Source organism: Ochotona princeps, chromosome 5 (genome assembly GCF_030435755.1).
Source record: "Ochotona princeps isolate mOchPri1 chromosome 5, mOchPri1.hap1, whole genome shotgun sequence".
In the NCBI taxonomy this organism is placed as follows: Eukaryota; Metazoa; Chordata; class Mammalia; order Lagomorpha; family Ochotonidae; genus Ochotona; species Ochotona princeps.
This window is the reverse complement of record NC_080836.1, coordinates 81,540,581-81,684,759: the sequence shown is the minus strand read 5'-3', so window position 1 is coordinate 81,684,759 and position 144,179 is coordinate 81,540,581. Positions and strand designations below refer to the sequence as shown.

The 144,179-nt window shown below is 41.2% G+C and overlaps 1 protein-coding gene across 6 annotated transcripts; it reads left to right on the top strand.

Moving 5' to 3' along the window:
* The first annotated feature begins 50,220 nt into the window (after positions 1–50,220).
* KLF7 (KLF transcription factor 7) lies at positions 50,221–141,045 on the top strand. Of its 6 annotated transcripts, none has more exons than XM_058664907.1 (4): positions 50,221–50,810; positions 90,949–91,582; positions 133,181–133,304; positions 140,004–141,045. In XM_058664907.1, the coding sequence occupies exons 1-4, from the start codon at positions 50,709–50,711 to the stop codon at positions 140,053–140,055; spliced, it is 912 nt and encodes a 303-aa protein (XP_058520890.1). In that variant the 5' UTR covers positions 50,221–50,708; the 3' UTR covers positions 140,056–141,045. The 6 variants fall into 6 exon arrangements, with proteins under 6 accessions (XP_058520890.1, XP_004576953.1, XP_058520892.1 ...); XM_004576896.3 differs by having other exon boundaries at positions 50,222–50,810; positions 90,949–91,377; XM_058664909.1 differs by having other exon boundaries at positions 50,223–50,810; positions 90,949–91,579.
* The last annotated feature ends 3,134 nt before the right edge of the window (positions 141,046–144,179 follow it).

The window sequence follows — 144,179 nt, the reverse complement described above, 5'->3', positions numbered from 1 at the left end:
AGTAAAATAAGATTTAGATTCTATTAACTTGGTCCTCCTCTAATCAGTATTATTTAACAGCAAGAATACAAAGAATGAGAACACTGTGGAATTTAGGAACTAGCAAGTGTCTGTAATGTATCTTCTATCCTACTTTGCTGTGAGGAGAGTGAGGTTCATGGAGTGTAGGTGAGTGACATTATGTGATCTCAGTGAATTGACAAAACAGGAGCTAGAATTTAGTTCATTGTACTTTTCAAAGGATTCAAAAGTGTGGGTGAAACTATCATAAGAAGTGATTTAAATTCATTAATTCTTGTAGCTCTTTGAAGTTTTCCATGGAAGGTGAAAAAGCAATGCTCTAAACAATTAAGGACTATAATCTTCATAAGTTTTGTTTTGTAAATTTCTGCGTTTCAGCTCTGATGCCAGGCTTTAGAGGGGGGCTGGAACCCCAGTTCTGTAATTTGTACTCATTTAGCTTCTCAGCACACCTCACTCATGAGCTTAGTTGTCAGGCAGATTCAAAGGTTGGTCATGAGGGGAATTAAATGAGATGGTGGAACTTGAGAACTCATCACAGAGCCTGGAACAGAGCAAGTTCTTGGTATGTAGTAGTTGCGGTTATGGACCATGTTTATTCTTCCTGAGGAATAGTATCAAATACGTCTTTTTATTTGTGGGATTATCTGCTTCATCTGGCTAATTGTTTTCTTAAATACTCTCCCAACTAACTCACTGGTCCTAATTTCCTATTTCTACAACAAATCATGGCCTTTAGGCCCATTTTACAAAAACTCTCATGAAATGAAGTCTCACCCTGTTTCTCCTATCCATTTCCTTGGGACTCCTCTCTAGGGTTTTTTGTTTTGTTTTTTTTTATTAATTGTTTTGCATTATGTGACAGTTTCATAGGCTCTGGGAACCCCCCACCCCTCCTACTCCCCTCCCCGCTGGTGGATTCATCCACCTTGATGCAGTATTACAGTTCAAATTCAATCAAGATTCTTTCCTTGCAAACATATACCAAACATAGAGTCCAGCTACTTATTGTCCAGATGGGTTGAACAGTTTCTTGGGGAGACCATTTCTGGTCCGAAGTTAGAGCTGGTAGAATATCATCACAGTCAATTAAGAGTCCCAATATAACATCAACAGCAATTTGCAATATTATGGAATTGACATGGTTTTGAGTGACCAGTATGTTCAAAAAAAAAACCAAAAAAACAAGTCCTAACCACAACCTATGATTAGTTCATTGACATTTCAATTTTAGTTTATATACAGGACCGGCTGCTATACACCTTAAAATGGCTATAAGGTACCATTCAGCTGTCTCGTGTCTATTTCATTTGAGTATTTAGCCATTTGTTGTGTTGAAGTATAATTTTGCTGATCTTGGCAAATTTTAGGATAATCTAGACTGGCTTGTAACTCTAACAAGATATTTGTTGACATTTAAGGTGCAGAACACATTCTTTTTTTTTTGTTTTTTTTGGGGGGTGTGCAGGAAAATCCTCAACACCATGGTGAGGAGTAACTAATCTTTGTGTCCCACCCAGCGAGGCATGAGCCAATCCACGCCAGCTCTTTCCTGTCAGATTTCAAACTCTACTTTCTGTTGTTTGTCTATTTATTTTAGGTTTTTTTTTTTTTTTTTTTTAGTTTGTATGATTGTTTGCTGTGAGGGGTTTTCGAAGCAATCCTGATGGTCATTGCGAGGGAGGGCGGGGGTCCAGAGGTGGAGCCAGGCTTTTGTTTTCTCCTCTAGGTTTCCCCTCCCCCCCCCCCCAATTCAGGGCATTTCTTCTCTGTCCATGGTTCTGATTCTTCCGATTCACATTCCTGGTTCCCCTCCTTTTAACATAACCAAATCTCCTTGTTTCAAAGCATAACTGAAATTTCAGCTCTTTCAAGAATCTTTTTGAGATTGTTGGAGTCCTCAATGAGTTTCTATCCTCAGTTCTTACCGTGCTTTGAAACATTTTGGGTTAAATGTGGGTCCACTATTTGTGACTGATAGTGAATTGCTTTGGACCCAGCACCATAACTCAGTAGCTAAATCCTTGTGTTCCAAGCCCCAGGATCCCATATAGGTGCGAGTTCATGTCCTGGATGCTCCACTGCCCATCTAGCTCCCTGCTTGTGGTCTGGGAAATCAACAGAGGACAGCCCAAACCTTAGGACCCTGTACCCACGTGGCAGACCTGGAAGCTCGTGGCTCCTGACTTTGAATTGGCTCAGCTTCAGCCATTGTGGCCTATGTGGGGAGTAAACCAGAAGATAGAAGATTTTTCTCTCTGTCTCTCCTTTTGTCTGTAAATCTAATCTGCGTTTCCAATAAAAATAAGTAAATCTTTTTAAAAAGTGAATTGATCTAAAACCATCAATGCAATATTGTATTAGGAGACTTATCTAATTAAGAACTACATTAAACATGTAGTACTAATGTCAGCATTTCATATTGCTATTATAGAGCACAATAATAAAAATATGCATACATTTCTATATGTACCAATGAATTCCCAATATTAATTTGCTAAGAGGAATCCAAGATATTTAGGAGGGTACTCTTTTCTTAACTAAAATATTCATGTTGATGTGCAAAAAATAAGGCTGTTTATTAGAGCATTGAGATGTTAAAATATTGAAAATATCTGAACATATGTTGATAATACTTAAAGTTATGATATATCCACACAAGGAGTTTCATGCAAATTATTGAAAAGCACAAAGTGGATCCATAGGTATTGACAAGGACACTGTCCTTGACACAGACTTTATAAAAAGCAAGCTGCAGAGTAGTATATATGACTTAATTTTTATAAGAATGAACATACTTTTTTATTGGAAAATCAGATATACAGAGAGGAGGAGAGACAGAGAGGGAGATTTTCCATCCACTGATTTTCTCCCCAAGTGGCCACAACAGCCGGAGCTGAGCTGATCCGATGCCAGGAGCTAGGAGCTTCTTTTGGGTCTCCCACACGGGTACAGGGTCCCAAGGCTTTGGGCCATTCTCTGCTGCTTTCCCAAGCTACAAGCAGGGAGCTGAATGGGAAGCGGGGCTGCTGGGACATGAACAGGTGCCCATATGAGATCCCAGTGCATGTAAGGCAAAGACTTCAGCTGCTAGGCCACTGTGTTGGGCTGGGAAAATGAACATACATTTAAGATATATTTTATGTTCCCTTATGGGTATAAAACATCTAGATTCATATTAAATTTTTGAAAGTAATTATATTTAAGGAGTTAGATATTGCTGATGGATTGAAATACCCACGATAGTTTTTATTTAAAGTATGTATATAACAAATAAAAATCTAACTCTTGTATATCAGAAGTCAAACCACAGCTAAATACAAAATGTATATTTAAAATTCTAAACAAAACTTGGCATTTTCAGATAGTTTTCAAATAATCTTATTGTTCTATAAAAATAATGTATGTGGGTTACCAGAATTCAGTCATGGGGGAACAAGATGGCAGAACAGGGTAAGGACACATTTAAACAGAGAATCACTAGCCAGGGTGAAACAGAGAGGGAACATTCCAGGAAAAAGGAGAGAACACCCAGCGGTGTTCTCTAGTAACATGGGAAAGCAGCTGAGACAACGGTGTGGTGTTGCAGTGACCAGACAACCCAGCAGCAGTCAGCAAGCGGGAAACTGACCTCCACTGGCAATGGGAGATCCACCAGCAGCCAGGTGGGAAGGGGAGTTCACTGGAAGCTCAGCAGGTGAACCCAGACAAAGAACTGCCCATCCTGCTAATTTGTTTAATTTGACCAGGAACAGAAACAGCAGCAGACCACAAGCAGGTGGTGAAGGTACAGGGTGAATTTCACAACCCAGACCCTCACCAGAGCTGCATTGGGCACACTTTGTGCAGAGAGGCAAAGGCTATGGGACAGCATTGTGCATTCACTAAGCTGGGAGCAAACTCATTTCTGGCTCATTGCATTGCACTGACGTGGCATCCCAGGTTCCAGTAGGTCCGGGTAGCCCCCCAGACTTAATTGCCAGCAGATCAAGAACTGTAGCAGTGGCACATCAGGTGTCATTTTGTACAGTGTGGGAAAGGCTGTGAGATTGCAAGAACAACAGTGAGCTGTGCATGCACTAAGCTGGGAAAAAACTCTTTTCCAGCTTAGTGCATCGCGCTGATCCTACAAGGAAAATAGCACTGACTTTGGCATTCTACAGGTTATAATAGGTCAAATAGGTCTGGGTGGCCCTCAGACCTAATGGCCAGCAGGTCCCAGCAAGGTCAGCACCACCACCAGCATAGTTATTTAGGTCACCTGGTGTCTCCCTAATCGTGGAAACTGCTCAAACTGGAAGTGGGAGAAAGTTGTACAGATGACAGTGCAGCCTCCACATGACACCACAAGGAGGTGGAAAGTGGTGAGCAGGAACTGGGGCCACGGAGACCATGGTGGAAGAATAACGTAGGAGTCCAGACCTGAAACTCATTGGAGGGAGCGGCACAAGTAACTGCAAACAAAGAACCAGGTACCAAATGCAATAAGTAAAATCGAACTGTAGAGCTGTGGGTGACATAGCTTAGAAACCTGCTGTAAGGAGAAGAGCCTGCTAACCAGAAGTACAATGACCAAGAGCAAAAGAAGAGACAAAGGCACAATAAATATTACTGAAGACTCCCCTGCAAAGAAGCAAACAGCTCTGCCAACCTCAAAGTTAACTGAGGAATACATTGCGGAAATGGGGATAAAGAACTTAAAAACTTGTCATAAAGCTTTTTCACAATGAGAAGCACATATAAGAATTTAAGGAATATGTCACACAGGAAATAGCAACACTGAAACAAAATCAAGCAGAATTATTAGAAATGAAGAACACAGTCACACAAATTAAAAGTTCAGTGGAAATTCTCCATAATAGAATGAAGGAGGCAGAAGTAAGAATATCAGCATTGGAAGATACTTCTTGTCACAATGATGAAACAGTCAAAAGCCAGAAAAGGAACTGAGTCAAATTAAGAAAAGTATTTAAGAATTAAAAGACACTATTAATAGGCCAAATGTAAGAGTTATAGAAGTTCCAGAATGCACAGAAAGAGAGGCTGGATTAAAAGTGTGTTCAATGAAGCAAAAAGGAAAAATTCCTATGGGAAACAAAATACAGGAGGGGCACAGAACTCCCAACAAGTTTGACCAAAAGCGATCTTCACCACGACAAATGATCATCAAGCTCTCTTCAGTTGTAAAGAAAATATTCTTAAATGTTCACAAGAAAAAAATCAATTGACATATAGAGGAAACCCAATCAGACTCACTTCTTACCTCTCACAGGAACTCTACAGGCCAGAAGAGGATGGAGTGATATGTTCCAGACTCTAAAAGGAAAAAATTGCTGGCCCAGAATAACATACCCAGCAAAGCTTTCCTTTGTCTTTGAAAATGAAATAAAATTCTTCTCAGTAAAGAAAGGCTCAAAGAATATGCTTCTTTCAGACGTGGCCTACAAATGATACTTAAAGAGGTTCTCTTGACAGAGAAAAGTAATAGCACCCACCAAAACCAAAGGCATATGTGAAGAATATCCTAGTAAAATAACAGTTGAAGACAAAAATCAAACAACGAACAATCCATTGCTAGAATGAGAGGACCAAGTTACTACCTCCTCATATTAACCCTGAATATAAATGGCTTAAACCCACCAATCAAACTTGATAGATTAGTAGGCTGGATCAAAAAATAAAACACTTCTATGTGTTACTTAAAGAGACACATTTCACCAACAAAGATCAGTGAAAACTACATCTTAGCAATTTTGATTTTTGTTTTTGTTTTTATTTTCATTTCTTCAAAACAGTTTTTTCTCATATTACATTCTTCACTGACTCGTAGGTTGTGCAGTAGCATCATTTTCTTCAGGAAGATTTTTTTTCTTGCACAATGCAATACATTAGTCATTCAGTAGCATGTTATTTAACTTCATTGCATTGTAAATTTGTATTTTTATTCCTGTTGTTGATTTTGTTTTGTGTCTTTTCATTCAAGGGGACGTATAGTAACTGTTTAATGGAGACTATAATATCCAGATTTGAGGATCTAATGCACTATGTATCTCTATTTCCAGATCAAAGATGGACTCCCAATGAAACTGTTAAAAATATCTTTACAGTAGGATGTTGGACTCTGTCATTGTCTATGCCTGTAATGATGGACTTTTGACTGTTCATGAAGAACTATACTATTATAATAATATAGAGGAAATCAGTGGGAGGACCTTGGGGAAAGGGGGAGGGAAATCCCAGAACCTTATGAACTTTATCATAAAATAATAATTTTTACGAAGACAAAAAGAAAAATAATAATGTATATGACAAAAGGAATTGATTTTTGACTCCATATAAATTTTCTCCCAGTTATAATTGTTTTTAATATGAATTCTTTTGTCCTTAGAGCTCATTCAGATTTGACATTGTCAAAATTAGAGTTTGTTTTCAAATTACTGGAACCCATTAGGCACATTGTGAGGGATGATATTTTCATAATGCATCACATCTTAAATTACTTTTGCACTGCCCAATGAAGTGGATGCTCGGGTCAACCTAAGATATACTGGCAAGGCGCCTAGCTCTGGCCTTTGCTTTATGAACTTGCAGAGGTAGTCTGTTGGGTCTGTTTTTCCTTTTTTTCTTTTTGATTGATATGTTTTCCCACCCAATTGTGGATCAGAAAATATTTTGAAGAAGATTCTATAGCAGAGTAAATGTGTCAGCTCTTTCTCATGTGCTTTAATCCAGATGACAGAAGGTGTGATATGGAGTTAGGATGGTGAAGTAGAAGACCATGGGCTTTGGAACTTACAGACCAGATTTTGGTACCTGACTTCATCATTTCCTAGTGTAGGACCTCAAGCAAGACAGTGTCTCTCAGCTGCATTTCTTTAGGTGTACAACCATGATCATTTCTACCAACTGTGGTCACATGTTAAGTAAAACCCACCTGTAGAGTCGTTAGGGCATAAAAGTTACTTTGAAATGTTAGTGATTTCATGTCTTCCCTATCCCTCAACTTTTATTCCTGCATTCCCTTGGTTTCCACTAAGACCATAAGATTCAGATCTTTATAGCATCACTAGTGAACCCATTTACTACCTGTTTGAGTTACTGCACAATGCTATGTCATATATCCATTGTGCCACTGAATTAATACATTGATTCATGGAGTACAGGTGTTTACTGAGAAGTTTAGAAAGCCAAATTCACTGAAAACCCATAACATGAGATGCTAGCAGAGCAATTTAATGCACAATTACATTTGGATTCATTTGTGTCAGTTTGTCTTTTTGAATTAGAAGGCAATTATTCTCTAACATATACCTTGCATAAATGAATCAAATCGACCAATGTCAAGTTCCTTATATAAAACTGTGCAGTGTTTGTATTTGATCTGTGCAATCATCAGATATTTCAAAATATTTCCAGGATACTTTTGATGCCTAATGTAAATGCAGTATAAATAGTTGTTATATTGTTTAGGGAACAATTTAGAAATTATATGTATTTAGTGCACATCAAATTTTTTAGATAACATTTTTAATCTACAGCTGAATCTATGGATACAAGATGGATATCCATTCATCAAATAAACACTCATTGTTTGATGGACTGGCTGACCTCATGGTGGCCAGGCCTCTGTAGGTATGGACAAAATGGCTTTGGAACTACTGAACAGGGCTTGATAAAAATGAAGCCCAAACCTCTCTATTGGAACTTAATTGCCCTTTATAAGCAAACACAACTACACTTACATCATTAGAGCCTGGAAAATGTCTTGTGCATGTGGCTATTCATTTTTTTTACTGGCTTTGCAGTGGTTCATTAGCGTAATGGAGACGCCTTGGGGCAAACTTAGATAACCTTAGAGCTCAGGCAGACATCCCTAAGCTCGAAAGCACCTGGACAGGTCCTGAAAGCATAAGGGAAATCTTTGGAAGAAAGCAATTGAGAAACTTCCCAGCGAGAGACATTGTCTGCGGATCACTGGCCCGATATCACATAAAGGCCCCATCTGAGTCATTACAGCCTATTGTGTCAATGTGTTTTCTGGGAGGCTGTCATCCATAGATCACAGTTGGCAGTGAAGGTAATGCTTCCGTGGGAACTGTTACTATTTCCCATCGGTGAATTCTATTAGAGGTCCATGGGTTACTGCCACTGGAGTTCATATTAGCTCGGTCAAAGGGATGGTGATTGATTCTGTGGAATTTTGTGAATACACACAAAATACATTTCATACTGTCATCTGAGTTGTGTATTGCACTTCCAGGATCCTTGCTACATGGTAAATCCAATATCATCTACTCGAATTGCTACAGAGAAAAAAAACCAAATTTGCCATGCCATTTTAAGGCTGAAATACTTGCTCATTTCCTTTCTTCTCCAGTCATGAAAGATTTAGCACTAACTATAAACCATTGATGTCTCCCTTGACTTAGCAACTTGATCTGATGAAAAGGCCTTGATAGAATAGCACTGTGTGCCAAGAAATAGCAGGAGAACTATAGAATAATACCAAAACTTAATGCATTCAGTTTGTGCACCCAGAGAACTTTTCACAGAGAAGACATTCACAAAATGAGTAAGGAACATAATTATAAAACAAATAACAGGAAGTGCTAAGTAGTGCACAGGTGTGTCACTTGGTACATCAGCAATGTTCTTCCAATGAGTGAGTGTCAAATGGTGAAGCACCGAAAAACTGAACCACTGACAGGTCACTCCTTTTATAGTCTAATACGATGATATTAAAAGCTTCAGGTTTCTTAAAGTATTTGTTTCCGTGAAATATCATTGGTTCCCCTTACTTGTGAGGGATACATTCCAAATTACCCAGTGGGCTTCTTAAATCATAGCTAGCGCTGATCTCTCCATATACTATGTTTTGTCTTATGGTTACCTACATAACAAAATCTGATTAATCAATTTGTCATGACTGGAGTGGTGACATATCAGGCTGATCCTCTGCCTGCAGTGCCAGCATCCCATAAGGGCTTACATTCAAGTCCTGGCTGCTGCTCTTCCTCATTTAGCTCCCAGCTTATTGCCTGGGAAAGCAGCAGTGGATGGCTTAAGTCCTGTGTCCATGCATCCAAGTGCAATACCCAAAATAAACTCCTAGGTCCTGGCTTTGGATCAGCTCAGCTCTGGTCATTGCAGCCATTTGGGAAGTGATTCTGTTGTTGCATGATCTCTGTCTCTTCCTCTGTCATGCACTATATATATATGTGGGTGTATATATATATTTAAGTTTGGCACATGAAGAAAGATGGACATACTAATTACTGCAATAATACGGGGAAAATCAGTGAGGGGAGGCGACTTGGGGAGACGGGAGGGAAAAACTCCAGAACCCATGGAACTGGATTGTAAACTCATCATCATCATCCCCATCATCACCTGCCTAAGGGAGGAAATACTTTTAAAAAATTGGCACAGTAAGGGGGCCAAGTGATATGACATAGTAGGCTAAGCCTGAACCTTCATCACTGGCATTCCATATGGGTGCCAATTTGTGTCTCAGCTACACTGCTTGTGGCCTGGGAAGGTGTTGGATGGCTCATGTTCTTGGGCCTCTGAACCCACATGGGAGACGGAGAAGCTCCTGGATTCAGAACAACTTAGCTCTGAATGTCACTGACATTTGGAGAGTGAGCCAGGGATGGAAGATCTGTCTCTCTTCTTCTCTGTAACTCTTTCAAATAGGAATGGAATAAATATTTAAAGAATCAGCACAGCAAAAGATTAAGAATAATAATTAATATTGAAGTAGAATGATAGTAACAGTACACTGTAATGAGGTATGTGAGTGTGGTCAAACTGAGAGAGTCAGGAGAAATACTCAGGGCATGGTTGGTCACAGAATATGCAAACACAGAAAGTGGAAACGTATTTAGGGAACTACAATATATACTTCAGACTACCAGGCCAGGAAAAATACAAAGTTCCAGGGCAGGCATATAAAATCTTCTAGATGGACTCTGTTTTGGACAAGATGCTGAAAGTGAAAATAGGAATTGTTAGTGATTTTAGTGAGGAATAATTTTCCCACATGCTCAAGGCGGGGGGAGAAAGCATAAGGGCTGTGTTTCCTACCTGAGTAGCTATTGATCACCACAGAGATTCATGGGATTTGCAGGTGAAATTTTGTCACTGGCATGTCAGCCCTTTCCTTAGCATGCTGTTTTGAACCACATGTCATTTCTTATGGCAATACCTTTGTTCCTGTGACTCCTTGTTGAAGGTCTTCAGACAAGTAGATCATACGCAGGGGGTCGGTAGACTGAAGTCTGAGCTGATAATGGAACGATGATCTGGATGGACCAATTTCATTATAATTCCTTTCTTAAATTGCTTACAATACCCCTTGAATTTATGCATTCCTTTAATTTCCAAAATATTCTCAAGTCTAAGAGGAATTATTAACAGCCAGACTATTTTCTAAATTATTTTAAGTTGGCATTTTGGATTTGGGGTTATTCCCCTTAAGGTCTAAATTTTAAGTGCTATTTAGGCTCCTTGTCAAACTCTCAGATATTCACTTGCTATGCTATAGCATTAGCACCATTAATAATAGTATTCTAATTTTTCTAATAATTCTGCAAGTATCATATTCATTCACACTGTGTGTATTGCATGTTTTATCTGAGCCAATACATAGTATATGGCAGTGAAATAATACAGACCCATTCCAGAGAATATCAAAGAAGGCAAATTACCATGAGCAAGGTTAGGAAATAACAGTGTAGTCTTGACAATCTCGCCTGAGAAGTGGAATTTGCACTGAAACTTAAAAATATAGAAAATATCATCCACACAGAGTGAGTGGAGGAGTACTCAGATGGAAGTAAGTCACACTGAGAGGAGAGGCTACAGAAGCCACAGAAATCAGATGACACAATGCTTTAGCTCCAGACAGGGGTCAGGTCCAACTTAAAAGTCATGGGAAATTATTGGAGACTTTCAAGTGTATTTGGAGGTTTATTTAATAAATTGAGTAAGTTTTAAAGAACTAACGAGGCATGTAGACACCATGTTTCCATGGGGCAATGATTTCCACAGACAGGCAAGGAAGGGCCATGGAGGACTGAACAATGCTTGTTCCAGAGTCTCTAGAATGGAGCCAATGACCCCCTCTTTTTCAATATTTAAGGCTGGCCAAAGAGAAGGGACATGAGTCTGCCGCACTGAGATGCAGTAGGGGATACCTGCCTCAGGTAAGACTGAAAGCTGAAAATGATGAACAAAGGAGCAATTTTAGCTAATAAGTTTCAGAGAAAGCAGAGATTTAAGTTGCAGAATGACCAAATCCCAAATTCTGAGGTCAGAAGGCAAAGTCATAGAGCAGAGAGTTGAGAGGGAGGCAATAGTCAATCCAAAATGCAGAGCTCTGGGAGAATCAAGATGGCAGAATAGGGTAAGGACACGTTTAAATGGACAGAGAAACATTTAATCAGGATGAAGCAGAGAGGACACATTCCAGGAAATAGGAAAGGACAGAACAACAGAGGGGTGCCTGGAGACTGACACACAAGAAAGCAGCAGACATAATGGTGTGGTGTTGCAGTGGCTGTTAGCAGCATTCAGCTAACAGCAATCTAAACTCCACAAGCAGCTGGCACTCCACCAGCAACCAGGTGGGAAGGGACTTTCACTGGGAGCTTGGGAGGTGAACCCAGACAAAGAACTGTCCGTTCTGCTGGTCTGTTTGATTTGACCAGGAGCAGAGACAGAGCAGCAGATCCCAGACAGACAGTGCGAGAACAGGGTGGATTTCACAGCCCAGTCAGTCCCCTAGAGCTGAATTGGGAGCCATTTTGCGTAAGGAGGCAAAGGCAAGGGAAAGGACTGAGCATACGCTGAGCTGGAAGTGAGCTCATTTCTGACTCTGTGAACTGCAGCAACGTGGCATTCTACAGGTTCCACCCAAGACAGGTCTGGGTAGCCATCAGATCTAACAGCCAGCAGATCAAGAACTCTAGTAGGAGCACGTCAGGCGCCATTTTGGGCACTGTGGCAATAGCTTTAGGACTGCAGGTTATAACAGTGAACTGCATGTGCTGAGCTCGTGAGAACTCACTGAGTTCCGTGGATTGCACTGGTCCTGCAGGAAAATAATACCGACTGTGGCATCGTAAGGGTCAAAATAGGTCCGTGTGGCACCCAGACCTAACATCCAACAGGTTCTGACAAGATCAGCACCACCAACAACCTAGCTATATGGGACACCTACTGTCTCTCTAATCCTGGGACCTGGTCCAACCGGAAGGGGGAGAAAGATTGCAGAGACAACGGTGCAGCCTCAGCACAGTATCACAGGAGGTAGAGAGTGGTGAGCCAAGACCTGGGGCTGTGGAGACCACGGTGGAAATCTAACATAAGAACCCAGACCTGGAACTTGCTGGAGGTTGTAGCACAAGTGGCTGCAGGCAAAAAGTTGTGTACCAACTGCAACAAGTAAAATTGCATTGTAGGCCTGTGGGTGACACAGCTTAGAAACCTGCCCCAAGGAGAAGACTCTGCTAACCAGAAGTGCAATAACCAAGAACAAAAGAAGAGACAAAGGCATAATGAATATTACCAAAAACTCCCCTGCAAAGGAGCAAAACCCTATGCCAACCTCAGAGTTAACTGAGGAAGACATCGAGGAAATGGGGCACACAGAATTTATAAAACTCATTTTAAAGATTCTGATCAACAATGAGAAGCACATACAAGAGTTCAAAGAATTTAAGGAAACAATAAAGCAAATCAAGGCTGGTATATCAGAAATTAAGAACACAGTAGAGCAAATTAAAAGTACAGTGGAGAGTCTCTAAAATAGAATGAAGCAAGCAGAAGAAAGAATCTCAGAATTGGAAGATATTTCCTGTCATCAGGGGGAAGCAAACAAAAAACTGGAAGCTGAGCTGGATCAGGCCAAAAAAAGTATTCAAGAATTGAAAGACACTATTAAGAGACCAAATGTAAGAGTTATGGGAGTCCCAGAAGGTGTAGAAAGGGAAGCTGAGTTTGCAAATGTATTTAATGAAATACTAAAGGAAAATTTCCCTAATCTAGAGAAAGAATTGGGAAACAAGATCCAGGAGGGGCACAGAACTCCCGCCAGGCTTGATCAAAAGCAATCTTCGCCAAGACACATGATAATCAAGCTCTCTTCAGTTGAACATAAGGAAAAGATCCTTAAATGTGCATGTGAAAAAAATCAATTGACATATAAAGGAATGCCAATTAAACTCACAGGAGATCACTCACAGAAACTCTGCAGGCAGGAAGAGAATGGAGTGACATATTCCAGATTCTAAAAGAAAAAAATTGTCAACTCAGAATTACATATGCAGCAAAGCTTTCTTTTGTCTTTGAAAATGAAATAAAATTCTTCCACAGTAAAAAAAAGTTAAAAGAATTTGCCTCTTTCAAACCTGCCCTACAAATGATACTTCAAGATGTTCTTTTGACAGAGAAGAGAAATAGCACCTACCAAAACGAAAGGCAAACGGGAAGAACATCCCAGTAAAATGACAACAGAAGACTAAACCAATGAACAACCCATTCCTAAAATGACAGGACCAAAGTACCACCCATACATATTAAACTGAATGTAAATGGCTTAAGCTCAATCAAACATCATAGATTAGTAGACTGGATTAAAAAAAACAAAACCCATCTCTTTATTGTCTAGAAGAGACACACTTCACCAACAAAAATCAGCAGAACTATATTGCATGGGTTTTGTTGTTTTCTGTTAGTTTCATCTCTTCAAAACACTTTCTTCTGATTGAATCATTCAATGATTCCTAGATCACACAGTAGCATCATTTTCTGCAAGAAGGTTCTTGATTTTCATTTCTTCAGCTACACGTTGGTCATTTAGTAGCATGTTATTTAACTTCATGGTGTTGTTAATTTCTTTTTTCTCCCTGATGTTGATTTTGTTTTGTGGCTCTTCATTTAAGGGGATGTATAGTAGCTGTGTAATGGAGACTGTCATATCTAGTAACATGTCATGTACTTTCATGGCATTGTAACTTTCTATTTTTTCTTTTTATTGTTGATTTTGTATTATGACTTTTCATTTGAGGGGATGTACACTAGCTGTGAAAATGGAGACTAACATCCCGATGTGAGGATAGAATGTAGTATGCATTTCTACTTCCATACAAAGATGGACTTACGATGAAACTGTTCACTATATCTTTTTTTTTTAAGATTTATTATTATTGGAAAGCCGGATATACAGAGAGGAGAAGAGACAGAGAGGAAGATCTTCCATCCGATGTTTCACTCCCCAAGTGAGCCGCAACGGGCCTGTGCGCACCGATCCGATGCTGGGAACCTGGAACCTCCTCCAGGTCTCCCACGCGGGTGCAGTGTCCCAAAGCTTTGGGCCGTCCTCAACTGCTTTCCCATGCCACAAGCACGGAGCTGAATGGGAAGTGGAGCTGCCGGGATTAGAACCAGCGTCCATATGGGATCCCGGGGCTTTCAAGGCGAGGACTTTAGCCGCTAGGCCACGCCACCGGGCCCGAAACTGTTCACTGTATCTTGACAGTACGATGCTGGACTCTCTGCCATTGTCCATGCCCGCAATGATGGACATATGACTGTGTATGAAGAACTATATTTTAGTAATGATATATAGGAACTAGGTGGGGGGAGGGAACTGGGGAGGGGATAAAGGAAATGCCAGGAGCCTATGGAACTGTATCATAAAATAATAATAATAATAATATAAAAACAAAACAAAAAACCCAAAATGCAGAGCCCTGGGAACTGGGAATCCCTGTGGTGGATGACGTTGGCAGGTAAGCAATGTAGGGAAGCCCAGGCCTCCTTCCCAGAAGGCGAGAAAGCCAGAGGCAATAGGCTCCCACCAATTCCTTTGGCTTCTAGGATATATGAAGTTCTCCTAATCCGCAATTTATGATAGGGCTTGTTAGAACTACCTATTCAGAGAGGGCCAGATACATCTTGCTCATCACACTGTAGTCTATTTGGCATCCAGTTTACAACCAGAAGTAGCTACAGTTGTTTGAGGAATAATAGATTAAATGAATCAATGTGTTCAAGAGCTTACCCAAAATTGGACCACGTGTCTTGAAAGCTACTTTGGGGAAACCAATCAGCGAACTGATTTAATTTCAAAGCCTACAAATGGCAACTCATATTTCAGAAGGAAAAAAAGAAAACCTGTTGGCAACACCCGCGTCGCCACGTACCCCGAGCCGAGCGGAGGGACTAGGGTTACAACACAGACAATATGCAGAGAGCCAACACAAGACAACACGCAGTACACAGAATGCCGATCGATGATAGATTGATTGATCTTTATTGCAACTCCAGGCTTTTTTTTATACTCTGCTTAGCTCCTCCCAGTGTGTATCCAATCCTCTGGTGGCCACCCTAAATCCCTTGAGTTTTATCCAATCCCTTGGCAGATAACTTGAGAAATAGGAAGCAGGAACTTGCAGTTAAGCCAGTGGCTAGATGTATCGGGCCAAAATTGCCAATCCTATTATGCTCTGAGAAACAAGCTAAGCTGTGGAGTTAATCCTTGGGAGACCGGGGCCTGCATGTCCCCCTTTTTTTGTTTTTTTTAATGGACGCCTGTCTTAGGTTGTCCAGCAGTCAGTTGACGCCTTACCCGTCATGGGGAGCCCCACCTGGGGAATCCCTGTCTTAGGTTGGTCATCAGCGCTGTCAGATCTTACTCGTCTCTGGCTGCCCATCACACCATGTTCAACCAAACTTGAGCACTAGTGTTTTCCACAGCTAAAGCCATCATGGTTTGTCAAATAATGACCTGCTCCCAGGCTTGTTGCCTGCATAGGCGGCAAAGAAGAGTAAACAGTAGTGCAATCATGGCTACGACCATCAGCCTCATGGCCAAGATTCCGCTTTTTTCCTAAAGCATCCATGCTGCCAGTTAAATGCCATTTCACAGGGGTAACACATATATGATGGTAAATCGGGGAGCAGCTGGAGATCTGTGTTTCCCATGGGCAGGATACCAGGAAGTTGCACCACTGCTGTCAGGGTCTCCTATCCTGCAAGAACATCATTAGGAGTGGGATCATGCTGAGTTGGAGCCAAGGAGATTTGCCGTGTAAGTCTCTCGGGAACCCATCTAGGTGTTTCTTCATCCTGGGGAAAAACACAAACAGAGCCTCGCCCCCACGTTAGTACTGGATCTGGTCCTCGCCTGCAAAAACCAACTTATGTTGTGTAAAAGCCTGCAGTCAGAAAAACAGTACTTGGGAAAAGCTATATTGAGGCAGACTAACTTTAGATCATTAATAGAAACAATGATTTTAATTAAATTATAGTCATTTGGAAATGAAAGTCATTAATTTCTTTCTAAATATATGAAACAGTAAATAGAAGAGAAAAGGATGCTTGTAGCTTGGTAAATTTCCATATTAAAGAAATTATATCTTAAGGTTATGAAGATCAAAAAGCACAAAGAAGGGGGAAGCTAAACAATCCGTCGTAAAACAGGATGAAGAAGACAGTCCTGTATTCCTCTAGGGTTTGCTGTCTTGAACTGAGCTAATGTGTTGTGCATCTAGAAGCCATTACTACATGACACAAAACGTTAATGTTCTAGTTGAAAACTCTGTGTGGACCAATGTGTCTTTCATATTCTGCGAACATAGGTCCCTTATTTTCCAATCATAGATGAGGTAGTTCACTTTCTGGAAACATGTTAGGACTTTCCACCTTGTAATGAAGAATGCCTAGAGAACTATCCCTCTAGAATATGTGATATTTTATGCTAATATGGTACCATGCTTCTTCAGAGAATACTTTTTTTTCTATTTTTAAGGTTTGAATTATTGTGTCCAATATTGGAATGTTTAGAGGCTTCGTGTGTTTACTGTTCCTTATTTCCACACGGAGGCAATTCAACAGCGCTGGAAGGATGTCTCCCTCCTTAAAGACTCTATTCTTTCGTATCAGTTGCCTGATACTGAAGGCACTGGCTGACAAGGTGGGTTTTACTTTTATTTATCCAGAGCTCTGTCCTCTGTGAATATTCATTGGGTTGGGTGTTTGTAAGTTGGGGAATGTCTGCGTTTTGTTTATATCCACAATCCTTTTGTGGGCTTCTCATTACCCCCAAATGCATACTCTTTCATTTTAATTTAAAAGTGACCCAGATCCATATTAAACAGGTCATAGGTAAGTGAGATAAATGAATCCCAGAAATAGAAAAAGAAATAATGAGTTTTATGGGCAAATCAAACATTACCCTCCTAATTATCACAGTTAGATGCTTAAGGAAGATCTGCTGATCACCTCTGGGTTGTGAGTATTTTAGTACATTCTTTTAAATTTAATTTGATTTGATTGCTGCGGTTCTTGTGGAAAGACAAATGTATATAATGTCAATGCAGTTTTATTAGTTGCCTCCCACATAATTGCTTTAAAATAAGCTAATTTGTCATTGCTGTACCTAGAGGTTCTATTATTATTAACACAAACAGAACATAAGACCTTTAATGTTGTGTGTCACAAATTCCTAATTATTATTATTATTTAGCTTTTTATAAAGTTTATTTTTGATGATGCTACATAGTTGATACAGTGGGAAGTGTTGAGAATTAGGGATAAAGTGAATGAGACCCTTGTTTCCAAATATTCTTTTTCTTCTTCCTGTAGCTAGGGGAAGGGGGATATGATGGAGGAAGCCACAACCGAGGCTCCCAACTGCCTCAGTACACGGGCTTAGGGAATGGCCACCCAGTATCAAGCCAGGGTCCCTATGTGGAGCGTGCTCCAAGGGTTCTGCTTGAGTGGTTTTGATAATTCTGAAATGGTGTCGATCTCACTTCTCCAAGGATGAGGAAATCCTTCCAAGGTCAGTTGGCTGACATACTTCAGCTTAAAGTCTCCAGTCACCCAAATATCTGCTGTCAATGCTTGGCTGGGGTAGTTGATCAATTTGTTCTGTCCTCCTTCCTCTGCACTGGTGCCACATGTTCTCTGCATACCCCAGTAGACTGCCATTTCCTCTGTGTGCATATAAGCATACTGTCTACTGTCTACTGCTCTGTCTTTTCCGCTGAGCAGATCAAGTTCTAAAACATGCACTTCATGGTCAGACCACAGATCCTGCAACTCTGCCCATGGTTGGAGTTCTAAGTCAAGCAGTTCAGTTGAGGGGGTCTCAAAAGAAACCTCATCTGAAGTGATCCCAAACCTGAGTCATGTATGCTTATCAATTTGGGGTCCACCTCGGTCCATCACCCACGTCAGCCTATGTACACATTGATAGTTGCAATTGCTGGGTTGATTCTGTCTCCAGCCCTGTCTCCTATGTAAACCCATGGGTGCTGCAGCTCAGCCCAACGCTACCCACCACACACTCAGCCCCCCACATATACCAGTGGAAATATGCTGGTATATACCAGTGGAAATTGCAGCCTAGTCAGAGCAACCCACAATGACCCCCACCAGCACGCCACCAGCCCTGGTTCCTGTGCTTGTCAGTATGCGTTGAAGACTGGGTGAGTTTGTCCCACATTCTGTTCAGCTCTCATACATGTCAGTGAATACTGAAGTCTAGCTCAACCCAGCCAGCACCACTATCTAGTCCACAGTCATGCCAGTGGATGCCATTACCTGTTTAACCAGGCCTGTCCCCAGCCCTGGTTCCCATGCTCACCAGTGAGAGCTATAACCCATCAGAAAGGTGCCCACTGATTTTCTACTGGACCCACTCCCATCCCCAGATCTTGCACTCCAAGGTGGTTCTGCAGTCTAGCTTGAAAGGATTTACCCCCAGTCCCAGCTTTTGCCAGTTGATGCAATGACAAAGCCCAATCAGCCTGCACTTACTGTGGCTCATGCATGCACCAGTGGGTACAGTTGGTTAGCCCACCCTGGCTCTCCCCCTAACCTTGCTCACACTCAGGCCAACAGGTGGTGTAGCACTGCCTGGCCTGGTCTGCCTTCAGTTCCAGCTTTCATACTCACCAGGGGGAGCAGTCTTCCAGCAGATGAGCCCCCCACAGCCTCCTCCTCTACTGGACTCACACCCGCCACCCCAGGTTCTTGTGTGTGCTGGTGGGTGCTATGGCCCAGTCTGGCATAGCCCATCTCATCTCTGCATTTGTCAGTGGGTGCTGTAACCTGACTCAGTTCAGTTTGCCCCCAATTCCAGGTCATGCTGGTGGGTGCTGCAGCCTAGCCCAGCCCAGCCAGGCTCCAGTCCTGACCCTAATGTGAACTGGTTCGTGTTGTGGCCTAACCTGTCCTGTCCTGCACCCTATCCTGGTTCTCACATCTGCCAGTGAGTATTATGAATGGGCCCAGCGTTGCCCGCCCCCAGACCTGAGCCACATATATGCCAGTGGGTACCATAACCTGGCCTGGGCTGGGCTGTTCCCTGCCTTAGTTTTTTCACTCACCTGCAGGGACTGCATTGTGACAAGGTAGTTCCCCAAGCTCCTGTATCATGTCTTCTCCCCATGGCAGATCTCATGCACACTGGTAGGTCCTTGGCTTAGCCTGACTTAGTATACCTCCTGTCCTGGCAGGAACAGTGGCCTTGCCTAAGTGGCTCACACCTATTCCAGTTATTACTGTTGGGTGGTAAAGCCCAGCGACAACTAGACCATACTCTGAGATGGCTCTTGTGTGGTTCAGCAGGTGCCGAGACCTAACCCAGCCCATCCTACACCCAGTCTGACACACCGCAGACCTGTCAACACCCATGCTGAGGCAGAATGCACCCATGTCCAGCCCAAATCACTGCTCCATTCTGGCTCTCGTGTTCACCAGTGGGAAACACCACCCAGCCAGGGTGTCCTCTTAGCTCTCTAACCAGGCTATTTCCAGCTACAGATTTTGTGTGTGCTAGTGGTTGCTCTGACCCAGCTCAGCTTAGCACATCCCCTGTCGGCCTTCGCCATCAGATGCTGCAACCTGGCCTGACCTAACCCACCCCCAGTCCCAACTCTTGCTGGCAGGTGCTGCAGCCCAGCTCTGCCCAGTGTGCTCTCATCCCTGGCTCATGAAAACTAGTAGGTGTGATAGTTTAGCCTGGCATGATCTGCACTTCAGTATGGCTCCTGCACATGCCAGCGGGCTAAGGTTGGCCTGGCTCTACCCAGTCTGCTCCCCTCCGGCACCAACCCATACAGTTGTCAACAGGTGGAGCTACCTTGCCCAGCCTGATCAACATTAAGGGCTGAATCACATGCTCACCATTGGGAGCTATGGCCCACCAGGAGAGTTTCCCAAGTTCTTCCACCAGGCTCACCCACAGACCCAGATCCCATACATGCTAGTAGGTGCTAGGCCCTTACCAAGCATAGTCTGCCCTCTCTATCTTGATATTTGTATGACTTGGTGAATGTTGTGGCCCAGACCGCCCCACACCTTATTCTTGGGTGCACCTGTGGGTGCTGCAGCCTGGACCAATCTGGCCTGTTTCCAATCCCATTACCCATGAGTGTTAGAGGGTTCTATGATCATGTTTACCTCAGCCCATCACTACCTCCAGTTCTTGACAAACCAGTAGAGATTGCAGTTCCACAGGAGTAAGTCCACGTATCCCCCACAGAATCTGTGCTCAGACCTGGTTCTCTTATGTGCTGGTCAGTGTCATGGCCCAGCCTAACATTATCCATCCCCTGTTCTGACAGTCACTGATGGATACTATGATCTAACCCTGCCAGGCAGGTCCCCAACCCTAGCTTTAGTGTGGGCCAATGACTTATGGTAAGTGGTACTCAATGCTAACTAGCCCAGCTCAGGTCTGCAATGTGGGCTAGGACATTGGTCTGACCCACAAAGGTCTTCCATTTCCCCCTCTAAACTGCTCTCAGCTCCCTCACTTACCTGCAAGTACAATGGCCTCGTTGACAGAAGTCCCTCAGTAGTCACTCCTTACCTGCAACCTACTCCCTCAGTGGTCCTCCTTCCCACACATCCCTTACTCCTCTCCCAGGAGCACTTGGGTTCCCCAGCCCAGCCATCCTAAGCCTAATCTTCTGGTGGTGTGGAGTGCTGGCCCAGAGCTCTGCCTGCCCACCAGGGTCCCAAGCTCCTGACACACTTGCTGATTTGCAACCCTATCCTTCCACACAGCCAAAACCCAGGTCCTATCAAAGTTCCCCAAGCTGGGTCCACCAGCACACTAGGCCAGCATGTTATCCTAAGTCTCTCCTCTTCCCTTCCCCTAGTCAGCCCAGGACCAAGGATGTGCAGAAATCTCCAGGCTTGCTCCACCCACCGGGTGTGAGCCTCCAGGTTCCTGCCTGCCTCCACTGGCTTCAACCCCTAGGCCATTCGCAAGTCCGCACCCTCAGGCACCCATGGGTCCATTGGCCGCTCCCCCACATCCGCACAGAATGGCGGCGGTTCTAACTAATGATCATTTTTACTGTTGATCTTATTACTGAGTTGAAGTCAATGTATATTTACATTTTTGGTTTCAGGTTTTTTTTTTTCAAATATGATGATAGATACCTCTCTGTTAACCTAGTACTGAAAGCTGCTACTCTATGGTATTCACTAGTACAATACTTTTGGCTAAAATGTTTTGTGTTAGAATTTGGCATTTCTTCATATCTGATTCCCATAATATGGAAGTACCCACCCATCTGAATAAAGTGAATCATTAAGAGCTTTGTTTTTGTGCTTGATCATGGAAAGGTCTGGGTGATGTTTAAACCCTATTTCAAGCAAAGCGCTCATACTCCTGAGCTTGCTTTTGATGGATGAGTGTTCATTGCGTCAAATTCACCTTGTCTTGTTCCAACAATGATTGACAGCCTTGGCTTAAGACCAGTAAGTTAAAGGCAAAATGTGCTAGGAAATGGCCACCGTTCCTACCAAAATGAGAGTCAGAGGATGAAATATCAGCCAACTTAGTTACAGATTTTTTTCCAGAGTAGAAATTGAGATATTATAAAAATATAAATGACTATAAGATTTTCTTTATGATTTTTATTTATTTAAAAAATCATTGACTAATTATAAGCAAGCCTCTAGCATGAGGGAATTTAACAAACCAACTAGATTTTTGAAAGTCACTGTGAATTTACTATCCTAATAGAGTTGGAAAGTTAACTTTCTGTTCACCTTGGCGCTATTGCTATTTAGTTGTGTTCTTAGGGTTAGAAAAAATTCGATATATTTTTACCTGTCCTCTCCACTATTCAGGTGTTATGCAGGTAATTTTTAAAATGAATTTTAGTTGTTGATTTTGTAGCCAGGCAAGGACATTGATTTTCCACATCACTGTGTTTTTGATATCACAGTGTATTTCCATGATAATAGAACATCAAGTGTATTTCCTAAAAATCTCTCTCACCTCCTTTACACCATCTATTACTGTTGCTGTCTCAAGCTACTCTTGTCAAGTATTTCTTTTTTTCAGTGTTTACTTCAGAGTTCTTAACTCAATACAAAGCTACTTTACACAGATTTCTACCTTTTTAAATACTTATTTCAGTATTTTCAAGCTCTACATTATAATGGGTTCCAATAAAAATTTTTCTTTTCTTTTTTTTTTTTTTAAAGATTTTATTATTATTGGAAAGCCGGATATACAGAGAGGAGGAGAGACAGAGAGGAAGATCTTCCGTCCGATGTCTCACTCCCCAAGTGAGCCGCAACGGGCCTGTGCGCACCGATGCGATGCTGGGAACCTGGAACCTCTTCCAGGTCTCCCACACGGGTGCAGGGTCCCAATGCATTGGGCCGTCCTCGACTGCTTTCCCAGGCCACAAGCACGGAGCTGGATGGGAAGTGGAGCTTCCGGGATTAGAACCGGTGCCCATATGGGATCCCGGGGCTTTCAAGGCGAGAACTTTAGCCACTAGGCCACACCGCCGGGCCCCCCAAAAAATTTTTATTTTCAACTTAGATCGTTTTCTGTAGTAGTATTAAATTCATTTACTTAATGGATACATAAATTTTCTCTATTGTTGCTTGCAAAACATTTAAAAAATCATTTTTCAGGAAGGAATCCCATGAGTGTACATAGCATGCTACTTGCTACTGCAAGTCTTCATAGCCGATCCTTAGAATGACAGGGAGGCAGCCACGAGTCTGCAGCCTTCGGACACGCTGCCTTCCTTGGATGAACACAGCACTCGGAGTTAGGAGGCCTGTGCCCCATCCTCCAACACAAATGACTTGAGAATAATTACAATAATAAAGCCATAAGTAGATGTAAGAAGCCAAAACAAATGAAATGAGGGCCATAAAATACTAAAACCCACAATCAACATGGTTATTGTTAAACTTGGGAACAGAAGGACAAGGTTGCAGTCCAGACTTGGTCTAACACATTGGTGAAGTAGAAACAAGATCCTTCATGTCTGCTGGAAAGGGTGCAGGTTGAACTTTCAGATGATTTCTGAGATGCCATGTGGCTTTAAATCCCCAGACTTCTGTGATTGAGGACTTTCATGGATCACTCACTAAATATATGCAAGGACAGAACTGGTTTTAGAGCTTTGATGGTGTCTTGCAAGTTTGGTCAGTTAGCTAGCAGGTGAGAAGGTGTTGATCATGGTACACACAGTGGGACAGAATGGGGCTATGTCACCTGTCTCCAGGTGAGTGTGTGGGGAGGGCCCTCCAAACTGATGGAACCTTCATTTCTGTGCAGTTTCTGCAGTTAACCTGAAGATGACTGTCTGCTGCAGTGCTCTGTGCAGTTTCCTTTCAACACTGAAAGGAACCAGTTTTTCAGATTTGGCTGTTCATTCACTCTGATGTGAAGCTATGGACTTCTTTCAAAGGAAGATTACTTGGTAACTTTTGTGTAATTTTTAAATTGATTTCAGATAGAGTGACAAAGGGATAGGGGGAAGTCCTACCTGCTGGCTCAATTTCCAAATGCTTGCAGCAGCTGGGGCCAGGTCAGACCAAAGCCAGAGGTCTGAAACTCAATCCAGGCCTCTCATGTGTGTGGCAGCGTCTCAAGTACTTGAGCCATGATTTTCTGCCTCCAAAGGCTGACACGGGGAGGAAGCTGGATCAATCAAAGCTGGGACTCAGACCCAGGGATTCTGTTATGGGATGTGGGCATCCCAAGCAGTGTCTTAACTGTGATACCAAATGCTACCTCTAAACTTACTATTTTAAATAGTAAGGTTTGAATGTAATTCAGATTCAGTACAAGGAAAAATGAACTGAAGCAAAAGTAGAATTGCTAGTTTAAAATAAGTCCTTGATCCCAAATACCCACCGAGGGGAGGATGCCATTTATCTCAGTTTATCGCCCATGTTCATGTTGACTTAAAAGGAGGAACAATGAGCAAAATATGCAATGCTAAATTTAATCCTCATCAATTATTTTCTGCTACTGTGATTTTTAACTGTAACATATAACCATACCCGGAATATAATTCCTGTCAAACGTGGGTAGGTGGATCAATGAGCATAGCAACTTTCTCATGAAAAGACAAAATGTCACTGTGCTTGTGTTCACTGTCTGATTCTCAGGGAGTTCTGTAGAGAGGATCTCGTAGCCCTGCACATAAATAATGCACAGCATGTACACACACACACACACACATCACCTATTGTAACAACTGGAGAGGAAAAAGTATAATCAAATAATGTGCTCAAGAAACCCCTTAGGACCTGTTGCTTTCCAAGCCCCACCTCCACAAACACACACACTTGAACATCCTATCCAATAATTTAATGGTTTCTAAAGCAGACTGTGGCACGTAGGAAACATGAGATAACTGTGAGAAGAAAATAAATTTCAGACTTGTTCTTATACTATTTCTATTTTAATAGATTTAATGTGCATTATCATCTATATATTGTGTTAAGGAAGTAGTAGATCATTCACAAAGAGATGAGTAAGAATTTATACTTATAGGATGCATGAGTAAAAATGTCTGAGTCAATTATTGACTTTGAGCCCCTGCACGGTGCCATCCAGGACTTCCTCTGCTTTCCTCCCTCTCTCCGATTGTAAATTGTGACAGAGAAGTCAGAGGTCCTGAAAGAACACTGTTGTCCTAGGCAGTAAGGTCTAGAAGTATTGTGAGTTACCTGGGGTGAAGTCATTCGTATTAGCACACAATTTTTATGTACCGATTTTAATTCCTGTGTAAATGAGCTCCATTTCTTGTGTTTAGTTTAAGTGGTGGGCATTCTCTCAAATATATACTGTGAATTAAATTAAGAAGAAAAAATGTCTAGGAGAACATTTTCAGTATACCTGATGATCTATATTCAAACCTTTTGTCTTAATATATGGCTGAAGGCAGATCACACAAATGCACTCTGAATTCCTCCCATGTAACTCATTTATAAGAGTACCTTGGCTTGCTAAGAATTTGCCTCTTGTTGACCATTAGAATACTTATTAGAATATTTATTAGTTATTCACACAGAAAGTGTGTTTGCATGTGTATGCATGCATTAAGCAGTGCAACTTTCTAGGTGCTTACACTTGGGGCACATTTAGGTTGTAATATGTGATACCTGGATAAAAAGATAACAAAAGCCCAGGGTGGAGTGAATTTCACTCAGGTGTATGGGACTGATTGGCAGGCAGGACACAAGTGGAGACAGTCACACCAGCTCAGACACCTTGCTTTTCTAGATTCACAGAGAGAATCACTTAATAAATCAGGCAGCAAAGCCATTTACACCTACTCTAGTGTCTATATTAGTCCTCTAGGACTGCCTTACGAAGTGGCACCATTTAGGTAGCTTAAAGAGCGATCTTTTCTCACAGTTCCAGGGGCTGGAAGCCTACATACAAAGCTTTGCCAGGATGGCCTCTGCTGAGGTCTTCCTCCCTTATACTTGTGGGATGGCTGGCTACTTTCTGTCTCTGCGTGATCTTCCCTCTGTGTGTGCCTGTGCCCTAATCTCCTCTTCTTACAAGGACACCAACGAATTAGGCCTAATGGCCTCATTTCAACTTAATTGCCTCTTTTAAAGAGCCTGTCTCCAAATACAGTCATATCCTGAAGTATGGGGAGGGGGGACGATAGGCCTGGGTGGGGGGAATACAGTTCAACCCATAAACACAGTCATTACTCAAGATGATGGCTGAATGGCCATTATAACAGCATTCCAGCTAAGCTACAGTTAAATTCATAGTGGACAACAGCCTCCTTTGGCCTGGACCATCTTTATATGCCATTGTAAAATGTTTTTTTCTATAGCTGTTAAAGAGCAGGTGCTGTTTTTAATGATAGAGGTGGCTATATTCCAGGAACAAATGAGGAATTTCCTGTGCCATTTTTGTAATGAAGGAAGGAAGAGGGAAGAAAACTGGGAATATTATTACTGTCAATTACTATTAGAAGACAATTGAGAGCATGAGTTTTAATTCCATTGTAGGTTTCATTTGCTTGGAACGAATGTGATCTATTTTCCTCCTGATAAATGACTGATCAATTTGGTTTATTTTCCTTCTGATTCAGCTCCATTAGAAGGGACTTGAACTTGAACTCTTCAGAACATAGAGAAAAAGGTCAAAATACAAATTGCTTTACTAAACTGTCACACAAGATTCTCTTACTACTATTTGCAGTTTTTCGCTTTGCTGACCCAGCACTTTGCTCCCTGAAAAGTAAACAGAAAACAGCTGAATATGAAATGGATCAGAGCAAGTGTATTTGGTTAGGTGCAAAATAAATAGATCATAAATTGATCAAAATAGTGCTAAATAGAACAACAAATCTCTAAGCCACACAAAGCCAAGCTGAAGACATTGAAAGACAACAAACAACAAACCAAAAAACTAATGTGAGTTGTTCATATTTCTATCAGAAATGTGTTTTCTGATAAGTTTTGTTCTCATAAGTTTAAGTGACCAAAGTGCCAACTAACCAACATGAAACCCTGAGCCTGGCATAATTCTTATAATTATGATATCCTGAATTATCATAGACCACACGAGTGATTTAGAGATTCAGGAACCCTCAAAACCTTAGAGGATACATAGAGAGATTACTACCTCGAAAGGGAGCAGGAAAAAGTGAATGGTTGGTAACCAAGTGTGAAACTCCAGATAGTAATCAATATTATCTTAATAACAAGGAAGGAATTGAAGGAGGTATGGGGACAGAATGTATAGGAAGGAAAACATTCAACTTGAAAAGTAATATATATCAAGTACCTCCCCAAAATCAACTCCTTTTCATATTTTCAATGACAATGAAAAAGTTAACTAATACATTAGCTATCAACTTTTAAGAAACCTTTTTTTCTCATTCTATTTCAATATTACAAGTCCTTCAACCAAACTCACTGTTATAGCTATCAACTGTCATCATAAAATTCTACATTTTCAGTGGTAAGATTTTCCTCCTTTTGATATGACTTTCTCTGGACTTTCCTTCCACTTCTAGATGACCTTTCTCTGTGCAATCTCTTCCTTCCCTGTCCATCCTCAGACACTGATGATCCAGGGTTTCATGCTCTTCTCATTCCTTCTTGTGATCTTGCTCATTCCTGGGTATTCTGCAGCCATCCTAGCTTTCTTTCTTAATTCTCTATTTGAAAGTCATAGTTACACACACATACACACACACAGCGAGAGAGAGACAATCTCTCATTTGCTGGTTCACTACTCCCCAGATGGCCGTAAAACAGCCAAGTTAAGCTAGACCAAGCCAGGACTCAGGAGCTTCATCTTGTTCTTCTCCATGGGCCATCCTCCACTGCTTTTCCTAGGCCAGTAGCTGGGTGCTGTATTGGAAGTGCTGAAACGGAGCCCATATAGGATGCTTGTGGTGACTACCCATTATGCCACAGTGCCAGTCCTTGACCACCTCTGCACATCTTTCTTCTGAGCCACACCCCAAGTCAGGCTGTTCATTGTTCACCTCTCTTTTACCATATAGGAATTTTACTTCAAAAGTTAACATCCCAATTGAAGTTTTCATTGTTCCCAACGGTGGTATACTCTGTGATCTCAGTCTGTTAATATTTACGTACTTGAGTACTCCTTCCTGATCCTGACAATCAAAAGAAAATTGACAAAGTGTGTCTTTCAGGACTTGGGTGTAAAAAAAAAAAATCTTGTAGCTTTTCTTTTTTGCTTTTCTTGCATCATTATCGAGAGGGGAATCCTTCTGCCATAGTCCACAGTCCTGTGGAGAGGACCCTGTGACAGGGGAGAGAGTCGTGCTAACAACTTGCACCAACATACCAGCCAAACTGGGAGCTGATGCCTATCTCTAATGAACCTATCAGGTGACTGCAGCACTGGCCGACAGCCTCAGGAGAGACATTGTACCAGACCAACGTCACTAAGCCATTCTCAAGCCATGAAATAGAGTTGATTGCTGCTTCAGGTCACTGACTTTGACGGTAATTTGTCATGCAGAAAATATAACCAATATTCAAAATCTAAAATTTCTCCTACAATTCCTTTCTCACTGCTCTACACCGCAGTCCAGATTCAGTGACTCACACAAGAAACGAAGAGAACCTTTTTAATGGACCAGGTACACATTTAAAAAGAATTTGATAGAACTTTGTGATAGTGGGCTTGGTGCAGTAGCTAGTGGCTAAAGTCCTTGCCTTGCACTCACCAGAATCCCATATGGGTGCAGGTTTTAATCACGGCAGCCCCACTTCCCATACAGCTCCATGCTTGTGGCTGAGAAAGCAGCAGAGAATGGCCCAAAGCGATGGGACTCTGCACCCATGTGGGAGACTTGTAAAGCTCCTGGCTCCTGGCTTCAGATTGTCTCAGCTCCAGCTATAGTGACTACTTGGGGAGTGAATCAGTGGATGGAAGATCTTCCTCTCTGTCTCTCCACCTCTCTGTATATCTGACTTTCCAATAAAAATAAAATTAAGAAAAGAACTTAGTGATAGGAAGTGTGTGGTGGAGGAGGATGGGTGGAGATTAGCAAAAGTTAGGATGTTCACTTGGTTTTATGTCTTACTGAACTCAATTCCAGAAAGAAGGAAAAATGAAGCAAAAATGATCTGTAATGAGCTTCCCTTTCATGTCAGTTTTTACAATTTCTTCAGAGGAATCAGGTTTTAAATATCACGACTAAAGAGAAAAAATAGCAAGAGGAGATTATCTATATGGTAGAATGACAATCTTTCACACTTTCATATTTCTGTTTGTACTCTTGAAATTTCTTTTATATTTTTATCTTTTTTGCTGTTCATAATAATGTTGCTTGTTAGCTAAGCAAGTTTTATGCAAACATAAGCAGTGAGAAAAAATGAGATTGTGTATCAGATTTTTAAATTGAAAAGGTAATGAAGACTCCACTCAACATGGCTTCAATTATAAAAGGATCTTGTTAATAAAAGTACAGTAACAGAGTTTAAGGTCAGTGTAATTCAGTCTCTCGCAAGGCCATGAGGATCTATTTCTTGGTTCTGCTTTAGCACTTCCCTGATGGGCTCTGTGTGGTGTGTCTTAGTGGCATGACCCCAGCCAACACTGAGATTAATAGAGCCACAGCAAGTCTCTTCAGGTGACTGCTAGGAAAATCCCATGATTCAATAACATGGGCTACTCAGCCCTGAATCAATCACATGTTTCAGGGAAAAAGAGTTACTAATGGGTCAGGTTCATTTCCCTTGCCTCATCCCTAGAGCTGAGTGGAAATCAACTCCAATGCCAAGATCATGGGCTGTGACTAGAGGAGTGGAGAGTGGGTTGTTAGAGAAAAATCAGAATAAGGCTTCCAAAATAGGTATTTCACATACTACATTGACTAAAAATACTTACATTAGTCATTATACACAATACATTTCATTCTCCTCCCCAAATTGTTATATTTAAATGTAAAGAATCAGGCAAAGAAAATGCCTGTTCTAGAATTAGAGCCCAGGTTGTGTGAATCCTACATTGACTTGTGTTGTTTCTTTTTTTAATATTTATTTATTTTTATTTGAAAGGCATATGCACATAGAGAAGAAGGAGGAGGAGGAGAAGGTGAAAATGTAGAAGGGGAGGAGGAAGAATAAAAAGAGAGAGAGAGATCTTCCATCTGCTGGTTTACTCTCCAAATGGCTGTAATGATTAGAGCTGATCTGATCTGAACATAGGAGCCAGGAGCTTAAACTGGGTCCCCTATATGGATGCTGGGCCCAGAGACATGGGCTGTCCTCTGCTGCTTTCCCAGACCATAAGCAGAGAGCTGAATGGGAACTGGAGCAGCTAGGACTAGAAGTGGTGCTAATATGGGATGCTGGCACCTAAAGATAGAGGATTAGCCTGTTGAGCCATGGCATTATTCCAGCTAGTTCTGCTCCTTCCCTGCCACTTTGAAGGTGAGAAGATAACAGTCTCCTGGGTTTCAGATGGTAGATGGTCCCTCCATCTTTTATCTCTATGTACCTTCTGATTTCATGGCTGTACTAAGTCATTGTGCATTCCACATGCTAACACAGGAAGTCATGCCCATGCCAATATACCATTGGCTCTGAGCCTCCTATGACTGCCAAGATCCCTGGGACCAGTAGATTTCGGGGTCTTCTGTCCAGCAGTCCCCTGAGACCACCGAGGGCTAAGGCAACATTGTCCCTTTGCAGCAGAAATACTGGAGACAAACTAGTGGTGAGGGATGCTCGTTGATTTGAGAGAAGTCACAAGCTTATACAGGATAGGAAATGGGGGCAAGCAGAAGGGCGGTCCCAACAGTACTTCCATCTAATAATGACATTGTGACTGGCTAGTAGATATGTCTATCTCTTTGGATCCAATGAATTTAAAGGTCAGGAAACACGGGAAGCTAAGTCTCAGGGCAAACTCGTCAACTGCTGAAAAGTAGGAAGAATGTAACATTTGACTTCCTAGAGTTGCTTACAAAGGAAGTCCTAGCACAGTTCATTAAAGAGGCAGGGAAGAGAGACTGGGGTGTAGCCCATTGCTGTTGCTGCACGCCCAGGGAACAGACCATGTTGAGGTCTTGGTTAGCTGAGACTCCTGTCAGGGGTTCCCCCCCGGGATGCCGTGTGGCATGTGCCTACAGCCTCCCACATGGGCTAGGCAGGCAGAGATCCAGGGGCAGTCTCCCACAAGTAGAACTGAACGGAAGTTGGAGGCAGGAGAGGGATATCTCCTTTGAAGCTAATAAGAGCCTGGAGAGACAGCTCCTTCTTCTGCAGTGGATCAGAATGGGTGGCTGAACAAGGAATGTATTGTCCACTCTTAAAGGTTCAAGAGAATCTTAGCTCAATGCCACAGCAGGGAGTACAGTGCCATGTGGAGACACTATAGCCAAGTTGTGGCTAAGACTTTGAAGTGCTATAGGAAAGTATGTTTCCAAAAAAAGACTGAAGTGCATCTTTCCCTAAGACAGCTGGGAAAATGTGAGTAAGGGGAGCGTGGTGTTAAAGCATGATCACTTAGTCATAGCATCATACACATTTTACTAAGAGGCCTTGAAAGCATGTTCAATAAATATGCTGACTCAGTGGGTCAGATTTGAAACCATACAAAACACGCAGTCTTCTTTGCTGAAAGGCATTTGGAATGGACTATCCCTAATTTGGAAATGTGTTTTAGAGCTGAATCACTGCGTTTCAGTGTAAAGTTCTTTCTTCGATACTGTGATCCTCCAGTTTATGGTTTTTAAAGAGAGCTAATGAGTTGTTCTATAGGGAGTGGGCTAAAGGCTCTGAACTGTTTCCATTTGTAAGTCAGAAATAGTAAGTGACAGGCTTTCCAGAGCACAATAAAGAAGAGGGGACACACTGGAAAATACACACTGGATCAGGAAGACATAAAATTCTGTGTGAACTGGGGAATTTTAGAAATCTGTATTATTACTAAGAATGACAGTTGCAGTACAAGAAGCATTCTATGCAGTCATTTCTAGCTCAAAGATATATACATGAATTTAAAAAGAATTAAAAATTAATTAACACAGCATTCACTTTTGCATTTATTTTTAGGAGACAATTGGGAGTTTCTATATTTTGGAGTGTATGTGTTTATGTAGTAAAAAGAGAATAAGCAATATTTTGCATGCAAGGCCAAAACCAGCAATCAGGGTATCTTTAACTTCTGTTCATTAACTTTTATACATGTCTAACAATAGACCCTAGATACATCAAACCCAGTATTTTATTGGGGGCATTTTCTGATGTGGGTAGTCATAAATCTTGGGAGGAATATTGCTTATTTCTTTTAAGAAGGAATGGGGATTCCCATAAGGGGCATGAATTCTATCCTAGGGCATTGTGCTTTTCCTAGCAGAGCTGTTCAACAGAATTCTCTTTCTCTCTCTCTTTCTCTCTCTTTCATGACTGGTATCAATTTCATGGTCAGAAAAGGTACATCTTCAAATTGCTCCTTCTAACCCAATCTTGTCTTCCTGGAATTTGTAATAGTTTTTTTTAATATGGATATGGAATATGTTTTTGAGAGTGCACAGTCATGTTAAAGTAAATACCCGAGAGAAATACTTTCAATTAAAATTCAGAAGGTTTAAAAATCCAGGCTAGAAAGGATTTCCCTGACCTACAAAACCTAATCAGATTTTTTTTCTTTTTCATTTTCTCTTGTGGCCTCCAAGTGTGGGGGCTGTCCTGCTTTCCTACCTGGTGGCCCCATTTAGCTCTGCCTGCTAGACATTTATATCATACAATGGCTTTCAAGGATGTTTTGAGAAAACTTGACATACTGATCTACTCTCAAACTCAATGATTTTATTTTTGGAGTGGAAAAGAAAAAGGAACCACAAGGGTTGAGCAATAATATTTTTTAGTCCAGTTACAAAAATCAGACCAGAAGATAAAGAAGTAGAATTTGTGATAATTCAGAGACTGAATACCAGACAAGCTTAGAAAATGGGATTACTGAGACTGGGGGAAGGCAGATGCAGGCACGGGGTGCAGCCCCAGAGTGACATTGATGGGTGTTACAATGATGATCTTCTATGAGGGTCTGGGGCCAGCACTTTGTTTCTCCTGGTCTCTTAAATAGGGTGGGTTATGAAAGCGAAGGTTGCAGAATTCCTGGTGAGTTTCATGCACTATATGCATAATATACCTACACAATTTGAGTAGCTTGCCCTTAGTCCTGGCACAGCCTACCCGCAGTCCTGACAAATGTGCACATCAGCAGGTACAGAGGCCTGGGCCAGGGAATCCCTAAGACCCCCTACCAGGCCAACCCCCAGACTGGACTCTCATGTACACCAGTAGATAACTATGGCCTGCCCTGATCTGCCTCCAGCCCAGCTCTGTGCTAGCCAATGGGTGCTGTGACCAGATTTGGCCTTCCCCACTTATATAGGCAGTTATACTGCCTTGGCCCAGTCTACCTCCAGACCTGGCTCTTACATGCTGTCAGATGCTGTGGCCTGGCCTGCCCTCAGACCCAGTTCTTGTATAGCCAGCATGTACTTTGACCAGACCTCACAAGACCAGTCACCAAATCTTGCTCTTGTGTGTGTCAGCTGTTGTAGCAGTCTTGCCTTTAGAGACCCAAGGTCCCCCTGTCTGGCATTCCAGTCCAGCTCTTTTGCTTTCCTGTGGCCTCAGTGGCCTGGTCTGAGGAAGTCCTCAGCTGCCATTTTATATACTGCAAATAAGCTCTCAGTGGTATCCTCTCCAATCTGTCCCCAGTCTGGTGTGCAGCAGCAGGGAGCTTCAAGCCTACCCCTGCCACCAGGGATACCCTCTGCCCATCAGGGATTGCCGCCTGCCTTCCAGCACACAACCATGCTTGGCTCTGCCCCCATGACCAACAGTTGCTGGCCAACTTTGGCAGAGGGGTGGGGTGGGGTGGGAGGCTCCTGGCATCCTTAGCCGTGCAAATGTGTCCTTACTAGGATCATTAAAAAATGTGGGTATTCAATTACAATTAACTAAAGCATCCAAGTTGAAACCAAGATGCAGACCATGTAGCGACCAAGAGTTGAGGGGATGAGAATGCCTATTGGAAACTATCCTCACATAGGTGCAGGGCCAAGGGAGAGGTCAAGAGGTGTGCAGCATGAACATTTAAGAGGCATTCAGCCTTGGGAATGGCAAGCCTGTGCTTACAAGGCACTGGCAGTGAGCTCCTCCTTCAAGTTCATACCCTAAGTGACTCTCCTACCCCACCATCCCTGACCTGCTCACAGGACAGCCTTCCTGACTCAGTGGCAAGTGCTTTTCTTGTATTTGGTTTCTGGAGACACAGCAGCCAATGCTGCCAGCCTTCGTTCACTTCCCAAGAACCCCAAAAGAGATTTTACAGGCCTGAGCATGGCAAGGCAGGCAGAGGTGCACTTAAGACTATAAAATTTAACTGCAGAGATGATCTCATGTTCAGTCGTCAAAGTACATGGAGAGACTTGCTAAAATTTCCACTGTTGAGGGTAACAAGTTGTGACCTTATTCTCTCTCACACCAACCCTGGTATAAATTCTAAGAATAGCAAGCAGGATCCTTTTCATTGGCCTGTCAAGAACAACACTGGGGGCTGAAGACACCAGTCACCTTCAAGAACTGGCAACAAAAGGGTATTTGATGGCAGGAAGTGAACAGTCTCCAACGTGTATGTTTTCTTAGACATTGTTTTTAAAATGTCTATTTAGGTAAGGTAGTTTCAACCTTCAGTTTATTCAGCCTCTGTCATTCAAAGTCACTCGTAAAACACCAAATAATAACTAACACTTTTACTTTGGATTTATGGGAATTGTGTGATTAAATTAGGCAAAGCTAGTTGGTTGCAAATGGCATTCAGTGTTTAGACTAAATGACAATGACAAACTCCCCACACGCAAGGACTTTTAGCAGAGTGGTTCACTCTTTTCATGTAACAAGATATGCTGATTCAGGCAATTTTCTGGGTCTTTCTCTCATTATCACAACATGGCTGGGAAGATCCAGCAGTGGGGACAACAATGAGGCTGCGAGAAGGAGGGACAGTGGAAGCCAGGTACCCTGTGCTGTGCTCTTTTACAAGGAGAGTGGATGTTTCTTCAGAAACCCACACCCTTTACCTTGTTACATGTTGAATTATGTGCCCTTCCAAAAAGAAAGAGAGATTCCAGTATCTTAGAATGGGTCTAGATCATACAGACTGGATCAAGTCAAATTGGGGGTCTTTTGAATGGGCCCTAAGCTAATCTGACTGATAGCCTTATTATAAAAGGTGGGAGTCTGAACACAGACATGTGCATTCTATATGAATGTTGTTCCATAGGATGTAGGCCTCCCTAAGCCAAGAAGAAAGACCTGGAACAGAACTTTCTGTAAATCCTATAAGGGTCCAATCCCACAAGCTCTTTAATTTCAGATTTATAGCCGCAGGAACTGTGGGACAATACATATTTTTGCTTAAGCAAGCTAGTATGTGGTATTTTGTTTCTGTAGTGTTAGAAACGAATACAACCAAATACCATTTTGTTTGTTATTCACCAGAAGCTGGCCCCCTCTCACCCTATCCTACAAAGAGGATAAGGAAGCATGTATATAGCTGAACATATTCCAACCAAAGAATGGATATTCTGGTAGCAAATAAACACTGGGGAGGAGTAGGATAACCAAAAGTACTTGCCAAAGGGGAGAAAATACTTGTGCTTGGTAATTGGCTATAATATGGGTTGCTGTCTTTCTAACACACATCAGAGTGTTGAAGTAACACGCTGGGCATGAGGTAGCGCCATCTAACATATACAAGGGGTGTGGATACCAGTACTGTCCTTGCCACTACTTGTACTACTTGTATATGGCTTGTGCGTGTGTTGCTGCAGTCCTCAGCATTTTTATTTGAAAAAATGAGAATGATAATCTATGCTGTTAGCATTTTCATGCTAGCAATGTCATAGAGGTATTGTGAGGGCCAAGTAAAAGAACAGTAAAAAGAACAAGTAAAAGCAACAGTCTATTCCTTTGTCACAGGACAATTTCAGAAGGGATATTTTAATCTTGGGAATGAAGGAAAGTTAGAACAAAGTAGATCTCTCTTAGAAGTTGAAGTCCATGGAAAGAGAAGCATTAGTTCTTCTAAATCTGATTCTTACCAACCAGAAGACAATATTAGATGAAGTGGAAGAGGCACCACAGGAAACAACTCCATTACCTCTGCGTGAACAGGCATCAGGTAGGTGGGTGTGGCCGGATGGAATTAGCTTTTGGCTTCAGGAAGCCATTTAAAAGTTCAGAAACAGATAGATCAGTTGCTTTGGACCTACAACAATGCTCCTCTAACTTTAATGTGCACACAAATCACTTGGGGATTTGGTTAAAATGCATCTTGCAATTCAGTAGGTCTGCCGGGGGGCCTGCTGCTTTGCATTTCTAACAAGCTCTCAACTGTTGTCAAGGCTACCAGGCTGAAGGTCCCGCTTGGGATAGCAAGGACTACATTACTGAGAGGGAAGCAGATATGAGAATAGGAAGCTTTCTTTTAGAGACTGAAATTTTAACAACATATTAAGGACTATCGCTACTTAGGGGGGAAATGTAAGGAATCAAAGATTTTGTCTTGATTGTCTTAGGAGGATCCTCAATGAGCTTAGATTCCAAAAGAACATGTGAACATTGCATGTGAACATTGGATAGACATGTAACTGAGAACAAATGTTAACAGCAGTGTAGACTTATTTGGAAACCATAGGTAAGGGTGACTTGTTATTTAAAAACTAGCAATGCTAAAGGATACCCAGGTGATAGTCCCACAACCAAGAGCCTGTTTTCCTAAATACAATGGATATCCTGGCGATGTTGCCAAGTGATACCCCAAACTAGTTGGTTGGAAGTGTTGCTATAGAACCCCAAATGGTCTGCTTGCCTGATGAACAACAAGCCAGTCACTGACAGCAGGCTGATGAAAGAAAGTAGGTATTTATTGCAAAATGCAGGGAAGGAATCTGGTAGCTATTGCTTAATTCCCAGCCTCCGTGAGGAGTTAGGGGTGAAAGTTCTAATAGCTTGAAATTGGGGCTGAGAGGTATGTGATAAGCTCGTGCTTACGTTCCTGGTTTGTCAATGGTTCTTGTGACCTTTATTTGATTGGTCAGTGATGCCACGCTCTTTAAGGAATTTATGCTCATCAGGTTCCAGTCCCACTGAACAAAGTAGCTATCAAGGTTTTATCTATGGGAGAAGCAAGTAACTCCTTGAGTCAAGATGAGTAGAACTTTGTAAGGCTAGCTGTGTCACTCCCTTCTGAAAAAGAACAGATAAGGACACTTGTGGGTAAGGGAGACCAAAAAAAAAAGAGAGAGAGAGATTTGGTTCAGCTTCAGTATCAGTCTATTTGAATGCACACAAAAAAATTCTGAGTCAGGTTACATTTTTGATCTTGGAGAAATTCTGGAATTAGTTATTAAACAAATGGCATGTATGGACCCAGAAAAGAAACAGTCCCCTGTATAGAGCTTTTATGCCCCAAGATTGAGGCAAGTCAAACAGCACAATGTCCTCATTTCAGAGATGACCCAGCCAGAGGCAAAGGGATTGTGGACACAGTATGCCCAAGGAAAGTAACCAATGAAGAATTCTGGTATCTTTGTGAACAAGATGATGAAATGTAGACGGAATGACAAAACAGTCCATTTCTTTTATAGGTGTCCCTCAGAGTACTTTGATGTACCTCAACTTGGAGGACAGTCTTTTAAAATAAAAATAAATTTAATTAACATGTAATACTTGGACATTTGAATAGAGTTCGTGTAACATTTCAATACAGGTACACAGTGTATATTGATCAAGTCAGGCAATCTGCATTTCTATATTCTTTCTGTTTGAAGCTTATTAGCTCTTCTCGTCCCATTCTTTTCATGCAGTACATAACATGTTGTAAACTAAGCAATCATGATTCTATTGCATTTATATACATTTCCTTCAGAGAAGTGATGAGAAAAAGCACAGGATGAGGAAAAGAGATAAGGAAAAAACTCAGCAAACAAATTTTGGATTCAGCTCATCTGGTCTTTCACCAGGCCAATGGCTTTACATCTCTGTGCTTTCATAGACACACGTACACGGTAAATGTATACATTGATACAAACATATAGGTGTGTGTATGTATAATGGATGTGATTGGTAGTTAATGGGCATATGATTGTGAGCATGACATAATGAATGTAAAAACAGATTTCAGAATAATGTTGATACACAGAAAATTGATCCACATGGGCTATTATAACCGTGCCTATTCAATTCACAGGCGACATGGAATTGAGAATCACACATACGTTATTCTACAGAATCAAGACTCAACAACAACTTGACAGAAAGGAAACCTGAGCCAAATATTAAAAGGTGAAATTCAGTAAGTACACACACAAAATCCTGTCCTGAAGCAAAACAGTACATATGGGATGGTGGAGGTGTATGAAAAATTATCTGCAAGTGTTTGGTTGACGGTAAAGTTAAGCTAACCACAAGATGCACCTCAAAAATAGAAGACCTAGATTGTCTGAACACAGATAAAGTGCTAGACACAAAGAAAGATACAATCCAACACAGCCCTTGGCAGTGGCTGAACTTCACTTGGAATAGAAGTTCTCATTCTAATCAGTATTCTTCACTGTGGGCCTTCAAAACAACCATGTCCTAATAAAGCAGAGGCTTGAAGGATTAAGCCCTTATTATGAAAAGGATTGCTTGGGAAAACTGAGGGATGCTTCATCCAAGGGAGAAAAGATTTAGGGGAATTTTTATAACTGCCTCATTATTGTCTCATAACTGATGTATAAACCAGAGAGAGCTATATTTGGGGAAAGACAGATGCTATCCGGTATGAGGACATTAAAGGCCAAATGGACTGCATGTCAGTGTTACAAACTTCTAAGAACCACTGAAAATGCATGAGGTTGTATGGGAGTTTCTGCTTATGAGAGATATCAGGCCAGAGCAGGGGGACAGTTCATAGTGAAAGATGCTGCCAAGCATTAATGCTTTGCAGAAGGGGTAGAATAGTGGTTAGGTGTTGGTCTCCCATTGGTCAGATGTGGTTGGTAATTATGTAGTTTCTTCATGTATTTTTTAAAATATAAATCTGTATACTTTGTCAAACATTTTAAATCAGGAAGTTTTATATAAAAATGCAAATTTTTGATTTCCATGAGAAATTACATGATCTAGTATTAGTATGAGGGCTCTATAACCCTTGAGACCACAGAAGGCTGGGTTGGAGGAGTAGCAAACTGCTTAATGAAACATTCCTCCTATAATCCATCCTCCTCACCTGGCCTGTAAACATTTGAGTTTGTGGTTCATGTTCGTTTCTAGGATCTTTCCTTTCTCTGAGGATCTAGAAGTTGTCATGACTGGCTTTGTCCTGCATATGTGTGATGAGAAATTAGTTACATCTGTGGAAGTGTGGGTAGAACTCAGATATGCTTAGAAATTGGGAACCTGTTGTAATGCAAGTTGTAGAAAATGTTAAGATATCAAGCTTTTAAGGATAGGTGTGTAAATAAGCAAACTTTTTAAAATTTCCATTTCAATATTGGATGTAATGTACATTTTTAAATATACTTGCATATGATTCTTTCTGATATCTCCCTAATCTTTAAAAATGATCCCATTCTAGTAAGTCTTAATTGATAATTGCTCGGATGAATAGATAAATGGATCAGTGATGGATTGAAGCCATTGGAAGCACAGAGATCATTGAGAAAAAAATGGTATTGAATGAGTCCTTGCCTCTGTCCATGACATAATCACGGCATTAAGTTGTATTATTCTATGTCAAGCATGGTGCCTATTATTCTATGTCAAGCATGGTGCCAAATTCTGAGGGAAGCATAAAAGGAGTTTTAAAAAATGACATACCTTTGAAGAGCTTACATTTTCTCTTATTAGGAGTTTCAGTTTGTGACTCTGAAACATGAAATACAGACTTATCAAGTCCAATTTTAAGAACTACTACTTCTACGCTCTACAGCCTTGAGCAGTTTACCTATACTCTTAGTAAAAATAGGTGTGGGCAGTAACCACCTATTTCTTAGTTTTGTTGGGAGGAGTAAATAACAAAATATTTTTAAGAGCATTTAGGACAGCATTCAATCCTAGTGAGCATTCAATAAATTATTATAAACCAAATAATTAAAGACCTATCATAGGAGCATCAATATAAAAAAGAAAGTTTCATATATGTACACACACACACATGCATACATACACACTCACTCACCCAAGCATATATATAGCACTGGTCTTACTTTCACGCCCTTCCTCTGCCTTTTCCTATTTTCTCTGTGACTTTATGATTACATGTTAAAAATAATTTATTATAGAGATTTTAAATATGTAGTAAGAGTGAAAGAATTTCTCAGTGAACTACTATTTATATTTTAGCTTATTCATCACATGTCTGTCTATAATTCCAACTTAAAGTAGTTCAAATATATTTTAAAATATTTTTGTATGACATTATCTTTGATCATAGGTAATTTTGAAGTATATTCTTATTTAAAAAAACTATTTGAGATGAATGGGGTGGGGGAAAGAAAAAGAGAGAATTAAGTCCCATCAAAAAGAGTTTACTTCCAGCCATTGTAGGTCAGGCTGAAGTTGGGAGCTGGAAGCTCAATAGAGATCTCCCATTTGGGTGGCAGGAGCCTGATTAGCTGAGTTATCATCATTGTCTCACAAAATCTGCATTCATAAGAAGCTAGAGTCAGCAGTTAGAGCCAGTTAAGCATCCCAGATACTGTAGCAATATGGGGCACAGGCATCTTAACCAGTGTTCTAACCCCTAGGTCAAATGCCCACCCCTACAATGATATGTTATTGATCTTTGGCTTAAATCCCACTTGGCTAGATAATCTGTTGTTTTGAAATGAATGCTGGACATCAAATACAAAAAAAAAAAAAATGTAACTGAAGGTTCGGACTTACGTTTTCACCCAAGAGGATTTATTCCTTTCTGCTGGTAGGGAGCTCAACTAGGGACAGATGATTTTATTCCAATCAAGAATTGTGATACTTCAGAGTTCAGTCCTTGTAAGCGGTGACGTATTTCTACCATTCATAACCTCCCTTACCCTAAATTTGGGACAGATTTTGAACTCCAATATTTATGCCCCAGCCTTTTGAATTTGCTGAAACTTTGGCTCATCTTACCACTTTGCCAGTTCTCATCTTTTCTACTCAGTTCTCATCTTTACTTTTGTGCGTGGCTTTCCTTTAGCAACTTCTTTCAATAGGATAAAAACCATGCTGATTATGGAACACAGGTCTCAGAGTTTCCTTTTTCTTTGGTATGTAATCTTGGTGAATTCTTGCTGTATTACATTTCAATACCTTCATTGTGTGTTTTTACATCGTGTCTATGTGTGGTGATTCTTCTCACAGGAAGAGTTCACTCAGTCCTTGCTAACCTGGCTGTAAGGGTATATCAATTTATATGTATAATATATAAAAATATAATAAATAAATCTAATAATATAATACATCTAATAAAATAATAGATTATATATATATTTATTTGAGGGGCAGGAATGGAGATGTCAGGGGAGTGGGGGAGAAAGAGAGGAAGAGAGAGGGAGAGAGAAAAAAAAGAGAGAATATGAATAATGCTATCATCTGCTGGCTTAACGCCCCCAATACTCTCAGTAGCCAGAGCTGGAGTCAAAAACTCAGCACTCCATCCACAACTTCCCCCATGACGTCAGGTAGCTAGTTACTGAGTCATCACCATTATCTCCCAGTATATGCATTGGTGGAAAGCTGGAGACAGTAGCTAGTGCTAGGAGCTGGAGCAAGGTACTTTGATGTAGGATTGTTTCAGGGTATTTTTAAAGCTCTTTCTAGTACTCATTCATTGCTGGCAGAATCAAGCTTAAGGGTGTCCACCGTCTGAAGCTAATCTCACTTTCATTTACATTTGAATCCAATAATTCCTTTTTATTGTACCAGATCGTCAATGCTTATATCCATATGCATGTTTTTCTATTATTGTATTTCTTTTGTTTTCCTACACACAGGAAGTATGCCCATAATAATCTATTCTGCTGCATTACCTCAGGATTTTTAATTTAAGTCCCTCTTCAGTCAGAATGTTAGTTCCATAAAGGCAAGGATCTTATCACCATCATCCTTACAGACTCAGTCACCAGCCTAGTAGTTAACTGAATAGATGGCCAATGGTTGTCGAATAAATGAAATTATATGAGTAATCATAACAGAGACTATCTGGGCGGTAGGTCCACTAGAACTGAAACATGTGAAAATTAGCTTTTTCCCAATCTAAAAAAATTATGATTAAACTCATATGGGCAAGCTTCCATGCTCCAGGGACATTGATTCATGCTAAGCAAATTTACAAGGAACTAATTTATAAATAAGAACATAGCGTGATCAGTGTTTAATGGGAGACACAGTTAGAATGATAATGGCAGCCTGCTATATTTCTATCCTCTTATGCTAAGGCACTTGACTTTTGTCTTTTATTTAATGTGAAGTTTTTTTTTAATTATACATCCTGTGTTTTACTGTACCTATTCATATATGTTGTTTGTAATTAGATGAAATCATTAAATAGGTAAGTAAATAAAAGTTGATACTATGTTTAAAAAGGTAAAATTCAAATAAGTCTGTCAATAAATATGAGGGTTGCTATGGTAAAAACAAATCAGAAAGGAGAAATTCAAAGTTGCCAAACAATTTCTTTACAACTACTTAAGTAAAACTCTTTCCATTTTCATGGTCTTCAGAGGTCATTTGATGCCAATATCCTTCATCTCAGGACAGGGTAGAGACTAATTTAACAAATCCACTCTTTCCAGTCCTACTTTTACTGAAGTTGTTACTAGTTCCCAGAAAATCTGCTGTTATATCATATGTAAAACAGTGCAGTGTATCTTAAGATATTTTATTTGAAATACGATATTTCCAAACCACTTTGTAAATTGAGCTTTTTGATAATTTGTCTCATATACTTTGTCTTGATTTCGACATTTTTAATTGCATAGCTTTTGGGTTTTGGTTGGTTGGTTAGTTTTTAGCTAGGAATTCTAGGATATTTATTTTCTTCCAAGTATGTTTGATATCATTTGAATCATTTGAAGTAGTACTACTTCCTCCTATTTAGCCTAAATGACAGAAGTTGGTACAAGTAAAATAGTATACAAAAAAAACTGGAGAAACAATAATATAAAGTTTATTAAAAATGTTTTGTATGCTATTTAATGAATCACTTTTTTTTCTAAAAGTGATGGCTTATGTGTACCAAAGGATGTGTTAAATGCTCTACAGGGTTAAGTAGGAAAATGTGCCCTAACAGTTTATCATTTCTATGGGACAATGATGCACATGAACATGTGGAAACCACAAAATAGGTAGTGATTCCACATAAACATTCTTCATTGAAGGAGGATCAGTATTGCAGAAAATCCAAAGATAAGTTAATTTGTGCTACAAGCAGGGTGGATAGAACTTCACATTCAGACAAGTAGGTAGAGGGAGGGAGATCTCTGAGTTACACTGCTTTGTGTCTTTGATTATTTAGCATTGCCCTGGCTTCCCAGACCATGATCAACATGGAAACAATGCAGGCAAGACCATTTCAAGTATCATTTCTCACTTGGGAGGAACTGACATGAAATGACTCAGAGTACAACAGGAACGGATTTGCTTAGAACAATCTTTGAGCATTGCAAAGCTATAGGAAGAGATGAGTTGGGAGAGAATTGTGAAGTATTTTAAGGGAGGCACTGGGGCATTATTCTCCCTATTTAGGCTTAACTAAGAGATTAAAGCATTTGCTTAGCTTACTTATGAGAAATGGAGAAAGGTCTGTATTAAAAACTGTGACTCAGCTGACTTTTGTAACCATTTAAATAGGCATCCTTCTGGTAAAGAAAATTCAATGGAATGCAAATGAAGTACCAGTCAGCAAAAAACTGTTGGTGACATTATTAATCTCCCAAACTATCCACATGTATCAGAAACATAAAAACTCATCATTGAGCACTTGGGGCATAGGTATCCCTCACTTAAAGGAATGTTCAATGTCAGCAAAGTTTGCAATACAGAGACTTTCTAGCAAATCAATCTTATTCTCCCATTGATTTCCATTACAAAGCCAGAGATTCATTCTGCTGTTCAGTTCCATTAACTGAACATCAAATTCTTTGGAAAGGGTACATTTAAAAGAAAAATGATAATATTCTGATAGAACATTGACATGATATCCAATATATTGATAGTAACACCATTGTGTTCAAAGTATCACAACAAAAAAATGCTGTAGATGAACATTAAACAGTACTACAAACTGCCCCATATATCATGAAGCACATTAGTACCTTAATATTTCATGAGTTTCACAACTCTCCTGGCATTTTATCACTGTTCAGAAAGGAAATTATTTTTTAAGATTACCCTTTCAAAACTCTTTCTTTGTTTTTTTTTTTTTTTCTTATTGGTCTTTTTCATAAAAACTTTGGTTTGGAATTCCATGAATATGACCCTAGCACAATAGCCTAGGGGCTAAAGTCCTTGCTGGGATCCCATATAGGTGCTGGTTCATGTTCCAGCTGCTCCACTTCCCTCCCAGCTCCCTGACTGTGGCCTGGAAAATCAGTGTAGGACAGCCCAAAGCCTTGGGACCCTGTGCCCATATGGGAGATCAGGGAGAAGCTCCTGGCTCTTGGCTTCCTTTTGGCTCAGTTCTGTCAGCTGTGGCCACTTGGGGAGTAAACCAGCAGACGGAAGATCTTTCTCTCTGTCTCTCCTTCTTGTGTAAATCTGACTTTGCAATAAAAACAAAATTTTTAAATAAATTTAAAAAATAAATTTTAAATAAATTTTAAATTCTAAATAAATATATAACTTATTTCTCTCTCTCTCTCTCTGTATATATATATATATATATATATATATATATATATATATATATATATACATGTAAAGGAATCCCACATATGGCTTGTGAGTCTATTCTCAGGTGCCAAAAGTCACCTGATCTGAGTCTGTCATAGCGGCTTATTCTAGTATCTTACTGGCATTTCCCCATCTTAGGAGAATCAATGCACCTACTGGAAAGAATATTGTCAATGGAAGTGATGGATGTGAAGAATATTGACCTACATATTTTGAGTACATTTCTAACTATTTTGTACTACTATGTGGTATCAGTAAAGCCCTGTGTTTAACATTTTATTTTCAACCTTTATGCTTTGTATAATATATGTCAAATGGTTAAATGTTTTATGTAGAATCTTGACTGACATTATGTTAAAGGGTTATTTTTGTTCTTCATGCAAGAGTTTGTTACTTCTCAATCACAGGTAACTTGAGCCAGATAAGTGACTACCTAAGTCTCCAAAGGAAACATATTGCCCAGGTTACAAAAACATTAAGTGTCCAACAATCTAGGATCTAGGTTAACATTGCTGACAGTGAACGTTTGCTGAATTCTTGAATTTCTTACCTTTATTGTTGTTCCTAAGTGAATTTTTGTCAAGCAGTAGACCACTGGAGTAAGAGGTAAGAGGCAATAGTCTTCCCACCTACAGTAGTATCATCAAATCACACAACAGGTTGTTCCTATACCTTCTTTATTTGATGCCGCTGCAAGATTCAACCTTCAAGATGGGCTTTCTCATTTTATTTTATTTTTTGCAGATTTGTATTAGTTTTTAATTTAAAAGGCAGTTTTACAGAGAGAAAAATCTTGTAACTGCTGGCTCACTCGCTCCTCAAATGGCTGCAATGACCACAGCTGGGTCATTCCAAAACCAGGAGCCTGAAGCCTCCTCCTACTTTCCCACATGACTGCAAAAGCTTAACAACCCTGGCCATCCTCAGCTGCTCTCCCAGGCACACCAGCAGGGAGCTAGACCAGAAGCAGAGTAGCCAGGACCTGAACCTACACCTATATGGGATCCTGGCACTGCAGGTAGAGCCTTAACCTATAAAACCATGGTGTGGACCCCGGCACTTTATTTTAAATGCTTTATTATACTACAACAAAGCCACAGAATCCCATAAAGCTAAAAGCAAGGTTGAGATGCTTGCTAGAGAAGATCAGCAGGCTAACCAGTGAAGAGTTCTTGGCTGATTCTTCAAAAGACAATTTTAGTTAAGCCCACCACATTCAAAAACCTCAACATGTCAGGGTCTCAAAACTGAAAACACCCAGGAAGTTGGAATGAACTTACGCTAGCTAAGCTAACTAAACAACCTGGACCAATAAGGGCAAACAAGTCACCAAAATGTCTTTGCATTAACTGACAATAACAAGCACTGTCATGACCAAGTTTTTGTGATTACAACTAGTACATTCTTTCCCTGCAGGCACAACAAGTGCAAAGCTAAATTATGAGCAAAAAAATGAGTAAAGAATGGAAAACAAAGAGATGTATAATTTTGAGAAATATCTTACCCAAGACATGTGAACACTGATAAAGACACTGTTGTTTTCTCAATCATGAAACTATTCTCGAGTGGCCATCTATGCGTCCTCTCTCCCCCCAGTTTAAAGGCGGCTTCTTACGTGCTAGCTCTCAACCTCACTGACATGTTTTCTCTGCTATCATCGAAGTCTTCCAAAGTCCACACTTGCTCCATTAGAGTAAGATTGCCTAGGAAGCAAAAGCCATTAGTACGTGAAAGTATCGCCCGATTGCAACCCAGGAGGCAGAAGTTACAATATAACACAGAAACTTACAGTTCTATTGCAAAGCGAAATTACAAATCTTGCCACAAGTTTACGGTTTCAGGGTGTAATGAAAGTGAGGTTGGTAAGACAGAGGCAAAAGAGGTTCTGTAGAATTAAACTAACAAGGGCGGGACACAGTGGCCTAGCGGCTAAAGTCCTTGCGTTGAACGCACCAGGATCCCATATGGGCAGCAGTTTTAATCTTGGCAGCCCCGCTTCCCATCCAGCTCCCTGCTTGTGGCCTGGAAAGCAGTTGAGGATGGCCCAAAGCCTTAGGACCCTGCACCCGCATGGGAGACCGGAAAGAGCTCCTGGCTCCTGGCTTTGGATTGGCACAGCTCTGGCCATTGCGGTCACTTGGGGAGTGAATCATCAGAGGGAGGATATTTTTCTCTGTCTCTCCTCTTCTCTGTATATATCTGACTTTGCAATAAAAATAAATAAATCTTAAAAGAATTAAACTAACAATGAAGGTAGAAGCAACAGAGATGACGACTCTATGGTTGCTTCAATTTACTTTGAATATCAACAAACTGAGGCCTTTGGGAGAGCTGATGAAGCTATATAACATTTTTACAAGATGACCATCTTTTTGATCCTGCTGTGAAAGTCAATTATGAAATAAAGTCTGTCTATCAAAGGCATGTAGGGGAGAACAATAATATCTTGTCTTCATCCGTAGTAAAATTCATGGCTGACACTCCTATAATGAAAGACAAGTTCACAAGAGAAAAACTTAACAAATTTATTAAAGTTTTATGTGACATAGGAACATTCAGAAATGAAGATCCAAACATTCAGGGAAACTGTATGTGGGGTATGATTGTCAAATGGGAATGTAATCTATTGTAAATATTGGGGGCGGGAGGGTTCAGAGTGTGGGCAGAATTTAGCAAGGACCATTCACATTCTCCTTGGCCTGCAGGTGGGGGACAATGCATCTGTTCCATGAAGGTGCTTCCTAAGGGAGAAGGCAGGAGATTGGAGAGTAACATTCTCATACTACATGCTTTGCTTAGAGAGAGAGGAATTCTAGAATTCTCAGAAGAGTCAATTTCAAATGACCAAGGCAAGAGCAGAGAGACTTTCTTACTTCATTAGTTTTCCAGTTTCCTATCTCTCAAAATCTCTGTATGCTGAACTGTCATATTTTGGAGTATGGTGCTCTGAGCTCAAACAGGTGGTTGGCATTTTGTAGATAAAATTAAGCTAACAATAATTTTCTTGATTTAGTATGTATTCATTTTGCAATTAGGACATTTGTACTTACAACATAAATTTAGTTGACTATAGAAGAAAATAAATGTTTTCATAGCATTGAGTTTATGTTCAGATGAAGCCCTAAGGGAAAAAAAAATAAATGAATTGTTCTGAAATCTGGCCCCTCTTTTAAGATTAACTTTGAGGAGGCTTTCCCAGGACCAGTCACATCATAATAACGGGGCTTCTTGAGTAATGGGGTACAGCTTTCCTGGTGATGACAGTCTGATGCCTGTTTCTATATACGTATTAAATTTTATTATTTTATTACAAAAATATCCTTATTTCCAAATACTTGGAAAGTAACTGGCAGGTTACTATTGGGGGTTTCCTATAGTATTACTTACAAAGGGTACTATTATTAGAGGCAATATCAGTGTCACCCAAGACAATTCTAGTGGAGCAGCCAGGATTCCCAGTGCAACTTGGGATGCAATGAGACACTGCATATGAAACATTTGGGTCTGTACTTAATAAATGATGAACAGTTTTATCTCTAAAATCTTTAAATTCATCCAGTAGCAAGCATGTCTTATTTGTATCAAAACAGTAACAGTGTAGCTAAACAATAATGCTCATTTGAGTCTCAAACACAAAATTAAACCCTTCATTCTATCCCGTCTTTTGCCTCCTGTTTAAAGATCCTTTCCTTTTCCCTATTGCATAGCTTCTGTCCTGTGTATCTTAATGGCCTTCACCCCATTTCCCTATCCTCCTGGAATGGTGTGGGGATTAGAAGGGGGCTGGAAAACTTATAAATACGTGAGCACATCCACCTTCCCCCCAAGATTCTGGTATGCTCTCTCCTCACACCCACCAAAAGTCCCTCTACTTCAGATAGAATTTCATTTAGCTAAAGGTAAAAGCAAGTGATAGGTAGAATTATTTAAGTCACAGAAATTTTCTGACACCTCATAACAATGGACACAGCAGGGAGAGGCACTGATCTGGTAACTGACTCAAACTCACACAGCTGATAAGTAGCAGCATCCTTGAACATGCTATGCCATCTAACCTTATAGTGAAATCACCAATTACCCGAATGCTGTATATCCGACCAACAGAGTTTCAAGCACTAACCAAAAAGCTAGACATTCATCCATCCCGCTAATTTGTTTCATTTCCCCTGGCAAATACTGAATTTCAACTGGTTCTACAAAGCAGAATCCTTCACGTACTCTGATATCTAGTCTCCCCCAGAGTAAAAGGAAAGTGACAGAAAGTGTCTCCTGGTATGGGCAGAAGCGAGTTTCTCGTCACTAAGCAGCGAATTCTGCATTCTTCCGAAAAGTGCAAGTCCTGCTCACAGCGCGTCCGGGAGAAGCGGGACCAACGCGAACCTTTTAAGGTCAAACGAGCCATTGGTCAGCCCTGACAGCGTGCCCTGTGTCGGCTTCTGCGACAACAGGGTGTTTGTGTGCCAGCTCCGAGCTCCACGGCAGCAGTGCCCAGGCACCCTGGCGGGGAGCGCCGAACCCCCGCAAGCCGCCGCTCCCTCGGACCGGCTCCCTCGGACCGGCTCCCTCGGGCTCCAGGCCGGCTCTCAGTCCCCTGAGGGCCGCGTCGGCCCCGCAGCCTGGGGGCGGGCGCGGGGCGGGGCCTGGCGCGGGGCGGGCCGCTGTCGGAGCCGCGCTCCCCTTTGTTCTCGACCATTGTGTGGCACTTCCTCAGGCACTGCCGCTCGGCGCGCTGGCGGCTGTGGGGTGTTCGTGAAGGGGATTTTAGTGCTTTTTCTGTTCATTTCTGAGTACGTGGGAGCCCTCCTGGGTGCCGCCGGTCGCTAGCCGGGACTCCGGGCGACAGGTGGGGTGGGGAATGTCTCGGCTCCCGCTGGCTGCCCCGCGTCCCTTCCCCATCCCCAGGACTGGCCCTGGAGGCCGCGGTCCCTGACAGACCCAGCAATCGGGCCTTCCCCCTCCTGCCCGACGAAGGGCGCAGGCTGTGGGCGCGCGTTGCTCCCCCGCACAGCGGGGCGAGGGTCGGAGGCCGGCGCGCCGCTCCAGCCCGGCCGCCTCGGCGTCCCGGGAGCCGGCGCTAGCATTGCCACAGCCCGCCCCGTCCCTCGCGCTCACGCTCCCCGGCCGCCGCACGGCCGCCTCAGCCCCCTTATATAGCCCTCTAAAAATAGCTCGCCTCGCGCCGCCTTGTAAGGCAGCAGGGAGATCCTCAACGCGCCAATCGGCGTCCGCCGTCGGAGCCAGACCCCGCCCAGGGCCCCACTCCGAGCTCCCTATTGGCCCTGAGTGACTTCATGAGCCCCCTGTTTACCTTACATGGTCACACGCGGCCTAAAGGACGCCCTCCTCCGAGATCCCACGGCTGCGCGCAGAGCCCGGCGGAGGGAGGGAGTTTGGGGAGGGGGAAGAGCAGGAGGAGGAGAAAAGGGGAGGGGGGAGAGACTACAAACTAGCAAGGATGGGGTGGGGGGTGGGGAAGGATGGGAAGGGAGGGGGGGAGAAGCGATCGCGAGAAAAAAATGCAACCTCCCAAAATAAAGAGCAAAGATTGCATTAGGAGCGAACAGCGCTGCAGAAATAGATGGCAGCTTCGTGTCAGTGAGTTTGCATCCCCCTTCCCGATCCACGCGCCGGAGTGATCAGAGCCCTGGAAGGGAATTGTTACTCCCGTGAAGTCCCCTTTCCTGGCAGCGGTCTACACTGTACACGCTGGATGCCTCGCTCCATCCACCCCGCTCACTCTTTCCTCTCTCACCTCCTCGCTCCCTCTCTCCTGCATTGATTTTTTTTTTCTCCTTTATAGTTGACTGAAAACAAAACAAAACAAAAGGGCCACTGGATGTCTGCCTTCTTGGGGGGTGAGCCAGACAGACTGACAAACAAACAGCCCCGACTGTGTCCGGGGGAGAGTGTCTCCTCCCGTTGTGCCCGGCGGCAGCAGCATGGACGTGTTGGCTAGTTATAGTATATTCCAGGAGCTACAACTTGTCCACGACACCGGCTACTTCTCAGCTTTGCCATCCCTGGAGGAGACCTGGCAGCAGGTGAATGATTTAAATTACTTGTGTAAATCGTGTGTTAGCGGCGGAGACGTAGGGGCTGCGTTGGTGTGGGCTTGAGGTTGAATTTTGGTTTGTTCCTTTTATTTTCCTTTTGTATCTCTTTGGACTGTGTTTTGTCTGAGATGTTTTTCTGCGACAGTCCTATGCGCTTACCTCGCCACCCGCCCCAAACCCAACCCTGGTGATATGCCTTGCGGAGGAGCGGGTCCCGGCGACCTGCGGTTCAGTCATCAACACACGTCCCTGCGCACACGTTGTCGGGGCTGCCTGTCCTCTCACCCCAACAGATCGGTGGAACTTCTGGGGTTCGGAGGAGCCCAGTGGGGAACGGGTATGGGGTTGTAAGAGCCGTCGCTGACAAGCTACAGCGTCCCTAACATGCTGGTACCTTAAATCAGGTTCATGTCTTTCAGCTGGTACTAAGGAACCTCAGATGGGGGGTAGGGAAGCTGCGGCAGAAGCGTTTTCCCAGTAATGAGTGAGTGTCAATAAGGAATAGGAGCTCGTTTTTGAGATTAGAACCAGGGCAGAAGGGAGAGGAGGCAGTGACAAAAGATACTTGCAGATCGCTCTACAAGGATGATGGAAGCTGTGTCTGTGGGGCTGACGCTGCTTCCTCGGCTACCCCAGTGTAATGCCTCGGGAGAAGAAACACTCTTTGCCTATGTTCTGTTTCTCTTTTTTTGTTTGGGGTCCCTCTCCAGTTAGGGTGGCACAGCCTCGGACAAAGGGTGACATAGGCTTCCTTGCTGCAGCTGGGTCTTCCAGAACTAGTTAGAAAAACTCCAAGGATGCCTCCGGCACGGATGCCAAGTTGGCTGGGCGTCCCAGCAAGGATGAAGCAGGGCTGGGGACAAGTTAACTGGGCTTTGTGAAGTGGAATAAAGAAAAGTACTGGTCAGTGCAAAGGGCTGGGTCTGGTGCAGCGACAGTGGTTTTCCCAGCAGCGATTAGGAGCTGCTGAGGGGACATTCTACAGGGAAGATGGTGAGTGGGGATGGGGGTGGGGAGGGGAGCACGGGTCTTTAAACATTCCACAGTGTGCACCATGGAAAGTCCAGGAAGACGGTCGGGATTTGCACATGGGAAGTGTGAACTTGTACAGTCGGTCCAGCAGAAACCCACTTGCCCTTGGGGAGGGTTGCAAGAGGCTCAGTGTGTGGCTGCTCCTGTAACTCCTCCGCCTCGTGACAGAAGCTTGTTAAGGCTAATGAACGGCTAAATCTCCTCTGCCAGGATCCGAAGCAGGAATTGCCAGCTTGAGGCTGGGATGTAACAGTTGTTGCTTTCATCGAGAGAGGTTTGGCTCTTGCAGAAGGAGCCGAGTGGCAGCACCAATCTTGTTCCTGAACCATTGTTACTAGTTGTTGTTCTCCCCTGATTAGAAGCTGCGGAGTTGTCCTCCAGGTATTGGCTGCTGGGCTCTGTGTCAGCACATGCAGCCCTCTTGGAGGCTGCTGGCAGATGCTCTTGACTTTAGGTATCTGTAACCAGGCACCATTGATACCTTTTTACTGTAAAGCATTTCTTGAGTGCATCTTTAACAAGCCTGTATCTGAAGGGACTCACTCCATCCATCTTTTTCCTCTTCTTTTTATCCGCATGTTAATTAGACCAAAATGTTGCCAGAATTTCATTTTCTGAAATAGTCTTTATTTCACACTGTCAGCTCAGGGGTGTCACATTAGTTGCGTATTAACAACTGTCTAGACAGGTTAGGGAAGGGAATGTGCTGGTTTAGTCAGCTTGCCCAAGGCAGCTCTTGTTTGTGACTGCTAAGCACAACAGTGTCCAAGGGAAGAAATTTGGCTTTATTTGTTTCAGCGTTCCCTCCTGATGAATCACACAACTTTGTTTTGGTTCAAGTTTTCAGAGTTAGTAAAGCCCAGCTTGGGGGAAGGCCTCTCCTGAGACCTGCTTTTCTAGATCTGGCTGGAGAGATCTAGGAGAAACTCTAGACCTGCAAGGCACCGGCATGAGCTTGACAATCAGAGGATGCCTTCCATCCATTGTTTCCTCAGAATCTCTTCTGTGCTTCCTCCTCCTTCCTCCTTCCCCCCGCCCCCTCATCCATCTCTGACCCCACTTACAGGAACACCTGGCTTAGCATCTCTGGCCAGGCAAAGAGATTTTCATATCCACGTGAATCCACTCCTTGTATCTTACGTTAGTCTCCCAGCCCCCTTCCAACTACCAAGCATTTTTACCTTAAAACCCTTGGCCAAGTTATTTTAGAAGCATGCTTATTTCAGTTCTTTCTGAAATGCAGCTTGTGCAGAAGCACTTATAAGTGCAAGATTTCATTCTCAGGAGCCTTCTGCTCGGAACTCTACAGTCACAGCTGTGCTACATAAAGGTGATGAGGACCATAAGCTAATAGTGATAACAAAAACCTCTAACTTCTATCTCTTCCTTCCTTCCCCTCCCCAATTCCCCTTGCTGCTTTTGAGTGTAAGGGGTAGTGGTGGTTATATGCAACTGTTCCAAACCAACCATCAGATGGTGAAATTTTGAGACTCTTTGCTCAAAACAACTTGAGAAGGTTGCCACAAAGAACCCCAGGCAGGGGGAAGTTTCCTGATGGTTTGGGATAATCAGTTTGTTAAGGTCAAATGAAGAGTAATTATTAGATCTTCTTCTTAAAATGAATGATATACCTGGACTCAGGAAGATGAGCAAAATATGGAGCTTCCGATAATCTGATTTGATTTCTAGAGAAAGAGTGGCTTCACTGATAAACCCTGGAACATCTGTGCAAATTGAAGATAGACTATTGGGGGATTTTATATTACACTTATGATATAGGATAACTGTCCTTCATAATCGGTGAGCCTATGACAAAGTAACTGTGACAGGGCTACCTCCTGTCACGGAGCTCATCATCTTGACATTGGATTTTCAGGCAGCGATGCATTAGCCACATGTGGCTCCGATTTTGAAAAGCCTTGCTGATACACTTTTAAAATCCAAATAGACACCCCACATTAACAGCTCTCCATTCCTGCTCTGACTGCATGCTTAAGCACTTGGCCCAAGTAACATCATCTCTGCCTGTCATATAACTGTAAATTACACTGTGCTTATGTGGTCTATTATTTTATGGAATTCAGCTGACACACAACTCTTAAAGCCTCCAACCTTAAGCTCTATGGAAACATGCAGGAAATTTTCCAGGAGCTGTCTTAGCAAAAGTAGGAAAAAGTCAAGGGTAGGACAGAGGCTAGAGTGGCTTTTAGGGTGACATTTGGTGATGGATAAAGGAAGAGGTGTTCTTAGACATTGTGACTTATTTTTAACCCTACTTCTGGTTTGGGAAATAAAAAGGATTTGATACAACACTCTACAAAGACTTAGAATTTTTATGTATTCTTAATAGTGAAATTGCTGTTTTGTGAGTGTTGGTCAAGTAACAATGTACAAAATCTTTTTTGAACTTACCTTTGCTTCATTTCACTGAGGATTATGGCATGTTTATTTAAAAACTCTTATGGAATTATGCTCATTATTAATGCTGATTCACAATTGGCAGATGGGGTCAGTTTCAGGCCTCCCTTCTCGGAGAAAATTTTCCACTGCTACTGGAAACAAATAAATAAATCATAGAACATTCCTCCCTCCTCCCTCATTCCTCCATTGTTTTAAACTAATGGCATACTTGGCTACTGTAAGGGCTGAAGTGTCCCCATAGCACTGCAATTTTATCTTGGTTTCAGGCATCCTGAAACACTTCTTACAAGGGCCTATGGTACGAGGCATCGCTAGAGGACAACCTCCAGAAATGGTTACCTTGTAAGAATAGCTTCATGGTACCAGGGATGAGACTTGGTCTGTAAGCCACATTGCTTCTTCTGTGTGGTGGTCTTGCATTTGCACCACCGTCTACAGGTCTGAGCAGCTAGGTGCTTGTCTTATCCAGAAAGACAAAGCGAACTGTAGGGTCCATCCATCCGCAGGTTTCCCTCTGTCCCCAATTTTCAGAAACCCTTCTCATGAATTAGAATTTCTTGGCAATAGCACCACCCAGGGAAATTTGTAGACACAAAGGAGCCTTGCTAACCACACGGAAAGGATAAAATAGCTGGCTTTTTTTTTTTTTTGTATGTGATTTGTGTGTTCTTCAGTTACCATAAATCTCTTTATTTGAAACAGTGACTTGACAGATAAAAAAAAAATTGTATCTGCCACTATTATCCATCTTTTTGTTACAGGATTCAACCTTTAAATAAATGTAGTTTTAAAGATGAGAGCACATGTGAATGTAATCAATCACATAGGCTTTCTTTAATAGATTCATCCCCACGTTCATTTAATACATCTTTGTGTAGACTTAAGAGCTTTCAAATTGTCATTCAGTGTACCTGTTTGTAGTTTGGTGTTGCAAAGTGGGCGAACATTCCAATACAGGTATTTTTACTACATCTGTCCTTGACAGTTGGAAAGAAAGTCACCATTCTTTGTTCTTTGTGAACCTCCCATCCTACTCCCTACCCTGGGGAAAATGAATTGTTGGTGTGGGGGTCCGTCCCTTTAGGAGACAGAGCAGAAGATGCGGGTGACAATCCTGTCCTGCACTGATTCATGCATAGGGATGTCAGAGACCTCCAGCATTCAGATGTGGGCTCTCTTGTTTCTTTCTCCCAGCATATTCTAAATATAAATGGCAGTGGGGGCTCATTAGCCTGGAGAGTGAGAGAGACAGTTTAGAGAGGCTCCTAATGGAGCTTTTAATAGCCATTCTCTTAGGGGTCTTCAGATTCTCTCACTTCAGAGAATTCCTGTGTTTTAACTTTTTGAGTCCAAGAAAGCAGCGCAATTTTTCTTTCATCACACTTTTTGCCTACTGGGACAAGAAAACTGTATTTTACTCTGGCTGTTTTCAGCTGGCTTGTGTTGCTAGAATAGCTGCTGTGATACCAAACTGTTAGGGAGATGGCCCCATCCTTGTAAGTTAAAGTAGTGTGCAAGGTGTGTTTATCACCTTTGCTGGACCCCATAGCTGGTGAATGCTGAGAATGCTTCTGTGACTCTGGTCTTTCAGTTAGCATCTTTGTTGGTGCTAAGATTTGCTGAAAGTTTAGGACAGCTCCCAAGTTAACTTGAATGGTGCCCAAAGGATGAAGGACAGAGAGTCAGTCTCTGATAATCTCTTGTTTTCCTAAATCAGCTGTGCTTAACATAAGCAAGGGAAAATGTTTGAACCCCTACATGCCCAATATTATCAAGAAAAATGAATGGAAAACTCTAGTTAGTGGAACAAGTTACAGTGTCTAATAATAAATCTCAACTTTGACAAAATATAAAAACAGTCCTCCCCTCACCTCCTACTGTCACATAATAGTTTCCTTTTAGAACAGTCAATATAAAAAAATCATCCTGATTTGGTCCGCTCTATGAGATACTGAAGTGAATATTGCTGTTGTTAAAGCATGCTTTTACCCAGGTTTGTCATGAATTTGCTCCTCTGTCACCTTGTCATTTGCTACTATTCATGGGCAGAATTCTTTCTGCTACCCTGAGTTCTTTTTGTTTTCCTCACTTGGACTTTTGTGGGCCCTAAGAGCTTGGACCCTTTGCATGTGTGTCTTCCACTTTGTATAGGAGCACTTTCCAGCTGCTTCATTCCACCCCACGCTTGCCGTGCAGGTGCTATAACTGAGCATCATGATGCTAATGTCCTCCTACTTAAGATGTGAGTGAACTCTGATTATATGGGGATACCATGTGAGTGAACTGCTAGGTAGATCTGGTCACATTTAGTTTGGTTTTCTTTATATTAAAATGTCACGTAATAAGCCATTTTTAAGCCTTTGTTTGGGGCTGAATATTATGTTTGGATGATGCAAAGTCCATTGGAATGTAATTTGCCCTCTTGGATTTTGACTCTAGCAGGATGAGAAAGCCTGCTCAAAATTAATTAACAGAATAGAGCAGTGATGGCCAAAACAAGAAATATTAATATGGTGATTATGGCTGTTCCTATTAGTCTCTCCCCATGGTGTTACCATTTTGTTTATAAAACATGGTTGAGACTTAACAAGTTCAATTGTGGGCATGTTTTTAGCTAAAAGCAGGTTGGGAGCTGGACACTTTGTGGACAGATGAGTATACAGAGTGGCTACATATGCCCGTAATGGGCAGGAAACAGCATCCATGTCTGTGTCATTCGGAAATGATTAGTTAATTAAAATAATTAATGTAGAGCCATATGTGATATCTATTTCTGAATATGAGTTTGTTGACATTTCCTGATTGTCATATTGGAAGACAGGCCCTTAGCCTTGTGCAAAAACTGGGAGCCTTGGACCTTTGAATTTTAGATCAAGAAATGGTCTTGGTTCCCTCAAAACTAAGATAGCAGAATTGGATCAGGTTAAATGTTAGAATCAGTTAAGGCGTTGAACTCTCCAAGGTCATTCAGCTTGTTGTTAATACTCATGGTTCCAGAGCCCACGGCTGTTTCAGTGCCCAAATTAGTTTCTTTCCCATCAGTCCCTTCTGAATATCCTTTCGCTCCCACTTTTCATTCTCTCTTTATGAGATTTTTTTTCCCCTGAAAAGGAGACAAGAACATCTTTCTTTAACTTTAGAGTGTACTAACACATGAATTTTTGGAAATTGGCTAGGCATTAGTCTAAGCTATTGAATATATTTTTTAAAAAGCTTACTTGTGTGATTTAGTCCTTTCTACTTTTAATGTGCAGTAAATTGGAAAACATAAACTATATTGAATTTTAAAAAAGTCCTCAGTGATATTCTAGTATTATAAAACTATCATCCATTAATAATAAATGGATTGGGAGTAAGGAGGGTGCCTTAAGGCATATGTGTAGGGGGTTGGATGCAAGATGGGACTGAGAGTTTCTATAGAAAGCAGAAAATGTGAATTGGCTTTGTTTCTGATATTTGCCAATAAGGGGACTGCATGAAACAATCACCTATATATCAGTTCATGAAAAAAAATCGAACTGGGTTTTTGTTGACATAGTTGGATGAGCAGTAAGGCTATAATGTTTTATAGACTTAAACAAATGCTATTGGAAATGAGTGGGCTTTAGCCTGGAGGTGGAGAAACTTGGAGCTAACATGGAAGTACCTGGATTTCTTTCCCCGGAGCCCCTGATTCCAATCTCCTGCTGTTGCAGAGAGTGAGAAGTGGTGGTGATAGCTGAAGACATTGGGTGCCTGCCACCCACATGGGAGACCTGAATTGAATTTCCAACTCCCAGCTTTGAACCTAGCCCAGCTCTAGCCCTTCCAGGCATTTGGTTCACTAACCAACAGATGGAGGCTGTCTCTCTCTCTTCCTCTCAAACAATAATAAAAAAAAATTAAATATTTCATTTAATTCAATTTGGGAAAAACCTAAACTTCTGTTTTTCTTTTTCCAAAATTATTTGAGAACTTCGCGATGAAGTTGTGTACTTGCCACAGTTACCCTGATGACAGAAGACAACACAGGGCTGTCTTCTTGCCTTTCTACTTCGCTCTCTGCCTTGGTGTCAAGGGAAGTCTGATGGTGAAATTTTGACATTCATCTCATAGATCTCATTCACCTCTGAGATCTTAGAAGTTGAACTCTTCTTCCCAGAGGCTGCTTGGTTTCTACAGAACTCTCACTGGCATTTTCTGATATTTTGCTGGGTTTCAGGCACACCCTCCTCAATTGAAAATAGGGGACTTACAGTCAAGGATTTGGGGACTTGTACCACCATCACCTCAGCTCAATGTCAAGCTTCTAACTCATAAATTTCTTTCTTGGAACATTTACTTTTCTTGGTCTCTCTGTTTCTTTTGTTAACATGTCTATTCTCATAATTAAGGTCTGACATACCATCTTTGGCTCCTGTTTCCCCCTTTAATAAAAAATTAGATTTAAAAAAAGCTCATTAGTTGAAATTTTAAAAATAAATTGAAAAATACCACTGATTTGACTTTCAAGATACTTTAACATAGTATTCAAATTCTTGTTCGCTCTCCTGCTACAATCGTTCTGGGGTTACCCTTGCCGCTTCCCTGGGTTTTTCTTTCCATCCAAATCTCCTGGTGTAGCCAGTTTCCAAGCTCACAATGGCTTTGTATACTTTTAGGATGAGGCCCAAAATTATGAGTCAGGGTGTTCCTAGAGTGGGCCTATACTCTGGTTTCTCTTTAGATCAAATGAATCTTTCACTTTTTAGCAAGAGCAGGCTCTCAAGCAGTTGCAAATTCTCTCCCCTTCTGTGCAAAGTTAGTGGCATATAAATTGGGTTACTGTGCTTTTCTTGCTTCTGTCTCTATGTTATTTCTTTTACCCTTTCCATTTTATTGCCTTTCCCCTTCCTGATACAGTGTGTTCAAATTCCACCCATCCTCTAACTTCCAGACAATTGCCACGTCTTCCAGGACACTTCCTCCCTTGCCCTAAGCCAACAATAGTAGCTGCTATTTCTACGCTCTTGAACATATTATTTTTCATTTTTTCTTGTGGTATGGAATTCATTCAATCTTTATTTCTTCTTTCAATTGAATTATTTTTCTAATTAGCCTATATCATTTAAGGCAAAGTTGATGTCATGATAATAATTTTATTAATCAACTCTTAACATATAATCTCTTTTTTGAGAGCCCTGCACATGGGAGGGCTTCAGTGGTTATTTGAGTTGTATCTTATGACTATGAGATAAGGTTTGACTGTGTTTCTAGCAGTGGTTTTTATTCTGGTTACATGGAGTATGATTAAATAGGTATTGCTTTGGAAGGAGCCTAGGTGTCAGTGTATGTGGCACACCTAAGGCTTTGAGCCATTGATCTGTAGAGGGTTAATGGTATATCACACTGGCAGGTTTCTACACCTTCTACTGAAACATTCCATTTCTTGCATATTTTGGAGTCTTAAGTATACCAGAGGATTATTAGGAAGCAGGACAGCGCAAGAAGATGTATTTCATATAATTTCTTGGTTTACAGCATCTGCCCAAGTGTTGCTCATTTTTCTTGTTTTGCTTCCCTTCATCATAACATGTCTAAGGCAGTCCTGTTTGGCTCACATTTCCTGTGACCCACTAGCGGTTTGTGTAACCTGGTCAAATTTAATTTCTGGAAACTTTATGGTGTTGAACATGCAACTGCAGCCATGCAGGTATTCCAAATAATTCTTTCTTGTTAGGCCCTTAGCCATGATTTTTCCACTTACCTCAGCCTACCCCATGGATTTAGAGGGCTGGGTGTGTACACTACACGTACATCTGTTAAATGTTGCCAGATAGGCATCAGTTACCAGCTCTTCATTTCTCTTACTGACCGCACTGCTTGGAAGTAGACTCTGTTTATTGAGAATTTCAAAAGAACCATTTTTTTCTAGTAAGAAGAACAAAAATAGGCTGTAGAAGAATTGCTGCTGAGGACATGGAGGCAAGGAGATGCGTCCACATTCATAGCAGGCTAAGCTCCTGAGGTCCTGACTGTGGGCATGCAGTGATCTGCACAAAGAAGCCTCAGAAAAACCACTTTTTCAAACTGTGATGTTTGCAAAAATTGTATGTACGGTAGCTGCATCCTTTCATCTATAAACTCTCTTTGATGGGGGTATGGTTGGCAATAGAACATCAGGAGAGGAGCTCAGAGATCAGAGTTGAAGGATACCTTTTGTAAAGCTCAACCCAGCTGTGAAAATGGCAATTAGCCACGAAGCAATTGCCCTGCAAGGGAGTGCCCACCTGCTCCTGACCCTACTGTCACATTCACCTTCCAGAACCAAGTTAGCAAGAATTCAATGGAGTGGTCATGGCCTTGGCACTTATTTTTGGAGAGCCGTAGATTTGCTCAACATTCAAAGGAGTGGAGATAGGTTCTCCTACTCTTATCCCCTACCATTGAGGTTTTAATGGTTCTTCATGGCATCACTTCAGGCCCTATTAATGGAGGACAGTTCTTCCAGTGCTGAGAGCAGACCTGTGCAGAATTGATTAATTTTTTTAAATTTATTTATATAAAACAGGTAATTTTCATATATATTGCAATGCAGATTTAGGGTCTTATTGATATCTCTATCACCCTATCCCCTCCCATCCCTCTTCTGCAGGTTACTATTGCAGATGCTGTTCAGTGTCAGACTTGAGTTGCTGACTTGACTTTTGCATTCCAAGCTTGTTTATCCGTAACCTGTGCATTTTCCTTCCTATCCTAAGGCTTTTGTTTTCCTTAATATAGAACAAGAGATGATTTCATCAGTGATGAGAGATTTTCCTGTTTGCTTATGAGAACCAAACAAACATCTGTACTGAACATTTATGCAAAAATGCTCATGGTCTCTTTGTTATGGGCACATTGTTTTCTGTAACTAGGGAGAAGGCTGATGTTGCAGAATCTCCCACTCAGAGGCAAGTAAATTGGGGCGGAGGAAGATTAAGCAAGTTGTCTTACTATGGCTGCAAAGCAAACACATTGCAAAACCGGTGGTAAAATGCACCTTCCTCTTCCCTTTTTCCATATGACCGTTCTTCCCATCATCACAATAAGCATCATTATAATATATGTAAATCAATCAGATACTTCAAAGATGATCTCACTGGAGCACTTTCTGTGTATCATTTAATTCTTACAACAACCTTGTGAAATGCATATTCTCGTTATCCTTATTGTATAAATGGAGACATGCAATTTTGAAACAGTAAAAGGTTAGCTTAAAGTTTCATGACTTGAAAGTGGTTGAGGTAAGATCTACTAGGTAAGCCACGTAACACTCCTTCTATATATACTTGATATTATATATATGAACACTTGATTAGGAAGTCAAAGGTTGTGGCCAGACAAGCAATTTACCTGTATGGATTTGAAGCTCACCAGTCTGCTATAATGTCCTCAGTTTTCTCATTTGTAAAAGGACTAAATCGTGCTAGATGCTACTTAAGGTTACAGAATTTTATAGTAGACAAATTACATGGGGTCTTTGAAGTCACGCAGAGCTGGAACCTTAAGAAGTTATCTCTGTGTCTCATTCATAGGCTGTGGAATGAGTTATTAATTTCTCCATAAGAACTAGCTCTATGGCCTAGTTTTTGGCACATAGTATATACTCAGTAAATGCTCTTTTCTCTCCTGATTTCCCCTTGGTTACATTTTAAGATGGCTCTTTCTCTAGGGTCATTGGTCTATTGAAAAACCCAGTGAGCTTAAAGTGTCCTAAGGAGGCTAACTAATAAAAGGCCAGGAGGCATTGAATGTAGTATTCCTTTTCCTTTCCACAGGAGAAGCTCTGGTTAATGACTTGTGCAATAGCATCACTTATTGCCCCCACAAACTGGCCTGTTTTGGCACCCTTGGAATTTGCTAGACTTGCTCATGCAAATGTTTAAGGTCTTCCTTTTCCTTTCTCTCCAGTCTTACTTATGACTTACTTCCTTTCAGTTTGTCCAGCATGCAGTTATTTTTTTTTTAAGAGCCAGAATTAGGCATATATAACATAATATAGTGCTGGTTACTACACCTGCCATTTCTGCCTCACCTGATGACTGAGCCTACAGCAGCTTATCAGAGTGAATCAGGTTTTATGAGATCTATAAATATCTCAGATAGGATTTTTATTTCATTTTCCCCCTTCAAATAAGACATAATGGAAATGCTCTCACACACAAGGAATATTCTTCTTGTGATAAAGGAAGGTGTTTTGGAATTGGCCTCTGAAAAGCCATAATTTGATGGAGTTGTTGATATTGGGAGTTTTATGGGGGAGGGAGAAGAGTCATGCATATGCTGCTATAAAATTCAAAGATTATTTCTTCATATGAAAGGTTTAGCTCACCACCTATGGAGAGATTTATTTCAGCGAGTGCCAGCCCCGTGTGATGACTGCAGTCCCTCGTTCTGTGGACCGTGTATTTGTGCTTTCTTAGACACACAGAAACCAGGGGAGGAAAGCCGCATTGGTTAGCAGGGGGTAGGTTCCCCGAAGGGACTTTTCCAGTTCTTTGTCTAGTCTCTTTCCAGCAGCTCTAGTGGGAGGATGGTCACATGCTTCCCTACACTTCATAGACTTCCCCGAGAATATTTCATATGACTCAGTGAGATTTCATTCCCCCACCCTGGCGTTGCACTTACAGTAAATATTCTTGAGCTTACTCATTTTCTTAATGTATGTTAATCAAAGAGTTCTCCTTGCTTTGCTCTTTAAGGAAGGAGTACCAAAAAGAAGCCATAAACATATGACTTTCAAATGTATAGTTTAAGAAACAAACTATAATGCAAGTGTTTGCGTGCCTCTCTTTTCCTGTTTGTAAAGTGGAAAAAAATCAGCTCCTTTTGCCATTTCTTACTCAATGTAGGGACAGATTTAACTATAAGAAGTGGAATATCTGATTCCCTGACCAGTTTGTTGCTTGTTTTCAGCATGATCTTCCTCTGTGTTTTTCTTCAGTTCCCAGGAGCTCTGCCTTTAACTGGATGAACATTTAATTTATTCTTGGAAAAAAATAAAAAGAAATGTAACTGAGTACATCTGAACTAAGGGGCACGCAGAAGACTTTGGCCTTAATGTCATTTTTCATTGTTGTTGTTTCGTCTTTTTCTCCCTGTGTAATATAATCCCAACACTTGGCTCCTGTCCCTACACCGGCTGCTGTGTACCTAGCCTCAAAGGATGCGGTGCTGCTTCTTGGGCCCCCCTGCACCGTGTGCAGGTTTCTCCTGCACACAGTGCAACCACGTTACTGACAGTGAGATTGTCAGGGACAAAAACAGGAAGTTCCTATGCCAAACTGACTTCAAGATCTGTGCTATTTTGTCAGCATGCGGATGTTCATCATCTTTATATCTCAAATATTTTAAATCTTTGCTATATTCTTTAATTAACTTTGTTTCCACTGTTTCCAATCATTTCATGTGTGATCTCTGACCCAGTGAGCACACATTTGGGTTTGTGCATCCTGCATTGGTGGCACTTGAAGGCACCTTTCCCTTCTAAAAAGCTGTGATTTGGGGCTACGTCTATTTTTCCATCAGTGTCAAGCTGGCTTCTTTTAGCTGTCATCCAGAATCCATTTTCATTTCTTTTTCAATTTTTCTGCCTTGTTGAATGTCTTTGTTTGGAATTCTATTTTATAAAGCAATTTCCAAATTGCATCTCACTTTTTCCTTGTCATCCAGGTTCTGTTGTGGATCATCGAAATCTGGGATGGAAAAGACCATCTGCTTTGCCCCTCCCCCCTCTGGGCTGAACAGTTGCGTAGAGCATGTTCATTCCTTATTGGTATTTGTAATATTTTCCTACTTGGATGCTGACTCTGATTCTCCTGAGCTTGCAGCTTCTTCCTGGTCTAAGAGAAAGCGTTTTTTTTTTTTTTTTTTTTTTCCTTCATGTGATTTTTCTCATTAACAAAATGACTTCTTGTTAGGATTTCTTTTGCCACTCCTAAAGACCTAACTGGACAGTTGTGGGAAGAATTCCTTTGTGTGGATGAAAAATATGTCACCAGGTCTGAGTTTTGTTAGTCTAACATAGAAGTGTGTTGTGAAGAATTTCATAAACTGCTTTAGCTGACTATTTTCTGTGGAATTGGGTTTTGTATGACCTGTTTTGTGGAGAAAGTAATGCTTTGGATGTGAAGAAGTCTAAGGTATTATAATAAAATACTTGCCTGGGTGTCAAGTAATTTGTGTTCTTGCGTTCTAATACTGCCTGCGAAGCACTTGGCCTTCATTGTCTAATGCTTTCAGGATGTTATTTTACATTAAGGGTATTTTAAAAAAATTATTCTTTTCTATTGGCTTCCTTATGTTATGGAGGACATCGTTTACTTTGACCAGATGGTGATTTTCAGGGTCATTCTTTTCCTGCTAAGGCTTTTCTTTGAATTGGTTAGTACTGGGTGTTTCTAGTCTTTTTCTCCTATTTTTCTCTAAAATATTTCTGAGTGCTACATAAAGCCTCAGGGTCATTATTGTGTGTGTATTTAAAAAAAAGCAGTAACTTTATCTTATGAGAAAAGTCAGCTATTGTTATTCCTAGAAAGGAAGAAAGAGCAAGAAAACAATAAAGAGAAAAAGAAAAATTAAGGGGAAAAAAAAGCTAAGGAGGTAGTGCATGAATGTAGAATATCTTCACACAAATGGTTTTCCGGCAAAAAAGAAACAGGATGCAGATCATTTGTCCTCCCACCAAGATGTGCCTGCTTGGTTTTTCCTCCTGCTTTTGCATTCATGAGCTTGTTTTGATGTCTGTTACTCACAGAGATTAGGATTTTATAAACATTGAAACTCCATGAACTGCAGACATTTTATTCTGTTCCCTGTACCACCACCCAGCCCACTCTATCTCAATTTTCAGATAATCTTCCTGAGCTCTAGAGATCATCATTTAGATCCAAGGTTCACATTTGTGAACCCCTTTGCAATATTCTAAACATATTTTTGCATGTTAGCATAAGGCATAGTGCAGCATAGCTTAGGGTAGTGGTCTCCATGTTTTTAGCCTGTATAAGCACAGTGTTAAATAACACATAGTCACCTTGACAAACAGTTTTGTTCCCTTTTCAGTTTAAAGTCCTTCTAATTCAAGGTGTTAGAACCAGCTTTGCTGTAACATATCATTTACATCTTGCTAAGACTTAATGTAGTCCCTTCTTCCTACGTTCCCTCTCTCCTTTCTTCCCTCCATTTTTTAAAGAGACTCAGAACTTTTTAAAGGCAAATATCTAGTTTTAAATTAATAATATGGTTTTGATTTTCTTGGTTTTAATTTTGTAATTATCTTCTATTAATTGCTATTTGTAGAAATATAACTTTAAAAACAGGCTTAAAATATAATGCCTTAATGAGATGATTAAAACATGAAAATCATAGATGAAATAACATACAATTGGGATGCTGCTTTGGTTAAAATACAGAAGGTGAAGTGAAAGTTTGAAAAACACTTGTGTCATGAAAAATTCAAGGAATTTGACAGAAAACCTAGAATTTAGCACTGACTTTATTTCCAGGGCAAACACAGAACTGATTTTTCATTTCTACAATATAGGGATTTTAATAATATGGCTGTTACTATCAAATGATTTATGGCTATAAAAGTGCCCATATGAACTGTCACAGCATTATTCTCTTCTGTCATAGGGAAGGTTTTATTCTAAGCCTTTCACTATCACTTCTTGTTGGCTTGCTTCCTCTTTCTGATTTCTGTTGTTTTCTGGGTCAGAATCTGGGAATCTCTTATTTGTTAAAATGGAGTTGTTACTTGTGCTTTGGTGCTGGCACTGAAGATTTTCCTAGTGGTTGTCTAAATAAGGGCATATAATTTACTAATATCGTTTGTGTGTTTTTTTGTGTGTTAACTTTCAACTAGACTTTTTGAAAATATGCACTTGATATATGATGTGACCAAATGTCTGGGTAAAGTTTTTTTTTTTAATCTTAAAAAATACATTGTTGATAATATGATTTTCTACCACACTCACAAAACACTGTGTGCATTTATATGTGAATGTGTGTGTGGTGGTGGCATGCAGGGATGAGGAGGTCTGAGTTTGGGTGGGGGGGAGTACCAAAGGGGCAGTTGTCTTCTAAAGGTGGAAGTCCTTGTGTCTAAAATGACTCATTAGCAACGCAGTGTCACATGTGCTTAGATGGTGGAGAACTGGGGAATTCCCTGGATAGGAAGTGCTGGAGTTGCCAAGACTTCTAAGTCTTTGTTTCTGTACTATGATAAGATTGAGAAACTACATCTTGTTGCACTCAGGGACATGGACTTTCATCCTAGCCTGCCTTTTTACCTGGATAAGAGGTAGCTATAGACTGGAAGATAGGCTGAGCTCTCACACACAAAGATCACTTTGCATTGACCATACCTGATGAACTCTTCTTCTGCTTTAGATGCTTGATATATATGTTGCTTCCAGCAGGTCCCACACTGACAAGAATTTGAAAACTTAGGTGTCAGGTAAAAGTCCATCCCAGGAACAAAGGTTGAAATGAGAGTACATCTGTATTTCTGTCGGGAGACGCTCTTTGGATGTCTTTTAGTCTCCAGTGACTGGCAGTAATGGTGTATGCACATTGGACAGTACCTCCACTGAACACAGTGTAAACACAACAGAGCCAGGATGAACTGGTGGCAGCTTCTTGGTTGCTGAACATCATCTGCAGGAGAACAGTTGTAGGCAGGTCTGGGATGTGAGCTCAAGAGGCCCCTTCCTCTGTCTGAGTCTGGCAACTCTGCCAAACCTCCACTGTGTATGAAAATGTACAGCTTAGCCAGAAGACAAAGGCAGAGCCTCCTGCAGAGAAAGGAACAGCTTGAAGTGGGGGTGTTACTTGCAAATTATTTTTAAATTTTTTCTCTCCAGAAAATTGTTGAAGATGCATCTCAGAAAGGAAAATGTACCAATTTTCTTTTTCTTGACTCAGGACTCAGTAGGACTTGGTAGCATTAAACAAAATACTTTAGATTTGTATTCCCTAAGAACCAATGGAAACTATATGCTGTAGGTAGAATGAAAAGTTGGTTGCAAGGAGATATTCCTTTGTCCTTTGGTCTGAACCTAAAAGAAAATTAGAAAACACAGGAGATTACTGAGTGTATCACATGTTAAGGATGGTGAGTAGGGTTGGGTTTAAAGAATGATAGGAAATTGCTCTCCTAAAATAGAGACTGGCAAAGGAAAATTCATACAGGAGGAGTCATAGACAGTCATTGGAAGCCAGGCCGGGATGTCAATGAATGATTGTGGCAGAAGTATAGGGGATTAGTAAGTGGTGGAAACTGTAGTAACATAGAAAGTATAAACCCCTATCCAAAGGGCAGATGCCATGCAGTTCCAGCCATTTGCAATTCTAGAACCTGTTACCAGATCTTTCGTGTTGTGCAGGGGAAGCTAGAGATCTAATGTTTAAAGAAGATTTATTTATTTGGAACACAGAGTTACAGAGAAAGAGGTCTTCCATCCTCTGGTTCATTCCCCAGATAGCAACAACTGTCAGGGCTGGGCCAGGAACCAAGAGCTTCTTCCTGATCTTCTAGGTGGGTGGAAGGGGATGAAGCACCGGTCCCATCTCCTGCTGTTTTCCCAGGTGAATTGGCAGAGAGATGGATTGGAAGTGGTTCATATGGGACTCAAATCGGCATCTATATGGGATCCCAACACCACAGGTGGTAGTTTAAGCCATTGCACCACATCACCAGCCCCCCAAATTTAATTTTTATCTCAAATACTCTGATTTTAAAATTATGAGTAAAATAGAAAAAATAGATTTGTTGGGTTACTGTTAGTTGGAGATGGCATTTCACTTTGAGTTTAGCTCATCTGATATTTTGGATTGAATGGCTCTCTCTGTCTCTTACCATTCATTCAAAGAGAAAGTTTACGTGAGTTTAGTCCTGAGAAACAATATTATCCAGAGGCTTGGCAGGAGCCTCTCTTGTTTCGTCTGCCTGGGTAGATTCTAGGTTGCATTGAGTAGGCACCCTGAAACTCACAGAATCGCTTTACTCTGGCTTTGGACTTCAGTGGAAGAGTGGAGGTGAAGAGATGAGGAATGTCAACTTCCAACACATTTTTGTAAGGATTTGTTTGGACATATCTTTGTATCAACCTCCCACAGGAGACATTTGATTCTGGGGTCAGGAATGTAGCTTGACTACACATCTGGATTTTTGCCACCAATGCGATTTTCAGGGAAATGTGGTAATAAAATGCTTGAGATCATGAATTAGACCCCCACCTGGACAGCTACACATTTCTCTGCAAAATTGAAAATATATATGCACTTGTAAGGTTTAGTTTTAGTTTATGAAAAGAGGAAACTCAAGCACTTAAAAATGTAATGTTTTGGATCATGTGGTAGCACAGCATTCTAAGTTTACAAATTAACCTCAGTGAAAAACAGTGTTTCATTCTTTAGGGAAAAAAAAGTTCTGAAACCTTTCAGTGCCCAAGGTGGCAGTGAGACCAGGCTTGTTGATAGTGTTGAGCATGTTCTGTGTTTGGAGAGCTGTGTCATTAGTAGTTCCTTCTCCTCCTTCCCCTCTATGGAGCATTGCCTCACTTCATTTAGAAAAGCTTTGTATTTTGAATAATTACAAGATCAGAAGATGTTGCAAGATGGTATAGAATGGCTGTGTGGGGTCCTTCACCACTTTTTCCCAGTGGTGACACCTTTGGTAGCTAGCTTGGGACATTTCATTTTGAGGCTCTTGCTCTGAAAAAATGGCATCATGCTAACAACAAGCCTGGTGATCGGGAACACATCTAGAAAAGAAGTGTGAAGAGGAAGAGAGAAGAGTCAGTGAAGGAAGGGGAAGGAGCTGGGGTGCAGACAGACAGTAGCAGTGGTAGCTTTACATTGGTCTGACTCATGGAGCGGGCTGGGGGTGGCTAGTGAGTATTGTACCAGGCTTTGATGTTGAGGACCATCAGCCAGAGGTGACTGGGAGTGGTCAGGATAGGGTTGTACTGTACAGCACATTTTTTTCCCTAGTATACATTAAAATTTCCAATCTCACTACAAGTGAAACTGGAGAGAACTCTGAGAACATAGGCTCTTAACTTTTCGGGTGGAGAGAAGAGAACAGAGCAGGGTTTTTCTAAACCGCCATGAGTCTGGAGACTTAACTGTGTTTATACATCCATCTACTTGCCTGTTCTTGGTTACTTTTCATCAGAACAGTTACTTGTATTAAAGTTAACTGGAGACAAAGATATTAGAATGATCACACTCCTTCATAATAAAATTGGATTCTTAAGAAGCAAGTAGAAAATGCTTAATTTTGTGGTTATAATCCACTTCTCATCCATGATTTTTTTTTCTAATCCATTGAATTGTTTTCTCTCTTCCCCGTTTCCTTTTCCCTCTTCCTTTCCTAAAGGCTGGAGTTTGATGTGCTAAGTACCTGTGCTAGGTACTAAAGATGCTCACCTAAAGACATTGCCATGCTCCAGATTCTATGTATAATGTTGGCATTGAATAAATGTATTAGGTTAAATATTCTCTTAATTAAATTTTTTTGTTTAATTTATTTGAAAGAGTTATACAGAGAGAGAGAGAGGAAGAGGGAGAGGGAGAGAAGGAAAGAATCTTCCATTTGCTAGTTTGCTCCACATATGTCCACAGTGGCCATGGCTGGGCTGGGCTGAAGCCAGGAGTTTCTTATAGGCCTCGCATGTGGGTTCAGGGATCCAGCCACTTGAGCTATCTTCTGCTGCTTTCCCAGATGTATTGCATGGGACTGGACTGGATATGGATCAGCCCAGACTTGAACCAGTATTCTTATGGGATGCTAGCATTCCAAGTGGCAGCTTTATCTGTTATACTGCTTTGTCACAACCTTGGTCCCAAAGAATTGTTAATTTGAAAGGGAGAGACAGAGAGATGGATATCAATTTTATATATGTTGGTTTGCTCCCCAAATGGCTCCAACAGCCAAGGCTGAGCCAGGATGAAGTAAAAAACCTCATAGTCCATGTTGGACTCTCCCATGAGCAGTAATACTTTTGCTTCCCAGGTGAAATACCAGTCTTGAAGTTTGCATAGCTTGGACTTGAACCTGGTATTACAACATGGGATGTGAATATTATAAACAACTGCTTAACATGTGGTATCACAATGCCCACCATTGAATATAACTTTCTTTTTTTTAAAAAAAAAAGATTTATTTTATTTTTATTGGAAAGGCGGATATACAGAGGAGGAGAGAGAGAGCGAGAGAGGAAGATCTTCCATCCAATGGTTCACTCCCCAAAATGTCTGCAACGGCTGGAGTTGAGCCAATCCAAAGCCAGGAGCCAGGAGCTCTTCCAGGTCTCCCATGGGGGTGCAGGGTCCCAAGGCTTTCGGTTGTCCTCGACTGCTTTCCCAGGCCACAGCCAGGGAGCTGGATGGGAAGTGGGGCATTGGGATTAGAACCGTCACCCATACGAAATCTCAGGCGTGTGCAAGGCGAGGTCTTTAAGCACTACGCTATCGCGCCAGGCCCAAATATAACTTTCTAAAACTCAATTTCTTTCCCAGTAGACTTATAATATATATTTCACTGGAGAGGAAATAAAGGTCGTAAGGAAAAGGAAAACGTTAATCAAATCATGTTGGGCAAGAGATTTTAACTGAACCTGTTGGTAATGGCCTTAATGATACACTATGCATAGTGCTTCCTAACAAATAAAAGCATATCTGCTCTATCATCAACAATGATGGCAGTTTGTTTTCTAAATATTTTTATGATGAGGATTATGTTCTTTTAAGTTCCGCCTAAGGAATGATTGACAAGTTGCCATTGTCCCCTGGTGATCATTGTGAATAATATCAATACATACACACATATCAGACCATGGATTTCTGGTTATGCCTTAGTGCATGGATAAAGGAGAAAAGAGTTTCTGGGCAGAATGATGCTTTTTAAACAGCAAATGGATTGAATTGATGTGACTCTGATATGCAATAGAGGGTACTTAACTTTGTATCTAGAATCAAATACCAGAACCAGAGAAGCTGAAAACAACGATGCTAAGACATTTGCTTGATTTGCATGATTGGAAGAAAGACTTTGGGATTCAGAGGGATCTGAGAACTTACATTGTTCAGCTACAATGTCAGCAAATTTGTAGCTTACAATGACAGTTACTGGCACTCTCAAGGGATGATGACAGAATGACACAGAGAGACCTTCATGTATCTTCATGTGAAGAGAAGGCTTGCATGAATCCTCTGATTGCAGGTTGATGAGATTTGTTGGTGATACTGACCTGGTTGTTGGTTTGAGTCATATGAGCAATGATTGGGAAATAGTTATCCAGCTGGTGTGGGGATGGGGATGGGGCAAATCAGAAGGTAATAAAGGATAGGATTGCTAGTGTCCTTCCCTTGAAGATTATTTGGGGCTGGTGAAAAAATGTGAAGTGTTTATTTTGGTAGTTGAAGGAGACTCAAGAAAACAGCAAAAAATTAATAGTGATGCAATGATTTGCCATTTGTGACTGCAGATAAAGAGTGTCACGTTGGTATGATGCATTTACTAGCTTTGCCCTGGAAAGAGCCTCCTGACATGACTTGCTGGCATGTTTGGAAATTTCTAACCAAACAGCAACTCTTTTGCATTCGGGGTTTGGTTGGTGTCTAGCTTGGCCTTTTTATTCCACTGTGGCAACTGCAAGACTAGGGGCAAGATGTTTATGGGAGCCTCTCAGCATACTCCAGGTTCATCTGCTGAGCTGCGCAGCAGTTGCCTCCCCAGAGTTAAGACTTTAATGAAGTATCCATTCCCTGGGAGCCAGCCTGCCCATCCCCCACTCCCTTTTTCACTAAAGCAGAGCCCGAAGTCCCCTCTTATGATATTGCAGAGTTAATAATGCTGTTCTATTGATTTTGTTAGCCTCTCCGTCACGGAGGATGCATGGGGGATGGATTGAATGCTGGCAATGTTCTTCCACTTCTTTCCAGCCCTGGAGCTTTTGTTTTGAATCAGGAAGCTTGGACCTGGGCTGAATTTGCAAAGGTCAAATGTGCCTGCACATTTTGTCCTTAATGAGGGAGGCTCGCCCTGGAGCCCTCACTGAACTCTGGCATGGAACCTGAGCAGGAGCAGTAGAGCCTTTACAACCAGGTCTGATGCGCCTGGCACCCCCTGGATAAGGGCCTCAAGCAGCCATGGAGGGTTGTTGGCTGGGAGCATGGGGTCGCAAATGCTTGGCTAGAGGAATGGGTGAGGTTTCCTCTTTGCTTAGAAAGCCAGAATAACATCAACAGAATTGGAATGCAAAGGACAAAAACATACGTAGGATCTGAACCTTCGGTTCTCTCATTAACAAAACATTTGGCAATTTTTAATAGAGGAATTTATTAAAGCTTATTTTTGGTGGGAAATCTTTCTTTTTAATCTCTTCTCATTCTTCCTTTCATGAATCTTCTCTTCCATGTTTTCTTCTTTTTCTACTTCATACTTTAAACCTCATCTACTGGCCTGTGGGGAACTGATATTTCTTTAATTTGATGAGAGAATTTCTTAACTCATTATTGACCTTTTCTACTTTATTACTGGCAGCACAAAGCTGGAGTTACTATTGTGCTTGATTCAATAGCATTTTTTTTTAAGCTAAAGCATTTTGGGGGGTAGCATTTCTCATCTTTTTTGTGGTTGCTTTCATTTTGTGGTTTGTTATGCACGTGCTTTTTAGCTGAGAGGGTGGATCTGAAGATGCTTCCAATGGTTTTCCTAAATAATTTAGTGCAGGAATATTACAGGACCATGTTAGTATGACTACTGCACATTGTCACCATTCACTAAATTATTACCAAGAATCTAGAGAAGTGGCTGTTGCCTTTAGTAAGCAAATGCACTGGCAGAGCTGAGCCCAGAGCAAAGCAATGTCATTTCTAACCAAGAATACTTGGTGTTTTCTAGGCATTCACATTGTATTTCTCGCTTCTGAGTAACAATCCCATTAATAAGAACACCCAAACTTCTCATTGCTTTCCAACACACAGGCTTTCTTGCTTCCACACCCTTACTCATGTCTGCTGATTCTAGATGCTTCTCTCTACTTGATGAAAGCTCACTTGTCTGTCAAGGTCTAAGTCAAATGTAACTTCACATAGCATCTCTGATCTCTCCTTCTGTATGTTCCCATAGCACTTTATTCACTCTAGTTCTTAGTCACACATTTAACACATTACTTTTGATTGTATGTATTTCTACCCCTTACTTGTACTCTTGAACAGCTTGTAGGCAGGTGTTGGGGCATAAGAGCTCCTGAGGTTCCTGGAGCAGTATCTTATACAAAGTGGAAGCTCAGGGAATGATTGTTGGATTAATGTAAAACAAGCAAAACACACAGTCCACCCCTTCGCCTCACTCAGGGCCAACACTGTTCAAACAGGTTGAGCATGTTTATGCTAGCAGATGGTTCTTTCTTTCTGATTGTCATCCTGGTGGACATATCTCCCAATCTAGGCGTGGAGAAGAGCATTCAGTGAGAAGAAACAGTAGCCGTTATTGAGATTTTTAAACAATTCGTTTAAGGAACATTTATTGAGCAAATGCTGATTGTGCCAAACACTGTGCTGGGTCCAGGAGGAACATAAACTTGGTGACAGGCCTGAAAGCTCTTGTGTGTTTGTCATAGCTCTTGGTGCCTTTTGCTTGACAATGAAGAGGGTCTGCTCTACAGATCTGTTGTTCTTTCGTCAACATTTTTCTTGAGAGGGGGTGATTTCAAGCTGAGTGATACTGAGCCTGAGAAGGTGAGCACAAAGCTCATCAAAGTGCTGGTCATTTGTTGTTTCATCCCGCTTAGTCTCTCCTCCAATAAAGGATTTCATAGGAAAACTCCGTTGGATATAGGGCTTACTTACCTCTCCCCCGCTGGAAGAAGCTATAGTAAGAGACAAACTTTGAAGCTTTCTAATGATTTGGGTCTACAAGGGAGGGAGCTCCCCTAATATGCTTGTAACTCTCTCTTGATTTCTTTTTGCCTGTAGAACACAAATCTCAAACTGGCACCTGTGGCCTCTAGCTGGCTTTACACACTCTGGTTTCTCAGCATTAATTACCAGTATTTTAGAAATCCTAGAGATTTCACCTAAGCTGCATGGAATGCTGGCCTCTTTTAAAAACTTTGCAACACTGTACCTCCATTTGCCCCATGATTTCAGTGAGCTGGAGGTGTGTGGCAACTTCCCCTTTTAGCCGTGTAGCAACTTCCCCATTTTACCAGTCTCCACCTTTCCTTATGATCATGTTCCCTGTCTCAGGATGTGTCAAAAGCAGGGTTTCTTTGTATGTATGTTGTTCCCCTTGCCCCTTGTATTTGACTCTTTGAATCCTACCCTGATTTTACCAGTAAAGGTGTTATTTCTAGAGGAAAGCATCCTTAGAAATGATACCTGCATGTTCCAGGACTCCAAGGTTAGCCATGTGGGACTAAGTGGTTGGGCACAAGCTGTGGCTCAGAGTTCTGTACTTAAAACACTCAGAAACATGGCACTTGGAGATTCAGAGGGATCAGAATCGTGCATTTCATCTTTTCCATGCTTCGCTTCCTTTAACAAGCAAGATTTTGTCATAAGACATTTTTTTTTACATTCAAAATCAGAGGATTTCCATAGCATTAGAAGAGAATGTTTATGTTTAGTCTATTGTGTTCATGGATGTGGAGAAATCAAGACCTAAAAAAGAGGTGATTCAGAGACGTGCACAGGGTTGATTGTGTGGTGCAGCTGGCAAAAGTTCTTGTGATTTTGGTCTGTGTTTTCCCCATTACTCCACCTTGTCTTAGATTTTATCTACTTAGTAAAAGGATTTTTATTAGGTAAGAATGCTTAGACATACCCATTACAAAAAAAAAGAAGCTAAAATTAATGGATTTTTTTCCAAAGATGGCCCCCATCACCATGAATTTCTGCACCACAATAATTTCACCACTGTTGTCCTTCTTTCATCTGCCCTGCTGGATCACTGGAGGCAAAACACTTTCAAATTAATGCCTCTGTTTCACATGAGGAACAGCGCCGAGAGTTAATTTTGTTCTGGAGTTGATGTACTTCCCAAGGCTTGGTGGACACTTGTGGTTAGAGGTGTGTCGTGATGAGACACAGCTATGGAATCCAGTATTTTTACACAGGAATGAGATACTTGTTCATCTGTTTCTCATTGTTCTGTTTTTTCTCCTTTCTTGCTACTTCTAATGCTTGTGTTTTTTCTTATTGCATTTTCAATTTGAATTTTGAACAAAAGGATGATTGATAATACTGGTGCTGAAAATGAGCCAAGAAACACTTCTGAAGGGCACTGTGGGGGAAGGTGTGGAATCTTGTTTAGTCAAACTTGTATTTTTATATTTATGTAAAATCAGATTTTTAATGTTGAGACACAAGTTTAAATTCTTGCTTTTAATCTTTGCTTAGACAAGTGTAAATTCTTGCTATGAATTCCAATATCCATGTATTTGCATTAATCAAATAAGCAAATGACATTTTAAGTAAACTATATATGTTTATTTATGTTAGCTTAGCTTGGATATTTTATTTACCTATTTATTTGGAAGACACAGAAATGAGAGAGATGTACACATAGATGGAGAGATTGCCCATTTGCTGATTGACTCCTCAATGCCCGCAACAGCTAGGACTAGGCCAGCTCAAAGCCAGGACTGGAGGGGACCCAGCTGCTTGCGCTATCCCCTGCTGCTTCCACAGGCGAACATCATCAGGAAGCTGCAATCATTCGACCCAAGCACTGCACAGTGGGATGCACACCTCCCAAGAAGCAGCTTACCTCACATAAGCGTTAAGCTTAGTACAGATCCTAAAAAGTGATAACTAGTTCCATTTATTTTTGTTTCACAATTACACTCAGTGTTGTTTTATTTACTAAGTTAGGTTCCTTGTAAATAGGATGGATATGTTAATCCTTGTTGCTCATGTAGTCTCACAGGGAGACTCCCAGGTATGACATGATGTGGCAAAGATTGATAGACATTTTCAGATGCTTTTCTCATTGGAATTTTCTGTTGGAAAAAAAGTATATGGCATTTTCATGTAGTGAATTGAAAAAGTCCCAGTTTCACTTGGCTTTTGTAGAAAGAATTTGTTCCTGTTTCTGTGTCTATTTTCAAGAGAAAATGAGAAATTTCTGTAGATCTATGATTCAGTAAGTTGTGGGTTGAAACCTTAGGTGTGTTTTTAAGAACTCTGTAGATAAAGCATGCCTTTTTTTTAAGCAGTGATATTTCATTCACATAATTAGGAATTCCTGGTAGTGTGGATGTCATTTTCATTTCATTTTTTTTAAGAAGCACATGCAAAGAGGATCTCAAGTTATTGAAGATCAAGCCAACTATAACTACCTTGTATGGCAGTTGCAGACATAGACATAAACATCAAAATGTCTCCTTAATTAAGGTGGTGGCTCTGCTAGGGCTCACGTTCCAGAATTCTCAGTAGAGAAAACATGTTTTCTTTATAGGGGAGTTTTATTAGCAGCAATGTTCCGGTATGTAGTTCAAGTTAATTAATGATGTAGTCACCGTGGTGTCTTGCCACAAGGTTTATTTCAGTAAGTAGGGCACTAGGAAATCGCATTGGCGTATCTTGTCATACTGAAAAGGAATTCTTAATTTGGACCATTAAAATGCATTTCCATGAGAACTGTCAAGAAGATAGTTTGAGAATTCTTCATGTGAATATTGTCTTGGATTAAGAATAAATTCATCATAAGCTGTGAGTGACAGATGTAGTGGTTTCCAGGAGAATATGTTGTTCTTAGATTTTTGTTGTTGTTGTTGTTGAGTTAATGGAGACCTCAAAGACCCAGACCACCCATTAGTTCTGTTGGAGTTGATCTCCGTTGCGCAAGGAGATTATGACCAAAACTCACCTTTTCCCCATGAGAATTTTTTTTATTAATTTTAGACCATGGTGGTTATCTTAAAACTTAATTTGCGTTGTGCAAATGTAGCAACCTTCCTTGGAGGTTGGAACAACAAAGCAACTGGATTGGAAATTAGATTTCCCTCTGTATGCTGCTAATGTAGTTCTCATTCCATTGGGAGTTCCCCTTTACATGGACTGATGATTTCCTTGAAACTGTATGGAAATTGGTTCAGACAGGAGCAAAGGGGAAAGGGGATGGCAGTGATGATTCAAATTAGTGTCTCTTCTTCAATGAAAGTCTGGTGTGTCATCCTCTGTCAGTGGAACTACCCGAGGTAAAGGGAGGTGCCCGAGCTACAAAATCCAAGGACTTGATTTTTCTCTGATGAGGTTGGGTTGAGTTGTTCATTTGAAATTTTGTAATGTGGTTCATAATTGGACCAAACAGTATTACTTTTCTTTACATGAAAGACACACATCTTTTACTTTTCCCTTCACTTTCCCCAGCCAGTATGTGAAAGATTCTTAACTGCTTAACGTAAGAAAGAAGAAAGCAAGCCACCTTAGGTTTCTGGGAACAAGAAGGTTTAGAGAAAGGCTTCAAGAACATATGAAAATATGCAAGTATTGTCTGTTAACAGAAAATTTTTAACATAATAAAAAATGATTGGGAACAATCTATACTTCATTGCGAGTGGCTTGCACAAAGAAACTGTCTCTCTCTTTGTCATATAGAAACCCTGTGCAACTTATATTCAATATTTTCACCCCCCAGATCTTGCTTAGTTCAAACGCCATACCCTGTTAATTGGATTTTGGCTCTCATCCAGTGTTTGAGATTTCTGTATCAGAAAAAATGGCACTAAAAGAAATAGAACCGCTCAATAGAGATATCTTTTTTTGTAAAATTCTTAAAGGGAGTAGAGAGAAAGGAGATGCTTCCATGTTTAGGAATTTAGTGGAAAGGCACCAGAATGGGCCAACACAAGAATTTCAAAGTATGTTGTCTATGTAAGTGAATGGTAGGGTATTCAGGGTAGCAGAAAACACAAGTCCGTGGTGACTGTTAGACTTGAATGGGTCTTTTCATTTAAGGGCTGCTAACGTTGCTGTGACCCAAATGCTTACTGAAAGCTAGTGGTTAGTGTTGCCTTCCCTGGAGAAGTCCTTTAAAATATGGTAGAAATGGGAATACATGATACAAAGTGGGTTGAGGCTCTATCTTTAATCTTTTCCCTCAGGATACCAGTTAATAAGCACCTGTCACTGGGGTGAGGAGAGGGGTGGGTTTGGTTCATTGTAGTGACATTCTGAGCCCCTGATGCAATACAGACTGCTGGGAAGAAATGCCCATCACATCTGTTGGAAGCAGGTGGGGGTGTGCTTCCAAGACTGACCCTTTTGTCCTGCGAAGAGGCCCTATTTTATGAGTGTGAATCAGTGAGTGCCTTCCCAGATCTACAATTTGTAATAGAGGAAAAATGATGATGGTGTCTTTTGAACTAATAAGGTGAACATTTTGGGATATACTTCCTGACCAGCTAGAATGCTTCCTAGAATCCCAGAACTGATCAATAGCTTCATTGATTCATTTCATTGGTATGATTTGGAATCCTTTCCCAGCCGCATTGCTGGGTGCTGGGATTTATTGAGATCAAAGACCACATCCCAGTTTTTCTGGGACTGTATTCTAGCGGGGAAAAACAGTGAACATGAAAAGAGATGATCAAATCTTTCCAGGTCTCAATTAACACTAAAATGCAAATAAACTAGACAGTGTAATGAATAATGGGATGATTGTATTAATGTCTTTGGCCAGGTCAAATAAGGGTTGGCTGAGTAGGTAATAGTGAAGATGGAATGCAATAGACTTAAAAAAAAGAAAAACAGGTGTGCAATGCCTGGGGAATCTGCATTCAGATATTGAGAATGTCAGATTCTAGGGCTTGAAAATGTACATGAGGTTGGTGTGAGGAGAGTAAGCCTAAAGAAAGAGTGAAAGAGTGGAGGAAAATAAGGCCAGATCCTGTGAGGTCTGGTTTGCCTTGGTAAGGAAGTAAGAATAAGGGAAGGCCATTGATGGATCATCAGCCAAAAGTTTGAACTGGAAGGTGTCTTTGAGAGTGTGGCTCATTCATTTTGCATAGAAGGACATGAATATTGTTTTCAGCTTGAGTTCTTTGCTGGAAAGGGGAGGGACAGGATGGGAAAGGGAGGCATTGAATTTGATTCCAAGACCAACATTGTTTTCTCCAATTTAAAAAAAAAATGAGAGTTGAAAATATTATTGTGTCTCTCTGCCTTTATTGCTTCTCTTCCTTGTGGTTTCTAGAGGCCAGAGGAGGACAGAAGATGCAGCGGAGGGAGGAGGATATACTCTGGGATCAGGAAATTGGTGTTGACCTCCGACACAGGTGCCTATGCTCAGGCATACCCCATGAACTTAAATTTCCCTCTCCATTTAGAATCCATCTTAGACCTGAAGTATTAAATTATGTTTTTTTTGAGGTTTATTTTTATTTGAAAGGCAAATTTACAGAGAGGAGAGACAGAGAGGGATCTTTCATTTGCTGGTCTACTCCACAAATGGTTGCAATGGCTGTTACTGAGCTAATTTGAAACTGGGAGCCTGGAGTTTCTTTCCAGGTCTCTCATGTATGTGGAGGAGCCCAAGGACTTGAACCATTCTCCACCACTTTCCCAGGTCATAAGCATGGAACTGTATCAGAAGTGGAACTGCTGGGACTCGAACCAGTACCTATATGGAATGGCGACATCAGAGGGCAGAGGATTAGTTTGCTATGCCACTGTACCAGGCCCCTAAGTTTTTTCTTTAAAATGAAAAATGCTGACACATGAAAATTGCACTTATAATGAAATCTTAAATACTAATGTATCCTTGAAGAAATGTGAGTAAAATAAACATATGTACTTTGTACCTGGTGGCCTTGTGGTGAAGAAGACATTTAAGCTTTTTTAAAAAAGATTTATTTATTTTTATTGTAAAGTCAGATATATAGAGAGGAGAATAGACAGAGAGGAAGATCTTCTGTTTGCTGATTCACTCCCCAAGTGGCCACAATGGCCAGAGCTGTACTGATCTGAAACCAAGGGCCAGGAGCCTCTTCCAGGTCTCCCATGTGGGTGCAGGGTCCCAAGGCTTTGGGCCGTCCTCCACTGTGTTCCCAGGCCACAAGCAAGGAGCTGGATGGGAAGCAGGGCTGCTGAGATACAAACTGGCACCCATATGAGATATTGGTGCATGCAAGGCAAGGACTTTAGCCATCAGGCTACTGCGTCAGGTCCAGGACATTTTATTTTTTCTATCACTCATGCCCTCCCAGGATTGTGTTCACTTTCTCACTGATTTGAGAATTGCTTGATTCATTTACTTACTGAGGCAGGCAGCAAGTCAGTCACAGGTCTGGGTGACTTTGAGGAGCCCACAATCTAGTGGAATTTACATTTTAGAGGCTGGTGAGGTAGATCTTCATGATTAAGCGGGAAATGAAAGTTTCCCATCACCCTATAAACTTTTATCATTGAGTGCCTTAGGCCTTATAACAGAGACCTGGAATTGTGTCTGATGGAGGGAGTCCGATAACATTTTCTTCCAGGCTCTACCCTTTGGCATCAGAGCCATGAACCTGTTCTGAGTGAACTTCCCTCTTTTAGGTCTCATTATTTCAGGGCATCATACACTTGTCAGTCCTTGAGAAATTCACCCACTTTTCTGGTAGACAAGAACCCTGGGCCCAGTGAGGTGAAAGCCACGTAGCTAGTTTGCAGGGCTGATCTTCCTGATTCGGAGTACCCTGCCTAGTTAAACCTTCAGACCCAGCAAGCGAACATGGACAGTTCTTTTTTATTGATTCTTCCGTAACCCTTCATTCTTCCTGGGAGCATAATGAAAATAACACTTAGTAGGTAGTAGCTGCAATACTACAACATACAACTGACTGATGGAATGCATCAATCAGTCGAGCTTTGACCACACTCCTTGATGCTAGGTGCTGCAGTTGCCCCTTTTAACTAAGAGTGAGCTGTTGCCTAGTTGCTTCTACCAGCGTGATGGAACCAGTGAAGAGTGTAACCAGGGCTAGTGATTTTTTTTTTTAAAGATTTATTTTATTTTTATTACAAAGTCAGATATACTGAGAGGAGGAGAGATAGAGAGGAAGTGGAGCTGCCGGGATTAGAACCAGCAGCCATATGGGATCAAGGTAAGGACCTTAGCCACTAGGCCATGCTGCCGAGCCCAGAGCTAGTGGTTTTGACTCCCCCCTTTTCCCTCTGTTTCTGTAATGCAAGTGAGCAACACAATTTCTAAGTATCGCCAACTAAGTAGAAGTAGTACTGTCCGTGCCGGAAATCAAGCTTAGGGTTTACTTTCTTTATTTTTGGCTGCTATTTTCTGTGGTTTAAGGAGAACAAACGTCTCTCTTTGTGCCACCACATTGTCTTTAACATTCCTTAGTGGAAGTTCTTGCATGCTCTGATCTTAGAAAGTATCCTCTGGGATCACTAGCCACGAAATTATATCTGCCACTGAGGGCACCACTGGCCTCTGAACAAATATGTTGTTTTTGGGAAATTCAAGCTGTGAATGGGAGACAGGGAGAAAACACTCTACTTGCATGCAACTGTGCTTTGTAGTAAAAGAAGTAATCATAAATGCAAATGTGCTTTTAAATGCAGGGTAGGAGAAAGGCCATATTTAAGCCAGCTGAGAAAGCTATGAGATTATTCCAGGAGGGAGTCAATGACATGAGTTCACTCATAAAGAAACAACAACAACAACAACAACAAAAAAGGAAATCCCAGTAGCTTGAGTCAGCGTGTGCAAGTGATTTGGGGGAGGAAGAGGAGATGATGTAACCGGTTCGGCATGTTCCTGTCTTGGCCACTGAGTGTCAATGGGGCCCATGGAGTTTGAAGAGGATATGTGAGTATGTGTACAAAGTTAATGGGAGTGGGTGGAGGGGTTTGGAAGAGCAGACTGTAGAACAGGATTAATAACCCCTTGTCAGACCTTTCCCTGTTACTGTGTTTGTCAGTAATTTTGGACTGAATGAGGACTCTCTAGTTGATTAACATATATTTGTTTCTCTTGGCATGACCCATTAGGAGAAGGGTTGAGATTGGTGAGTTCGAAATTTTTGTTTTGTTTTCCCATTTTGGAAGAAGAAGCAAGTACTGTGAGTTTAGCTCTTCAGTGATGCTCTTCCCTCCTCTTTATTCCCTCTCCCCTCTTCCCCCAGCATTCCCCCCTTAAGAGGCAGGAGGCAAGACATGGCCAGCTGGTGCCTTGAACTGACACAGGTGCAGAGGCTGTGGGGGGTGGGGAGCCAAGAATAATTACAGGTTTCTGAGGCATCAGGCCCTGCCTGACACAAGCGCTCGTCAAGAAAATGGCTCTTTATGGAAAATTAATGGCGAAGCTGAAAAATAGTCAGGGCCATTGTTCGTGGGAAACCATCACTTCTTAGAAGTGAGGCCTCTGAGTCCCCTGGGCACTGGTGAGGAGCACGGATCAATGAGTGACTCTCTCCCAAGCAGGGACAGGTTGGCATTGTCATGGTGCATTTTTCTTTTCTTTTCTTTCTTTTTTAGCTCACTCTCACTCTCAGTTCATAAGAGCCCCTTGCTCTTATAGTACCAGTGTGTGTAGCGTATTTTCCATCAATACTTAAGGTACGAATTTAATTTTGTCCACGGACACATACTGAACGAAGCAGGGACATTTAATTAAACTAACTTTCCAGTGCCAAAGAAACAAATGGGATCTCCACCAATGTGTGTTGACCTCAGCCTGGCTGGCTGATGAAGGGACAGCAGGCGGAGCAGCTTCTGTGACCCAGTCACACATGAGTAGTATCTCTTGACCACTCAGAAATGGGCATTTAGTGACAATCCTGTGGCCAAGTATTCAAGAGTGATTTTTCTGAAGGGTAATTAAGGAGGTTCTTTTTAGCTGCAGTGTGGGTAGAAGGCAGACTAACAGATATGGAAATGCCAAGTTCTGAAAAGTAAAGTTGCAAAAGCCAACTGTGAACCAAGTTTGCTGTATGACTGAATGTATCTGTGTCTGGGCACTCTGTTCCCCAGAGGACACTCATTTTGAGAAGCATAGGTACTATGAATGAGGAAGGTGTACTGCCACGTTGTTGGAGTGGTGGGGACCCCAGCGTCATCTTTTAACCAGTATGAGACTTCGGCCTCAGCTCCCAGCTGTGCCCAACTTATGTGCCTTTAAAGCTTACTTTCACATTTACTTGGGAATGGATTTGTTTTGGGGAATTTCTTTTCTGTATTGCAAGGAAGGAACTCTTGGAAGATGAAAGGGGTGTTTGAGGCTGTTTAGCATCCTGTGCCTAGGGAAAGTAATTTCAAAGATATCACCCTTTCCCCAGGCCTTTAATCTTGCCTCTTTCCTCTCCCTACCTCCCCAAGGAAAAATATGTAAACAAATATTTTCTTTGTATGTTGCAAATAGTTTGAGGAGGAGAAACATTGAAAAGGTTTTTGACAGAAATCTCCCAACTTTCATGTTTGTTCAGAATTAAATTTTTGTTGCATTGCCTTTCTGAATTTACAAATTACTAGAGGGAAATATTTAATTTGATTTCAGCTTTAGCTAGCAGTTGCTGTGAGAAATAAACACAAGGAATGTGATCTTACATTGGTTGTAGTACCATGGTTATTTTGTGTAGTTCAACAATTTTGACAGTAATATGTAATATTACTGTACCTCTGGGGTGTGATGTGTGTGTGTGTATGCATGTGTGTGTTTTGGAAAAAAACCTAATAGCTAAAAAATATAGTAAGAGGTTTTCATTTATACAGGATGCTTTTTAACCCACATTTGCTAGACAGAATTCAATGTCTCAACCTCCCATCCCAGTGTTTCCTGAGAATGGAAGTCAAAGGGAAGTGATCATTTGCTTAAGGCTTTCTTTAGGAATCATTTTCTAGGTCTTAGAAGATTGTTTTTTGGTTGATGTATCTTCTCTCTCATGCAGTAGTATCAGTGTAATCATGCTTTCCCTCCAACCTGCTCTGCCACCACCCAACATAGCTGCAGCGCTCAGCAGCTCAGCTGCTGCTGTGAGCTCTCTGCGCATGTGGTGTGTCTTCCTCTTCTCCAGCCCCTCAGGAAAATGATCCCACTTCTCTCTGGCCATGATTCCACTTCTTTCCCTTTCAACTGTGACTTCGTCTTGAAAGATTAGAAATGTGCCTGAATTATTACATTATTACACTGTCTCATACATGGAAGGGAGATATCTCAGATTTCTCTTCAACGGCATGCTTTTCAGTCGTAGAGTTTTTTATGTTGGTTTTAGAAATCAAAGCAATTCATAATTTTTGCTAAAATGTGTGAAGTGTAGAACATCTGAGTTGGGCAGTCAATGAGTATTTTAGAAGATGACTTGAACAAAGAAAGAAGCCCACTCATCCATAGCTTCTTTTGTGTCACTCGAGTTTCCATCCTGCATGTGAAGACTTCAAAGCACTAACATGTAATTGGGCTTTGCGACCCTCCCAGGAAAAATTCAAGGTTTTTTTTTTTTTTTTTTTTTTTTGCTTCTTTCTGTACTTCAGACTCTCTGGGGACTATGACACCATGGTTAATAGCACGTGACAAAAATCACACATAATAAACGTCAGGAAGAGGTTCCCCTGAGAAGTCAAGTGTAGTTCACCTGCCTGTACAATTACATCAGTATTCTTTCTGGGAAGCAAAGCTCACCCTTTCCTCACCAAGAAAGTTATCATCATCAACATCATCATCATCCTCATCATCAGGGTGAGGTCCGATCACAGAGGAAATGTGACTTTGCAAGTTTCCACAAAGTGGGAAGCTGTATTTGCCCACATTTTTGCATCTGGAATTTTCCTGATTGAAAAAAATATTTCTGTCTTGGTCCTTTGAGATCCAATAGGTAGACAGACTTACTGGAATTAAAGTCAGCTGGATAAACAGACCAAAATGGCAGATAATTGGTTAGAGACAGGTGGTACTAGGTAGCCTTTTATTTCATTGGCTCAGTTTTAGCTTTGAAAAATTCAGCAAAGTGCAATTTCTGTTATTTGTTGGTTTCCCAACTTAAAGATATATGGATCCAAAGATGAGCAGTCTTGAGCGGTAACAAAAAACAGTGCACCAGTAGCTTTCTTTACTGTTCAAATTAAAAGACACAAGTAAAAGCTGGAATTTTTATATTCACAACACTTTGTTTGAAAAGAGATGACACTAAGAAGTCTGGAAACGGAGAGTCTGAATTAACCAAAATTGTCTGCAGTTACACTAGTAGGGATCAGTGGGAGGTTGATGTATTAGGGCAGTTCTGACTCATTTTTCCACAAAATTTTACCTGTTGCAACTCTGCTTCATACACTTAGATATCTCTGTCATGTGAGATAACAAAGACTTATCTTAAAAAGCTTAGAATCAATACAAAGAATATGATCATTGCTTTTATGGTAACAATTTTTATATACCAGACACCTTTCTGAATGAGATAGGTTTTACATTGAGCTTTTAATGAAACAGCAGCTAGTAGGAGGGAAAATGAAAGACTGTCTCAAGCATAGGAACATGAGGGAAAGGGAAAGGAGAAAAATGGATGAAGGAAACACTTTGGGGAAATGTAAGAGTTGATAAAAGTTGGCAAGAGATGTTTGTAATACTGACAGATAAGTTTCATGTAATTGATGATTTTCTAAGGAAAGGCTAAATGAAATATATTGGATGACGCTCTCATTATAGCCGTATATAACCATATATTGGACTTTTTCCCTGAGCTTATGAAAATAAATGTTGGTAGCAAGGAGTTTGGAAAACTTAAAATACTTTGTAAGACTTCAATGATTCTGTTGTCTTTCAGCTTCTAACCTTGAAACAAGCAAAAAGTAAGAGGTAGGGCAATAATAAATTGAAATCTTCTATTTTAAAAAGAAGAAAAAACCCAGGTCTTATTTTTAAAAAGTATGTTTTCACAAGAAGATGAATATGAAGAAAAAAAAGAAGAAAAAAAGATTACAAAATGATCATTTTAAAACCAATTTCAGGAAAGACTTATAAGATTGGGTTGTAAGAGGAAACCATGCATCTCACAGTATAGATATCAGGGGATCTTGGCAATGCTCATTTGCGGATTATAGATATGTAAGATGTTCACTATACATTTGAGCACATTTTCTCCTTAGCGATGATCATAGTTTTTTGGGGTCATGTGGGTTGATGACCAGAACCTTTAGTTGTATTGTTATGTCAGGCTGAGACAAGTCTTGTAGCTCCAAGGTGAGGTAGCACACAGGTACAATTTTTGTCACCAAACTGACATTTGCTGACTCACACTTGGAGTATGCTGGCTGGCGTGTCATTGAAGCAGAGTACAGCTTTAGTTCTGATAGACAAATGTTTGGATTTTCATCCAGATTCACAATGCACACTCCTAATCTGTGATGGATCTGCCTTCTTTTTTGTGTTTTTGAAGTCATTTCGAATTGCAAAATAGTCTATAGAGTTCCATTTATATGCTGCCCACCTTCCCGTAATGCATATAGTTGTGATAGTTATTATTAGGGAACTATTACTAACTAATTTCAATAACTAATATATATGCTTTATTTAAATTACATTTTTTCTCCTACTGAGGTTCTTTTATTGGATCCATTGTGCTTAGCTGTCATTGCTCTTTAAGTATTCTCCAAGCTGAGGCGGCTTCTTGGTGTTCTTCGTGACCTTGATACTTTCAAAGAATACTAGGGAAATATTTTGTAGAATGGTCCTCAACTTGAAAATTTCTGATGTTTTGTCATAATTAAATTCAAGAGATGCATTTTTGGCAGGGATGCCTCACCCTTTCAACATATAATATTGGGGTACATTTTATCAATACCAGGTGTTACTGAGACTGCTTGTGTTGATTATGTGGTTAACATAATGTCTGCCATGTTTTTCCATTGTACATTATTGTTATCTTTGTAGTCAACAAATACTTTGAGGCAAAATAGATATTTTGTTTCTGAACAACTTATTACAAAATCATCTTATTTGAAAGGCAGGTGGAGAGAGAGGGAAAAGGAGAGACAGAAGGGGTGAAGGAGAGAAGGAGAGATAAGAGATTGTTCATCTGCTGATTCACCTTCTAGTTGCCTACAGCATCTGGGCCTGGGCCAGACTGAAGCCAGGTCCCCAGAATTCAATATGGTGTCCATATGAGTGCCAGAAATCCAAGTACTTGAACCATGACCTGATGCCTGCAAGAGAATGTATTAGCAGGAATCTAGAATAGGAAGTGGAGCCAGAACCTCAAATTCAGGTGTTCTGCTGTGGGATACAAGTGCCAAAGCACTGTATATCTTAGTGTATATATTAGTCATTGTGACAAACATCCACCTTTTCACCACACTTGTGATGAGAAAGCTTTTAAACCCTTTCCCCCAGTTTTTGATTTATGAGATCTTCTGCAAGCATCATCTCTCTAGCTATTGTAAGAAGTGAAAGTCTCAAGACAAAAATAATTCCATAATGATTTCACAGGGCTGTCCAGCACATTCCAATTGCTACTCATGCCATATTTTTGGTGATCATATTCTCTCCATCTTTAGGTAATGTGTGTGACTCATGCACTCCTGAGATTTCGACCGGGTCACACTGAGTGGGTTATTTTTTAGTCCTCCCAGGTGAATGTGCAAATGTGTTTAGAATATCTTGGGTCTTCAGAACTCTGAAGATGAAAAAATGTGGGCCTCCCAACAGTCACAATGATTTCTTACTGCCATCATCTAGGTCTCTGAGAGCTGGTTCTGCTCTATGGGCAAACCTCAAGAACCATATTTGTGTTCCGAAGGACATGTACCAGTGGTCATTTCTAAGTTTGCCAATCTTGAAAAATCAACATTCTTGGGGCCGCGACAGAAATCTCCATACCTTGAAAAAGATTGAAATTCTAGAAACAATGGTATTTGACCACAGAGAAATCTAGCTGGAAATCGATAATTAAAAGATATTTGTCAAATCCAAAATTATCTGGCAATTAAATAATATACTTTTCACTTCTGCTGCCAATATTGATGGGTTCGCCCACTGGAAATAAGCTTATAGCAGTGAGAATAATAAAAAGCAACTACTTGAATATACTGTAGAGTCAACAGGGATGTTTCCAAGATGAATGGAGGAGATAGAATGACCTAAGGAATAGAATACAGTTGATTTCATCTTTGACAGACAATATGTATCTGCTGAGTACCAGGTGCTATTGCTTGGTACGCGATAGCTTAAGAAAAGGAAGGTGATGTTTAACAGAGATTCAGAAAGTAGGGTATTATAATTCAGGAATGAATTGACTGGAGCTAAAACCAGAAGGTTCAATATTAGAAAGAAGTATAAATGATAACTTTTAGCAAGGATATGGAAAAAGGATGAGGAAATTTTTGAGACATGCAATAAAGGAAAAAGGATAAAAGAGGATATTACAAGTTTCTATTCCTCAGAAAGTGGCAGTATTGCTTTCTAATTTAAAGTTGTAAGAAACTACTGAAACAGAGTTCTTATTTGATCAATAGAAAAAATAAAATGCAAACATTTACAACAGGCTATCTTGATTAATACTTTCTAACACTCTTTGTTATTTAACATTACGTGGCTATGAGTATTCATGTCATTTTTATCTTGCAACTTTTTAGTCTCTTGTACATTACACGGTTCTACTGCTATGTATTCTAACTCATATAAGAGCTTCCATGAACCCAGTAGTTGAAAGAACATTGTTGATGTGAGGGTTGAGTGAAGATTGGGACTCTTCACTAGTTCATCTCTTTGAAAATCACCAGTGAGACTCAAAGATAATTCATACATAATAGCCTGATTTTCTTATTCAGTAATATATAGTTTTATAAAGTCTGAGTAAAAACCAAATGTTTGAAATGTTACTAAAATAAAGCCCTTGACACTTGTAAAACAACTATTGTTTATCATTAAAATATATTCTTAACAGAATAAAAGCTTAGAGCCAGAACATTGGATTAAAAACATAGCATTTCATGGAGACAGGGAATTTGCAGCTAGTCACATTTAAAATTTGCCACTGGGATTTTCTACTGAAACCCAGAAGATTGAATAAATTAAACCATTGGTACCAGTCAGCATTACAGTTTTATTCAGGAGTCTAGAATGTCATAATTTTTCTGTGAGGAGAAATTTAAAAACACAAACTGCTTAAGTGCCTATTTTGCTGTGAAGAACTCCTATCATTTTACATAGATTAATGAAGACTATGGATAAAGATTTGTTGAAACTTTCTGATCCTCACTTACTGATTTATAAGATGAAAATAATTAAACATTTTTAAAGACTTTTTAAATTGGAAATGCAGATTGACAGAGAGAAAGATCCTCTATCCACTGCTTCACTCCCCAAGTGACCACAATGTTCAGGGCTGAGCTGATCCGAAGCCAGGAGGCAGGAGCCAGGAGCTTCTTTCGGGTCTCCCACATAGGTGCAGGGTCCCAAGGCTTTGGGTTGTTCTCTGCTGCTTTCCCAGACCACAGTCAGGGAGCTGGATGGGAAGTGGAGGCAGCTGGGACATCAACCAGTGCCCATATGGGATCCAGGCTCATGCAAGGCAAGGTGTTTTAGCCACTAGACTACCGTACTGGGACCCCCAAATTAAAATTCCTGAAAAATGTATTTGAAAAGAAGGTGACAGGGAGGGAGAGACAAAAAGAGATTGAGGTGTTCCATCTACTTATTCATTTTCCAGATGCTCCTAACAGCTGGGGCTGAGCCAAGCTGAAGTCAGGAACCTGAAACTCAATCCAAGTCTGCTACATGAGTGGCAGGGGCCCAAACTTTGAGTGTCCAGGGTGTGTGCTGCCTGGTAACTAGAATCCCAAGTGGAACAGTGACTCACACCGGGCACTCCTATGTTGGGTGTGGGCATTGCAAGTGATATCCTAACTGCTGTGCCAAATGTTCCCTTCCAGATGAAAATTTCTTGTTGAAATTATAGTGGGTCTTCTCTAAAAGGTCTCAATAGCTCTGTTTGAGCTTATTTTTATCACAAAGAGATGCTAAATCATTGTAATAGATTCATGCCTCTTGCCATAAAGTAAGTAGTAATTATATTTTTAATAACTTGCTGTAAACAAGCTTCAACTGTCCCTCCCCTCCTTTTTCTGCCTCAAAAGCTTTATTGAAAGCTCTCCTTAGACCAATACCCATTCTTGCTGGCTGAAGAACTCAGGCCCAAGGCAGCGCTTGCTGTTGGCTGATGGCTGCTGAGGCCACCTCTTAGGTTGAGTGGATGTGGTCCATTCTCCAGATTAAGTTAGAAAATGGACTTCTTCTTTGTGATTTACTCAAGTCTGCTCTGAAGAATGTAATTGGCCCTGGAGAAGTCTTCCATGGTATGCAAACCATTTGTCCATTTTTATTGCATATGTCGGAACTCCTCCAGATGCTTGGAGAGTCTGACTTCCTGAATTGGTTGTGGGGACAGGAGGGCATCTTTTAAGCTTTTACTGTTCTCTGAGACCCTGAAGGTGTGATCTAGTTCTTTTGAGGATCCAGTTCTTCCTGCTGTAGTTGAGGTTGTATGTAACCATTGCAGAGTTTTCTAAAATATGGACAGAGTTAGTAACAAGGTCGGACCTTTCAACAGGAGCATTGCAGATAACCAGCTCCGTGTTGCTCTCCATGTACCTTCCCTCTGCCTGTCCACACGTGCCTTCCTGGTGTTCTTGGCCTCTGATGTTGTTTCTCCTCCCTGCTTCCTTTCTGCAGACATGCCTTGAATTGGAACGCTACCTCCAGACAGAACCCAGGAGGATTTCAGAGACCTTTGGGGAGGACTTGGACTGCTTCCTCCGTGCTTCCCCTCCTCCGTGCATTGAGGAAAGCTTCCGGCGCTTAGACCCCCTGCTGCTCCCGGTGGAAGCAGCCATCTGCGAGAAGAGCTCAGCAGTGGACATTTTGCTCTCTCGGGACAAGTTGCTATCTGAGACCTGCCTCAGCCTGCAGCCAACCAGCTCTTCTCTCGACAGCTACGCAGCCGTCAACCAGGCCCAGCTCAACGCAGTGACCTCATTAACACCCCCATCATCCCCTGAGCTCAGCCGCCATCTGGTCAAAACCTCACAGACCCTCTCTGCCGTGGATGGCACGGTGACGTTGAAACTGGTGGCCAAGAAGGCTGCGCTCAGCTCGGTCAAGGTGGGAGGGGTGGCCACAGCAGCAGCAGCTGTGGCGGCAGCTGGGACAGTTAAGAGTGGACAAAGCGACAGTGAACAAGGAGGGGTAGGGGCTGAAGCATGCCCTGAAAACAAGAAGAGGGTTCACCGCTGTCAATTTAACGGGTGCCGGAAAGTTTATACAAAAAGCTCCCACTTAAAGGCCCACCAGAGGACTCACACAGGTAGTGGTACAAGTTGGCCGCACGTGGTTTCTTCTTTGCCCTGCTTTTCGCCTCGTGGTGGGAAGGCCTTCTCTTTGTCTTGGGATGTGTGTCCTGGTGGGGAGGGGACAGGCAGGTAGGAGGTCCCAGGTGGGGAAGAAGATGATTCTTTTCCTATCTTGAAATCTCAAGATGTCCGCAACACAGGACATGGATCTGTCTCTTGCTGACTGTGAGCTGCTTTCAGAGGCAATGCCAGTCACAGTGTAGATTTCAACAGTGCCAGGGATGACTGGGGAGCTGGGGTAGTGTGGCTCACAGCTGTGTGTGACACAGATGCATGCGCCTTTCCTGACACGTCTCATTGTTTTCTCTGTCTCTTGGGAGGTTTGATCAACATGCAGATCTGAGGAGGCACATTTGAAAGCGTTTACAGTTCAACAAGGTAGCCGGGGTGTCCCCATCTCCTCTTTTCCCAGCATCCCTGAGTTTTCATCAAAGTCACCAACAGCAGGAGGGTTTCGGAGTTCATTAGATGTGATCATTCTATAATTAATTGGCAGCTCCTCTTTTGCATTGTTCTCTGGCGCGTGCTTTATGGAGAGATGGCAGAATTGCTTTTTAATGAGCTTGTTACTGAGAAGTTGCTAAAGCGATTACATTGCGATGTGTGTGGTAAGGGTGGTGAGGGAGGGACGGGGACTAGCATATTTCACGCAGGACTCCAGTGGTGGTCCCGGGGAATCATGCAGATCTTTTGAGCAATGGGAAAATTTGGAAGATTGGGCTTTACACCGAAGAGTGTGAGGCTAGTGCTCTCCTGAAGCTTGGGCTTCGTGTTCTTCGCTGAGATTGGAGCTGAGGGCTGGTGCTGTATCTTGATCTACTGGAGTGCTTTAAGCCATAACTGTAATGGGTAGTATTTAAATGAGTCCCGTCCAGTGTATTCTCTGCATGCTTTTTGCATACTGCTTACAGACTTCGAGAAGAGTAGGGGAAATCCCCAAAGATATACCTGCCATGGAGATGCTGTAGTTTTCTTTGCGATAAATGGGAATTAACATATGAGTTACAAGTGTTTGGTGCTCTGAGGGCTTGTAGACTGTGCCACCAAGGAAGGGAGCAGTGGAAAGATCATCGGCCGGAAAATCCTAACAACCTGAGTTCTAGTTCTGACTGTCGCTCTCTGTCTCTGTGACCTTGAGCATGTCTTGTTCCTAACTGGCCCCCATTTTCCACATCTGTAGGCAATCTCAGCTCTTAATGCTATCTTAGCTCTAATATTGCAGGGTCCCTAAAATATTCCTGCAATGCACAGACCCTTCCTGAATTAGGATGGTATAATATGGAAGAGAGAAACTACCATTTTGAACTTTGAAGTTATTCCTACGCGAGAATGAAAACTGTCATTGTCTACTTGCACTCAGGGCTATGGCAGTGACCGTCTCATTCTCAGCTTCACTTCCCACATGACTCTTAGCTGGTTTGTGGGATGGTCTCCTAACAGAATTGTAAATCTTCCTGCTCATGTGTAAAATCTCACTCTGTGTGTTCCATCAGAGATTGCATTCACATTTTCTACTCCACATACAGCAAGGGAAATGCTCCATGATGTTGTTAGATTTTCCCCTCTCCTGAAAATGATTTTTATTTAAAATCTTGTCTTCCTAAAGTCAGAGTAATGACAAAACTTTGCAGTGCCCTCTGGCTTCAGAGCTTGAATCTTGCCCTACCCTTTTACCCTTAGGAAACCAGAGAAACCAGGAAGCGAAAAGAATTGTGAGATTTGCAGGGGCTATGGCATTTGTGCCTGGGCACACCCGTCTGAATTACAGTAAGGCGGGCTGCATCCTGCCTAGCATGGAAGCTGGACAGCTCTAGCTCTGTGGAAGCTGTTCTCTTGGGGGGAGTTTGGGGAATTTTTCCCCCTTGTTTCTGCCCCTTCTTTTCAACAGAGACATCCTGAAGGGCAGCTGTTATGAACAGGACATTATTTGGTGCTTTGTTTTCTGTGCATTGTTTACCAAGGTGCAGCTCATTATGTGACCGAGCACCTGCAACCTCTTGCCTTATGGCAGGTTAAGGTGGAAAGACTCCTCCCCATAGGGAGTCGAATCATGATTAGGAAGGCTATATTGCAGAGCAGTTAAGAACACGGCTTGGTAATCAAGTGTACTTGGGTTTGGTCGTGACTACTACTTCCTGGATTTCTGATCTGGATAAGTTATTTACCTTTCCTTAGTCTCAGTTTTCCCAACTGTAAAATTGAGATCATTGTATCTACTGTATAGGGTTTGTGGAAGATTAAATATACAAATACATATAAAATACTTGGCAGTCAGTAAGAGCTCATTAAACATAGTGGCAGAGTGGACTATTGAGATTGCTACTATTGCTGGTATGGATTTGTAGTGATTGTGTGGAAAAACTGCTTTATGTAGAGTAGAAAGAAGCCAGTTAGCTAAAGTGAAATACCATCCAAAAGAAAGATGCTTTTCTTCTTTATTCCCAGTGGTTGATCTGGGGTGGGTGTAGGGTGATGATGCCTGGGGACACCGACTGAGGAAGGGGGCACGGGCCTTATAAGTGTGAGTCTGTGACATTGGCAGTAGTATATAGAAGAGCATGGCTTCCCTGGGACAGTGCAGGAAGCAGTGCCATGTATCCTACAGAAGCGTTTTGCCTGTAAAAACCTTCCTCAAAGACAGGCACAAGTAGAAAAGTAGGTGCTCAAAGAGAAAAACAGACAGGCAGGGAGATCAGATAGGGATGGAGGACGAGGGGAGGGATTGTGAATTAATTTGGATTAAATGGATGAGAATCAGAGTATTTATTTGGAATTGGTGTGAATGGGGCACATGGGGAACTGAAAACAAGGGTGATAATTTATGTGGTGTAGATGAACTAAGAGTAATGAGGAAAGCATGAAGAATGGAATCAAATTAAATGCAAACATTGCTGGAAATGGACTGGTAAAAGCTTCGGGGCAAAGGTATATGGCAATGGGACTTTGGATTGTAAAGATTTTGCTGATACAAGAAGTGGGGTGATGAGAGCTGTGGATGAAGTGTTGCAATGGAGTTTTCAGAAATGGGCCCGGGTTGGATTCAGGAGAGCTACTAACACAGGACTCACTTTAATTCAGTGGAAATATTTTTATCTTTCAGTTGTTGAGGTGTTCTGAGAATGAAAAATTTGAAAAAGAGTAAGAAATCTATTGTGGAGAAAAAATGAGAAATGTTGACATTTTGTTCTCTAGAGTTTTATATGTGTATGTATATGCATACACACACATATATATGTAAACTCTTTATATATGTGTGTGTACCTATACATATATGTATATATATATAGTATACACCCAACACACACACACACACATATATATATATACATATATATATATATGTCACACAGTTTACAGAGTTGGAAAAGATATACATCCCTCTCACCGCTCCCCTTCCCTCTCCATCTTCCCCAACCCCAGCCACCTTCTGTGGCTCTTTTTTGAGGATGCTGATTCCTTCAAACTTTTTGCCCTAGAGGATGTTAGGCAATGAGGTGATTTTTTTTTTTTAAGGCAACAGATGTTCAGGTTGGTAGTTAAGGTGCAAATGCTGGTTGACCAAGAAAGTAAAGGTAGGGATAGGGGTGAAGTTGGAAATGGAAGAGATGAGGCAGGCGTGAGACCAACAGAGGGTTGTGAAGTCTTCAGATCCTAATGCAAAAAAGCACATGAAAATGGCTTATTCACTGGAAAGAGCAGTTAGTGCTGACATGAGCAGAAAAAATATCCGTTAGCAATCAAATCATTACAGACCTTCTCTCTCACTTCATTTTCTGTCTTCTTTTTCTTTTCTTTTCTTTCTTTTTTTATAGCTTTTTTTTTTTTTCAGGAATTTAACCATCCTGGTCATCATCTTATTCATTCTCTCTGAGTCAGTTAAATAATCCTTATATTTGGATGTAAGGAGAACCTTCATTTTCAAAGTTAAAAAATTTCATTTCCAGCAAAAAGTATTTGTTACCACGTTGGAAGTTTCTATATAAAAGGAGAAAGCCTTGTTTTCCCCATTTCTTCTTGCTCACTTCTGGGAAGAAAAAAACAACTTGTAATAGAAATGGAACTTTGTATGGGGAGAACAGATTTCATCCTTGTTTAGCTTCTGAAAGATTGTATTTGAAAGACAGAGGCAGAGAGATACACTGATGTAGAGGTTTCCGAAAGGCTGGTTCACACCCTCAATGCTGCGAGTTGAAGCAAGAAGGGAAGTCATTGCAGGTCCCTCCTGTGAGCGACAGGGACCCAGCTACTTGCACTGTCAGCTGCTGCATGTCCCAGTATGTGCATTTGCAGGAAGCTGGAGTCGGCACCGACGCTTTCAACTGGGCACTCCACAGGAGCGTCTTAACTGCTGGGCTAGATGCCTACCACCCAGAGAGACTTTCCTAATTTGGAAGTTCATGCAAAACCAAGCATGCCCATTTTTTATATTATAAACAATGGATCATGCTATAATGTCAGGACAAAGTTCAACAATTAATTCTTTGGTTCTTGCTCTCCTGGAGGGAGATATGAAGAAGCTTGTGCTTTCAAAGTGCTATTTGGAGGGCACTTCCATAGACCAGATTTGCTATAGTTAGTGATAGGATATTCTAGATTTTGTGCTGAAGGACGTACAAGGCTACTTTTCAGGTGGCATAATAGTACAAGGTTATAGTTGGCAGGACTTTTTACATCTGCAGTAGGGTTCAGTCTTGCTGAAATAAATATAACAGTCTCAAAATTTAATCAGGACTTAGGGAAAATAGTTGGCTGGAATACTACAAGCAAAAGAAAAAGGTATATTTGGGAAACAAGCAAAGGTGGCAGTGTCGTACACATAATATGGTTATTTAAAATTTTTGAAATATTATTTGTTGTTCAACAAATATTCATGAAGTGATTTGTATGTTCTATGTGTTAAATCTTTAAAAATATTGATATGTTTAATTTTTCAGATTAGCTCAATGATATAATTACTGTTTTATTTTGTTTCACAGATGAGGAAAATGACAGTCTAGAGAGGTCGAGTGATTTGCCTAGCATCACAAAAGTCATGGGCTTTTTAATTTGGAAGGTCAGATTTACAGAGAGAAGGAGAGACCGAGAAAAAGATCTTCAGTCCTCTGGTTCACTCCCCAAGTGGCTGCAACGACATCCTGTTGTGTGCAAGGCGAGGATTTAGCCACTAGGCTACCATGCCAGGTCTAAGCTCATGGGCATTAAACCAAAGAATATCAGTTTTCTGTTTTCTTTTTTTAAGTCTAAGCTCTTAACTTGTAATGATAGAAAAACAGTCATACAACCTTTCTTTAAAAAGCCTTTATCAAGAGGAGTGCAAACCATATGGATTACGCACAAGTGGACAGTGGAAATGACTATAAATATTTTCTAAATAGATGAGAGGAAGATTCTTAAACATATTGTCACAGCAGGTGGCTAAGAACCAGTAGACGAATTAACAGAGGAAGTATCTTCCATTTCAGGAACTGATAAAGTTGGAGGTGCAGGTAATATCAATATGATCATTACTGTAACAATTTTGGTGGTAATAAATAAAGGTTTACTTTAGGATTCAAGTGAGATTTTCTTGTAATGATCCCAATTTATTCTTAAAATGATGAATGGTTCATACTATGCCCATGAAGTAAGAAAGGCAAACATAACCACATATAGGGGAAACCCAGGAGCAAAAATATAAAAAGAACTCAGTTCAGGATATGAAGCTCTCCACTGTCACAATTAAAATTTGACCCATGTCTGCCATCCCTCAATTTGTATCACAGTTAGTAGATCATCTTGGTTCCTGTTTCTGTTTGTTCTTTAGTCATCCCACAAATGGATTTTGATTACCCCAAAGTGTCAGGCACTGTATGGTGGAGTGACTGGCAAAGAAATGGGGCAGGTTGTTCTGAGGCAGGATACTGAATGGAGAGTGGGCGTTTCATCAGAGTAGGGGCTCGCTTGAGCACTCGGACAGCAGGGATGAACTGGAGATAAAAATGTGTTTTTCTCTTCTGGACAGGGTGTTTATTGGTGCTGTTCGTCTTTTAACATGATGCCAATGTGATAACACACTGATTTATATAAATAGAAGCTCTGATTCAAGGTCAGTGGGATAAAATGATGTTTCATGTCCCTTGTGAACAGTTGGGGGCCTGTCACCCACTTTTTGCTTGCTCACTGGCATAGATAAGAATTCTTTGAATTTATTTAAGAGTAAGTGAAATAGGGCAATTTTAAGACATAAAGGGCCTTTAATATGCTAAGGCACATGGCTGATAATGAAGTTTATCTGCATATTGAGGCAGAAACTCATTAAACCCTGATTATGGGATGGAAACTGGAATAAGGGTTAAATGTTGAGTTCATAAGGTGGAGAGAGTTTAATGGGAGGGTTTGATAGTTTGGATTTGACATATTCACAGGCTTAAGCAGAGTTGGAAAAGAAGGGGTATGAAATGAGTTGGTGGAAAGTAATTGATGGGAGAATTTAGGAGTCAGAAAAATTCTAGACTTTGTCACACAATAATTTAGTAATGTAATAACTCCTAGCATTATATGTAAATGTATATTGAGTAAATGTGTATATATATGTATGTAAATGTATATTGAGTAAAATCGTTTAACTTCAGCAAATATACAGCAGACATATTCATTTTATCATTGTAAAGTGATAATAAAGATAGGCTTTGAGGGATGCCTATTCCAGCTGTCCTTTTAATGGCTAATCAGTAGTACACAGTAAACAAGTATGTCAAAGTAAGAGTGACAAAGAAAAAATATAAAATTAATAAGTATTTCATCATAAACAATATTTTTAAAATACGGTAGACATTATCCCTTCCCCACTTCTGAGGCCCTTTTTGATGTAAAAGCTTGAAATACAGTTCCACAAAATCATTCTGTTGGGAACATAATCTCAAAAAAGGATGAATTAGAGTGAAAGGAGGCTGGGTAGGAAGGGGAAGAGAAAAAAGGAATCTCATTTTAGAAAAGGCAGTGGAGGTAATAGAATTTTGCAAGTTCTAACATTCAAAGGATAGGACAAGCTCTCTTTAATGTGGAAGACAGAGAGTCATGAAGAATCTCTGCCAAGCTAAGAATGACATTGGTAAGCAAGTGTGAACTTGTAAAAACTGTCTTCTTTAATAAGACAGATCATATGCCGAAGCTATCTTTATTGTAATGAGCATGTTAATGGCCCTTATGATCATAGTTACCCTGTATATGTGATATCAGGAGAATGAAGGCTAAGATGACAAGAGTTAATTGGTGTAGAGAGTAATTTTCTAATGTCTCCTGAAATTAAAACAATAATGGAGTGATTGTTTGGATTAGGAAAAAAGGAATTCAGAGCTTAAGAAAGTCATCTGTAATAATAATAATAATAATAATAATAATAATAGCCTCTTTAAAAAGGGAATCCTGGGGATTATTCTCTTTTTAAACTGCTAAAAAATAATTTTTGTAAAATGCTGCATCTTTCTTTGAAAATTCTGTTTAACTGTACTACAAACTGTAACGTTAACTTTGATAACGGTTGATCAGGAAACGAACTTTTCATAGCTTAGGCCTAGGAGGTTCATGTGGTATGATGTGAAATGCTACTAGGTTACTCATGTACCCAGTGGAGAATGCCTACTCCTGGCTAGGTAATTTCTATTGTTCCTGCACTAACCAGAGCAAACCAGATGACTTGAGTGAGCCCTGCTTCTGATAAAACTTGGAAATTCTTCCTTTTGCCTTCTCCTCCTCCCCTACCTGATGCTTGGCACCTTCCTTTCCTCTGTCCCTTGCTGCCTCTCAGTCTGCTTTTACCCTCCTTCACTTTAGAAAGGATCTGCCAGCAATGCACTGTTGATTGATTTATGACCCATCTGTCACCAAGTGTATGACTCTAACCTTGTATTATTTTTTAAACTGTAATTACGGAAGGCTGTTCTAGAACTTCAGGACTCTGAAAGCAAACAGGAAGACAGGATGGGGGAACACTCAAAGCTGAAGCAACCTTCCCTACTCCGTGCCTTTGCCATGCTATCCTCCCTCCCTCACTGCTGTGTTCTCTATATTTTCTACAAGTTGCTTCTTTTCAATCACTTATGAAGGTATGTTAATATGACACTTATTAAGCTGTAGGTTGGTAAACCATCGTCATTAAAAGTAACAAAAAATTGGTGACCTTTTAGTGGGTTGGTTATTTGGCTAACCTATAACAAAGTTACTCAGCATTGCTACAGTATCCCCATATTCAGTAGTAAGACCTGACTAGGAATGTGAGCCTGTCACATATTCTGTTTTCCTTACCTTCTCCCTCACTGTCTATTGGAAACTGACTCAGGATTGGACCCTAAGGGTCCTTAGGGCTACACAATCAGAATGCCCCATTGTTGGTTTTTTTGTGGAAGTTATGAATCTTATTTTGGTCCCAATCCTGCCTTCTTGGCAGCCCCCTTTTTTGGGGTGGAGGCCTGCATCTTTTTCTTTTCTTTTGCCTTCAAAAGCTGTTGTTATTGAAGGAAGACTCCTTTTGTCTTGTTTGCAAAATAAAATGGATTTATGATGTGAAACTCTTGTTATACTACAAACCCTTCATCTGGTATCATAAAAACACACACTTAAGTTTCTTTTGTTGTTTCTGCCTTCAGAATGTATCCTTGTCTGTGACCATAATTAACATTTAGTCTATGGAATTCAGTAAAGTGGTATGTACTCTTTTCAGGAAACAGTCTGTGTATTTTAAAAAGTCCCCAGGTTTGTTGGGTTAGAATTGTTTTACCTGTTTTGCTAGCTGAGCTCGAGACGAATAAAAGCAGTTTTTCGGCTGCATTCGGCAGCCATTCTCAGTTGACAAAGTCCCTTTTCTCCCCAGCCTCGTGTTAGTGTGTTAGTGTGTCATGGCATCCGATATCTTCTTATGGAGCCCTTGTTACTTTTGTATCAGAGATATTTTATAAGGAACATAGAGATTTCAGTATTGAAGTCAATATTTAGTAAGAGAAGTTCTAAGAAATCTGATGGATCCATGAAGAAGGTCGAATAACATCACGTGTGTCCCAATGAATAGGACTCAAGAAAAAGGCTGACAGGGGCATATTCTAGAATATAAGAGCAACAGAATGTGATGGGAAGCATTTTAGAATGACCGTGTGGTAGTCGTATTTTCTGTCTTCTTTTTGTGTGTTCACTTTGTATAGTATAATGTCATCTTACTGGAATTTATTGTCTGGGTATACATTTATAACATGATGTTTTAAATTCCCTTACTATAGTATACACAACATCCCTCACCTGTACTCACCTTCTATTGTTGAATGGAAATAGTGATTCCTCCTATTGAATTCTCAGTTGGTCATGAGTCTGTTGAAACAAGTATTGATATTTTTGAAAGTGAAACAAAAGATACAGCTCCCATCTCTGATACAGTTAATAAGACGGTTTATGTTCCCAGTATTCAGGAGCATGTCAAAAAAAATCAATAGGAATAAATTCAGCATACAAATAATTCAACCTATTTAAAAGTGTAGTGCATGGCAAAATGACAATATGCATTATTAAATATTTTTTGTTTCACATACATGTAAGTATTAGAATGTAGAAAAGATATCCTGCTACTTGTAAATTTAGGAGAGGCTTTTATTTTCATTCTTTGTTGTTGCTGTTTAGTGTCTCAAGGCTTATATCTAAACCGAATTTGAAACCAAATATTGTCATTATAGAAGTTTTTTTTTCTGAGTTCTTCCAATTTCTCTGGGGACAAAATAATGGTCGCTTGAAGCAGTGGAGAAACAGTAATTAGGGCAAATAGTAATACTGTGCATGATTGAGGAAAATGTGAGGAAAGGAAGGAGAAAACGCAACAGACAGACTTGTACAGCTTGTTACTAGGAAACGACATCAGCATTAAATACAGTGTGCTAATTGGCTATCCTGTTTCTGCCTGGGTACCAGCCTGGGCCTGCTACACAGCTGTTTCTGCTCTTTCTGGTTGCTAGGTAACTGCATCTTCCTCCCCCCCCCACACACTCCCCCTTTGTATTCTGGAAGGTAATTGGCTACTTCTGCTCCTGGTGTTGCTGCTGGGTACCAGTCTGGGCCTGCTGCTCTGCTGTTTTCCAGAGGGATTTAATGGGGGAAGGGAGGGAAAGGGAGAGGAAGATATGCTGACAATTAATGGAGCATAAGTGCAAATTCTACACAATGTCTGGCACCTGCGTCCCCTCATCCTGCTTTCTCAACTAAATCCTCTAGCTATAAAAACACATTAGACTCTTCAAGTTTTTCTGTTCCTTGAATACCTTTGGTATATGGTTTAAAAGAAACAAGACGTTTAAAGACTTACCACCTAAATGAGAGATTTGACAAAACATTACCCACTTACGTTTTATATAAGTACCATTAGAATTTGCACAGTGAAATTGCCAGCTTAACAATGCAATATCTTTAATGCACTTTGTCTCTGAAGTAGACTGAATTCTTTTATAGTGATTCTTCTGAGGATCATACAGAGTTTAAAGGAAGAAATAAAATGGAATAAAAGTATTATGAGATTTCTCTGTTTTATTAATTTAGGGGGCATAAAAGAAGGCGTCTAGTCCTTCTAACTTCCCATGGTGGACTTAATTCCTCTTATGTGAGCAGCAGATGTCCCCATGCTTTGCTCTGATACACTGAATTTACACAGAAATAACACAGGCATTGCATACCTTTTTTTTTTTGATAGCTAATGAACAAATGCTATGTGAAGTAAATCTGAAAATAATTTTGTTACTTGAAAAGAGAGTAAAACAGTTAAACATACCATCACGGTATGATATTAGATGTTCTACCTTTGACTTTATCTACAATGCCTTGAAACACTAAATAACAGAAAGTTAAACCTGTAGCTATTACTAAAGAACTATCCTACTGTGATAATATGGCGGAAAATGAGAGGGAGGAGGGAGAGGCAGAAAATCCCTATGTCTAAAAAACTGTATCATGGAAAATAGTACTAGTAGTAGTAATAATAGTACTACTAGTAGTAGTAAAGGCAGTCTCTAATAGTGGTCATTACCTGTATAAGGAGAAATGTCCATTTCATTTTTATAAAAATTTCACTGGAAGTGTAAGGAGGAAGATACTTCAGAAATCTTTTCAGTGAAGTCAAGTCCCAAGGATATTTCAGTTTTCATTGTCCAGAAAATGGCTATATTACTGGGACCCCTTGACAAAGGCAACTCTATCCCCCCGGCAAGGAGCAGCTTTACTGAGAAAACTCCAAGCATGTTGTGTAACTGCACAGAGTTGGTCAGTGAAGACAGTTCTTATCTGACACTAACGGTTGATGCCAAGTCTCTCACTCATGCAGTTTACTAATGCCTATCAAAATTGAGGCTTCCTGAACTATGAACTCTTCTATAAGACAAAGTCAAGCTGCTTAAAGTATCCTTAAAATAGGTGGCAGGCCCCAAACCATGCTAGGATGATGGAGAGAATGTAGCAGTATTCTATCCCTTATGGAACCCAATAGTATTCAAACTGTAAAAGAAAAATCGTACTTCAGAGGATAATCCCAGAGCAGATGTAGGATTATTAATGCTATCTTTGTTAGAAGGACCAATTGCCAGCCACTCAAAAGCATTTATCCACTGAAGGATTTAACCATCCAATTATGAGGAGCCATTGGAAGTAACCATATTCCTGCATCACTTGACAGGCTTTATCCTCTGACTTTGGGAGGAGGATGATCTTGACTGTTTGAGCATTTAGTCTTTGTGGACATCAGCTTGTAGGAACAACCACATTTTGAGTGTCTTGTGGATCATTCCTATTTGATTGAGCAGAATGTGGATTGAAATATTCATGCAAGTTCTGGGTGTTTGTCTTGCTTAGTCCCCACCTTATACATTGATTAATTTGGGTGAAGCATCCTCATTACAGCGCTGGGAAACCCAAAGCAGGAGTCTTTGAAGGCTCTTGTGGTCATGGTTGGTCCCAGTAGTACACGGAGGTAAGCTCATACTTCCAAGTGCCCATGCAGTATATACCTCCAGAATGGCTGATTATTTTTAAAATTTTATTTATTTATTTAAAAGGTTGAAGGAGATGTCTTGCATCGACTGATTCACTCTCCAGATGTTCACAACAGCGAGGTCTAGGCCTGGCCAAACTCAGGAGCCAGGAGTTGGCTGCCCTCCATTCCCCTTCCCCCCTTGAGGTCCCCCCGGGGATGTAGGAACAAGTATGTAAACCATTATCTCCCAGGCTGTGCATCAGCAGGAAGCTGGATTAGAAACAGTAGCTGGGCCTCAACCAGGCATCCCAATACAGTATGAGACATCTGCAATAGTAACCTAAGTTGCCGTGTCCAGTGTCTACCCTGAGCAAATAGTTTCTTTGGATGTATTCATTTTCAAAGCTCTAGAAAGAATATAGGCTCAGTACTTTAGGGAAAGAGGAAAGTAGATATTCCATGGAAATGTGTCAACTTTTAGGTGCTCCACGGCCCACAAAACTTGGTTTTCTGTTTCGCATGGCCACATACCACAGCTTCCTTTTATATAAAATTAGGAAAGAGGAATTGAACAGTGGCTAGATCCCCAGAGAGGCTGTTCCTAACCCTTTACATGCCTTTGAGCTAATCAAGAAAGGTGTGCATTCCATGGTGCACATGGAACCCTACACCAGAGAAACAGAGCTGGGTCCTTCCTCAGTCTGTTGCTGGACACCCTGTGCTCACAGAATGACAGGGCTGAGGCTCTCAGATGGTCTTTCCTGGACTTCTTGGGGATGTACCACAGAAATATGTAAAAATAAGGTTCTTATCTGGGGGAGGAGGATTGGGATTTTCTCTCAGTGACTGAAGAAGCCCTTACCTGTGAGGGCAAAGCTTTTCGTTGCTCCCTTCTCCTGCAACGTGAGTGGATTAGTTGCCTAATGCCCTGGTTCTCAATCAGAGGAAGTTTAGCCTCTCCGGGAATGTGTGGCAATGTCTGGGAGAGGACGTATGCTTTTTGGCTTCTACTAAGACAGACCAGGGATATTGCTGAATACCTGTAATAAAGAGGACAAGTCTGCAATAAAGAATCTTCTGAGGATTGGGATTGTAGTACAGTGGGTTAAACCATCGCCTGTGATGCCGGCATCCCATATAAACACTGGTTTATGCCTTCCAGTCCAACCTCCCTCTCATGTGCCTGGGAAAACATTGGATGATAGCACAAGTGTTTGGGCCCTTTGAACTGTGTGTGAGACCCAGGAGGGGTTTCATAGATTTCTCTCTCTCTCTCCCCTCAGAACACTACTTTGCAAATAATAAATCTTAAAAAAAAAACATTAAAATAGCGAGAAAAGGCAGGCATTGCAGTGTAGCATGGAAAGCTTCCACCTGCTGTGTAAGCATTCCATATGGGCTCTGATTAGTGTCTCAGCTATTCCACTTCTGAGCCAACTCTCTGCTCATGGCCTAGGAAAAACAGTGGAGAATGGCTAGGGTGTTTATCCATTGCCACCCATGTGGGAGACAGATAAAGCTTTTGGCTGCTGTAACCACCTTGGAAGTGAATCTGAGGATAGAAGATCTCTCATTCTATCTCTGTAACTCTTTCAAAATAAATCAATCTTTTGTTTTCTTTTACCTCTTTTATTATTATTATTATTATTATTATTATTTTATGATACATTTCCATAGGTTATGGGATTTCTCTTACCCCCTCCCCAAGTCTCCTCCCCTTCTCCCCACCACTGAGTTCCCCTATGTTATTACTGTAGTATAATTCTTCATAAACAGTCATATGTCCATCATTGTGGGCATGGACAATGGCAGAGAGTTCAGCATCCTATTGTCAAGATATAGTTAACAGTTTCATTGGCAGTCCATCTTTGATATGGAAGTAGAGGTGCATACTGCATTGTATCTTCACATCTGGTTATGATATTCTCTATTACAGTTACTGTATATCCCTTTAAATGAAAAACCACAAAACAAAATCAACAAGAAGAGAAAAATAAATTAAAAATACCATGAAGTTAATTAACATGCTACTGAATGACTAATGTGTCACTGAAGAAATGAAAGAAAATCAAGAACCTTCTTGAAGAAAATTGTGCTACTGTGTGATCTATGTGTCACTGAAGAATTTAATGAGAAAGAGTTTTGAAGAGATGAAAATTTTAAAAAGTCAAAATCATGAGATATAGTATCCACTGATCTTTGTTGATGAAATATGTCTCCTGTAGGCAACAGATGGTTTTAGTTTTTTTATCCAGTCTGCTTATCTATGATGTTGGATTGATGAGGTTAAGCCATTTACATTCAGGGTTAATATGAATGGGTGGTAATTTGGTTCTGTCATTTTAGTAATGGGTTGTTAACTGATTTAATCTTCTGTTGTTATTTTCCTGGGATGTTCTCCACATATGCCTTTGGTTTTGGTGGGTGCTATTCCTCTTCTCTGTCAAGAGAACATCTTTAAGTATCATTTGTGGGGAAGGTTTGGAAAAGGCATACTCTTTAAAACTTTTCTTTACTGTGGAAGAATTTTGTTTCATTTTTAAAAACAAAGGGAAGCTTTACTGGGTACGTTATCCTGGGCAAACAATTTTTTGCTTTTAGAATCTGGAATATGTTTCTCCATTCTCTTCTTGCCTGTAGAGTTTCCTGTGAGAGGTCTCCTGTGGATTTCATTGGCATTCCTTTATGTGTCAATTGATTTTTTTTTCATGTGCTCATGTAAGGATCTTTTCCTTATGTTTGACTAGAGAGAGCTTGATGATGATGTGTCTTGGTGAAGATCGCTTTTGGTCAACCCTGTTGGGAGTTCTGTGCTCCTCCTTGGTGTTGCTTCCCAATTCTTTCTCTAGATTAGGAAAATTTTCCCTTATTATTACATTACTTCTGACATTACATGAAAAACACCTATTTTAAGACTGGAGGAGAGAATAATGAGGAGGGGAAAGAATATGCAGAGGGGGAGGAGAGACTCCAGTGCCTATTAAACTCTGCCATAAAATGAAGAAAAAAGCTAAAAAAATAAAATGACAGCACTCCAAATAATAATTATGTGTGGATTAAAAAAGAACTTTACCCCCCCCCCCTCAAGTACATTTTTAAACCAAGCTTCTCTTTCTGCACCTTCTGAGACTCCCATAACTTTTATATTTGGCCTTGTAATAGTGTTTTCAATTCTTGAGTACATTTATTTGGCTTGACCCAGCTCTACTTCCAGTTCATTTATTTATTTATTTTTGTTTCCTCTAGCTGACAGGGTATATCTTCCAATTCTGAGCTTCGTTTTTCCACTTCATTCATTCTGTTTTGGAGCTTCTCCAGTATACTTTTAATTTGGTCCACTTTATTCTTAATTTCTGATGTATCAACTTTTGTTTGATTCATTTCCTGTGTGACATATTCCTTAAATTCCTTGAACTCTTGTATTACATGTTTCTTACTGTTGATAAGAAGCTTTATAACAAGTTTTTTAAAGTTCTTTATTCCCCATTTCTTCAATGTATTCCTAAACTAACTTTGAGGTTGGCAGAGCTGTTTGCTTCTTTGCAGGGGAGTCTTCAACAATATTGATTGTGCCTTTGTCTCTTCTTTTGCTCTTGGTCATTGTAGTTCTGGTTATCAGGTTCTTCTCCATGGGGCAGGTTTCTAAGCTGTATCACCCACAGGTCTATAGTTCGATTTTACTTATTGCAGTTGGTGCACAGCTCTTTGTTTGCAATCACTTGTGCCACTCACCAGCAAGTTCCAGGTCTGGGGTCTTGTATTAGGCTTCCACCATGATCTCTGTGGCCCCAGCTCCTGGTTCACCACTCTCCACCTCCTGTGATACTGTGCTGAGGCTGGACCATTGTCTGTACATCCTTTCTCTCACTTCTGATTCAAGCAGTTCTCAGGATTAGGGAGACCCTGGGTGTTGTTGGTGGTGATCTTGCTGGAACCTGTTGGCTGTTAGGTCTGAGGACCACATGGACTGATTTTGACCTAAACGATGCCAAAGTTGGTATTATTTTCCCTGTGGGACCAGTGCAATGCACTGAGCTCAGTGAGTCCCCTACTAGCTCAGTGCATTCACAGCTCACTGTTGTTCCTGCAGGCTGATAGCCTTTTCCACACAGTACAAAATGGCGCCTTAGAGTTCTTGATCTGCTGGCTATCAGGTCTGAGGGCTGCCCTGACCTATCTTGGGTGGGACTTGTAGGATTCCATGTTGTTGCAGTTCACTGAGCCGGAAATGGGTATTGGTCACTGCAACGCCATACTGCTACTTTCCTATTTCTGTCAATCTCCAAGTATCCCTCTGCTGTCGTTCTGTCCTCTCCTATTTCCTGGAATGTGCCCTCTCTGCTTCACACTGGCTAATGTTTGTCTGTTTGAATGTGTCCTTACCCTAGGCCTAAATCGATGTTTTGAAAAAGAATTTTTTGGCTCTAAGTATCAGTAGTGCCGAGGGGACAGATCCTTGCCTGACCCTGGCCCATTACAGTCTTGATCTCCTCTCCTGGAGACTGTAAGCTACTTGCAAAGTATCAGCTTTGCTTCTGATGACTACTGACCAGGTAGGTCTTCTTTTTCTGATCCTTAGCTATATTGACTAAGCTAAGATGTAGTACTTATTATGTTTGCGGGGAGTTAGAAGATAGTCTGTTTTCCTCCTTGGGATATCTAAGAAAATTTCCCACCTCCACCCCACCTCAGATGCTTAGCTTTCTAGATTTAACATCTGCAGTTTTGGCTCTTTGTGATACCCCTCCTCTTTCCCTATAGGCTCCCAACCTCTAATGATTAGAGATTTTGCTGAAGCATGGCTTTGAACCACATGAGCTGCCAGCTTGATGGGGTGGGGAGGGAGAGGGAGAGCAGCCAGGAAATGAGTCTGGCTGCTGAGGCACTAAGGATCCACATGGCCATGTGGCTGTATCATTTCTCTACCTGTTCTTTTTCTTACCGCAGCCTTGATGATTTATAACATGGTTACCTTGTTGTGAAAAAGAAGATTAACTGTTAATGCAGAAATAAGAATTGATGCATTTTTCCAGCCAGAAAATAGAGCCTTTGTTGGAAAACTCTATATTGTCATTGTGTTTTTTATTCCAAAATATTTCCCATTATTTCCTATTGTTCACTGTTCTCATTAGCACTTGCACTATGCAGAAAATACTGGAAGCACTCTGAGTTCTTAGGGAGAAAGGTACTATTTCAGGCAAAAGGATTTAAATGCATTATCTAATGGACAGATACTTTGTGCCTGCATTTTGTAAGGAAGTATGAATTATGCATTGGCCCTTTCAGCTACATACACATGCTTAGAAAATAACATTGTCAGACGTGTCATCCCCAGATACAATGGACAATATGCTATTATAATTGTATGGCATTGTCCTTGCTGTTTGCAGATAATATTGCTGACATTATTCCTCTCATACATGTGAATGTGGCTGTAGAGAGTGTGAGACATCTGTGGCTTTCGCACAGATTATCTTATCCCTTGCCACTTGGAGATTGCCGTTAGTGAGCTGGCCTCCTGGGGTCATGGTTAGCGCCATGTTTTGGATCATAGTTGTTATTAGACATTAGTTTAGACTCAGCAGGGCATTAGCAAGGTTTATCTTGATGACCTAAAGGTGCGTACCCCAGAGTAGCCATGAGACAGACCCTCCTACTCTGAGAGATTTGGGGAATGAGAAAGCAGTTTGGTATCAAGCATAAGAATAATGACCTTCACATTATCGTATTACCCAAAGAGGTAATAATATTGTGATTTATATTGGTCTTTGTGGTTCACCAAGTGCTATCACGTATATCATTCATTTAACCCTCCCTCACTTGTAGGACAAATATTCCTGATTTTAAAGGTGAGGAAACTGGGTATTGAAGAATGAGTTTTCAAAGGTTTCATTACTGAACAATAATAATGATTGGCCATTCCATTGTACATTTAGAAATCAGTGACTTATTTTATAGGCTTATTACAAGATACAAATGAAGTTAATTGTGCTTATGCTCAAGAAATTGACTTAATATTTGTCACATTACTTAAGTCAGACATATGCTATGTGAATTATCCTACTTGTCCAAGGTGACTACAATGTCAGAATAGGTAAAAAATTGAGTATCTTCTACACTCCTATACTCTATCTATTTTGGCTGAACTTAGTCTTAATTGTTTCTTTTAACTGCTTTAAGGAAAAAAACAATGCTTTTGAAGATGCAAACAAAGGAAAAACATTGATTCTTAAAATGAGATCTGAATATAAGTACATTTACATGTTTTAGACAATGTGTGGCAAGTTGTAATAGAAAGTTTGCCTGAACATGTTCTTTAGAGAGGAAACTGAACAAAGTTGTGGATCTTGGAGTAGAAATTATATGTTTCTTCTTAGTTATATCAAAACTTTGCAGGATGAGTTTGAAAAAATCATTTCTGTGCCTTTATTTATTTTTTGGTATGATAAATGTGGAGTTCAGATTAACCCTGTGTGTGCTTTTCCTTGTCTAACTTTTTGAGGATATTAATGGATGAGTTCAGTATCTTAAGAAAATGCCTTGGTAAATACAGAACTTGTAAGCTCATGGATGGGCAACATATCTAAATGAGGCTATGATTCTGCTGGTACGGGTAGTGCTCTCTCCTTGGTATTCAGAAAAGCTCACAGTGAAGAAAAAGATTTGCTTCCTAACATTCTTCCCAAGGGATCTGCAAGACCCTCTGAGCCGGGGGCACTTGCCTTGAGTTCCAGAGATCTGAAGAAAGAACAGCATTAGCGCAGGAAGACAATTCTTGGGAAGTAGAAGGATCAGTGTGCTTTATCACTGAGGGCTCCATTCGTTTGAGGAGTGTTTGTCTGTACATGTTTCTTTTTTATTTCTAACTTATTCTTTATACTTATTTTTTTCTACCCATCAAGGAAATGTCCTTAGTCAGTCATTCTAATTGGCAAGGCTGTCCTCCCCCATTGTTGGTAGCATTTTGCTTGCTTAGGATTTGCTGTGAAACATCGGAATGCTTTTAACCACCCAGTGTATCCTCCCACCAACAGATACACTTTAAAAAAAAAAAAAAAACTTTGTTTGTTTACTTTTACTTATCTGAAATACAGGGAGGAGGGAAGGAGAGATGGAAGAGAGAGAGAAAGGAAGGAAGGAAGGAAGGAAGAGAAAGGAAGAGATAATGTGTTTTTTCTTGTTGTCTTTCTTCTATGAAAATGAGCCAAGCCAGGGACAGAAAGCATCAGGAATTCTTTTCAGTGCAGGAAATCTTTTCCAACCTCCTTCCCAGTGCTGACTTTGTGTGAGCTGAAAGGACCATAGGCACAAAATTTATGGGATCATTTACCAGCAGGCCACTGTTAAACATTTTTAAAAAATCTGTTGTGAGAAGACTAAAGCCATAATTAAAATTAAGTGAACAGCTTTTGCTCTATTGAGGCATTAAATCTTTGTGTAAACACAATCACAACTGTGCAAACATAGGTCTTTTCAGTGGGGTAATTTAGGCAGTGAGACCACTGAAGTTTGGAGGTCTCTGGGTCAAGGACCCATTTTGACATGGCTTGAAAGGTCACTTGCTCATTTGTGCCTGTGTTCGGCCACAGAAACCGTTCCTTGGCCACTGCTATGGCACAAAGAGAAACCGGCTGGCATTTGGCAGAAAGTGCTCTGTGACCGGGGGTGGGGCTGGGAGGGCGTGCAGACAAAGCGAGCCTGCTGTACTAGGGCCTGTGGGGAATACTTGGGAACTTCCGGGGCCTGGGCAGCAAGGCGGCCTGAATGGGGAGAAAACAGCAGTGATAAAATATAAATGTGTTTATTATGACACTGGGTCTATGCTATATAATTTTACACATGCTCATATTTGTGATTTATGGCCACAGCTCCATATGGAAGAGAAGCTTGCTAATTTAGCCAAATTGATAGGGGAGGTCTTTGAAGATGATCAGATGGAAGGAACTGGAACTACTCCCGAAGCCATAAAAAAAAAAAAGTTGGAAGAGGAGGGACTGACTGCTATCTCAGTGGCCTGCTTTGTTCATTTATTTTGATAAGCAGAGCTTCACTTTAATTATTCATGATAATGCGTGCCCTGAAAGAGCAGGCCTCTGATGGTACAGCCACCAGAGGCTGGTGTGGGATTCTCTGTGCTGTTAACACTGGAAAGGGTTGCTGGGTTTTCTGAAAGAATTGTTCTGCTCTCACCTGTGATAGGTGAGAAGAGATCAGGTTCCATGTATAGCAGGACTCTTGTTGTGGGTGGTGGTGGGCCCTCACTGGAGTGGGGGAGAAATCTTCAGCAAGATAACAGGAAACTGGGTCACTAGCACATTCCTAATCTGTGGGGCACCCACTGACTCTGTGTAAGGCAGGTGGTGACTTTCCCACCTTCTGGATGAGAACATGGAAGCCTAGAGTGGCCCAAGATCCCCTTTAACAAGTGTGAACTTGACTCCAGAGCTCTGTACCCTGCAGTGTTGTGTTGGACTTTCCTAGGGAGGAAGCCAGCAAAGGACTGTTGGGGTGAAGTCTCGGCCCTGCCTTTGCAGTCCAGCCCAGCCCATTTACTATGCCTGATCGTAGCATCAATTACCATTACCCTAGCCCACAGCTTCCCGGAGTGGTTCTTGTCTTGGCAGAATACTAAGGATCTTGCTCTGAGAGCACTTCAGCAGGAAAATGTTTTGGAACAGCTTGTGCTAGCTCCAGGGTCCTATGCAGACAGGCCACTGTGATCCTCCGTTACTGGATCAGACCACACTTTCTGTAGAGGTGAGAATGCTAGAGGACAGATGCTTTCTGCACCTAGTAGAACCCCAGATACACATTTACAGCCAATTTTCTGCTGCACACATTTATAGCCAATTTCCATCTCTTCCCAGCACTACTTGCTGAATATTCTGTGACCACTTCCTCCATCTCTACTGGCGGATGTCATCTGTGTCATCCACAGTCTGCTCACCACCTTTTCTCTCCTAGTTAGGGATAGGGACTTGGCACTGGTCCTTTTACCAGCCTTCTTCAGCTCATTCTCCATTTGGTAGCCAGAGTAATGGTTTAATTTTTTAAATTCATTTATTTGAAAACCAGAGAGAAAGAGAGAGAATGAATTCTCTATCTTTTGGTTCACTGTCCACACCCAACATTGCCAGTTGTTGACAAGGCTGAAGTGAGGAGGGTGGAACTGTATCCTGGTCTCTCTCATGGGCGTCAGGAACCTAATTGGGCTGTCATCTGCTGCCTCCCAGGTGCAGAAACGCTGGATTGGAAATGTGGGGCAGCTGAGCCTTGAAGCAAGTACTCTGATACGGGTTACCTGCATCCCAGGTGATGCCTATCCACTGCCACTACAGGGGTGTTTTTAAGGTTCAGTCCTTATCTTGTTGTGTGACTGCTTAAAAGCTGATTATGTTTGCCTTTGTCTAAGGGTGAAGTTCAAATTCCTAAACATGATCTAGAAAAAATGCTTTATAATAAACATAATATGAGCTACATATATATTGTAAAAATTTCTAGCAAGCATAATTTAAAGTTAATTAACTTAATAGTATATTGTATCTTGTTCAGTGTGCCAGAAATACTATCATGTCAGCATATCATCAATTATTAATGGGTGATTACTTTTTTTAGCAATTTGTTTTTCAACTTGCAGTCTTTGAAATCAGTGTATATTTTACACTTGAACACATCTTAATTCCGTTTGCTTATGCTTTGGGTGCTCAGGGGCTACTTGTGCAAGTGGCTACTAGACTGGACCTGGTCTGTTCTATGACTGTTCTTCAGTTACACCATGTCCCTTTCTCCCTGTGGGTGCACACTACAGTTTCCCTGTTTGGTCTGTCCTTAGACTGGTGTGCGAGGATATGGCAGAATGGCAAGCAGTCCCCATTCTTGTGAAGCAGTTGGAGATGTAGCTCCTTACTGACCTGTCTTGATTCTGTTCTTCTGCAGGCTTACTGGCAGTGTAAGGCTTAAGGCAGCAGTGAATGCCTTTGTTTGTATCAGCCTCAAGGGTTTCCATTTCTGATTTATCTAAAGCTGTGTTAGGCAGTGTGCATGTTTCTTAAGAAGGTGAGGGGATCAAAATGAAAAAATCCGGTACAGCAGACATAAGGTGTTTTCCTGGTTAAAAAAAAAAAAAAAAATGGAATGCCCATTCACTCTAAGGTTCTCTAGCAAGTGGAAGTTCTCCCTGAGCCGAACATGATGCCACAGGTCCCTAGGGAAGCTTAGCAGAATGTAGTTGACACTGTGGGTTTCTGGTCTCAATAGGTTACATTTCGTTGCTTACTGATTTAATTTTCAATTTTAGGTTTTATATAAAGGGAACAAGCTTCATGCATTTCATGAGTGTAATACATTGTAAGAGTGTAATGATGCTTCCCACTCTTCCACCCTTCCCCTCTTTCCTTTCTCTTTCTTATTTTTCTTTTAATTCTTGAACGGTGAACTTTACATTTACTTTAGAGTTACAAGCTTTGCCTTCCACTAAATACCGAATTCAACAAGTAGTAAGTAGAAAAGCTCCTGCTTTTCAAAACATAGACAAGGGCTATAAGCACTGATCAAATCTTAAAATGTCAGTTATGCTCATATATGTTACATATTTTTTTTTGCCTACTTATGGTTTTAAAAAGTTAGGACAGCTATTATATGGGTATATCTCAACACTTCAGACATAATTTCCTGTTGAAATAATTGTTTTTTTCTGAAATATGCTTTCACAATGACTGTTATTTCATATTTAATTGTTGGCAGAAAACTCTGAGCATGAGACCACCTGTGTTTGACTTTTGGATTAATTTACAGGCTGGATGAACTTGAAGGACAGCTTACTTTCTCCTACGCTCAGTTTCCTCATCTGGAAAGTAGGGGAGGGGGCCAGCAGGGTGGCTCAACTGGTTAAGCCTCTATCTATAAGCTCCAGTTTCCTATATGGGTGCCTGTTCATAACTCAGCTGCTCTATTTCCTATCCAGCTCCCTGCTTATGGCCTGGGAAAGCAGTGGAGGATGGTCCAAGCCTTGGGACCCTATACCTGCACAGGAGACCCAAAAGAAACTCCTGACTCTTGGTTGCAATTGCCTCAGCTCTGGCCATTGCAGTCATTTGGTGCATGAACCAGCAGATAAAAGGTCTTTATTTCTCTTCTCACTGTGAATCTACCTTTCCAATAAAAATAAGTAAATTTTTTAAGAAGGAAATTGGAGGAGGGAGAGGATAAAAGCCTGCATCTCCTGCAGCTGTTCAGAGGATTAAAGGACAGAATACATCTGATGCATTAGCATCACCAAGGTGGATGCTCTGTACATAATAGCCAACATCTTGTTTCCCAGGTTTGGTAAGGCACTGTCATCCCTTGAAGACAGGTAATATTGGGCTACAGGTGTATCTCAGGGTGATCAGTTACATTTTCTCTACAAAGATACATTTATCATCTAGTTTGTTTGTGCAGAATGTTTTGTGCTTGCTCCCACATTTCATTTTCTGTATGTTTACCTGTGAGAGGAAGGAAAATATATACATTTCTGTCACTCATATATCCAATAGAAAAGCTGAATCTTTTAGTGAATGAGATTTGAGGGTTTTAGACTTTGGGCTGTTTCTCTGCATATGATATTGAGTTGATACTGTTTGGTCCAAACCCTTTGGCTTTCTAATCAATAGCACATCACAAGTGGAGGTGCTAGAGCTTGGGGTCTTATCTCTGATGAATGAGTGAAACACCAGCCTCATTCGATGGTCTGCTTTTAAAACCTTAGTACTAGTCCATCTTAGGCAGAAACAGATGGTTGCAGTCCCTTCATTTACACAAGAGGGTATAGCCAGATATTTGGTGTTGATGTGAGCCATATTACATGAAGAAGGATGCTTTATGAGGAAAATTTTAATAATCACCTTGTCTGTAAAATGCTTTACAGTTTCATCTGTCTCCACACTTCCCCCGGTCCCTGTGAGACCAATGCCAAAGAAGGATAACCCCTGTTTTCTAGAGGGTAAAAGTAAGAGTAAAAAGGAAAGCACCTCTAGTAAGTGCATGTAGTAAAAAGAGTAGGACTCGAACCCAGGCCCCCTGATTGTGAGATGTGTGTGTATGTGTTTGTTTTTATTAAACTGCACTCATGTATGATGCACCGTCTCCAGGAACTCCAGCAACCTTAGTGAAGCAAAATGAGATTGGCATGTGAAACAATATTTGTGTTGCAGCTATTGACCACTTGGGCATGTGTAATTATCTCTTGTTTGTTTGTGTTCCCTTTGAAATTAATTTGGTCATGAATGAAGTTTTCTGACAGAAACCCTAGCTAACAGAAGCTTCAAGATGTAGGGGTTTCCCCTTTTTGTGTGCGTGAAGTCCAGGTTCACAGATAGATTTGCTCTCAGAAGTTGTCAGAAGCTCAAATTCATTTTGTGCTGTTGGCCCCAACTCCTGCCCACCACCATCCCACTGCTTAAGGAATCACCCATGTCTTCGCAATTAATTGTAGCTACCACCAGGCCTGCTTTCCAGGAACCTAGTTTTCTTGGAGCTCTTTTGCAAATGAGGAGAAGGAGGGAAGGGTTGTCCTAATCTTAAATGTACAGTAGAAATTGCACTTGTCACTTCCACTCACATCTCATCAGGTAGGATCTAGTCATATGTTGACAAGCAACCACCACACAGCTGGAAAATGCAGTCTTTATTCTTGGTTGCCACAAGCTCAAACAAATTTATTAGTACTCTTATTCCTCAGTAAAGCAAGAACAGAGGGGACCAGTGGAAGTTGCTGCTGTGCTTTCAGTTTTAGGAATTAATTTCATTTTTGCTTGTGATGGAGACATTTTTAATCACAAATACTTGAAAGTGTCCTGAAATTCTAAATGCATGATATGGCCAAGGGGAGATACTAATATATTTTCTTTTGTGCATATTGAAAACAGTCAAAATAATTGCATGAGAGCTAGGTTCCTGTGAGTCAGCAAAAGTTCTGAATGGGATCTTAATTTACATTTTGTATTTCATAGGATATTGCTTTATTGGGATAATATGAAATGACTAGAAAATGAATAACTTAAGAGAGCAAGCATGCTGGGTCAAATTAACTACACATTAATATTTCTTGTACCTGTCCCCTGTCCAAAGCGTGAAGTCACTTTGCGTTGACATTTTCTGCCCGAGATGTCTTCATTCTTCAGTAGAATAATAAAGAGAAAATGTTTTATAGCTTTGTGCCTTAGCATAGGCAAAATTAGGTCCGTTTTAGGTTAGAGGTAAATAGACTGTCAAACTCCTGGGGGTGTTTCTACATTCTGTGCAGAATTGCTTGCAGACTTGAGGGAAAGGGGAGATATGTGGATATTAATGTGGTTTCCACTGGGGGTTTCCATAGCTGACTTCTCTTGTTAACTGTTTCTATTAGGGAGCAGAGGGAAGAGAGAAGGAACAACCAACTTGATTAGACTCACTTCTGGGAGAGCACATTTTTTTGGTTTAGTGGGGCCACACATTGTGCCCAGCTCAGAGAATACAGATATGCACAGATGGGGGACAGCTGTCTCAGAGGGGATGGTTTAACATCAAGCCCTTGGCTGCTGACACCTGTTTAGCTGACTGTTGAGAGTCTTCCTTGTGTCTTCATCCTTTGCCTCCATGATGGTAAGTGACAGTCTTTTATCTCTGGAATTTACGTACCCTGGCCCTCCCTTCTGAAATGCCCACTGTCCTTGTCCCAGGCATCCTGATCTTCTCTGCAATTCCTATGCTAATGGTCCTACTGAGACATGGGGATTCTTTCCTGCCTGTGTTGTACACACTTATTTATCAGATAGGTTGGTCCCTGTGCTTTTCCACCTGGGAACTTTTTTTAATGAAGAAGCCTTATTCTTTTTAACTTTAGTCTCAAGCAATGTCATTGATCCGCATACATTAGGTCCAATTTAGCATTCAACCAATTTAGAATTTAGTCACACTGTAGGGACTGTATTTTTACAGTCAGTGAATTAGACCAGAATTCTAAGTAATAGAATTTTGAGGGAAAGATTGTGGACTTGCCTTTTGGTACCATGGATTAAGCCACTGCTTTCAACACCAGCATCCCATATTAGTGTGCAGATTCAAGATCTGGCTACTTACTTCAAGACCAGCTCTGTGCTAGTGTGCCTGAGTAGGCAATGGATTACAGCCCTAATTCTTGGTTCTCTGCCACCCATATGGAAGAGCAGGATGGAGGGTCTGGCTTCTGGCTTCAGCCTGGCTCAGCCCTGGCTTTTGTAGCTATTTGAGAAGTAAAGTGATAGATGGAAGATTCTGTATTTCCCCTTTCTCCCCATATCTCTGATTTAATTATTTTAAATTTTATTTGTTTCTTTAAAAAGTTTGGTTATGCAGAGAGAGGGATGGAGGGACGGAGGAAAAGAGGGAGAGAGATCTTCCATCAACTAGTTCTTTTCCCAAATGGCCACAACAGATGGGGCCGGGCCAGGCTAAAGCCAAAATCCTACAACTCCATCTAGGTCTTCCATATCGATGTCAAGGGCTGAAGCACTTGGGCCATCCTCTGATACTTTCCTAGGTGTGTTAGCAGGGAGCTGGATCAGAAATGGGGCAGCCAAACTTGAACCGATGCTCGTATGGTTTGCCAGTGCTGCAGGTAGCAGCTCAACATATGATTCCACAATGCCACCCCTGTGCCTTTCAAATAAATAAATCAAAATATTTTTAAGTGACAAACATTTGACTTTGCCCTCCCAGTGTGGATAGAAATAGTATTTAGGAAACCACATGTTTTAGGGTTTGTGAGTTTAGAAGGTAAGGTGGTAACAAAGATTTCTGTACCACTAAATTTTGATTGCTCATTGACCCTTTAATTAACAAACATCATATTCAGTACACCAAATGTGTTTGAGCTTGTGCTGGAATTTGTGGGTGACTACTACAGGCAGTTGGGTAGTCTAAAGTGATTAGTGTCTGCCCAGGCACTGACGACCCAATCAGTGCTCACTGACTCAGGCACAGAGGATGCACCCATTGAAAAAACATTTTTCATCTAATGTTTGTGAAGGAAAGCATAACAATGGAATAAATACATCAAATCCTAAATATCTACTGGTCAAAGTAACTAAGTGGCCTAAGAGTGGGAGCAAAGATAGGCTGCAGTTTTCTGAGGAGACAAAATACTTGGAGAGATGGTGGCGTGTGGTGACCTTAATCCCAGTCAATGGGAAAGGCTGGCGAGGGCTGCTTGGGACTGTGGGGCAGGAGACGGTTTATGTCAGACACCGTGGGTAATGAGGGCAAGAAACATAGGTGGTCCGTGAGGACGCTTTCCTAAGTATGTGGACAGTGACACTTGCAGAGCGTCTGCCCTAGGTTGCCTTTTTCAAAATAAGAAATATGAATTTTCTGTTTTGGTTGCTTTTCTTAGACTTTACACTCAGGGAAAGTACATGCTTGGGTTTCTTTAGCTAATGAACAAATCAGTCTCTGGATAAAATGTTTGATCACCTTGGAAGAGAATTAGGTAGACATTTTGTTCATTATTGTTTTAAACCTTGTTCTAATTTGGTATTTACCTCAAAAAATGTCTAGGCAACTGGATCTATATCTCTTCATACTGAATAGTAGCTGGTATTGGTAGCAGGGAGGGTGTCTTTTATTCCTCATCTGTATGGGAGTTATCCCAGTGTGCTTCTAAAAGATAACTACATTTTTTGTTTTGTGTTTTAACTTTAGGACAATTTACCCTCTGAACTGTTGATATGTGTAGGCCAATTCTCCCTCATCTGCATTTGTATAATTAGCTTAATCAAAACAAATTCAAGATGCTGAAGCTAATGATTTTGTGATTTCTAAAAGCAGATCTAGGTTGATATTTGGTTTATTCTTGTGGGCTTTTATATTGTCTTGTTTCATATGTGTATGTCATAGAAAATTAACTTTTCATCCTGGCAGTAAATGGCTCAGGTTTCTGTTTCCCAAATTTTAGTTAGTAAAAAGAAAAATCAAGCCAGCGGATTAGGCATTGTCAAGTCTCGTGATATGTGTCCCCTGATGGCCACAATGGACTGCTAGTCTTAGGGGACTTGTTTTGGTCTTCCCTGCTCTCCCTACCTGTACTGGCTCTCCTTGCCTCTCCTTGTTCCATGGTTCTCAGGTTTCCAATCCTTTTGTGTTGCTCTCAGCTCTCCAAAGACTTCCCCAGTAGGGGGTTCATTTGGGTAATAGCTTCTTAAAGCTGTGTGCTCCACAATTATTCCACAATTATTCTATTTCCTAGTACCACCCTCCATGCAAGGAAAAAAATTCCTTGATCTGCAGTTCTAAACTTCAGTTCCATATCTCTGTAATCAGTTAAGCTTTCTCTTTGTTCTTATTTTTCTTTATATAGTTTTGTGGGTACAGGTCTTACCCCCGCTTTCCTTCCCTTTCCTTTCTCTGTCTTTTCCTCTTCCCATAGTCCTCTATATTATACAATAATATAGTCCTTCACCTGCAATCATCGCTCTAACATTCTGCTCTTTACATGTGACATAACGTTGTAGCTATAGGCAATGGCAGAGAATCTAGTATCTTGTTGTTGGTTCATTTAACAGTTTTATTGGGGGCCTTCTTTTATTCAGGAGTAGAGATGCGTTCTGCAGTTCTTGGTTTTCCAGTGCTTTAGTTTCTCTTACATCATTCATTTATAAGATTGTAACTATATACTTGTTTACCTATATATCTTTTTGTTTTGTATTTTGCATGAAGGTTGTCTTATGCAAGAGAGAACATATGATATTTGTTCTTTGGGATTAGCCAATTTCACTGAACACAGTGGTTTCCAGGTAGGACCACTTTGTTGCAAATGCTAGAATTCCATTCATTTTAGTGGCTTAGTGGTGTTTCATAGAGTAGATACACAGTCCCTGTATTCAGTGCTCTTCAGATGAGCATCTAGGTTAGTCCCATATCCTCGCTATTGTGGATTGTGCTGCTATGAAGTTAGAGATGCATGTTGCTTTCTCATATGTAAGTTTCACTTTTATTGTATGTATTCCCATGAGTGAGATTGCTGGGTCACATGGTAGATGAATTCATAGTTGTCTAAGCACTTTCTGTATTAACTCAATAGTGGCTGCCCAGAAGTATCTTTTCCCCCACATCCTCGCCAGCAGGTAGTATTGGATTTCTGTGTGTGGGCCAATTTCATTGCAGTTAGGTGGAACCTCAGTTTGTGTATGTTTGTTTAAAGATTTACTTATTTTCATTGGAAAGTCAGATTTACAGAGAGAAGGAGAGACAGAGGGAAAGATTTTCTGTCCTTTGGTTTATTCCCCAAGTGGCCACAGCAGCTGGAACTGAGCTGACCCATAGCCAGCAGCCAGGAGCTTCTTTCTGGGTTCCCATGAGGTATAGGGTCCCAAGGCCTTAGGATATCCTCAATTGTTGTCCCAAGCCACAGGCAGGAAGCTGGATGGGAAGTGGAGCAGCCAGGACACGAACCAGTGGCCATTGGAGATCCCAGTGCATGCAAAGTGAGGACTTCAGCTACTAGGCTATTGTGCTGGGCCTCTGTGTGTGTGTGTGTGCATGTGTGTGTATGTGTATGTATGTGTTTTAAAGATTAGGGGTTTTTTGAAAGGCGTATTTGCAGAGAAATAGATCTTCATTCCACTGGCTCGCTCCCCAGATGGACACAATGGCATGGCCAGAGCTGAGCCAATTCAAAGCTAAGAGCCAGGAACAACTTCTAGGTTTTCCATGACGATGCAGGTTCCAAAGTTATTGAACCTTCCACTGCGTTCCCAGGCCACAAGCAGGGAGCTGGATGGGAAGTGGAGCAGCTGAGACATGAACCAGTGCCCTTATGGGATGCCGTGCTTGGAGGTAGATCAGGCTGTTGAGCCAATGCACTGGCCTCTCAGTGTGGTTTTTATTTGTATTTCCCTTATTACTAGGACCATGTGCAGGTTCCTAATATCTGTCCTTTCCCTGCAAAAGAATGCACTGTTTAGTGCAGAGCAACTTGGGTCTGCTTTTGACATTCATCATGTTGGATGTGGCCCTCAAATTAATTTCGAATGAGCCTACATGATATAGTTGTTACCTTGCAAGCAAAATTGAGTGTCTTATTAATTTTTCAAACAGTGTAAATCTAGCTTTGAACTTTATTTTGACTGGTGAATTTTGGATATATATTTAAATTTCCAAGCTGACATTATGTTTCTTTGGTTAAGTAATTTTTATAATTAACTTGAGCAGTAGAAAGAATGAAAGTAAAGGAAGAAAATGATCCAAAGAATTAACTCTTGCTAAAAAGACATGTAATTTCTTTTTTTTTTTAAAGATTCATTTATTGTATTACAAAGTCAGATATACAGAGAGGAGGAGAGAGAGAGAGGAAGATCTTCCATCCAATGATTCACTCCCCAAGTGAGCCGCAACGGCCGGTGCGCGCCGATCCTAAGCCGGGAACCAGGAACCTCTTCCAGGTCTCCCATGTGGGTGCCGGGTCCCAAAGCTCTGGGCCGTCCTCGACTGCTTTCCCAGGCCACGGCAGGGAGCTGGATGAGAAGTGGAGCTGCAGGGATTAGAACCGGCACCCATATGGGATCCCGGGGCTTTCAAGGCGAGGACTTAAGCCGCTAGGCCACGCTGCCGGGCCCAAGACATGTAATTTCTACAAGTGGCTGTTTTTATATATTTCAAATGTTAGGACCTACAGCTTCAGATATGAAAGTTGTTGAGTTTTAATTCTAACATAAGTCCACAACCTTTTTTTTTTTATATGTCAAAAGCCGTAGTTTATTAGTGGCATCAAACTTTATACACTGAGTGCCATACAGGATAAGGGAGGAAGTATTGAGCTCATCAACAAAACCATCAGTGCTTTTGTTTGGAACTCTTTTGTCTTGTATATTCCACCAGGTGTTCTCATATACATACTCTCCACTCAACTGTTCTTATGCAAATGATATCCAGTAAGGTATACAAAAGGTAGCCATTTGGTTATTCTCCTCCAAATATCAAACCAACTGTAATCCTGTGCTCACTGACCTTCTACAGTCACAATGTCCTCCTACAAATCCCCCTTCTGTGTTTTGTCAAATTAGGCCTGAAAGATGTATGTAGGGGGAATATGCTCTTGGAAGAGCAGAAAAATGGGGAGAAACAATATATATTATATAATTTCTGCCAAGGTAACATGCTTTTGTGTTTAACCGAAATCAGAGTTGCACAGGAACAGTGTAAAGACCAACATTGACATACATAGCAGCTGAGTTCAAACATAACATCAAAGTTCTTTACAGTTACATCTTGCTTAGCATTAACAGCTTTAAATTGATAAAAGCTTTTCAGGGAGATTCTTAACCCAATTTAAACTTTGCAGTTTATAGTGATTAAGCACTGTTTTTACAGGACTTTGCATTTAACAATTGAAGAATAGAAGAGTCTTAGGCAGGTGAGCAGGGAAATCCCCAACAACTTAGTGAGTGAGGAAGAATTTAACTCTACATGGGGCTCACAAGCAACCCTGATGGTTGGTGTAAGAGAGGGCTGGGAGCCAAGGCTGGAACTAGTTAAGAACTAGAGGAAGCTCCTCCTACAATCCTTTTGTCTCTGAGTGCCTCCCGGGGCTCCTGGCTTAAGTTCCCAGGTCACCAGACCCTATGAGCAGGGTACTGGGCTGCTTCAATCCCTTGTGAGAAATCCAATAGGAAAGGACTGACCTCAGAGTTCTCGGCCTCCAAGGGCACTCATCTTCCTTGTGATCTCCTTGGAATTATCCTAATAGCTAAAGAGTTGTGATATTTTTGTTGTATATGAATGGTATTAGTTATACTTATTTCAACCCATTAGAAAATTGCAGAACACACTATACTCTTATAAGGAGAAACTTGATTTGAGAATTAAAAAAAAATTTAAAGAATCATTGATTTGAAAGAGTTATAGAGGGAGAGACAGATGTTCCATCTGCTGGTTCACTCCCTAGGTGACTGAAACGGGTTGAAGCCAGGAACCAGAAGCCTCAGCCAGGTCTTGCACATGGGTTGTAGGGTGTTCGAACAACCAGACACTCCCTTACTACTTTTCCCAGTGCACCAGCAGTGCCCCACATCTGAGTGTGACTGCGCCTGGAACAGGCACCCGATGGGCTGCTTGCGTCGCAGATGGTGTCTTTACCCCGCTCCACCACAAATCTAGCCCTGACTTTGAAGGTTTTATGCTATGCTTTGGTTTATGGAAAACATGAGGCAATAATAAAAACTTATATTGAAATGCAAGCTCACACATTGCAAAGAGGTCTAATTTTTAACGACTAAGCATTTTCAGGCATCTAGGCTGGTTGCTTATTTTCGTGTCCGATTCAGTTTTCTTCCAGTATATCCAACAAATTTAGCAGGACTGTAACACTTCAAAGGAATACTTCAGTTAAAACTCACCATTGTTGAGAGGGGAGCATGGCTCGGCATGGTTTGCTTGGTCCTGTGTGTTTCCCTGGCTGGATTCCATGAGGCAGACGGGTCTATAAAGTGAGTCAGGGCGTTGCTTGGAATCCTGTTCAAGTGTCATGCAGAAGCCCTTTTTCATCCCTTCCCCCAACTCCAACACCGCCACACACACACACACACACACACACACACATGTGACAGGTGTTTACACACACACACACACACGTGTGACAGGTGTTTCCATTGCTTTATCTCCCTCTAGTCTCTGGTATTTTGGTAAACTCCTTTTACTATTACTATTATTATAATAATAACTTCTTTGCATCTGAAAATGTGCCACTGACTTTTGTGAGTTAGTGCTACCGAATTCTCATAACTACAAGGAAAGTGGGACAGATTTTTAAAAATTGTGTTCCTTCTTCACATAGTTAAGAATTTAAGTCTTAAAGAAATTGATGTACCCTACAAGCCCACATTGACAGTATGTGGAGAGCCAGACTACTTTATTTTTTCCCCTAAAGAACAATGGTTCTTTTTAAAAATTTTTTTATTAAATTTATTCATTAATTACATTGTGTTGTAATTTCATAGGAACTGGGATTCTCCCCCCACTTCCCCACAGCCTCCCCCCATGGTGGGTTCCACCACCCTGTTGCATAACCATAGTTCAAGTAGAACAATGGTTCTTAAAATGTGTTCTCTAGGACCCAGTGTGGTAGCCTAGTAGCTAAAGTCCTTGTCTTGCATGAGTCGTGATACTATATGGGCGCTGGTTCGCATCCCAGCTGCTCTGCTTCCCATCCAGTTCCCTGTTTGTGGCCTGGGAAAGCAGTTGAGGATGGCTCAAATGCTTGGGACCCTGCACACATGTGGGAGACTGGAAGAAGTTCCTAACTCCTAGCTTGAGAATGGCTCAGCTGTGGCCATTGCAGCCACTTGGGCAGTAAACCAGTAGATGGAAGCTCTTTCTCTCTGTCTCTCTTTCTCTCTACAACTTTCCAACAGAAATAAATTTATCTAAAAATCTGTAGTCTTTGGACAACAGCATCCACCTTATCTGGGAGTCTGCTAGAAACGCAGATTCTTTGGCCGTCCCCTGGTGAAGTAGACCTATTAAATCAGAAACCTAGGGGGAAGGTTCTGTTTTTTTAATATGTCACTCAGGAGATTCCAAAACAAGCTGGGGTTTGAGTAGCATCATACTTGAGAATTGCTTATGGCAAGGGAAATGGTCATGAGGTGTGACAACCATTGTCAGATAGAAATTGCTTTGTGTTTCCTATGGAACTTTTATAGGTGATGGAAGGCTACTGTGCGAGATTCTGCTATGGATGAAGTTTGTGTTACCTCTATGGAGAACAAGGCAAATGTGTCTACTGTCCTCATGAAATTTACATCCTGGCCAGAAAGAGTACAAACACACCATCAGGTTAGAAAGTAGAGTATAGAAGTGAGAGAATTTCCTTGAGTCTTTTAGCTTAATGATCATTTGAAACTTGTTTATTATTTTGTATGTATTAGAAAGAGACTGTGTACTCCCATCTATTGGGTCATTCCCCAAATACCCACAATGGCCCAGACTTGGCCAGGTCAAAAATGAGAGCCAAGTATGCAATCCAGGTCTTTGCATGGTAAGCACCCAATCACTCGAGCTGCCTCCTGGGTCTGCATTTGCAGGAAGGAGGGTTCAGGATCCATGTATTCCCATATCAGGGTCTCTGATATGGGAAACAGTTATTTTCATGAGTAGTCCAAGTGCACACATACTGACTTCTGTGCACGTTATTCTTTAAACCTGCTAGACCTTCTTCCCTATAACCTAGTTATCTTCCTCTCTTTCCTGTCTTGATTTACATGTTAATGCCTCAGATTTCTGACCACATACACAGAGGTGACCCTGATAGAACCTCAGGGAGCAGAACCTTCAGACAGGGAAGAACTGTGGTTGCGTTTGGAAGGAGTCATGGCTTTCTAGGTAGTCAGGTAGACTATGGGAATAAAAATAAGGGTGAAATGAGAAATTTCACAAAGGTAGAACTGGATGTGATTACTACAATTCATTCTTGGCTGGCTTTCTTGAAACATAGGGTCACTCTGAGATCTTGAGTCTAGGGGAGTGTTCTGGCCATGTATAGAATTGGGCAAGTGGAAGCGCCAGATGAGATCCGTGGGATGGACATGGGGAAAATATAGGAAGCAGGAGGTGAAACAGTAGAGGGGGATTCTATGCAGAAAATAGCTTTTAAACCAGTGCTGTCCAAAGTAAAGATATATTCCAGTCTTAGGTATAATATGTCACTTAACATTTCCTAATAACCTAGTTTTTAAAAAGTAAAAAGAAACTGATAATGTTAACTTTAATACTATGTTTTATGTAAACTAATATATCAAAATTTTATCATTTCAACATAAAATCAATATGAAAATTTGATTTTATATATATTTCACATTTTTAATATTCCCTTTAAAATCTAGTGCATATTGAATGTGTATAACATTTTCAACTTATATGCTAAATTTCCAGTGGTTTAAGTTAAATGTAGTCCATCAAAAAAGAGCAGAAAGTACCCTAGAGCAGGCTGTTAGCTTCGTGGTTAAAATATCCAAAGTCCAGTTCAGAGAAGCTGGGTTTATTCCTAGTTTCATGTCAGTGCAAACCCTGGGCCCAGTGGTTATGGCTGGAATAATTGGGTTCCACATGGTAAACGTATATTAAGTTGATGGCTGTTGACTTCATCTCTAGTTGGAATCACTGTGGGCATTGGGGGGTGAACCTGAGATGCTACCTCTCTGTCTCTCTTTCAAATATATAAGTGAACTAAAAAAAATTTAAAGGGTATAAAGTATTGTTGTACTTATTTTGATTTTGAATTTCAATGGATTATAGCCAACTAAAAAGTTCAGGCTTTTAGTTGTCTGAGCAACATTTCCAACATTCAGTTAAGCCATAAACCTTGACTTAAAAAATGTGCAACACTCTTAAGCCGGTTCCCTATGCAGTAAGCATAGCACATAGAAATTGCATGCTGGTCCACCCTTCCTTCAGGTCTCTGTTGCAGATCAGGGTGCTCTCTGCGGTCCTCCCAGTGTGCTCAGTCAGACTGAGGTAAGCACTGCTTAACACTGCTGGTATCACAATGAGCCAAATGAAAGCCTGCGTGCAGCCTCCACTCTAGTGCGGGAAGCAGGCCATTATAAATGGCCACAAGATGCAATCTAACGTCACAGAAAATGACAACATCTGCTGTTCCTCAGGAAAGGTATCTGGTCATGTCAGTGGAGACCTGACAGAAGTGAGAAAGCAAGAATGTTCCAGGCGAGAGGGGACATAGGAGCGTTAAGGTCCTGAGGCAGAAGTGGGTGTGGTAGGGCAGCAAGATGCCGAATCAAAGGGCCAGGAGTAGCAGCTGAGACTGAAGCCATATCATGTGGACTCCACACTGTAGGGCCTGAGGGGATTTGGACTTTCATCCGGAGAACAACAGGAGCTGTCAGAAAATGTACACTTCAGTTTCATCTTAGCCTTTTCTTGGCCACGAGCGTTTTTGACATGTGATGAAGCCTGAGGAATGCTTTGCAGAATCGTAGCTTTAAGTGCATAAAATAAACTCTAGGAGATGTCAAAGGATATAGGAATATGGAAGAGTACAGATTTAGGGCCACTCTGTAAAGGACACCCGGGTCATGATTCACAGTTTCCAAGGACTATGTGAAGGCTGCACGGAAAGCGGTCCACAGAGGCCGAGGATGGAGGCACTGGGCTCAGGGACATGGGGCTGGGAGCCAAGCTGTTCTCACTTGTCCTGTCGGGCCATGGCTTCAGAAGCAGGATGGTGCCCCACTGTTTGAGAGCAAGAAAAAATGTGCACTTTCTGTTTATATGTAATTTATCAGATTTTTGAGTATAAGAACAAAAGTGTATAGCTTCTATTTCTATTTAATTTGCCCTACTTGTTCATTGTTCTATTGAATATATGTTTTATAATATTCTAGGGCCTTACTTTATTTATATAGTTTGTGAATAAATCTGTGTATATTGGAGGTGTATTTTCAGAAACCATATTACTGTGTTTTGATGAATCCAAGCTTATGATCATAAAGTAAGGAGAGTTTTCTGCACAAAGTTTAAAAAAAAAAAAAACATGCCCTGGCTTAGGCAACATTCCATCTGAAATCCATTTGGTGGAGAGCATTGAGTTGTTGCCACAGTTTAGCCTTGCTAAATGTCAGTCATGTTTCTCAAGTACCCTTACCTCTCCCGAAGAGCCCTCATCTAGCTATAAATCTATTTACACCTGATTAGACGTTCTGTCACCTCCGAGGTGGCATGTATTCCCCTGGGGAATTATTGCCAGAGACTGGAAAATAGGTTCTTGGTATTTCCCTGTAATGTAGGAGGTTCTGAAGAGCAGGTTCTGCGTGGAGCAGCATGAGGTGCGCAGACACAGCCCTGACGCCTCGTCCGCCCCTGGGGAGGTGCCCGCCCTCGGTCAGGTGTTTCTCCTGGACTTGACTCCTAATGTTTTCATTTTCTCTTGCTTCTGCTTGTCTCCAATAGATCTTTCTTGAGCATTTTCATGCACACTTGAGTTGCAGTGGCTGAACAGTGTGTGAGGTGGCAGAGTATTGTGTATAGGTTTGACTTTTTCTGTTTTAGCCCCACGAATGTGGAAGTGGAAGAAGCAGAATGGGGAGGGAGAAAGAGTAGAAGTTAGGCAGACAGCTGATTGTGCCGAGGGCCTACTCCAGTTAAAACTGAACTGCTCTCCTCTACCCTGTGTGGATGTACGCCTGTCTTTCCTTTCTTAATGAAAAAAAAAAGTGTTTCTTTGCTTTTGTAAAGAAAGAAACTCATACCTCTTATAAAAGGAGACAGTCTTCATGCAACTTCATAGGGTAAACACTAGTGCCTGGTGTCTAGCAGTGGGCCCGCCCCCAGATCAAACCACAGCTGTTATCTGCAGCGAGATAGTCTTACTGTGCTGGAAACACAGATGAGAAGGTGCCCTGCCCTGCCATGTCCTGCCCTGCCAGGGAGAGTTTATGGCCATGGGTACAGAGCCTAGAAATGAGGCCAGCCTAACCCGATCCCAATTTCCGAACTCTGCCTGTTTCAGTCACTGCTGCTTCATTCTTTCTTAATTTTTTCCCAATCTCTTATTTAGTGGATATTTGTGGAAATGACAGCTGGAAGGTAAACTAATCAGATGCTGGAAAAATAGCTTGATGGATCCCTGTCAATGAAACACCAGGGCAGGAACGGGCCTGTCTGTGATATTATTCTGTAGAGCACCTGGCCACAGGCAGGAGACAGCACACAATGGTTATGTTCAGAACTAGCATCAAGCTGTCTGCAGTTTCTTTCTAGTGGACACAGGCACTAGAAGACCACTGAAATTGCTCCTGGATGGGACAATTGCCATGTGGTGAGAATCAAAGTAGTGTCAGCATCATTTCCTGGACAATGACTAAGTATGTCATAGTATTTGTCAAAATAGAACACCGTAGAGCTAGTTAAAAGCATTCTGTAAAGGAAAAAGCAAATGAAATGAAGAAAGATACCCAAAGACATCTACTTCCATCGCCGTTATATTCTGTGTCCTTCCTGTGTCCTTCAGAATGGGCTTGTCTATGATGTATGGATCAGTTTGATTGTGAAACTGATTTTGGGAACTGAAAGGATCCCCTTACTGCTATACAATGTCGTGAAATTTCCTGGTGCTGTGCTGCCTTTAGACTGAGCTTGGTTAAAAAAAAATTTACTTATTTTTGAAGGTCTTTGGGATTGGAGGACATGTTAAATTTTTCCAGTACCTCATTCTCTTTTTGATGGCGTCAAGTTTCCCCATTTGACATTCAGATAGCTTTGTGGGTGATCAATAGCACTGAGTAAGTGGTGTCAAGAAGTCTCTCTAGATAGGTTAAGGGTCTGTTACCTGCCTAGGCCTCCCACTTGTTAAGAACAAGCATGAAGAACACACTGAGAAAATATTGTAACTTTAAAAAGCAGCGTTTTGGGCAGGTATTATGGTGCAGTGGGATAAGCCACTGCTTAGGACATCTGTTATGTCCTGTCACAGTTCATTAAAGTCTTGACTCCGCTTCCTACCCAGCCTCCTGCTGATGTGTATCCTGGAAGGCAGCGAATAATGTCTGAAGTACTTAATTCTCTATCACCCTTTAGGGAGACAGAGTTCCTACCTCCTTGGCTTAAGTCTAGTCTAGCCATGGCTGTTGCAGGAAGTTGAGGAATGAACCAGTTGATAGAAGTTTCTCTCTTTTCTCTCCTCCCCTCTTTCCTCCCTCTTTCTCTATCTGCCTTTCAAGCAGGCAAACATCTTAAAATGCCTTCAGTTTTCCAATAATGAGGCTACTCTGAGTGACTCAACAATTGGCTATCGGAGCCACAGGCTCTGAGAATGTTAATGACAGCTAGTTAGCCCTGTCTCTGCAGCAGCCTCTCTGGTTACATGGGGGAACAAGGAATCTGAGGTTAACTGAGCATTGACTGTGTGCCAGATTCAGGGATTGTGTCTTATGCATGGTAGTTGATTGAAACCTCTTATCCAATACAGGCTTATTAACCCGCTCACCACATCAACAGATGTGTCAGTGAGGATCTTGTTTAGATCCCAAGAGTGCTGAGTCCAGGGTTTATGTGACACTGTGGTTCAGCTACCTACTCTTGAGCAGGTGCACCTTTCCTAAACTTTTGGTTTTAAGGAGCCACAAGGTGAACTTTCATCATGGCTCAGTGATTCATATTTTTCCTCCTAGTTTCCCAAAATGAATGGGTTTCCTCCTGTGCTTCCAGCCCTCCTTCATGTCCTCTTGAATCCCTTTAAAGAAAGATCTATGTGTCACATTCCTCTTCAATATGAATCTTCCAGAGCAGAGACTCACTAGGGCACCGATTTAATGAAATAAAAATTTCAAGCATGTTTGGTTTGATTCTAGGTGATACACATAGAGAATTGGGAAAGCTTTGTAGTCAGCTTTAAAAGGACAGAGAAAGGTAAAAAGAAGAAAGTAGGTCAAGTATAGTAACTAGGTAATGTCTTCTTAAGGGCTGCCTGGTGAAGATTTAGCTGATAAAAATGGAGAAATAACGGGACAGCCATAGTACCTTGACACCTGTGTGTCCTGAAATTGTGACTTTGGTGGTTTATAATATTTTATCTATATTGGGAATCGTATGTGCTAACTGCTATTCTTGTTAATATAGTACATATGAGGGTACTTCAAAAGCCTGTGCCAAATGAAATTGGTTTATTTTTGTACAAGAAGTGAAATCTAGGCATAAAGAGGGCTTCAAAACATTCATGGAAAATACATATGATGAAGAAACTATATGTGAATTTTTATATGCATATGTAATCTGAAAGGCAGAGAAAAAGAAAACTTCCATCTGCTAGTTCACTCCACAGTGATTGCGACAAACAGGTCTGGGGACAGTCTGAAACCAGCAGGCGGGATCCCAGCTAGGTCTCTCACATGGTAGCAGGAATCCAAGTGCTTGGGCTACCAGTGCCATTTGTTGCCTCTCCAGATATGTTAGCAGAGATCTGGATCAGAAGCAGACAAACGGGCTCAAACGAGGCATTCCAATAGAGGATGCTAGTGTCACTAAGAGCACCTATTGTACAATACCAAGTCCTCAAAAAGTTTTTTTTGTTTGTTTTAAAGATTTATTTATTTGGAAGACAGAGTCATAGAGAATGTGGAAGGGAGAGATGGCTAAAGGAAGAGAGAGGGAGAGATTTTGCATCTGCTGGTTCGAACCTCAAATGGCCACAATGACTGGGCTGGGTCAGGCTGAGTCCAGGACCTAGATAGACACTCTCATGTTCTCCTGTGTGGGTATGTGGGTGCTGGGGCCCAAGCACTTGGATCATCTGCTGCTGCTTTCCCAGGCACAATAGCAAGGCGCTGGATTTAAAGCAGGGTAGCCTGGTCTCAAGCCAGTGCCCAAGTAGGGTGATTTACTCTCTATGACATAGGGCCAGGCTCAAAATTTTTCAACCAAAATAAATAAGCTGTCTTTTTTAATTGAGCAAATACAAAACTTTCTTTCAGTTAGTTTTTTTCCTGTGAGCTTTTTGAAGTACCCTAGTTTAGATACTATTTTTTTAGAACACCAGAAGTGCAGACAGACTTAGTAACTACTAAAGGTTTGATGGGAAGAGCTGGAACCTGGGACTGGGACTGTTGTCTGAGCTATTAACCATTGTGTTATCCTGCCTCTCAGCTTCATGATTCCACAAGGTTTTAAAATTTCCTTTTCTTAATTAGAACCAGCCCATCATGCCGTTGGAATGGTAAATATTTGTCATGTTTGGGGACAGACACGACCAGTTTAAAAAGAGGGGTCCAAGGCAAAGTTCTGTACTGTCTTTTACACACTCTTCCATCTGTATTTGCTGATCAAAGAGGTCACTTGAGCACAAGTGCTCAGATTTCATGCTCATAAGCAGCTTCCCTGTGGCTAAAGCCTTGCTCTACAAATTGGCTTTTAAAATATTTTGTGATAATGTCTATTGCTCTCTAATAGGAATGTTCTGAAGTCATTAACTTATGGGCTTCCTAACTAGGACTTTTATGGCAGTATTTTTCCATAAATGCCAGGAATTGTCAAGTGGTTTCTGTTTCACTCTCCTGACTCTGCATCCACTCCCACTTACTGGAAGGAGCAGTGGGTTCTGGGAGACCTGAGCTGGCCGCCTGGTCCGTCAGCTACCTGGCTGCAATGGTTTGTGGTAGGAGGGAAGGGGGTGGGGCAGGAGAGTGAAAAGCTTGAAATGGTAAATTACTATAGGTTCTAAAGAAAAACAGAAGCATTTGTGGTTCAGATGAAAATAGCACATTTCCTTTCAGCTTGGACTGTGGGAGGTCAAAGTGCTCTGGGGGGGTAGAAAACAAATAAAAATTGATCCCAGAGTGCTCCGACTCTGGGAACTGATGTGACAGCTGTAGATCTGAGAATCTTGGGAAACCACTTTTGAAGGTTAAGAAAAAGCTCCCAACACCATGAGACATTAAAAAAGAAAAAAAGGCAAGCTGCATTAGGACATATATAGTCTTGCAAGAATGATTTAAACCTCCCTTTCCAAGACTGACCACCAGGCATAACAGAACCTGCCCAGCAGGGTGTTCTGTGTCTGACCGTGGCTCTCTATCTCTCCTTACAGGTGAGAAGCCTTACAAGTGCTCATGGGAAGGATGCGAGTGGCGTTTTGCAAGAAGCGACGAGCTCACAAGGCACTACAGGAAACACACAGGTGCAAAGCCCTTTAAATGCAACCACTGCGACAGGTAAAAAGACTTGACTGCTCTCGGCTGTGGAGGGGAGAGACGCAAGGTGTGGATATGGGTGGGGTGTGGCCATATGTATGTTGTTGGATTTATCACAAACCTGTCTCATGGGTAACCTTACATCTCTGTTGAGAGAACCAAAGAGACAGGGGCGCTCTTCTCCATGTAGTCCAGAGGTGGTGGGAGTTCTTGAGTAGAGTTACACAGCATTTAATTTGGGCCAGGAACTGTCAGCTGCTGGGTATCAACAAGACTGACGCTCGAGGAGCTGAAGCAACAATTTTAGTAAAATATGAAAAATGATCAGATAGAAGGTGTTCACCTGTAGCTGCTTCTGATCTTTTTAAATTACCATCAATGCCATTTTCCCCCTTCCTTTGTTGGTAGGAAAGAATGGAATGCTTGCTCCTGGGCAGAAAGGTTAGTTGTAAGGCATTATTGTGAAAGCATTGTTGGAAAAGAGCCCCCCCTCAAGGGGACTACCTTGTTATTTCCCCCTTGAAAAATCGGTACAAGGGTCCAAAAGACGGTGAGGTTTTCAGAACTTATCTTATAATTCGATTTCAAAGCTCCAGCATTTGATAGTAGAAGAAGGAGCACGTAGCACCAGATACTACCCAAGTAATAGTATCTGACAGCCCTGGCATTATCAACCAATAAACCCCAAAATGGAGACTCTGCAGGCCAAGGTGAAGGCAGGATTAGGTTTAGACATAATCAAATAACGGGCTTGCATCTGAGCGTGTTATCCTTCTAATCCTATTTCTGTGTTTAAAAGGAAGCTTAAGAAAATTAACCATCTTTTTAATGCAATACTAAAGGTCTCGGTTATGATGAGAAAAATGCTTCTAATACGATAAAAGCTCCTGAAAGCCTCAGGGTTCCCTGGCTTGGGCAGCAACTTGCAGGATGGCAGGAGGGGTGTGCAGGAAGTCACCAGAGGCCTGGCTCTCCTTGGGAGGAAATGCGATTGCATTCACATCCTGCCTGCCCCAGAGCCTGTGCCTGCACCTCCTGCTCATGGCCTTCCTCCATGGCGGTACTTGTTTGGAAAGCAGAGTCTCATGGATGGCCAAGTTGGCTTGGTGCTCCTGTAAGATGCTTATAAAGACACAGTGATGTTTTTCCTTATTCTTTTTTTTCCTACTTCCTGAACAGGCTATTTTCCTCTTATCTTCATTCTCTAAGAACTAAATAAAGAGCTCAGGCCTCCTGGAGCCCTAGATAACCTCCCATCCCAGGGCTGAGGAAGTATGCTTTACAAAGCTATTGTCACCCAATCTCCTTGGAGCTCTCTGTCTACAAGGGAGCGCAATTCATGGTTTCAGTTCCATCTCCTTCCATAGAAGCCATCCTGAATTTCCATGAATCAGCAGCTGTTATACACAGTGTGCTCCAGTAAGAGATCTTCTGTTTACATCCCCCTTCTCAAATGCGCTCTACTCCTCTCTAGCCTTGGCTCACAAAATAAGCTATGCAAATGGTGACCCTGTCCATAGTCCTTTTTGGGGAAGTATTCCATTCTCTCCACTGGGACAAAGACAACTTCTTTGCATGTTATCAAATTAGGAAGGTGGTAGGTACAAGTCCGCCACATCTGAAAGGTATTTGGAAAGTTACTCAGAAACTTTGAGCATTATGGTTTGCCATAATCCTCGGAAATAGATAAATGTTTTTAATGGAGGAATTTCCAGAATCAGAGTCCCTCCCTCCAAATCAATGAACTTGAAGAACTTTGGACTTTTTAACAGTCAATGTTTAGGCTTCCATCTGTCTAGCAGGATGGAATGTAGGAAAAAAAAAAGTTCCAAAATTACTGGATATTTCAGCAAAGGAGATGACAGGAATGGGGAATTTGTTTATGTTTTTCTTTGTTTCCTTCATCAATATAAACTGTGGTTTCTGGGGAAAGAAGTTTGCTGGGCCAATGGTATAAATCCTGTGGTGTGGTATTTAGGGAGTTGTGAGTAGATCAATATCTATGGTATAGACCAAAAATAGCATATTTTCAGCAATGTCAAAAATGGGAGTTGGGCTCTCATTAAGTTCCTCATGACAGCCAGCACCTTGCATTGCAGCTGCAGTGAGTGTGCTGGGAATAGACAGGTTTGGGAGGAGGTGAAATGGTCCCAAAAGCAGATGAAGGGTAAGGCTGGGATGCCTGTGGTGTTGGCATTCCTGAGGAGACATTTGCCATTAGAAACAGGGCATTTGTAGCCATGACTGGTGAGTGCACTACTTTTTGCCTTTTGAAACTGAACATTTAGAGCATCCTATTTTGAAGCTAATTTGAGTGTAGGCTTCCTTTTCCCATAAGTATTTACTGAATTGAACTGATTTTGCATGCAGTGTAGTTAACAAATACACAAGTGTTTCCTTTTTCTTTTTTGGGGGAGCCATCATTTGAAATATTACATGCCACCAAAGATGTCTGTATTTCTGGCTTCGCCTGGAAAAATCAGATGTGACCTTGGTGTGTTTGCACTTCTATTTGACTATCATTTACCGGTGCTGAAGAACATTCAGTGCCATTTTCAGGGGCCAGGGATGCTCCCTGTAGCCTCAGCATGAAGGCAAAGCATTGGTTACCAAGTATGATTATGCCTGATGTTCTTCCTCTTATAAAAAGGAGCGGTATTTCTCTGTATCCTTTACTTATCAGAAGCACATAGAGAGAGCTAAAGAGTACTGTATATTATCACACTGAACTGTTGTACTTCTGACTTGAGTTGCCTGGCCCTTACAGACACTGAATGTTGGGACCTCCAGCTCCAGAGTTGGATTAGGGGAGAAAGCAATGAGGTAGCTGTACCATTTGCTCACCATCTGAATGCACAGTGTGGCCCACCTACAGGGAGGAGTCATTTTCAAGTCCACAGAATGTTAAACTGTGGAGAATGGTAGACTGGGTTCTGTTTCTATTAGTAGTGGCACTCAGGACATTAACCCCTTGGACTCAGCACAAGTATAGTCTGTTCCCAGAATTGTACATCTAAGATTACAGGAAGTTTGTACCATCTCCATCTTTGTATCATTCCACCTATAGGCGATAAGAAATACTGACCGGTATTTTAACCCCTTGATCTCCCAGAGGATCATTGTTGGCCTAATATTGGCATGTTGTAGGGCCACTTTTCTATAAAGAGAAAAGATGATGGGGTTTGGCTTTTTATTTTTAATACACAAATTTCACTCACTAGGAATATTCTGGGGATAGAGTTGTAGAAAAGCAGTTAAAGCTGCTAGCTGCAAAGCCAACATTCCATGTGGGCACTGGTTTGTATCCTGGTTGCTCCATTTCCAATCTAGCTCCCTACTAATGGCTTGTAGAAATCAATGGAAAATGGCCCAAGTGTTGGACCTCTGCCACCCACATGAGAGATGGGCGAAGCTCCTGACTTCTGACTTTGGCCTGGCCCATAGCTGATGACTGAGTCTCCTTGGGAATGAGCCATGGAGGATTTATCTGTCTCTCTGTAATTCTCTGACTTTTGAATAGATAAATAAATCTTTTTAAAAAATCCTTCTTATTTAAGGTCATCTGGATACTGTGTAGTTACAAATATCATCTGGGGGTATATTACCCTAAAAATTATTTGATTCTGCGTTTTTAAATGCCAAGCTTATCTATTGCCCAGTGAGTATAAATTAATAAATAAAATCATAACTAAGAATTCTGCTGGCCTATTGAATTTAAATAAAGTCTCATGGATGAGAGACCAGATTTAACCCCCAAATTATATATTTCCTAGAATTTGAACAAATCATTACGCTCACTTGATTGATTTTATACCCTGCTTTTTATTTCCTGGAAGAATCTGAAGGGTAGATCTGTTTGTGTAGATAGATGATAGATAGATAGATAGATAGATAGATAGATAGATAGATAGATAGATAGATAATGTCCAGCAGTTGCTAAAATCAGAGTAAATATTGAACATCTGATGGGGTACTTCCAAAAGTTTGTAGAAAATGAAACTGAATGGAAAATTTATTTTGGTGCAAAAAGTTTTGAAATCCATGTATAGATGTTTAGAAATATATGATACATATTTTTCATGAACTTTTTGAAGACACTTTATACAGGACTGAATAATACCTTCATTTAAATGTCAACATCAAGATTGCTATTTTCCTGAAAATTCTCCGGAAATAGAAAAGGAAAATTATTTTGCCCACTCTTCTCTCAGATTCCTGTGTTTCTCTTTTAGGTGGGTGGGATTCCTCTTTTTTTTTTTTAAAGATTTATTATTATTGGAAAGCCGGATATACAGAGAGGAGGAGAGACAGAGAGGAAGAGCTTCCATCCGATGTTTCACTCCCCAAGTGAGCTGCAACGGGCCGGTGCGCGCCAATCCGATGCCGGGAACCTGGAACCTCTTCCAGGTCTCCCATGTGGGTGCAGGTTCCCAAAGCTTTGGGCTGTCCTTGACTGCTTTCCCAGGCCACAAGCAGGGAGCTGGATGGGAAGTGGAGCTGCCGGGATTAGAACCGGCGCCCATATGGGATTCCAGGGGCACGTTCAAGGCGAGGACTTTAGCTGCTAGGCCACGCCGCCGGGCCCGTGGGTGGGATTCTTTTAAAGATTTATTTATTTAAGATTGATAGGTGGATTTATTGAGATTCTAGTCAGAAACTTAGATTATAAGATAATGATTGGAAATGCCCATGCTATTAGCCATAAAATACAGAAACCTGACTCAGATTGGTATGTTTCATAAAATGTTTTTCAGCTCTAGTAACTAAGAACTAAGTTAGATTTGTCTTGGCTTGGCTGGGTTCGGGTTCTCAGGTGCTGTTGTTAGCACTCCTTCCCTTTCTGTTCCCTGGATTGCCTTTTTCTCTGTTGGCTTCCTTAGGAAATAGTCTTTTCCCAATATCGTCCCTATGGACACCAGCCCCTCCAGGCTTGTGCTTTAGCTTCTCACTTACTTTCAGCTAGTGTCCCAGAGTTGCCTCTCATTGGCCCTCTGTGGGTCATGTGAATGCCTCTTAACAGATTCCTCTGGCCGCATCTTCAGAGTAGGAGGAAGGCCAGCCCCATACATCTGAGAACATAGAGGATTGCTTGCTACCCAAGAGGAAGATATCAAATTGATTGTGTCAGAGGAACGGCCTCCACCCTAACACTGAGGAAGGCATTCAGTTATGGACATCAGGCTTCAAGCAAAGACTTGGAGATTTGCATGAGTTTTAACCTTCCTTCTGCACCTACAAACTGTGCGATTTTAGTGTCCATTTCCTTACCACTCACACACTGTGGAGGGTTGCTGAGATGTCACTGGGGTTGTACTGGGGAAACCGCTACACAAGGCATGTATATCTTAACATATTCAACAAGTGTGGTCATTCTTCTCCGTTCTTTCCCTTGACTAGCGCAGAGGCCTTTAGTTCCACTGGCAGTCTCTCTGAGTTTTCATGAACAGTTTAGAGCAATGTGAAGCTCACGATTGACAGCTGGGTTTTCACTGTCAGAAATCACTGATATTAGCTACTTTTATATACATTTAAACTGTCTTTATAGGATATGGGCATGGTACACTTTTAAAATACTTTCACACTGTGTCATCTTCAGTAATTAGAATTATGATCACAGTAGTTGTTGCGCACTGAGATTTTCTGTATGCCAGTTTTTAAAAGGTTTTTTTTGGGGGGGTGGAGGTTAAAATTTAACAACTTTTTAACATCCTCCCACACTCCCTTCAAAATGTAGACATTTTATAACACACATATTAATTTCCTGAAAGCAGAGATATTAATCTCACAGAGTGAGGGGTCCATGTTGATTATACTGGACAAAGAAAGGTGTATTGTCATGTACAATATGTACTACAATGAAGAAATGTTTATAACTAAGTGCCAAAAGATTTGAAATCCAAACAGTTTTTTTATATTTATTTTTTAAAAATTTATTTGAAAGGCAGAGTTACAGAGAGAGGGGGAAGGGAAGAGACATAGAGAGAGGGAGATATTTATCATTTAATTTATTACTCAAATGACCGTAATAGCCAGAGCTGAGTTGATCCAAAGCTGGGAGCTAGGAGCTTCTTCCAGATCTCCCATGTAGGAGTAGGGACCCAAGGCCCTAGACCTTCTCCACTGCCTTCCCAGGCCATGAGCAGGGAGCTGAATGAAAAGTTGAGCAACCATCAGCAGAACTGGTACCCAATGTGCTATGCTGACATCACAGGCAGATTAGCCTACCACACCACCAATTTGTATATTGTCCATTTATATTAACTCCTGAAAATAAGAGCAAACATGTAAAATTTCTTTTTCTATCTGGCTTATTTCACTTATCATGATGGTCTCCAGTTCATCCACCTTATTGCAGATGTCAGTACTTTATTTTTTAAGGCTGAGTAGTATTTCATCATGTACATGTAACATATTTCTTTATCCAGTTGTCAGTTTAAATATCATCTTATGAGAATGTGCTCTTAATGTTTCCCACTTTACCGAAGAAGATTTAAGGTAGAGGTTAATATGCTGAGAGTCACATAGCTATTAGAACTGACAGTTGAACCCCAGTGGTCTGACGCCTGAGCTTACCTTCCCTGCATACACATCACCCAGGTTCTCACTGCATATATGCCACACCTCTCTTAAAGATAGGTGGAATAGTTTATTGTGGGTGATTGAAGTTGGGATCTTTCCTTGGACCTCTCTAATTTCTTTGTTGCTGTTTATATTTTCTAGGTGTTTTTCAAGGTCTGACCATCTTGCCCTCCATATGAAGAGACATATCTAAAAACCCTAAAGGCCAGAGTTGCCATGGCACCGGCCAATGTCTGAAGGAATGCTGTGAGGCAGGGGGCTGGACTTCAGGAGGGGACTCATTGCCTCTCAGAAGAAAGTTCTCACTTATAAACCTCTGTGTACACACACGCACACACACACATCCATACACACTCTCACACTGACCTACACACACGCTGCCATGCACTCGACTATAATTAAATATATACGTCTATTCTTTATGCCTTGCCCTAGCCAGATGGTAGAAGATGAAAAAGAAGGAAAGCAGGTGAACTCAGCAAGGCAGACTGGCTGCTGACTTCAGCACTATTGGAATTCTTTCCCGCTGTTGCCAATGGAAATCAAAGAAAGTGGATGTGACGTCTCTGCGGGTGGACGGCAGTACGAGGGGCTTATTTAACTTGCTTCTCAGTGCGACTTGATAGGAGAACACAACGTCTTCGAGTTGCACATGTGTAGCACTAATGTTTCTTTTTAAATAGTTGGGAATATGACCTAGAAAACCAAATTGCAGTTTGGTAGCCAAAATTAACTCTTGGTTTATTTGTCCTTTGTGTGTGAAAAGTCCTACTATTCCGTGCGTCAGATTTCCTCACAGAACTGTTGATTGGTTTTGATTCTTTTTAGTGCCACTGAGATCTTTCCAGTCGATACCAACGGCCTTAGGGCGGCAGACTCTGGAATTACACCTTACACCTCTCTGGCCTGCATTTCTCTAGACTTCACTCTCAAGGGAGGAGTTTTCTTTCCTTACTTTTTGACTTTTGCACACCATATGCACTAGGGATTCTGGAAACTTCTAGCATGACTGCAAAGTGGCCAAGAGAATAAAGTCCTGATGATACATCACAGTATATCCCTTGAGCCTCACCTTATTGCCAGTGCTAGAATTTTTCTTTTTAATCTCTCTGTTTTTGCTAATGAAAACTTGAAAAGCTTATTTGGAAGCTTAAACGTTTTATCTTTCCTCCATGGACTAAATCTCTCCTGAACTCTCTCCGCACCTGGATGTGCAGATCTCGAAGCAGCCAATCAGATGGGACATTACAGTTCTCTCTTCCTCTTTGAGGCATAATGACCTCAGCTTGCAGTGATGACTGCTGTGCTGTGTGTCACTGCTACCCTAGAACCAGTTTCAGGATAGATGTCGCTAGTCTCAAAGGGCAGCTGCGTATTGAATCTAACTCTGGGTTATGACCTGACACAAAGCCAAAAATATCACTCTTGCCAGGAATGAGGAAAACCGAGGATGCCTCCTAAGTCTAGTGGCTCCATAAAACATCATCCTCGCTTCCTCTCTCATACCCAATGAGCTCATATTACTTGTCAAAACACACAGTTCAAGATGCCATTGTGGTAATGAAGGGTTGACCTTTAAAGAAAGGGTTGAGGTGTTTCTCTCATAGTCTGTCTAAAAGGGAAGGCATGTTTCTAATTTGGTTTGGGCTAGGCCCACCATGACTTACGACCTACAATACCCATGGTCATCAGAGGCCTTTTGCTCTGCAAACTGACTCCGAGGGGGTTCACATTCCTCACCTGTCACCCCACCCCCCACACATCCAATACTGGTCTCTCTCTACCCGCATTGTTAGCTAGCTGGCATTGGCCTCATGTCCAAAGACTGCCTTTAGGACCACTAAATGGCCTATGCAAGCAAGTGGGGTGGTTATTAGGACAGATTGTATATTTTGTATATTCTGGGACCATCCCTTCAAGACAAGTCTAAAAAACAAAAATGGCATTTGGTCCTCACGTGGCTGCTGCTCCTTCATACCAGCTGGCTCCCCTCCTGCCCTCCTCTGACTGTTTGACTCATTGACTGTTAAAATGCCACCCCATACACATTTGGGATGCAAAACTGAAGTCATTAAAAGGAAATCATAATATAAGAAACATAAACACAAGTATGACAGCAACCTTCGAGATCCTTCGCATTTGGGTTTTCTGCTTTCTGCAACCACTGTTTTCACTGGGATGTTGGAACTGCTCGTCTGGAGGTACAGGAACCTCCGATCACAATGCTGTAGCTGCCAGCCGGACACTTGGGGCATTTTGAGGTCTGGCCCTTAGAATTTTCCTTGTCTTTATTTTTTTTTTAATTTAGACCAAAAAAAATAATAATAATAAAAAGAAAAAAATAATATAAAAGAAAAAAAGGGAAAACATCCTAAACATTCACTCACACACAAAATCTGTTCATTTGCCGGAGGCAATTATGTGTATGTTAGTTGGAGTGTATTAAAAAAATCCATTTATTCCAAAGATTTAAAACTAGACATGACTTAAAAACAAGCTCTGGAGCACTGCTTGCTGACAATCTTGTAGTTCTCTACTGCATTTGAGTGCGTGGTGTGGCCAGTCCACCAGGGCATACCATGGGATTCTATTTGAATGTGTGGTGTATCCTTTCTGGACAAAGGATGTGTGAGGAATCTTGAACCTCAGCTGTATTAAACTGTAGCGCCTCCAGTCAGTGCACTAGATGAAATTTTAGATACCCCAATTTTTGTTGTTTCCTTTTTATTCCTTTCTATAGCAGCATCCAGCACCCACGCACGCACACACCAGTGATGGCGCTGAGCCATGGCTGTCATGATTTACAAATGTTCTCTCCTGAGCTGGAGCTGCTCTTGTCTCTCAAAATGATATTATTATTAAGGGTTTATAAAGGTTTGAACTGATCAATGCAAGGCTCTATTAAAAAGAAAGGTTTTTTTTTTTTTTAAATGCAAAAGAGTAATCATTACTTGTTGGTTCTCTTGTTGTCATCTGTGGTCTCTTTGGATGTGGCAGAACAAAGGCCCTTTGATCCTCATCGGTGTCTGAGATGTTTAGTAATTTTTCTCTTTTGTATCAGTGAGGTCCTTTGTAATCTGCTCCTGAGCTTCCTCGGAGCAGGGTGCACTGTAACACCATGATGGTGCTTGCTTGCTTCACTGTCATCTGTGGACTGTAAGAATTGGCCTGAGAATCTGGTGGGTGCTAAGTGTATGGCTTTGAAACTGTTCTCTAGCCCAACTTGACACCTGTGAGTGGTAAACCATCCTCTCTGTGGGGATCGGGACAGCTCCAACTCTTCTGGAAGTAGATTTATGATAAAGTGTCCAACATCTTTGAAACAGCAGAGATGGTCCTTAGGAAACTCTAAACAGCCTGAAGACAGTTTCTACCCCCAAAACACTGGTTCTTGAAAATGCTTTGGTGGATATTTGAAACACATTACATCCATTTTTCATTGAAACTGTTACCTCCTAACATTCCAGGGGATCCCACACTTGCAAGGAGGAGCCTCGTGTGGTGTTTCTGCAGTCGTCCTCCCAGCACACCTTTTCCACGGTTCCAAGTGTGATGTGTAGAAAAGTGTTTCTTAGCCACTGACCATTTTCTTTAAGTTATGCTTCTTTCTCCTGCCACATGGCTGTAAGTCAGGGATGTGGAAACATGAAATTAAGTTGCCACTCCTAGCTACTGGCCCCCGGCCCCATTACAGGTTGATTGGCTCAGCTTAATGCCTGGTGGTGATGAGCGTCATGTCCAGAAAAAGAAATGTTAGAATTCTAGGACAAAGCTGCATTTTGTCAAAATATTGGAGACTCCAACATGTACTCCATGCCGACCATATCCTCCTCCCCACACGCTTTCCCTTGCTCTCTCCTCTCGACGCCATCGCTCCCCAGCTACACCTCTTGTGCCCTTTTTACATCTTTGATAGCCTGATTATAACAGGGTATAAAGACAGCCAACCTCATACATGTTAACAGAACTGATTCCTATGAAAAAAAAATCTTTGAATCCATAGAAGATTTTAAAGAGACTTTAGTTTGGGTTAAAGTTTGATCTTACCCATGTCTGTTTGCATTAAAGGGTAAATAAATGGGGGTTTGGGGGTGGGCGGCTTGTCCAGTGTATCCAGAACATTCTGCCAATGGCCCTCACTTCTGTATTCGGTGTCAAAGCCCGAAGAAAGAAACTCACATTGCAAGAAAAACAATGTCTGATGATTAAGTTTGCTGGTTCAAATGATTTCCTCCTCAGAGGTCACTTCGTGCTATGTAACATAGAATGGTAAGTGCTGGTATTGTTTTCAGGAAAGAGGAAAAAGGTAGGGTAAGC

Coding starts and splice junctions, on each gene's coding strand:
- KLF7 (XM_058664906.1), top strand. CDS start 74,566: ATGTTGTTCCCCTTGCCCCTTGTATTTGACTCTTTGAATCCTACCCTG. Junction 74,689..90,948: donor GCATGTTCCAGGACTCCAAG/GTTAGCCATGTG, acceptor TCCTTTCTGCAG/ACATGCCTTGAATTGGAACG. Junction 133,305..140,003: donor AAATGCAACCACTGCGACAG/GTAAAAAGACTT, acceptor TATATTTTCTAG/GTGTTTTTCAAGGTCTGACC.